Source organism: Neocloeon triangulifer, unplaced genomic scaffold (assembly GCF_031216515.1).
Source record: "Neocloeon triangulifer isolate White Clay Creek 2 clone unplaced genomic scaffold, ASM3121651v1 ptg000001l, whole genome shotgun sequence".
Lineage (NCBI taxonomy): Eukaryota > Metazoa > Arthropoda > Insecta > Ephemeroptera > Baetidae > Neocloeon > Neocloeon triangulifer.
In genome coordinates this window covers 4,407,781-4,517,986 of record NW_026775544.1, presented here as the reverse complement: position 1 = coordinate 4,517,986, position 110,206 = coordinate 4,407,781, and the positions used below count along the sequence as shown (strand labels likewise).

At 34.3% G+C, this 110,206-nt stretch overlaps 12 protein-coding genes across 13 annotated transcripts; 11 read left to right on the top strand and 1 right to left on the bottom strand.

Annotated features, from left to right (window-relative positions):
- Positions 1–1,732: 1,732 nt before the first annotated feature.
- LOC132196127 (coiled-coil domain-containing protein 170) lies at positions 1,733–28,288 on the bottom strand. Its single transcript, XM_059618562.1, has 15 exons — positions 28,104–28,288; positions 24,310–24,402; positions 23,447–23,703; positions 23,224–23,389; positions 22,554–22,721; positions 21,190–21,334; positions 13,341–13,513; positions 12,329–12,529; positions 9,339–9,482; positions 6,469–6,632; positions 5,271–5,379; positions 4,700–4,810; positions 4,142–4,267; positions 3,380–3,723; positions 1,733–3,325 (listed from the first exon to the last, which is right to left on the bottom strand). Exons 1-15 carry the CDS (start codon positions 28,197–28,199, stop codon positions 3,265–3,267), a joined length of 2,358 nt encoding a protein of 785 aa, XP_059474545.1. The 5' UTR covers positions 28,200–28,288; the 3' UTR covers positions 1,733–3,264.
- An 84-nt stretch (positions 28,289–28,372) lies between these two features.
- On the top strand, positions 28,373–29,635 carry LOC132196134 (cytochrome c oxidase subunit 7A, mitochondrial-like). The gene is made up of 3 exons (XM_059618593.1): positions 28,373–28,531; positions 29,169–29,345; positions 29,404–29,635. Exons 1-3 carry the CDS (start codon positions 28,457–28,459, stop codon positions 29,542–29,544), a joined length of 393 nt encoding a protein of 130 aa, XP_059474576.1. The 5' UTR covers positions 28,373–28,456; the 3' UTR covers positions 29,545–29,635.
- Positions 29,636–31,003: 1,368 nt separating this feature from the next.
- Positions 31,004–63,281, top strand: LOC132196131 (cytoglobin-2-like). The gene is made up of 5 exons (XM_059618577.1): positions 31,004–31,249; positions 40,304–40,408; positions 48,488–48,608; positions 58,625–58,808; positions 62,176–63,281. Exons 1-4 carry the CDS (start codon positions 31,050–31,052, stop codon positions 58,787–58,789), a joined length of 591 nt encoding a protein of 196 aa, XP_059474560.1. The 5' UTR covers positions 31,004–31,049; the 3' UTR covers positions 58,790–58,808; positions 62,176–63,281.
- LOC132197437 (chymotrypsin BI-like) lies at positions 42,467–43,843 on the top strand. The gene is made up of 7 exons (XM_059620733.1): positions 42,467–42,562; positions 42,621–42,681; positions 42,742–42,910; positions 42,962–43,128; positions 43,181–43,285; positions 43,340–43,476; positions 43,543–43,843. The coding sequence occupies exons 1-7, from the start codon at positions 42,524–42,526 to the stop codon at positions 43,714–43,716; spliced, it is 852 nt and encodes a 283-aa protein (XP_059476716.1). The 5' UTR covers positions 42,467–42,523; the 3' UTR covers positions 43,717–43,843.
- Positions 63,282–66,809: 3,528 nt separating the features above from the next.
- Positions 66,810–69,703, top strand: LOC132193461 (23 kDa integral membrane protein-like). Its single transcript, XM_059614165.1, has 8 exons — positions 66,810–66,936; positions 67,230–67,354; positions 68,069–68,186; positions 68,241–68,321; positions 68,377–68,475; positions 68,537–68,719; positions 69,121–69,333; positions 69,394–69,703. The coding sequence occupies exons 1-8, from the start codon at positions 66,913–66,915 to the stop codon at positions 69,448–69,450; spliced, it is 900 nt and encodes a 299-aa protein (XP_059470148.1). The 5' UTR covers positions 66,810–66,912; the 3' UTR covers positions 69,451–69,703.
- Positions 69,704–70,679: 976 nt separating this feature from the next.
- On the top strand, positions 70,680–77,220 carry LOC132192849 (uncharacterized). Its single transcript, XM_059613027.1, has 12 exons — positions 70,680–70,965; positions 71,019–71,099; positions 71,421–71,528; positions 71,587–71,769; positions 72,111–72,323; positions 72,382–72,430; positions 73,743–73,903; positions 74,964–75,065; positions 75,134–75,310; positions 75,373–75,543; positions 75,743–75,943; positions 76,006–77,220. The coding sequence occupies exons 1-12, from the start codon at positions 70,906–70,908 to the stop codon at positions 76,075–76,077; spliced, it is 1,578 nt and encodes a 525-aa protein (XP_059469010.1). The 5' UTR covers positions 70,680–70,905; the 3' UTR covers positions 76,078–77,220.
- Positions 73,553–74,527, top strand: LOC132197013 (uncharacterized). The gene is made up of 4 exons (XM_059620026.1): positions 73,553–73,689; positions 73,743–73,889; positions 73,952–74,077; positions 74,138–74,527. The coding sequence occupies exons 1-4, from the start codon at positions 73,612–73,614 to the stop codon at positions 74,225–74,227; spliced, it is 441 nt and encodes a 146-aa protein (XP_059476009.1). The 5' UTR covers positions 73,553–73,611; the 3' UTR covers positions 74,228–74,527.
- Positions 77,221–78,007: 787 nt separating the features above from the next.
- LOC132197005 (leukocyte surface antigen CD53-like) lies at positions 78,008–79,915 on the top strand. The gene is made up of 5 exons (XM_059620015.1): positions 78,008–78,142; positions 78,204–78,383; positions 78,434–78,616; positions 79,377–79,655; positions 79,716–79,915. Exons 1-5 carry the CDS (start codon positions 78,086–78,088, stop codon positions 79,779–79,781), a joined length of 765 nt encoding a protein of 254 aa, XP_059475998.1. The 5' UTR covers positions 78,008–78,085; the 3' UTR covers positions 79,782–79,915.
- Positions 79,916–80,720: 805 nt separating this feature from the next.
- LOC132205587 (clavesin-1-like) lies at positions 80,721–85,723 on the top strand. Of its 2 annotated transcripts, none has more exons than XM_059634729.1 (8): positions 80,721–80,874; positions 82,739–82,900; positions 82,964–83,123; positions 83,768–83,829; positions 84,482–84,675; positions 84,730–84,846; positions 84,906–84,999; positions 85,077–85,723. In XM_059634729.1, the coding sequence occupies exons 2-8, from the start codon at positions 82,741–82,743 to the stop codon at positions 85,235–85,237; spliced, it is 948 nt and encodes a 315-aa protein (XP_059490712.1). In that variant the 5' UTR covers positions 80,721–80,874; positions 82,739–82,740; the 3' UTR covers positions 85,238–85,723. The 2 variants fall into 2 exon arrangements, with proteins under 2 accessions (XP_059490712.1, XP_059490720.1); XM_059634737.1 differs by lacking the exon at positions 80,721–80,874 and adding an exon at positions 82,237–82,404.
- A 452-nt stretch (positions 85,724–86,175) lies between these two features.
- On the top strand, positions 86,176–88,924 carry LOC132192467 (programmed cell death protein 6). Its single transcript, XM_059612448.1, has 4 exons — positions 86,176–86,404; positions 87,401–87,507; positions 87,566–87,834; positions 88,263–88,924. The coding sequence occupies exons 1-4, from the start codon at positions 86,361–86,363 to the stop codon at positions 88,362–88,364; spliced, it is 522 nt and encodes a 173-aa protein (XP_059468431.1). The 5' UTR covers positions 86,176–86,360; the 3' UTR covers positions 88,365–88,924.
- A 659-nt stretch (positions 88,925–89,583) lies between these two features.
- On the top strand, positions 89,584–91,000 carry LOC132193756 (bifunctional peptidase and (3S)-lysyl hydroxylase Jmjd7). Its single transcript, XM_059614624.1, has 6 exons — positions 89,584–89,711; positions 89,836–89,989; positions 90,058–90,374; positions 90,427–90,551; positions 90,611–90,769; positions 90,857–91,000. Exons 1-6 carry the CDS (start codon positions 89,660–89,662, stop codon positions 90,971–90,973), a joined length of 924 nt encoding a protein of 307 aa, XP_059470607.1. The 5' UTR covers positions 89,584–89,659; the 3' UTR covers positions 90,974–91,000.
- A 2,216-nt stretch (positions 91,001–93,216) lies between these two features.
- Positions 93,217–96,521, top strand: LOC132194079 (CCAAT/enhancer-binding protein). Its single transcript, XM_059615145.1, has one exon. It carries the CDS (start codon positions 93,412–93,414, stop codon positions 94,519–94,521), a length of 1,110 nt encoding a protein of 369 aa, XP_059471128.1. The 5' UTR covers positions 93,217–93,411; the 3' UTR covers positions 94,522–96,521.
- Positions 96,522–110,206: the final 13,685 nt, after the last annotated feature.

The window sequence follows — 110,206 nt, the reverse complement described above, 5'->3', positions numbered from 1 at the left end:
CAGCAGGCAAGCCAATATTGAGATAGAAGCTTAGCAAAACAAACACAACGCTGGAAAGTTAATATGTTTCATATGTTTTGACTGCATTTTTTTTGCAAGTGATTAATTATATTTTTAAAATAATTTAATTCAAGAGATATTACTTTTAATAGGAGAAAATAATGGTTGGAAGTTTGGAATTTTAGTCATATTTATGTACATATATTTTTTTGAAAGTTTTTTTTTGCAATTGTGCATTAAGTAATGTGATGGGAATTAAAGTAGTAGTTAATATTTTTAAATTTAATATTCAGGCAAAATTTTAAAAATGCTGTGTTTTTTCTTTCAATATTGGCTCTCTGCTCCCTCATGAACACTCAATACAATAAAAAATGTAAAAAAAATAAAATAACGAAATATCAATCTGTGCAATAATGGGCAATTTCTGATGATTTAAATTAAATGCAATTTTTATACCTTTTGAGGAATGGTGATGAATCTGATGTTCCTCGCCTGCACAAAAAAGAATTCAAAGTGGTGCTGTCTATCGTCTGATGTTATAAACACAGCATTGTCCATTGCAACGTTCATAAATCTGCAAAATATTAATAAAAACTCATATTTAAACCATAAAACAGAGTCTCATGTTTAAAAGCACGTTCTTTTTTTATTCTTTTATCTTAACATCCCTTGACTTTTAGTTTTTTCAACATTCAGTGAGGTAATGTGAATAGTATGTAAATTGTATTTTTATAAAATAGAGGCGAAATATTCAATGCATGATCAATCTACATACTAGATTTCTTTACTAGTATTAAATTCTTTGGGTTAATTAATATTTTTTAGGTTTTATATACATAAAAATTAAATATACATAACAGGATTTGTTAAAAATAAACAAAACTATATTTATGCATGAAAGTAAGCTAAAAATTTTAATTTTAAATCTATGCACTATTTTATAACTAACTGATTATAAAATTTAATGAACAAATTGATCTTTACCCATCGACATGAGATAATTTGCCCGACACGGTGTCTCCATTGCGCATCTCGATGGTGCAGTAGTGATTGCCGACGGCCTGCACAAGGCAAATCAGCGAGTTGTGCATGTGGTACATTTCTCGACCTGAAGGAATCTCCGCCATTGTTGATTATTAAAAAAATTGGCAGCACAACGCACACAAATAAATGCGAAATATTCGTAAGACTAGCGAAAAATTGCACGTCCAAAAAGAGCGGCTAAAAAGTAAACAATCCGGCGTGTTTCACTTTTGTGGGAGGTTGGAGCAATCTAGTTCCAAATAGCTCTACAGATGGCAGCAGCTCCCGCTGGCTCCCGCTATATATTATCAGTAAAATTTAGGTTGAATTACTATTGTATTTCACAGACCAGCACGTATACAGACAATATACAGACATCAATCGTATGAACGTCGGTATATTATATGTATATTTAATTTTAATTTTTTATAAATTTATATGTAGATTTGAATATTGAAGATACAAATGAGATCAAAAAATCACAACGCGAATGAAATAATACAAAACTCATTGGAGCTGTATATATGATTAATTTTATAATTTTGCTAACCCATAAAAATAAGCATACAATAATAAAGAGTCCTTGATTTAAAATGACCATTTTTTTAGTCCTATAGAATGAAATGATTTTGGTTTAATTTTATTTTTCCTTTCTTGTTTTTAATTGACATTTTGAAATGACACAATTTTTGATCTTTTCTAACTTGAACATGATTTATTAATCACCATACATTGAGTCCCATCACATTTTGATCCACGATAATGCAAAACGTTTTTACATTTCATCTCAAATGAAACATCAACATTTTTATTAAACGCAGGAAACATAATAGCTCGTATTACTTTAACACAACAGAATATTCTTGAAAATCAGAAGTTTAACTTTATGTCGTGTAAATTCTAAACAAAATTCTAAAACTCCTCCGATTATAAGAGAGTCAATATTTTATGAAACTCAACCTTATTAATATAATATATATGATAATTCATTACACTTTACAATAGAATTACAAAGTTTTTGATGCCAAGAATAGCACAAAGCATCGCAATTAACTTCGTAATTAATTAAACATTTCTCATCACTAATTATATTTATCTCATTGTCAGGCACCAACAGCAAACGTGAGCTGAGCACTTAAACGAGCTCAATATATGCGCGCTGCTCTCTCAAACGAACAGAATATTATGCATACGGAAGAGAGCAGAGTGCATTAATTTTCACCCGTGAGGAAAATCTGCCGAGTTTGCAGTTAATTGCATTCATAACATATCAGCAATGAGGCGAGCATACATGCCCTCGCGATTAATGTGTGTGCGCTCTAGTTACCACTCGATGCAATAATGAAGAGATGAGAGACAACAACATTCATCTATTTCACATACATTAACAGGCAGTGTGCAATTTGCATTATTTTATTCTTTGGTTAAAATGACATCAATTACCGACGAGTTGATGGAAGTGAATTTTTTAATTTGACTCTGGTTCTCGTTGTATTGAAATGCTGATTAACAATCATAAACAGTAATCACAATAAAGGCCATAAAGGGAATTGTTGATTGCTTTGGTATTAAATTAATATTACACACTGTATGAAAGCATACAGATATTATGAGAAATTAATTATAGCTTAAATCGCTTAATTGAAAAATTACATCCTTTTATTTTATGTCATGGTATAAATTGAAATTTCTTTTACATAGTTTCAAACCTGGAAGTAATTCTTTAAAAATAAATAGGCCTTGGTATAGCATGGTCTAATTTAAAATTTTATGTTTCATATCTTATATATATAAAAAAAATTATAATTAGTTGTTTCTTTCTTCTGCGGCATAAAACATTCAAATTATTACATACTATTTTATAAAAAAGGTCAGGCGCAAGTTATTTGATTGTGAATAAATGAAACCAGATGGAATAAGATTATAAAATTAAAAGAATTTCAACAAAGAAATAAGTTTTTCACTTTTGTAGTTAATAATAATAAATAGACGGGGCAGACGGGGGTTCAACTAATTACTATCGTAATTTTTATCAGTTATATTTTGATGTTATTTTCAATATTGGATTGTTCAAAAATAATTAGAATTAATGGACCGAAAAGTTAATATATGTAAATTTTGTAATTTTCAAATAGTTTTTATCAAATAGGAAAATTCTTTTTTATTCTTTACCGGCCTGGCAATATTTCGCTAACCAAACAGGAATATTTTTTTGTCCGATACACAATCTAGAATATTTTTTTACACAGACTGACTGTTAGTCTGTGATTTTTTGATGCACTGCGTCACAGTTTTTGTAAACCTAGAAATTGCAATTCATTTTGCGATAGAAATTTAAAAATTGGTCGGTAGTCACGTGGAGGGTCTCATGAGCGGCCTCTTATTGTAGACGCCGTTGACGTCGTCCAATTCGCTCAAGGGACTCAGGTCGGGCAGGTCGATATACCCCGAGTCGTCGTATCTGAGGGCACGACTGTCGGGGGTGCGGAGGAGCAGGTCGGCGGCACCGGGGGTGGCCGAGCGCCTCGGACTCGGCGGCAGGAGTCGCAGGGGGTCTTCGTATCGGCGCGACACATTCGCGAATTCCCGTTGTGCGTGCACCAATTTTTGGAGACGACTCACGATGTCGTAGTCAGGGACAGGGCTGCGTGCCGGGTCGACACCCAGGAGGCGGCCCACGGTCGCTCTCAGGCTCAACAACTATACAGAAAAAAGCAGAAACTTTCAATTGCTTATATCTAAAAACTTTCATTGAACAAAATAATAAATTGAAATTTTCAAAAAACTTTTAATTTGCATTGATTAAAAATTCATTTTTTTTTTTTAATCTTATCTTGAATAAACTATTTTTAAAATGCGTTTAAAAGGCTTGCCATATGGCAGGAAATAAATGGATATTTGATGTTTGTTAAACTAAATACCTATTAATATTGTCAAAAAAAGAGATCATTGATCAATTTTATAAAAATATCTATAATTGTGTAAATTATTTTGCCTTCAATTATCTTTATTAAAATTTTTCTATCAAGTTTGTATGTAACTAACAAGGTAATTGATATAAAAAAATAAACTATCCATCATAAAAAAAAATTAAATCTAAAGTAAGAATAACATTTACTTGATTCTCTCTTTTTTGCGTTTCATCCAAATTCTGTTTGGCAGCTGCAAGGTCCTCTCTCAGGATTTGGACGTCATGACCGTGAGCACTTCGCTCCTCCACAACACTTTGCCCCACGTTCCGTACCTGGAATTATTATAATCACCATTTTTATTATTATCTCCATTATAATATTTTCCCGGAATTAGTATACACCGTGTCGCCAATGTTTTTCAAGAGCATTTGGAAGCGTAAAAATCTGGGCTTTGAGTGCTACAAATATGTATCATCATATATATTATCTGTCTCTGCGCGGAAAATGAGGAAAAGTTTTCATCGTTAAAACTCGTCGCGTTTGCCACACTGGCCAGACGAGTAGTGCCGGAAGCGTAAACGGTGCACGTAATTACAAATTGCAATCTCTGCGGTCGGTTTTAAACGATGCCAACTCGAACTCAATTCCCATGTTTCCAGCGGACAGCGTTTTGATGAGCCCTCCACCGCAATTCACTCGAGCAGCAGTAAAAACTTTGATAATCAAAACCGCTGGAATCTAGTTTGAGCAAAATCCAGACTGACCTGATCCTTCAGTAGGGCTACTTTTCTGCTGTATCTCGTCCTCAGCAATTCCGAATCCGAGAGTCGTTTCTCCAACTCTTCAATTTTCCTTCCACGTTCAAGTGCAGATATCTAAAAAGAAACTCAATAAATTATATATTTATTTGTAGCATAGTTATCATGAAATGTATCATAAATTTTTGCCGACATTGCCATCTTTTTATAGTAATTCAGGTTGAAATTTTCTATTGTTTAGAAGATTTATGATCTTTTATGTTGCAATTATTAATTTTTTTAATATTATATCTAACAGAATATATTTACCGTAATTATATTTATTACAAATAATACAATATCAAGGAAAATTTGAAATGACTAGTGAGTCATAGGTCATAGGACATTTAATTTTGGTGCTATTATTAAATATTATGTTAAAAATAAACATATACAACTATATTATATCTTTCTTAAGCTCGAGTTTTAAATTATTTCGTACTATTCAGGGACTTCGTCTTTGCCGGGAAAGCGTTTCAAATAATTCGCACAATATAGTATAAATAAAAATTAAGTTTTAAAACTACGCAGATCTTGCCTTGTAATCTGTTGCATCAGCGAGTTGACTCTTGAGGTCCCTGACCTGCGCCCTGGATTCAGCCAGTTGGAGTTGCAGTCTGTCAATCTGCTTCAGCATCTTCTTCACCCTATTAATCATCCATAATTGAACGCACTCAATAAGCAGATCACTGCGTTCTGAGAGTTCTTTCATGTGTTGGCAACGCCATAAAATCTATATCGCGCGTGCACGCACTTTTTACGTCACCTCGTTGAGAAATTCGCTAACAAGTCGCAAAGCTCGTAACCCCCTTTACTATCTTATTCGCCCTAAATATTGAGAGGCATAATAAATCTATGCCGCGAATATAAAATAATAATGCGAGGATTATTTCCCAGAACAAAAATCGGGTTTAGACCAAACTTGATTGCTCAGTCATCCATAGGGAAAACAATGGGATGGTTGAAGCTCTCTGCGATAATCTAATTAAAGAGAGAAGCTCTAAGCTGAAGAAGGATCGTGAGCTGAGTGCTTGCGAAGGAGATTGAGCGTGAAAGACAAAAAGGAGCGGATTAGAGAGAGCAATTATTATATAGTTTTTTTTTTTTTTTTAAATCAGATGATGCGCGCTATTTTTTTCCTTCCTTGTCCAAGTTTATATAAATCACATCTTTACACAAAAGAACATCAACTAAGCCAAAAGATTTTTCAAACGTACATAATTATAGGCTATTATGGCAAAATAAATTTGTAATTTAAAATATGCTCAGTAATTTGATTACGTACTTTTAATACAATCGTGTACTATAATTAATAAAGTTGAAAATAAATCTAAATTATTCTATTTAAAGTAAACAAAGTTTAAATCATTATGTATTTAAATTATATATAATAAATGATTAAATTTTGCTTCAAAATATATTGTATAATAAAATATTTTAAACATTTTAATAATATTGTGGTAGAATTTCACAATCGAGGGTTGATTCATGGTGATTTGAATTTAAAATCGGCTTTTCCTCGATGGGTTTTTGTGAGTTGTTTATTGTTTCAGAAAAAACAATATCCTGCTCTACATGTTTCGCAGCTCATGAATTATGGCTGCAGCCCGCAGCCGAAACATGTAGAGCAGGATATTGTTTTTTCTGAAACAATAAACAACTCACAAAAACCCATCGAGGAAAAGCCGATTTTAATTTCAAATCACTATTTTAATAATAGTTTATCACTATCTTACCTTATATTTGCTTCATCTCTTTCGCCTTCTAACAAGTTTCTAATCCGGGAGTTATCTTCCTGCAAGTTGATTTTCCGCCTCAGCAGGTCCAGATGCAAATCCCGGCGTTGCAGTTGCTCCCTCAACGTTCGCACGCGTCTTTGCAGCTGATAAACGGCAGCCGTCTGAAAAGTTTGCAATCGCGGGCTGATTACATACCAACTTGGCGACAACTTAGGACTCAGCACTATCCACATTTTAAATAGAAAAGCTTTCAACATATGAACAGTTTCAACACCAAAAAATTTCCGCCCACGACGAGTGACAAAACACGTGAGTGCAAATGAGTTAGAATTAATTGCTTTTTGAGTGGCTAAGAATTTAAATAATTTCAAATGAAAACCAAAGGCATTGCAGTGTATTGGCTTTACATCTGATAAACATTTCTGCTGACAATAAAGGCACTTAAATTGGCATTACTGATACTGATTTAATTTTCAGTGGAAATTCAAGATGATTAAAAAATTTACAATAACAAAATAAAAAGGCTTCGTGTGAATTTTTTATTTAAAGCATGCTATTGTGTGGTGTGTGGAGGTTAATTTCCCCTATTCTCCAATTTTTCAATATCTCAATAATTAATACGAGGGGGAACCCAGTGCTTTATTATGGAATAATAATTTACAGCAAGAAAAAAAATTTAGAATGTACATAACGGAAAACTGATAATCATAAAATTCAGAAGTCTCGAAAACACCTAATTTTTTTTTGAAAATTATTCAAATTCAATATTTATATTATTATTTCAGATATATCTATGTGGATAGATACATTGGATAATTCTTATTAATATCTTAATCGTGGACAAAATATTACAACTAGATTCTCGTTATTTGTGACATGAGGAAGTATTGAGTGATTGAGAATGAGCAGAAGAGTCTGCTTTGGACACTTAGAACAAGTTGTGTAGGCGGGCAAACTATTTATGGCACACGCAAATAACCCTTGGGTGCCGCAGCTGCTCTAACTTTAATCGTGTGACAGAGCCACTCATTGATTTTCGATTACTGGCCGCAATTCCGATGCATCATAAGCTCATTACAACATGCTGACGTGACGAAACTCGAGCACCAAGCAATTTTCTCTACATATTATGAGATAAAAAAACTGCATCGCAGTCAAACATGAAATGTGTACGTTATTAGAATGTGTAATATATTGAAGAAGCTAATAAATATAATAAAATATTATGAAATTAAAATATGTATCTTGATAAATATTTTTTAAAGAAGTATATGAATTACTGAATATTTTATTAAATTGGCGCGCTATGAAATGAAACTAATGAGTTGTGTTTTTGTCGTGAAATGATTCAGAAGCCAGAAGGGTTGTTTGCTTACTTCGGTAAGAGGGATCACTTCGTTGTACAGTTTTTCTCTGCGTAGACGGGCCGCGTAATCTGTCAGCAACAGCTACACACACAATTCAAAACCACGGGCTCAATTAAGAGAGGAGAAATTAATAATTTGTCAGCTGCTGGCAAAAGTCGAGGTTTTTGGGAAAAAAGTGCTTGGTGCTGAATTAATTATTTCGCTTTCTATGAAAGGTAGCCAAGCTCCAGTTCAGTGAGTTTTGTGCGTTCAGATTTTGTGTATTTGCAACAGCTAAATATTGACTTTTTGGCGGTTCATTTTCAAACATTAAATAAAAGCAAACTGGTGTATATGCAGTGAATTTGACAGTTTGCTGGCTTTTCAAAATCAGGAAAGATTAAATATTTACCTTGAAATAATGTGTACCGTTAATAAAATATGTTACTTAAAACTAAAAAGAGGATTTTTAAATTGCAAGGAATCACCCTTCCTCAATTACTTCAGTAAACAAAATAGTCGTATGATAATTGATAATTATATGGTTTTGATCGGTTCTTGATGGTCTCTATATAGAAGAGACTAATTACAGAGAATTAGTAGACTGATCGTAAATTTGAACGACTGTGACCCACATTTTGGTTTGCTAGAAGCCATGTGCCAGGCTCAGCATTTTAGTACGTCGGTGGAGGAGACTGGCGCGTGCACCCAAACACAACAATATTTGCATAATATGCATCATGAGAGCGACCACGCAGTGTTTGGACCACCTGGCACTATTCCCCGTTCCTAGCAGGTGCTCACCAAAACAAAGCCATTCACGTCAAAATATTTCATTTCGGCCCGAGGAGCAACGCAAAAGAAGTTTTGTAAAAGAGCATTCGGGACGCAGCTGCTTTTGGAAAGGAAAGCGAGCGATCGATTTTCATCTCCTGTGCTGCTTAACAGGTTGCATAAACGCTGCTAATAAAGGGGATCCCGCAAGTTGCAAATTTGGCAACATGAATAACGTGACACCGGTGGTGTGCATATTTTGAATCCGAATACCGTTTGTTGACCACTGCTGACAGTGTCTAATGAAAGAATTTTCCAAATTGTAAATTTTTACAAAAGCATCGATAAAAGTAGGTTTATACACAAAAATTAGAACCCAAAGGACATTGAAAAATATTTCTATGATACTGATATAAAATATTTTTTTTAAATATTTTGAAGGAAGAAATTTTTCATAATAATACAGAAAGTAATATGAAATTCAAAATTATTTAAATAACAATTGATAAACAATTAAAAAAAAACTATCTTACTTAAATTTCTAGCTGGTAATTTGAGTTCATTTTCCTGAAAAGGCTCAAATTTAAAGAGAATGAAAAGTAAAGAAGTGTCAAACAGTGTCAAATAAAAATTATCTCTACCTCCTCCAATCCTTAAATTTCAATAATAATTTCAGAATTGCTAATTACTAATTTTAACCTCGAATCGTACTGGGCTTAGATATATGCCAGCGTTGAGGTAAATTACCTTGTCGACCAACTTGTCGCTTTCCAATCTGGCGAGTTGCTCGGCCCTGGCGAGCAGACTGTCTGTGTGCAGGTCCACGCCGACGTCCTTTGAAATTTCATCCATATTCAACGCGCGGCCAAGTCTCTCCAAAAAGCCCAGGTACTGCAAAAAGAATATGAATGGAGATAAACACAGCGGTACAAGGTTTGCCAAGGAGGGTTAAACCAACGGGTAGTGAATAAATGTATGCTTTGTGTGTTGGGTCAGAAGCCCCAGGTGGCTTTTGAGGGCAACGCTTTTGCGAAACGCACACGCGTCTCTTCCGGCAACGCTGCTTTTTATTGGAAACGGCATGAATGTTTGTCGTCACAGCTCTCCACCGGTCCGAAATGGAAAAAAATATATAAAGTGTGTGTTTGGATAGAAATATCGCTTCATGTGGGAAAACGCTTGATACGATTTACAGAGTGTGTTGCAACAACAGGTTTTTTGCTTTTCACTGTATTTTTCTTTTTTCGATTACGACTAAATCAACAAAAAACCGGAATAAAAATAGAGAGAATATTTTTTTAAACTATTTTGTCTTGTTTCTATTTCGTTTTCTTTATTCAGTTTTTATAAATGTCATCCCATGAATTTTAATGCAAATTTAGTAAAATTGTGCAACATGAAAAGAATTTTGTTAATTTTTATTTTCTTAGTTCATTCAAATTAAGATTGATAATTGATCAATACTTACTACACAGAATAATGGCCGTCTTTATAAATTAATAATAATAACTAGTGTTGCATAATATGCATAAACTATAGTACATAAAAAAAATCACTCTTTCGTTTGTTAGAACATGCTTAACTCTTAAAAATAAATTTAAAAATTTAGAAATTCTGTACAAAATTTTTAATATTCTTCTCATTTTAACAGAGTATACGTCTATTACTTAAAAAATATGCCCAATAAAAAGCTTTTGGCTTCTCCTCTGAAAATGCTTTGTCCGCAATAAAACCGCACAAGGCGGATTGGTTCATAAACGTGAGCTGAAATAAAAACCTTGTGGAGCAAGGAGGGACCATTTCGTGGAGTGCATTGTTCCGTTCCATTCAGCCCCACCGATAAACGCGGCAATTTTTCCATTGGCATTGTGCCGTGGAATAGAGTGAAGCCACAAAATTTGCATGCCCGTCGCTATACATGTAATATTTCGAGCAATAAAAGCCCAGAGCATAAAAGCGGTTTGCAATTTTGCGCTAAACATTTTGGCGAAGAGAAAGGGAGGGAGAAAGAAGGAGAGAGGCGAGATTAATATTTTATTCTTCGGATTCTTTGTGAATGGAAATTCTCTCCTTCTTGTTGTCATTAATTTCACCGAGGTGGATTATAAAAAGCTCTTCACTCGGTTGAATTGAATTTGAAATTTGCCCAAAAGAACTAATTACTTTCCGTTTCCGAAAGTAAGAGAGTAAGCTCCATCATCTTCAACACTTCTTTTGTGTGAATAAAAAAGAAGAAGAAGAACTGACGCGTTAATTAGTGTGAAATTTTTTGATGAGGACAAATGACAATTACCAAATGAAATTATAAGAGGGAGAAATTAGTCTTAATGGAAGCGGGAAAGGAAAAGGATGGATGAAAAGAGGACGAGTCCAAGTGGCCGCGAAATTTAATCAAGATGGAAATGCTCCGTGTAAAAAAGTTTGCCCTCTGCTTTATCTCTCGCGCTCCCTCAAGAGTTGTGAATTGGTTGGCCTGACTTGCGCCGCAGAGCAAAACTCTTTCTTTGTGAAATGGCCTGGTTAATTGCTGAATAAGCGGCAGTGAAAAGGAGGGCTTCTGAATTCTATGCTTTGTTAGTTACTTTTAATAAGTTTGGCGTTTTTTATTAATGCCTTGCCTTGCCAGAAAAAATGAGTTTTTTTTAATGTTTGCCCATTTTGAGACTTTTTAGAGATGAGATAAAGTTTCTTTAAAATTTTTAAAGCAGTTTTAGTTGGTTAATAAATTTTAAATTAGTAAAACTATAATCATATAATAAGTAGCCAAGGAATAAATTAATCCCGTTCCACTGTGCAAATTCAGACAGATATATGAAAATATGTACTTTTCATGGATACAATATAAATCAATACGTTACCAAGCCGGTTTCTGATTCGAGAAAATATGACTTCGTACATAAAATTCCCTCATAAAATGTATAAAAAAAAAATTTTTATAATTTATTAAAATTGAAAAACATTCATTGTAACTTTTAATAAATGATTTAAATATAGTCACGCTAAAATATATTTAATTTATTTTTCGGAGGAATTCATAAAATACCAAATAATTTTTAAACAATAATAAAAATTTATTTTTTATTGACAAAACAAAGTGTTTTTAATTGGTCTACTTTATACACTGATTCTTTCCAAAACCGTCGTCGTCAAAATCAGTACCTGTTTCCCCCATCTTTACTTTTTCATTTTGTTTTTGTTTGATTATAATCTGACAATGATACTCATATTAAAGGCACAGATTGTCTTGTGGTAACAAACACAATATTGAATTACAAATTTTAAATTAATAAGCAAAAATAAAAAAAGCCTCATCCTTACAGAATTATTTAATCACAAGTCTGTCAAATTGTTTAAGTATATGCACTGCAAACGTGCTGCAAATATTTCAGAAATCTCAGGATTGTCTTCTTTATAGGGTATATTATATATCTTATATGTAATTAAACGTCACTTTTCTAATAGAGAGGCAATCAAGCGCGCAGCACCCACAACACAAAAGGAAAGTTCGGGTGAAAGGGATTCTCAAGACAATAGACTTCGTTTTCTCATTATTTCCCGGCTGTCGATTGACACACTCAATTTCACCGAAGCGGTCTCTCGCAATTAAAGCCCCGAGTGGAGAGGAGAATCTTGAGACAATGTATAGAGAGAAAGAGGAAAAGCGCGTTTGCAAAGATTAATCCGGTGGGAAGAGGGAGAAAGAAAGAAAGGGAGGTCGCGTTTTCTGCGGCACTTACGATGCTTTTGTCTCGCCGGAGCGCGTCCCTGGCCACCTCGGCCGACGTTAGTTCCGCCTCCACTTTGGAGAGCCGCGACTCGAGACTGGCCTTGTCGTCCTCCAGGACGTGCACCCTGCAAGTAGACACGTCGCCCTGCTCTAGAGCACGACTCAGTTGGTGGCTGCTTAAGTTGGCCTTCTCACGCAACGACTCCGTTTGCTGCGGGACAAAATCACGGAAGGGGTTAATTGGGTCAGAACTCTTAAAAAAGAAAGCGAGCAGAGACAGAATTGTGACGAGACAAAAAAGTCTCTACCAACTCACAAAATCAGTGAAACTGTTTTATTGGTCGACCAAATTTTTGCTCGTTCTAGAAATTTGGAAAAAGGAGAAGCGTAGAAATGATTATTTTGGAAAAATATTCAAATGAAATTAAAAAATGAATTTCATATTCAGTTCTTTTAGTTTTTAAAAATATTGAATGATTAATTTGAGTTTCAAGAGAAGAAAATAAGTAAGCGGAAAAGGGGATATTTTTATCATTTTTAATACAAAAACCAATTGCAATCATCAAATAGGTGATACTTGAATTTGTAAATAGAGTTTTAAGATAATTATTTTAATTTAATTCTTTCCATCTATATTTTATTTTCCACATTATGACAGTGACCGAAATTGGTAGTGAAGTTTTTTTTATTAATATTGTTTTAACACTGAGTAAATAAAGCCTAAATATGCTTATGTTATGTATCCTAGGTTTTGAAACAGTAAAGTAAGTCATTTATGTTAAAATGGAAAGAAAACATTTTTATTGAAAAAAGGATTAATTTGTTTAATAAGTTGTGCGTGTAAAAAAATATTATGTTCATAGTTTGCGTTTTACTTAAAGTTAAAGATTGAGGGTTTTCTAGTATTTTTAATGCATAAAATTTACATGTTAAAAAAAGCCACTGAGGTTTTGTTATTTGAACTATTTAATACAATTTATGATAAAAATTAGAGAATTGTATAATATTAAATTTGCACTTACAATGCTCCTCTCTTTGCACTCGTGTTGCAATTCCCTGATTCGCTCTCGAATGCTTTCTTCCTGGGCCTCGACGAATCTCGCCGGCGAGCTGAGCTGGACGGCGAGGCCCTCAAGCACCCTCCTCAGTTCACACTGGCTTCTTGAAGCCTTCTCCTCGCGACTCTTTACCTCCTCTGTAAAACGTAAAGTGGCACTCGTTACCAAATGCACAAGATGCTATTTTAATATTTTATTATCAGGCACGAGGCGCTTGACGTAATTAGTAATCCTAAAAAAACTCATGCGTCGAATCATACAATTCTGATAAAATTTGAAAATTAATTACTGGAAAGGAAGCGGTAGTTGGCATCTGATAGCACCTGAATTTTTAATTAACATTTGCATCCATCATTTGCCAAATTAAAAATAATGATTTTAGTCGAGTTGGTCCTGTGAGCGCTTTTGCCAACATGAAAATAATCAAAATACTGCCTGGTCTCATATCGATCTACTTTTTAGCGTTCCTTCAGGTAATTTTGCGAGAAAATAATTTACTTCGTCAAATTCCCAAAAATATAGGCGTCATCTTAGTTAAATCCTTAAATTTAGTAAAAAAAGCTTGTCCAAATAAAATATTTTATATAAATATTTTTTTCCTTTTGGTTTGTTCTTTTTTTAATTTTAATAAGCTTTATCCTATACAATTTGGATGAATTTGGGTTATTTTATCTATTAAATTTGAAAAAGCAGAGCTTTCAACGGATTTTGGGTGAAAATATTAAAATATAAACGATTTTAAAATTTAAATCAACGTGTTCTACTAAAGTGTATATTGTAACACAATTTTAATCTTTCTATTCCTTTTATCAATTATCAATTTTCCCCATTTTGTATTTATGAAACAGATATAATTATAATTATTCATGGATATTTTCTTATTCATTTCCCACATTTTTCTCAAATTCAGTTTAATAATGAACATTTGAGTTTCAAAAATTTATATTTATACAGTGTTCTCTCTCAAAATATGCCAAATTTGACGGTTGCGTTGTCAACTGTCGGCTTTATCGCAACACTCGAAAGGTTTGCATATATATAAATTATTTTAAACGAGTTGAAGTGTACTAAAAGTCTGCAGGAAGTTTTAGATTTCACTGAACCAGAAGGTTTTTGTCTTTATTTTAAAATAAATACCATATCAGTGATATAAATTTCAATTTAGAATTCATTTCTGGATCGGAAAGTATGAATATTTATTACTTATTAAATTTATTCTCCAATTTAAAATTATAAAAAAGCCGTTTTATCGTCTTATGCCAAGGACAGGACCAAAATGCCAGGCAAATACTTTTTCCAGTGTGGGCATTTGTACTACGCCGGTTTTGTTCCTGTTTGAGAAAATTCTTTATTACAAAATGAAATCTTAATTTTACTTAAAACATCAAGGTTAGTTATAAAGAAGCAGTTGCTGCGTGCACTCTGAGGAGAATGCACTTGGTTTCTATTAACGAAGGAACGAAGCACCAGGCCTGCGTGGCCGAATTCAAAAAAATGATATACAATTCTAAATTTAAAGTTTTAGGTAAAAATTATGATGATAAACCTAGCTGTTCATTCTTATTATGCATTTTTAGATACAGCAAATATAGGTGAAATTTGGACGAGTGGCATGGCTGAAGAAAAGTTTTGCAAAAGAGCTACATACTCTTGGTGCTCGAAAAACGAGCAGGCTATTGACAAAACTCAGTTCGGATTGCAAAATGACACTTCCAGCGATAATTGTTTGGCATTCAACAAACGTTCTGAAAAACTAATTAGGCGCAGTTGCATGGCAAAAATTCCATTTTATTGCGAGGTTTATAAATTATAGAACGTATCAAAACAATTCATTAACTTTTTATTTTTAAGTATATTTGCAGTTCCGTGCTTTGTCCAGCCAAATTGAATTGCTCTCGAGATGTAATTCATGATTTTTTAATTGAAATAAAAATAAAAAGAATTTTTCAGGAACTTCTATTTGATAAGGGAAACAAACTGAAAAGTATGAATTTATTTAAGAATATAAAATTATATAATTTTACAGTGATATTATAATTTTAGACGGGGAATCCTTTGGAGTTTGGTTACAAGTTTACCAGGGAATTAATGTAACCTATTTACTTGGAAATAAGAAGGTTTTTGGCATGTGTTTATAATTATTTGAAACTAATAAGTGAGTTTAGATGAATTGGTTTCAAAATTTCAACATGTGCTGCAGACTAGGAATGAAACCCATAAAGCCCACCTATGATATGCTTTTAAAATTGAATGACAGAAGATTGTTTGCTATTTATTCAAAAGGTATTATTTTCTGTAATTTACAAATAAAGGATTTTGATCTCAGATAGTAAAATATTTGCTAGCGTTGGTGCAGTTCTATGCAACAATTCAATATTTCACTCATAAAAATTAACAATTATTTTTCAATTTGGACAAATATATTATAATGGAAAAATCCACAGGGAATATCAAATCAGTTTTGGATTTGCGACCCTACTTTTGGACCGCGGGCACTCGGCTTGGCTGCTTTGGCCACTACAAGTTTTGCTTCCATGAAAATATGGGTCCGTGGGATTCATATGAAGAATTCTGGACGTCCGTTGACTACAGCGACTCAGGCTCTTGCCTTGCTTTAGAGCAACAGGACAACGCCGATGCATACCGTGTGCGTCAAATCCCTTGCCTATCCAAATATGTCAATTTCGCTTGCCAGAGGGATAACGCAAGTGTGGTCGATGTCTTAGGTTACGTACCAAAATATGAGGTAAAAGATATGCCTCAACAAGTTTATCTGATCAAAGCAGCCCGGTTTTGTTGTCTATTTATTTCCTTGTTAATTAGAATTTATGAAGTTCCTTTGAAACATTATTTGTTAGTGATGATTAATCTAACAACCTGAAGTTTGTAAATTGAATTTAAAATGTCATGAAAATTTCACTAAGTTCAAGACTTTGTGTTGCCGCTGTCATCCCAAAAATGAATTTCAGGCTCGCTTTTTACTTTAAAATATTGTAATATTTAACTTATTAGAAACATTTTAGTATAAGGTATCTTTACAGTGTATTTATTAAATTCTAGTCTCAAAATTAAGTAACAATTAAAATGACGCAAATCTCCCACTCCATTCTCCATGGCTAAGCCTTAATACATTTTTTTAAATCGTTTTAAATCAATATTCTGAAATTAAAACTTACCCGAGTTAACATTAACTCAATTGATGAATTTTGAATTTTTTTAAATTGTGTTCATTTTCATGATTTAGAGCGAGTTTGACAATGATTTTTGCACCAATCCTGTATGCAACATAACCATGTGCGACGCAGACGTAATTATCTTTCCAACTAAAGATCTTTCGCTTATGATATTTTAATTTTTAGTTGCAAAGATTGGTTTTTATGAACGAAACGTTTTGGGCGATAGCAAGTTTCTGATCTAAATCATGTAATGAAATGGACTCTAATTTTTTTTCTACAAAGGGCCGTCTTTACTAGGAACTTGGAAGAAATCTTGCAACGTATTCCACCTGATTCCTAAAATAAAAGTATTTCAATTTACTTTGTATCATCCCATCGTTTTGTAATATTTTGAAATAGGCTAATTGGAGTGAGGCTAATTATTATTGCTGTCGTCTTGGAATGAGGCTTTTAGTCATTTACTCCTACGACAAAGAGTTGTGTTTGACTAGCACACTAGAAAACTGTGATATAATTAAAGAAGTTGATATGTTTTATTTATTTAAAGATAATAATTGTAGCCACAAATGAAATGTACTGGACTGCGGCGACTGATGAACCCTGTCCAGGAAAATTCAGGTTTTTGTGAGAACGATAAAAAATATGCTTATAAAACTTTTTCTTCAATTAAAGATGGTGCTCCAGCGAAGGCCAAGATTTTCTAAGGCCTGATTTGCTTTGGCTAAAGGGCCATCCTAAAATTAACAATTCTTGCATATTTGTCACAAACGACGACTTTAGGGGTAAAAGTTTTTTTTAATAACATCAAATTTTCAGGTTTCTTTCTTGATAACTAAAATTAAAGAATCTTCCATTTTTCTAAAGCCCATCTAATATCAACATTTTCCACAGGCCCACTGATTGGAACCAAATCTTGTGGAGAAGAATTAAAATTTATATGTGAAGTGAGTTAGAAAAAAATTAATTACAGTTTAATCAATGTCTAAATCTATTTTTAGGGCAGAAGTGACAGAGATTATCTACAAAGTGTTGTAGACGAGTGCATGGCAGTGAGTCGTCTAGGCAAACGTTAACTACATAAAATGTTTTGACAAAAAATTGTGATAAGAAATTTCTTCAATAATTAGGTGAAATTAAGAACATGAAAAACACCCCTCTAGAACGATATTCCTATAAAATGAAGGTAGATTTTTATTTACTTATGATTTACTTTTTAACTTGAATTATTAATGTGCAGTGCCACTTTTCTTGCGTTGCTAAGATACTATCCACAGTGAGTATTTTGAGATGTTTTTTAGTTATGATAAATACACAAGTTCTTAGCTAAAAAAGAAAATATAAAGTTCATTTTAATTTTTTTAATTGTTTATCCCTCTTGGGGAAGGCACCAGCGTTAGCAGACATGTGCCTGCTAAATCGCAAGGGCCGATAACTCGGATCCTCCCATATTCGGGGTGCTGATAACAAAATATCTGACAAAAGTCGTTATTAGTTATTAGTCTAGTCTCCCACTATTTTTATTTCGATTACCCCAATGCACGACCCCAAATATTGAACTTCATTAACAATTTTGAAGCGATTTATAAGTATCAAAATGTCTTTGGAAATCTTAAAACATAACAGTTTTCTTGTCCAAAATTGTAGACATACGACGGCAATAAGTTACAAATGGACAACATCATGAAGTTCATAAGTAGATTAGTGCACAAGGATACTTTTGTTCTAGACCGAAGTAAGCGTTTTAATTTTAAATCCCATAACAAAATAAGAGTGTACAAATGTGTTAATTTGTTTTATAGACAAAATTCCTAACTACTACTTGAACACAAACAGCAAAAAATATGATGCCGACAGCGACATCATGAGCGTTGCAACTAATGTTCAGGACTGGCAACTTTTGAGTTTAGTCATAAATTTAATACAAAAAACCGAAAAGAATTATGAGGATAGCGTGAAAGAAGAGTTGCGTTCCCGATTCGTAAAATGCAAATCATTGGGTAGAGTGGAAAATTTTCATACTTCTAAGGTTTTACTAAAAATGAAAAGTTCCAGAACAAGACGAATGTCTCTTTGCATACGAATTTCTCGCCTGCTTGACAAATGGGTCCAAATATTTGGATGCATTCTGGAATTTAAATATAACTTTGAAGCCATTGAAAGTTCAAACGACCATCAAACAATTTATAGGGAGTTATGGTGAAGCTGTGGTCACATTGATAAATGAGGCATTACTCACATCCCCGTGCTCCAATTTTCATATAATTAAACGTGCACCAACCTCAGAGGAACAATGTGGTTTGTATTATATTTTTTAAGCGTAATAAGACTGGAAAAAAAATTAAGATTTTCGATTTTTTTTAGCTTGATGTAGACATTGTAGACTCATTTGAAAATTTATAATTTTGAGAAAGAATTTATTAGCTTCTTTTATGAATTTGAATTCAAATTGCTCATTGCATAGACAAAAAGTTCAGTATTATTTCCTAAGCTTCGTTTTTTTATGGTCCAACTAGATTTTCATATGATTTATTGAAACAAAAGGTTCTCTCTTTTTCTCTTATTAGTCAAATGTGTTTCTATGTGGTTAATTGTATTGATTTAGAAAGCATCGATAATGACAATTATAATCACTGTTTCAAATTTTACACTTCTAAAGTTTTTTCATGGCAGCTTCTAAGCTTTAAATTTTCAATGATATATACCTTTTAAGATATCTTTAACAAGAGAGAAGGAAAAATTTGTTGAAAAGTACTGGAGATTGGTTTCAAAAATTAAATTATATGCAAACAGATATAGTTAACAGAGAGAGAGAAAGAGTGTATATGTATTTTTTTCCCAGTCTAATCATTTGTATAATTAATCGATTAATCACTAATGAATTGAATCAACTGAACATAGGCCAATTGAGCATAAACAACGCAACGGCACCATTCATGACTGTTACACCCATACTTTTTGGAGACGTAATTTAATTTTATAATCAATGATTTTAAAAGAGGGATTTTCAATTCCAGTCCTGCAAAGTTTGCCTTGTGTTTATCAAATTTAATTGATACTTCTGTGCCATAAAAAAAAATATATATATATCGTTTTTAAAGTTTTGATCTAAATTTCCCACTCGTTTAAAAAACTGAAATATCTTTTCAATGTAAAAAAACCCCGTTTTTCTTCTTTGGGGTGATTTTACTAAAACAACCCATCTTTAAGGATAATATAATTTCTTATTTGTTTTAAATGTTTCAATTCTTACCTAATAAAAAATGTTCAATTTCAGATAAACATATATACTGGATTTAGACGGTGCAGTTCTCATGGCGCTCTTCCAGTAGCTTCCACTCGAGACGAGTTTGAAAAATACTTTTATTTATTAAATGGTAAGGTATCTTGAAAGTTAAATATAATAATTGAAATTCAATTATTTTAGGACGAGAACGAGACATTTTATGGGACGAAGCTTTTCTCTCCGAAAGTGGCGATTTGCGGTGGTGTAGCAACGCCAGCATTTCGCTGCCTGTCCCTCTTAGTTCTGGAACCGACCTCTTAAAGTCGATTCCAGTTCTAATAGTTTCATTTGCTGGCCCAAATCCGAACCTTCACGCTGTGCAAATAAGCCAAAAGCTGAAGTTGAGCGCAATCTATTGTCGCGCAAATGAAAGTACGGAGCTATATCGAAATTGTACAAAAATTTGGAAGTCTTCTTCAAATTCAGGTCGAATTGGATTAACGGTGGTCTAGTAGGGATACTTTAATGTTTTACAATTAATTTTATGATTTTTAATCTACATGATTGATTTGTGGATACTTTTCTATTTGAATAATTTTTCTCAAGAGTTTTGGTAGAAGGTTTTTGCTGCTTATGTAAATAAAATAATCTCTGAAAGTGAATATCAAAAGTTTCAATTTTTTTTCCAATCATTCATCTCAAAATAAATATTTTACCAAAATTATCTAACAATGATTTCAACATTTTAATCTTTTTATTTACCTTTTGTTTGAAATTAAGTACTTTTTATTGATCTAAATTTTTAGCTTTGTGTTTTAATATTTTACAAGTTATTAAATCCAATGAACAAAATATACAAAAGTTTTAGAATTTCTACTCTTTACATTTCCAAATGGGGTACTGATCTAACAATTAATATTCTACCTGGTCTGTCTGCATAAATATTAGTCAAGAGGGCAAAAGCACTACATATATTAATTAGCCACTCTTGGTGAGCCCTGGAGCGCCGAAAGTCAACGCGTTTGAAATGGGCTCACACGCGACCACTGAGAACAATAAGCAGCTTTGATGTGCGCTTCGCAGGGGTCTGCTCTGTATACGGTCCTCCGCACCATCAAATTGTTAATGCGCGAGATGTATAAAATTGCCCTCAAGCTGCCGATAAAGGCGACAATTAAAGTTGCCAGAGAAGAGGGAACCGGCGCCAAACGACCGTAAAACTAAATATAAAGGCAATTATTTCCCTTCCTCTTTTTAATTCTGCTCGGATATCTCTTTACCCCCTAGAGTGATTGGATCAAAACTTTAGGAATCCAATTGTTCCTTTCCGAAAAAGAGTGCTGGCGATCTTGTCTCTTTACATTACTTTTTGCGAGAAGCGCTGAAAAAAAAATGCAATTTGTGGAAAGTGTACCTCTGAGCTGTGCCATTTGCGCTTCCTGTGCGGCCAACGATCCGGTTGCGTTTCCGAGGGTCCTGCTGGTCACGGCAATTTTCTCTCGGAGGTCGGCCAACTCGCGCTCCGTAACCCGATGTTGCATGTCCAGAGTTTCCTTGTCCTGAAAGAAATGCATCGGAAGGAAATCAAACTCTCGTCTGGAGAACAGTCGGAAATGATCGATTATTAATCGCCGTTGGGAAAGTTAGCGCCAACTTTAGCTAAACTTTCTGTGAATTTAGCGCCCTAGGGTTCGGAATAACTTTCCTCTGGTAATGATAAGTGAGTGAAGATGATCCAATTAGAGTGCTTATTGATTGGATTTTTTTATGGAAAGTCTTATTAGGCTGCTAACAAGAACGTGACGAGGAACGTGTCTGAAAAGTTTGCTTTATCTTACTGTTCTCACTTTGTTAATAGAATCACATTTCACATGATTTGTTTCCCTCTAATTTTTATAAATGGAGTTAAATTTTATGAGAATAAAAATTGCAAATTAAGATGGTAATTGCTTCTAAGTAATAAGTTGAATGAAAATTTAACAAATTTATTTACACACGTATTTCTTATTAATGAAAATTTCATCTTGAAAAATTTAAGCAACGTAGATTGATAATAAAGGAAGTTAAAAAGTTGGTTCTAAATTGGTAAAATAAGTGTAGCTTAATAGTACAGAATTGCAAGATAAGTTATCAATATTTATAATTATGTTGCTTTTAAAACAGATTTAGGAGGACAATTATGTTAAATTATTATACTACCATTGGCATAGATTAAAAAAAAAATATGAAATTATTTTTTCATTCCTTTTGTTGTTTTTGTTATACCCCAAGCCAATAAAAACCATCAAAAAGACTGAATTACTTAAAAGCAGACTGAATTATTCGCATTTTTTGTTTGAATAAAAAACAGACTAAAATTTGCAAGTCTGATCATTTGCTGCTCTGGAAACTTCGAAAGCTCATAATCAATATGAGTTTTTACATAAAAACAATGAACTATGCAAATTTCTGAACACCATTTGAAGTTACCAGAACTTTCATGTGAATCAAATCAGCTTTGTTGAATAGGAATTTCATTTACTATCTAAACGAGGAAAAATAAAGATTATTCTCCTCTCTTTCAGGCGCGAATAATGAAGTGGGACATAAATTTAGTCCCCCAACCCTTTTGTAAAAAGGCCAATTAATTTTACTTGGCACTTTTCGCACCTTCCCATTTCAGAGGCTTTCCTTTTTCTTGCGTGAAATTTATTCAAGCAAATTCAAACACCGAGCATGTCGTCAATACCAGTCCGAAGGGAATTTTAATTAAAGCGCTTTATTTCTTTTGACACCCACCTGTCTCAGTCGATCGATTTCTATTAAATTGCTGGCCACTTGTCTCTGCAGAGCGTCCCTGTCCGCCGAGCTTCTATCAAGAGCATCTCTGCACGTCCTCAGCTCAACTTCGGTGGAGGTGAGGCTGTCACAAGTGTTAGCAGCTCGTGTCCTCAAGCGCGCAGTTTCCTGAGAATATATAATCAAATTAACGCGCGACTAACTGCTGATCATTAATCACCATAATTTGACTAACACCATCGCCTAAATTGCTGACGGAATTTGTCTTTTTGCCGGGTTCAAAATAATATTATGAAAAGGAGGCAGCTGAATAATAGGCCATGATGAAATAACTTATTTGCATTTAATTAACCCTTCCTCATAAATACTTCAGCTCATTAAAGGTGATGTAATAGAAGAAATTCACACATGGCTGCAGTTTCTGTTTCTAGAGTTATTTTTTCTATCATTATGACTATTCGTAAAATATTGTTTAGAAAATCAGTTCTTTAAACTAAACTATTTATCAGAATTATTCAAAAATCTTTGTCGTGAAAAAGTTGAATACGATTGCTTTCTATGAAACAATAAGAAGCTAATAATTGACAATATTATATAAATAAAAAATATTTTAGTCTCAGTTCCCATTTCCGCAGGTTTCATGATTCATGCGATTATTTTTTGCTCTAACCTGTACAAGCTCCGAGGCTTTGTGCACCAACGACTCGGGACAAGAAACTATCGAGTCGCAGAACTCGGTTCCGAGGGCGACCGACAAGCGACGCACCAAATCGTGCATCGATTTTCTCGCAATATCCTTCTGCTGCTCCTCGGAATTACATTCCAGCTCCAAAGATCTGTGAAACGCAACAGATTTACGAGGACGTTCTCTTCATATTTTGACTTTGCGAAACCTGATTCTCTTCTCGAGCTCTTTGATCTTCTCCTCGAGGTATCGCTTGTCGCGCTGGGTTGTCTGCAGGTCGGCCTCGATCCGGCCGCTGTTGACATTGAGACACCGCTCACGATCCTCCAGCTCGTTCTGCCGCTTTTTCAACGAACCGATCACGGCACTTTGCCTCGCTGACTGCTCCCTCAGGTTTTCGCACTCAGCCTGTAGCTCCAGCGTCCTCTGATCACGTCCCCGCAACTGGTTACGTGCATCTTGCAGCTGCCCAATTGGAATTTTTGTGTGATTCTAATGCCACGTCTTACAGTAAATAACTTTTTATTTTGTGTATGCTGCTCATGTTATTTGGTTCATATTTTTCTTACAAAATTTGATAGAAATTATTAAAAATATATCTATGCTAAAATTAATAATATTAAAACAAATGTTAAATTGGTCACATTATTCCATTTTTAATGTGATCGCTTTAAAGTTATTAACAATTTATTATAGTAAGGTTTTTTTTAGCAATTAATAGAATTGTAAATTTACAAATTTATTTGTGTCTAAAAGGGTTTTTCTCTAATTTCAAACTTAAAGATTTAGCATCGGCATTATTTTAAACCTTGGACGCGATCAAGAGAACTTTAAAAAAATTAGTAATGGAAAATTTTCAAAGTGAAATATTTACGAGGTACAATGCATTCTCAGAAATACGCTTCTATAAAAAAATAAAAAAAAAAGTAAATAAAACTACAGTAAAGTAATATTGGAAATAAATTAAGTGAATATGGTTGTTATAATTTGTCACTTCTGGTGAAATTATAAATTATTAAGTTAATTTTGCAGGTTCCCCAATGATATTGTTTATCTTATGCATTGAAATACCTCAGCCTGGAGCCGTTCCTTTTTGTACTGAAGCGCAGCCAGTTCGCTGCGCAAAGCGGTTGCCATGTCATGAGGCATGTCGTCAGCTTCCATCTAAAACAACACACAAACTTCTGCATTAGTTAATGTTGCTCTTGTACAATTATAGTTAATGGAGGAAAAACAGAAGCACCACAAATGCAACCTGCGTAACAGGAGTGTCTAGCTGGTTGCATAATTTTTAATGGAGTGGAGAACTGGAGTGTATAACAGATTATACAATTACCATTCTCTAAATTTTTATAAAAGTTATTTAAACCATTATTTACAAACAACATTAAAGTTCAGCTTTTGCCAATTATTTCAAATTGGGCAGTGACAAAGTATGGCGAAAAAGTGATTGCCGCAATTTCAAATTATAGAGCGTAAAAACAAACCGGAATGCTATGTAAAAGCACATGCGAGCCCTTTCGGGGAATCCTCGCAAATTAGAGCAATTCTGTGGCACTGGGCAAAGCCACTGCTAATTAAAACAAGTCTCGCTCAGCGTGTGGTCTCGTTCGCAGAAAGGGAGATGGTGAAAACACTAAACACCCACAGCGGCTGGAATTAATTGATACAGTAGCGAAAGACCTTTCATATTTGACAGCCTCATCCACTGCTGCTCCATCACCAACTCGTCTCATGCAGAGGTTTAAATTTGCATGTACGAGCCAGGAATTCACGCTCCAGCTTAACTCGTAACACAAACGCCCTTGCTGAGTGAGAGACACTTGTACCAACTCGGAATGAATAATTTAAAGAGAATTTTCGAGGATTTCGACGGGGCATGTTTATTTTATGCTTGACGGGTTAAAATAAACTCCTGAAATGAATCAAAGTGTTTGTTTTGTAAGCAATAAAGGCTTTACCTAGAAAAATGGTCAAAAACGGCTTCCTGAAAATCCACAATGAAATATTATCAGTGCCTTTGAGGAAATAATATTCATAGTGGCTGTAAAAAGAATACATTTTTAATAGTTTTTTAAACTTTCATTATGCAATGTTATTCGAAATTTCCAATTCAAGTAAAACAAGATTTGTATACGCCTTCTGAAGTCCTCTAAGTAAGATATTTGAAAAGAAAACGAGACGGAAAAAAATTGTGCAAAGAAAAGTTTAAATCAAATTTATGATAAGAAAGAACATTTTGCCAAAAACGTTTGACAGTGATTAAAGCTTAAGTAAATAATTTACAAAATGTTTGTATTCAGTATTGACAGAATTTATAACAAATAAATAATTTGTCTAAAATTCAAATAATAATTTTCAACAATTTTTGTTTGTTAATCTTGAATTAATCATAATAAACGGCTGCGTGACCTACATTCAAAATTCACCCGTTTCTAGAAACGTGTGCGAGTTGGCAAGGGACAACGCGAGTAGTCCTCTTGAGGGCTGAATCGGTCAGCACGTGCGACAAACAGAGGCTAATTAAACCCTACCTGTTGCCAGGAGACGCATATTGGAGAGCAGTGGTGGTTTCAAAATCAGTGTCCCTGAATGTGACTGGCGTTTGTGAGCACTTTGTCTAGAGACGGACCGACCGTGTACTAACTGGTATCAGCCGCTCAATGAGCATTCGACTCACCCCTGAATAACAGTCCCACCCCGCGAGCACAATGGGGGCCAATTTTAGAAACACACGCGCACCACTGGAATCGGCCTGCAAACATAAAAAGTTTGCTAATCGATACTTTTACTCTAATGGAAATAACCGCGGTTTATTTCTTCTTTTTCAATAATCTTGGCCAAATCTCTTCACTCCATGTTTTAGGTATATTTCATCTACCCCGAATTTTTAACAAAAATCTTACGAAGTTTCTGGTATAATATAGCCGTTTTATTCAATAATTCCCTTTTGTTATTTTGTTTCCATAATTAAATAATAACATTATTGATGATGAAAATGATTATCAATAAATAAACACAACATTTGGGAGGAACCTAAAAAATTAAAATTTATTTCAAAATCTAGAGATAAACGCAGCAGTGAAGAACCCAATAAAAAATATTAAGATGGATATATAATTCTTTTTCTTAATTAAACACCATACCAACAAAACTAAACAGAACAGATATAAAGAGAAAAATGAAAGTTTTTTCAACTAAAAAAAAAAAAATAAAATAAATATTGCATAAACAAATAATTAAAAATTAGACTAAAATAAAATCTGATATATACACTTCATTTTATTTATGTGTTATTACTATTATTTTTAAATTTAAAAATCTGTACCTCTAATAAAAAAGTTAATTTGACCAGCAACCCACCCAAATCCAATTAATCTCCAACGAAGCCCACCGCGTTGGTAGCACAAATTTGTATTGCAAAATACCGTTTAATGATCTTCTTTGATCGGATTTAGCGGGCTATTAATCGGAGCTGAATTAATTTGTACCCTGCAGCGCTTGAGAGCTTTTGCGAAGAGTGACACATTCAGTGAACTGCCTGCGAGCGTTTTCACGATTTACTCATGTCAATTCCGCTTTTTCGATTGGATTACGTTTCGATCCACTCAGGGCACACTTTCCCATATCGGCCATAAAGCAAAATTGAAATTCTGTGCTATGAAAAAACAGGAAAGTCCAAATTCTTTACAAAAAATATATATAAAAATTACATTTGAACTTCAATTAATTTGGAATTATTTGAATAAAAAACTGGCTATGATAAAAATAGATAATTACTGAAGTCTTGGAAATCGTAATCAAAATTTCAGTTTGTTTTTCTATTAAAATCGCTTGCATGTATTCCACATAGAAATAAATAAAATACAATTGATTATTTGCCATATCTAGAACATAAAAAAAGAAAAAGTGCCAATAATAATGTGTACGCTTTTTTCTTATACGGCATGTGCATTTATGACAAATTTCAAATTTCTCTTCCAAAATAATAATTCAAAAAATTATTTAGTGGCTTTTACATATTAAAAATTAAACTATTTCACCTAAACACACGACTTGATTTTATACAAAGATGTTTTCAACTAATTTGATATAATTATTCTAACCAAACGTTTAATTGAATTGATTGATCCTCTGGTGGGAGAAATGAAGCCTGATACATCGAGAAGGCCCCGATCAAGTTGAAACGAGGGCCGATTAGCCAACCGCCATGGTTACCAAACGGGCAGCGCGCCTGTTTGTTCAATACCACGTCGTAGCCATTTTTCACCCGGCAAAACCAGCCATACGAAATTGCACTGCTCGTCGGACACGCCGAGGGACAGCGACGGGCCTTTATGGCCACGTAAAAGTCCAGATTTCATTAGGCCACGTTTAATAAAGTTTGGAGACGAGAGGGATAATGGGGGTCAGAAGAAATGTGACCCTCTGATGCGTAAACGCATAAATTTTGGGCAGAAACTATGCAGCTCTTGTCAATGTTTACGTAACAAGAATGTTACCTTTGATCTTCAACCCTCTGAATAAATTCCAAAATTATTCAAATAATGGTTAAACATATGGCAAAGTACAAAGTTTAGTTTTGTTCTAAAGAAAGAAGCATATTTTTGGAAAATATATCAAAAGTTGGACACAATTGAAGGCTTGTTGTTGAAAGCTGGATGAAAAAGTAATAATTATTGGATTTTATTAATCTTTTTAATTAATCGGGTAGAACGGAAATTTAATTTTACAAAATAATCTTTTAAATTTCCTCTGCTGCCTTTCAAGATTCAAATGTTTGAAGAATCTTTCCATTTTCTCCACAAACTCGACTGAGGTCCTAACCAACCCAATTTGTCCCCAGGTGAGTAATTGGTACTTGCATTGGCGCTACTGTTGGCCCCGCACAGAAGATGAAACACCTGCCAGTCCTCTTGTTCCTCCTTGAGTCGCTCCTCCGTCTCGCTCACCGACGACATAATTCCGCCCGGCCCCGATTTGTCCACTTGTCCATGGAAATTGCCCCTCAGTCGGACCAGCGCAAATTGTCTAGTGCTATCCACGGGGCGCTCCTGCGTTTGTAAACATTCTTAGCACGCGGCGGCCCTTGCTCCTCTTCGGCCACCAGAGGCGTTGCACTCGGCCGCAGCGCGATTTATTTTCACCATTGCACTCTATCGACCCCAACGGCCTAAGTTCTGCCTTTTGACTGTTGCTCCGTGATTTTGGAGGAAAAATGCACCATCAATTCGATAACTACACTGGGAGGTTGACTGGAGCGACGAGCGCAATGTGGCCTTATTATCCTCTCGTAAGATTCATCTAATATTAATAATTTGTTTTTTTAAGAAATTATATTTTAGAAATTAATATTTCCAAATAATCATTTAATTTAAAAAAGTTTGAAGTATAAATGCTTGTTTTACTATCAACATTTCACTTATATTCTAAACAAATCTATATTTATTTAATTTTTTATTAATTCACACTTTTAATATTTTTGAAATATATTTAGCAGTTTGTCAGTTAACTTGGAGATTTGTATTTATTGTAAAGTCAGAAGTTGACATTATAATAATTGAATAAGATCCTGATTTTTTTCCCAAGACACGTTAAATAATAATGCATTTAGCTTAAAATAATCAACAGAAAGTCCAAACGAGAAATGTTTTTGTTTTCATAGTTAAGGAAAGTTATCTTTTTCAACGTTGATATATAGTTTAAAGAGGTAACAAAATATTCAAAGTATACAAATTTTTGCGTTCAAGGATGTCCTCAGATTTTTTTTTTATTAGCAGCCTCTGACTAAATAAACCATTTTAGAAGAATATTTTCATTTTAATCTAAAATTAAATTGTGGAAAAAATATGAGTCATACTTCACATTCAATAAATAACTAAAAAAAACTTAAATAAACAACCATACAATTTATTTCAACCTGTCTTCAGAGCCCAAGGTCTTATTCGAAAGCAGACAGGTCGCAAGTGATCTTTGATCAAAAATCGACCCGAGCCGCCCAGGTTCAAGGAAACTGCAGGGTAGTCCCCAGAAAGCAGATTCCCGGAACCTCGTATTTTTACGCACCACTTGACGAAAGGCTGCGTCTCAAAATGGAACATTACCAGGTGAACTCACTCAGAGGTTATTAATTACTCTTGACGATTATAATTGGCATGATTGTAGAAACCGAATGGAATCCCGATCCATCTGAAAGGAGGCCCCGCCGACAAAGTGCTGTTTGGCGTAACCGTTGCTCTCTTGGCAGTTGGCATTGTTTCAGCCTTCAATTTGGTGTACAGGATGGCGGTGCCAAAGAAGCAATGAGAGCAGCGCACGATCTGACTCAATCTGGCGCACTTATGTATTTTGCGGCTCCGTACAATTGTTGTTACTCAATACAATAAAAATGGAACAGTCATACGGTTATTGCGGGTTATTGCTTTCTGACTGGGGCAATAATCAATTACAATGACTGGGAATAAACTCTAATGATATTTTTAAGTAGATTATTTAAGCTTCAATTTCATTGATAATATAATAAGTCAGTTTTCAAAAACTGTTGTGGATAAAATTTGTGATATTCATTGAAAATCTGTATTTGCAAGCCATTATTTGCAGAAGCGAAATTAAGTTGGATATGTGTCATGAAGTCCTGGGAAAATACGTCAATTGAATATTGAATCAGCCAAACAGCCAAATAAATATATAATAAATTAGAATTAGTATCATAATTTTTGTTTCCTCTATTGAGAGTTAGGTTTAAGTTCAAAATATCATTTTAAAGGAAAATTAGATAGATACCTCGTTGATACTAAAAAAAAATATTGAGCTCTTGAGTAAATTTTGACTACCACTCACTTTAGTATATTACAGTATTATTAAATTATTATTATAAGCATGCGTTTCTCTTCATTCCGCAAATAATTCAAAATTTCAGAAATTATAAATACATGATTTAATTTTGAATGGAATTGGAATTTAGTGGCAATAAAAATTGGTTTGTTTACATTCTGCTTGATCATTTTTTTCTTAGATACTAACTGACAGAGCAACCATCACTACACAAATTTGTAGTTATTTTGAAAGTTTTAAGTTCCTTTAAATAGTTTTTCTCTTGGCTGAAAAAATCAACAAAGATAGGTTTTTTCCAGTTTTGGATGTGTGAAGTTAAATGTTTAAGGTCAATATTAAAATAATAAATAGCCCATGCGGATAGGAAAGGGAAAAAAATCAAAATAAATTTTCAGTTTTTATTTAATTATAGTAAAAATAAATTGTAAAAGAACAAGCGCAACACAAAGCTGTGTTCTGCAGCAAGCTATTCAGCAACTCAAATTACATCGATTGAAGCGTTTTCGAGAATCAAACCGATCAATCGGGTTAAGGCTTTATAAAAATGTACCTCTAAGCAGTTTTTAATTTTTGTATGAATAGACATTAAACCAACATCAGAGTCTCTTTTCAGAATAATTGCTGCCAAAAACTATTGAAAAAAATATCATTCTCCTTTAAACGATTTCTTTTCTTAAATTTAAGTCGTAAAGTTTTTCCCTCTTTAAATTAAACAATCTTTGGTCCCGTATTTAATTGCGGCACTACATTGAAACTACAGTAAAATAATCATAAAAATTCACTTACAAGATCAATATGTGGTGAAAAATTGTTACACGTGCACGTGAGGAAGATTGGGATCTGCGCTTTCCTCTGCGGGTCATGCGCGCGTCCGAAGGGAGAAGGCGAGCAAAAGAGCGAGCAGGAGCTGCGCGTCCGTCAGTCGGTGTGCGTGGCTCCGCTGGGGAGGAGAGCATGGAGTGAATTTGGCCGCAATCATGGGCAACAAGCAAGTCAAGTCAGCTGGAGAGAGCAACGGCTCCTCCAACTCGCAGGAGCAGCCGGCCAGTGGCCCCGAGGTGGTCAACGGGGTCGAGGCACCACCCCAGTTGACGGAGCACCAGGTGCAGCTGCTCGAGGAGACGTGGAAGGAACTCGAGTCCAACATTGCCAAGGTCGGCGTCATCACATTCATCAGGTAAGAAATAATTAGAGCATTCAGTTTTATAATAAATTATTAAGCAACGGAAAATCGTTTGGTTTGAAAGTATTTTTGTCAAAACTAACAAGATTTTTAAAATTATAATGAAATTATAAGTTTCATGAGTAAAAAAATTTCGCTTGTTATACTGGTAAAAGTTTCTTAACAGTATTAAAAAACTATTTTCATGTGCATTGTATTCGAAAAATAATATCTCTAAAATATCTGCGATTTTACTAACAATGAGTTTAGGGAAATCTCTGCTAGTGGTGGTGCCTTTTTCTCCAACGATTCCATGATTACTTGTGATAAAAGTTTTCCTCTTTCACTGCTGCAAATTTTTTGTTCCAATTTGGGTAAAATTAATTTTCTATGAGTTCAACATATTTAGCAGTAATTAAGTTGTTTTTTATTCTACTCAAGTAATAAATGAAAAAATTGAGTTGGAAAAATGAGCAGAAAGGGTATCACTAGTAGCAGAGGTCTGCTAAAATGCCCGACATCAAACAGAGATCGGCCACCGCGTTAGCCAAGAGAAGTAATTTATTTAAATTTTTTTATGTGCAGTTATAGACTTTGTTTCGATTAAGCTACAAAAAATTTAACCAAATGATTTAGCAAAAGAAAATGGGTAAAATTTAAGGATAATTTTCAAATATTGTGGAAACTGGTAATCTTACAATTAGTAATTTATAAAAGTTAAAATATACAATTTTTATTATTCCTTTTCGGCCTTTTAAGTTCACCGGATATCATAAGCAAAAAAAAAAATAATAATAATAATAATAACAATAATTATTGAAGACGAAATTCAATTTCAAATTATACAATTTTGCAGTTGACTTAAAAAAATTAATTTTCTTTCTTTTGCAAAAAAAATCCTATTTGTCCCTCTCTCTAACGCTGTGACTTTTTTTTCCTGAATTTCCCCCTATTTTCAACAGTCCTTGCCCATTATACTCGAATTACCGCCATCCAACTTTTTACGACTCCAGCAGTTTAAGCTGAAACGAATTTAAAGTGGCTGTTTAAAGCAAAAAATTACAACTCCCAGAATTGCCGCTCACGCGCGTGCTTAACCATTTGACCCAAAATAAAATTTCCCAAACAAACAAACCCGCGCAGTAGTTAGTCTTTGTTAGCTGACACACCACATGACCAAAATGCAAATTACAGACCTTATGCTGCCAGGAGAGTTAAAATTTAGTCGAGTAGCCTCTGAGGACCTGGCGGAACAAAACTTTATATAAATTTTAAGCACGTATATTCCATTTGAAATGTTCAAATATGCGAAGACTTGGAGTTTCAAGTAATCGACAGAGCTCGTCGTTCTCTTGAAATAATCCTGAAGGCTAAAACACTCGGCAATAATTCCATCCATACTTTCACTCTCTCGGTTCTCTTTGCTCTCTGTATCAACCAGCAGGGATTAGAATTCGCATTTTCAATAAAGAGATTCCCGGCAGCATTGCGTGGCTCTGGTGATTAAAATTTCTCTCTCTGCGTAAGTGCTGTTCGTTCCGTCAGATTCATTTTGCACATCTGCCGCGCTTCCGTTTATATAATTATTCATCATCGGGAAAATGAGAGTGCCGCTCTTAATGCGTCTCTATACACCTCGCCAGGAAGAAGTTCGCCAACTAATTAATTTATAATCCCTGTTCCCAGTATAAGTGACGATATGCAAATTTTGTAAGCTATTTTCTTTGAAATTCTCTTTCATAATTCATAATTCTTCATAATTTAATGGAGACTCTCTGGCAAGTGCTGTGTAAATTAATAATTCAAGTAGGAATTAAAATAACTCTTGAGCTTCAAATTTTACTATTAAAGTTTGATAATCTGTAATTATTGGAGTAGCCTTTAATTTCCATTTTTTTTTTTTTTACTTTAAGTATGAAATTAATGTTTAAACTTAAACTAAACCAAATCCCACTAGGTAATGTTGAAAACTTCTACAAACTGATAAGTATTAAAATTAGTAGCAGTTCTCAACATTTATATTTTTAAATCTTTCCTTATTTGATTGCTTGAATTCAAAATTTTGATAAAAAAAAAAATACTAAAATTTTGAAAGAATAATTGAAAATGAAATCACGCTGACACATTCATTAAGTTGCAACAAATCTTCATTTCAGTTTTTGCCGACGGTAGCACTTCAAACCTACTTTTGACATTTGCCTTCCTCCAATAGTTCAGTCATAAACAAAAGCTTATGCTCAAACCTCTGGGAAGACCAAAACTTCTAATGGAAACTTTTCTGATACACCCACTTTTGCAGTGGCAGAGGAGCGAAAGTTATTCAGCCCTGTGGGGCTGATTACTTTGTTCGCTTTTTTATGCCCACGACTTCACAAACGAAAAGCATCCCAGTGATGTAAAATCAAAAAAGACATTCTTAAGAATGCGAGAGGGTAATATATAGGGAGATCGGGCGGGGCAAAAATGTTTGTGGAGAGATATTTGTGTGTGGTTGGGTGGCATTGTGCGAAAATGCAGATAACCCGGTCCGCTAAAACGACCATTCGTTCTCACAAAAAGGAATGATAAGCAACACTATGAAGGAATGCGTCGCGTGGAAAGGGTAAAAAGAAGCGCTTTTATACTTTTTTGCATGTATTACTTTCCAGACTGATAAATATCTATATTTATTCGCTTATCTCGCGTGTCCATTTTCGGTCAGCGCCACAAAGAAGATTAAACTAAAGCCGTAAAACATTTTGAGAGGGAAACGTGGAGTTTAAAATTTACATTCAGCCTGACTTGTTTTGCTGCACTATGAAATTGAATGAGTAGCTCAGCAAACTGTCCGCACTTCATTTAATCTCGTGCAAATCTAATTTTAGATCCTCTCCACCGTGCACTCTTGGAGCGTCGTCTATTTGCTTTCGCTCATTCAGGCACGTACTGCGGCCTCTTTAAAATTATATATTCTGCGCCTCTCAAAACCTGCGCACGTCTGGAACTCTTTGACTTTGAAGTTGAAACACACCTTCGCATGCATGCATGAAAAGAAATAACAGTTTCGACTTGAGTAGAAACGTTCAGTTTTTGATGTGCGTGTGACTTTATTTGAGTTCAGAAGTCCTACGAGTTTTGACGACTTTTGAAAAGTTTACTAAAATACGACACGGTAGACCCCACTTTAGGCTTGGCCGAAATCAAAGAAAAGCAACACTGATTAGATTGAAGTTGAAAATCTGGAATATCTTATGCAAATTAAGCAGTTGTATTTTTACAAGCTTGGCTAGAATAAATGTTTTATTAGGTAGATTTTTACTCTTGAATATTTTTTAAATAAGCTATTGAGTGAAAAAAAGAGAAACTAGGTAAAAAAAATTTCATTTCAATTGGAAAAGAATGATTTTTATTTAAAAAAATTATGCTGATTTGCTTTTGCGACGAGGTTTCAATTTTCAGTATAAAAACTGTTGCATTTTTGATAGCATCGATCCAGCTTAACATTAATACCTAATTTATATTAATAGGAAATTCTCACCATGCACATCACCACCTCCTCCAACCACTTCCTAACAAGCTCGGTGTCACGCAAGTCAAGTGTGTGTCTGTCGGATTTTCCGGTTCAATTCGCTCGCAACACATTTATAGTCAGGAAGTAAATCTAATATCCGCAGAGAGCTACATTAGGAATTCCATCACTTGAGCGCAAACCGCACACATCGTGCAATTTTAAACCGCGTGCAAAATTTGCTCTCACGAGAGAATAACAAGCCGCGAACGCAAACGGAATACAATTGGAGCTCCGCAATCTGTTCTCGGATTGCGGCTCGCCAATGTCAAGAAGTGCTTTGTGAATATCTTGGAAATGGGAACAGCACCGACGTTGCGAATTAATATTACATAGCGTCCCACTCCAAAGACGAGACGCACAATCAAAGGGAACAAAGGAAACGCAGTGGAAATTCGAGTTCTTTGTGAAAACTATGAAATGCGCTTGTCACTAACTTTGTTAAAAGTCTCTTGGCTGCTACATGTAAGTTTTACACTTTATTCAACAACTTTCCAGTGGCGAAGAGTGAGAGTATTTTTTTTTATCTTGCACGAAACTCATTGGTGGAGAAAATCAAATAATTCAGTGATTATTTTTAATTTTAATTCACCCTAGTTCAGGTTGAAATAACACATTTTGCCACCAACTAATAAGCTATTCAAATTATTGGTAAACATAAGAATTTTCATTAAGTATCTTGTTTTTAGGTGTTAGACTATAAAGCTTTAATTTTAATATGATCACAATTCAAAATTGAATGGTAACATTCGAGGTGGATTTCATGACCGCAGGTCGCCTTTGGGGTCAGTTGTCCTTTATTTTTTCTTTGCAACGAGGCTCGCCCGGTTTCAATCTTTCATGATCACAATTCACAATTAATTAACCCCATCACTCCATTAATGAAATAATTTTCATTTATCGATCTATTTCTCTATAAAATTTTCTTATTTTCAGGAAAAGAATCAATTGATTTTTTTTTTATAAAATTTAAAATGAATGCAGATTTTGATGGTAAAATGTTTTATCAAGCAGAAACACCTGATCAACAATATTGCAAAATATTTATCAAGCCATAATTTTTTTCTGATGAAATATTTATAGGAAATCAATATTTTCCTTTCGTTTATTGAGAGCACGCGATTTATTAAAAAGTTTAAATATGAGCGATAAACTTCGGAGGTCGTTGTTTCGCCATATTGATTTCCATTAAAAATGATATCAATCATTGCATCTCCTTTTGAAACTGACTCTGCGACAAATGTGATCAAAATCATTTTCCTTCGGCTCGAAAAACGAGACGTTTTTGTTTATAGCTGGCAACTTTTTTCAAGCGGAAATTAGGTTAAATCTGTAGTATAAATTTTGTAATAAAACAACCGCACACTATTAGAGCGAAAGTCGTAAAACGTCTTCGAGTAATTACACTTTTTGCTCGCACTCTTGGAATTATTACAATGAACAATGTAAACATTTAGACGCAGTCGGCGCTCTTGACTTTCTAAAGGGTTGAGGCGAAAGCCCTCTCTTAAACATGCGCCGCGACGAGCCGGAGGAAATCTTTTCCGCCGAGCCGATTTTAGCCGGCACACAAATTTTCTCTCGGGAAAAAGAGAAAGCCCACGTCAGCTGGTGCTCAGCCAGTCAGAATAATTTCTGGGGGGCAAAAATTGTCGACAACTTTTCCGTCACTTCCACGCCCATTGCACTTTACGCGTTTGCAAATTAATGGGCTATTTCTTGCAAATTGCTTTGTAAATCGAAAAAATTTTGTGCTTTCCAATTCCACGTTAATAATGCCACGCATTTAAGGACGAAATTTTTATCTCAATAAAGTAAATATTCTGTTTAAATTTGCCAAAAATTTGTTTTTATTGTTTGGGCAAAAAGGCACCACTAGACCAGCAAGAATTTGACTAAAACTTCCGATACCAAAAAGACCCACGCAATCAACTTCATTGAGCCATGATTGTTTTAAGACTGATTGGTAATTCTTATGTTTGATTTTTTCAAAATTTGGTACTATTATTAGAATAAAATCAGTTGATTTGAATACATTTGCATAGCAAATCACCTAATACTATTAAATTAATTTTGATGCTTTGTATATTAATGGAATTCTATTGGCGAGATATGTCTATCTATCTAGGTTGTTTGAAATAAATTGTGATGTACATAATACTTTTTTCGCCAAAATTTGGATTTGATATTGCAAGCTTGAAATCTTTTCTGTGTAATTTTAAATTTAAATATTCCTCTTCTTAAATTTTTTGAGTAAAACGATACCAGATTAAATTTTTTAACTCGAGGTAGCAATCAAAAGCTTCAAAATACATATTCGTCATCAAAAGTTCAGAAACTCACCTCATATTTAGTTCCACATTTAGAAGCGTTAAAAATAGTTATTAATTCAGAGCTTTGATTTCTTCTTAATCGAGAGACCAATTATTTCTCCCATTTTTATCAATTTTAATACAAATATTAAATTCAGCTTAGTTAGTGTTATTGGTACACCATTTTAATACTTGACATTTTTACAATAGCTATTAATTGTATCGATTTTACTAGAAGACTCAAATGCTTTTAACAATAGATTGGCTTCCTATTATAGTTCAGTGCGAAAAGTTGAGTGTAATAAAGGGTGTCAAAGACCGATTAAGCGGTGTGACAGAACATGCCGTGGCTTACGCCTAGGCGCCTAGTTGCAGTCGCTGGGGTGGCTGCGGTTTCGCAAAGACCTCCCAAATGCGCTTATCCGAATGCGAAATTTGCATGGAAACTACCTCGTTGGTACCGCGACGTCATTAGCATCTAGTGCTAATCGTCCTCACTGGCGTTTGCCCACACATAAATCATGCTCTGCCTCAGCGACTCATGCATGATTCATGTTGGAAGCGCCGTCAGTGGTATTAGTTTCGGCAGTGGGAGGGTGAAATTTTGAAAAATTGTCAAATTTTTTATCTTGCATTGAAACAATTTGCAAATTTGCTTCATAACGTAAATTTGCAAACAAAACTTACCACGAAAAAAATTTAAGCACAGGACGTTATTATGTTTTAATTTTAAGCCCGTATCGATGCATTTTTTCATTTTGCATTGTTTGTATAACGAAAATAATATCCTGTTCCGCATTTTTTGGCTGTGCCTATTTTCACAAGAAAAATAAACAACAAATTAATTTGACAAAGTTTTGGAAAAAATACTTTTGTAAATAAATTTGCAAGCACTGCAAAAAAATCAAAATAATTTTATCAACAATTTTTGGGCAAAAAAAAATAATAATTCGGCTTCATTGAGTTCACAGAGACGAAAAATTGCGTTCTAAACCCATAAGGAAACGTCAGCGCTAAAAGCCTAATTAGACATATTTTCTTGGAAATTTCCACGTTTTGCACGTCAGCTTTTCAGATTTATATTTAAAGGCCGCCGTCCTTACGTCATATCACAGTTGACTTGCTTTGCACACCTTTGCGACTTTACAAGCTCTCATGAAAAGTTTAACACTTGAAGCTATTCCATTTTCATGTGTTTAGAACTTGAAGGCGCTTATGGCTTGAAACAGGCTTCAAAGGACTAATTTATATCATATTCAGTCATTGAAAGCATGTTAGTTCTTACTAGGGAACTTCTACAGTCATAACTAAATTTTTAATAATTTTAAAGTAAAAATTTTGTTTCAAAATTTAAAATTGTTACAGGGTTCATTTGACCCTATAATCATGGATGACATGGAACTTACAACTCACCATTCAAATTGCCCATCTAGGGGGGGAGTCCCGCAATAGGGCCGAAAAGAACAAGGCCGAAAACGGCTAAGTGGAACAAGGCCGAAAAGGAATAGGGCCGAAAAGGAACAAGGCCGAAAGCTGAAAAATAACCGATAACCGCGAGCGCGTTCAGCTCAGCGAACATTCAATCCTTTGCGCGCCAATACCAAAATCCGTCATGCGGCCGATTCCCAATGGAAAATAGATGAAAATTGATTTTTCACAAGACTTCGCAAAAAAAATCTTCATTTTGGGCGAGACACATAATCACAAAATCACAGAAATTTGGGGGACAACAAGATGAAGATAAATTGATCTCCTGTACAGCAAAGGCCACGCATCAGCTCTATTATGTTGGCCAAAAAAAAAAGATGTCTTCCGCCCGAGCCATAAGGCCCCATGGCTCTGACGGCAGCCGTGTACCAACATAATTTTGGGATGCGCAGCCGTTGCTGTACAGCTAAAAAAAAAAAACATACTGCATGTGAACTCGGAAAACACGATCTTTCAAGAAATTATTTGTCCAGGAAACCTATCACTTTAACTTGTAAATTTTTTATGTCAACTGACCTATTGATTTGAATTTGGGTGGTGTGAACGTGATTTTTTGAAATCAATTTATCAATTTTGGTCAAGCCAATTTTGAGAAAAAATAAATAAATTCTAGGAAATTCTCATAACAATGCTAAATTTAAATTTCAAAAATTCAGGTCTCCTACCAAATTCATTTTGTCTTAACTATATCTCCTTGGAACTGACATAAAAAATTCAATGCTAATTAATGTAGGGAAAAATTAATTGGGCCATTTTTTTGCAAAAGCTCTCCTTAATATTTGAGTTTTCAAGTCTGCTGGTCAGTTTTTGGTTCACGTATTTCCGGCATATCGACCATAAATAAAACCAGGAAACTGAAAAGTTCCTTCCCACCACATATTAAATAATTTAGATATTTCTTTCTTTGATTTATATAAGGACGATGATAAAAAAAATTGTGTGTCCTGAGACCCGAGGCGTCCCGTTTCTTATTGGGATGGCGGGTTGACATAACACGGTTATCCCGGTGATTTCCCAAAAAAATCGGTTCTTCCTATTTTGTTTGCACCGGTATTTCGGCCTTGTTCTTTTCGGCCCTATTCCGGCACTCCCCCTAGGGGGGACCTTTGATGCTTCGCGTTTTAGAGCCGACTTGTTAGCCAGAAGTGCTGCCGTTTCTTCATATTATTTTCCATTTCATTTATGACTTATTTGTTAAGAATAAACAATAATAATTAAATTGAAAAGTAATTTAGGACTTTTTAAAAACTTTTGACGATTTTTTTTTCTTTTTTATTGCAAAAAGAAGTCAATTCTGCTCATCAAAATTAACTTCCATCATGAAAATTGATATCTTTTAAAACATTAAATGAACAATGAAACAAAACGTGGTGGTTTGATTAATAATAATTGCAATTAAATTATTTAATTTTGTTTGCAAATCAACGTACTTTTAGGCGTATAATTTTTCCACGTTTAAACTTCACTTTACATTTCCTAAATAATTTATTAAATTCATTAACTATACATTGTTAGATTGTTTTCGCAACGTCAACAAAATATCTGAAATTAATGTTCTCTCAAAATTCAAAATCAAGACGCAAGCAAAAACACGCAAACAACGTTCAAAAATATGCCAGATCATATATTTACCCTTTCTGAAGTAGCTAAAATTGAGCTGCCTCTGCGCTTGTGCTAATTAAACTAAATATATGAAAATTGACACACTTGATATGTTTGCAGCCTCTTCGAGACGCACCCCGACGTTCAGGAAACTTTCCTGCCGTTCAACGGCGTCGCATTGGAGGAGCTGTCACAGAGCAAACAACTCAAAGCACACGCCTTAAGGTAAGCAGATAATCAATTCGTTCGCTCTCGCTTCAGCCTGCCTGATCCCAATATCTGAAATTTACAAGAGAATTCTTTAAAGAAAAGAAATTCTCTGCATTAACTTGACAATTAGTTGCAATTAAATGAAGTTTAACTCAGAGAAGAAACTCAATATAGCGGCTTTTCGCTCGAATGCTGGTGTAAATTTTTCATCACCTCTGGATGCAGTTGTTGTTTAAACACGCCATCCAATTTACTAATTCGGGCCTAGGTAAAGGTGTAAACAGAATGCGAGATGAAACGAAAACTTTTGGCGAAGGTACTAGAGAGATTTTGAATGTCACTCCTCGCCTTTGTCTCAAAGAGACGCGCACATGTTCGCAACTTAGCACTTTGCGATTTTCTCACAGGGATTTGCCCTCGCGACAGGAAGAGGAAAATTGTGCTCACACTAAACACAGCAAACTTCCGTGTGCAAACTCGATTTTAGTTTCTGTTTCCGCCAAGTAAATTTGGGGGATCCATTAGAATGCACTTGCGTGTGTGTATGCTTCACTCAAAGGAGATGCAAAACAGGGCTGTTCGTATACTGATAACTGCTTCCAGATTACACACTTCCGACCCATGTTGATTCCGTCAGCCGTTGTGCATTTGAACGGATTTTGAAGCTTATCTGAGATTGTTGAAACGTCAGTTTGTGTCTAGCATCGTTTCTACATTAAGGGTTTTTACTGGAGGATTGTAGATGACTTTATTTTTAATCCATTTTCGTTTTTTCGTTCTCTTTAATGCAATTATTTCGTTGTGTTTTTTTCTGTATAGCAATGGTAAAAATTGGATTTTTTTACTGAAGTATCAAATTAAACTAGTCCTTCAAAGCTATTCAACTAAAATTAAAGGATTACATCTTTTAAGGCAACATTTAAGTAAATTACTCCGTCAGATTGTGCGAGCTAATTGCTGAAACGAGAGCATTAATCTTACTGAGTGAGAAAAGCCTCAACTACTGCAATCCTGCTTCCCTGGCAGTCATGTGAGAGTGGCGAGCTAAGAAATAAAGATTTTCCGAAATTGTTCACATTGATCTGCGCCTGCTTCGTGTTTGTTATTGAGAGGGGATGGGGTTGGTCACTACAGCACAATAATAGTAGAGGTTACGGCTCGGCAACAGATTAGTCCGCTCATCTGGAGAGCAGAAAAAGAACTGCATCGCTCTCGAGATTAAACCAATTGTGTCAGAGCTTCTAATCACAGGGTTCTACGTGACACATGCCAGTTTTCGGCAAGCTTCCCCAACCTTTTGAGAGTCGTGATTTTTTAGCTCCATTTATTTGATGATCCAAAAAGCCCTAAAAATTATACATGTCTATTATAAAATACTATTTGAATATGAATTAAACTGGTTGAATTTGTCAACTATTGCATTGAAAAAGGAAGAACAGTGGCTGAAATCCATCAATTTTTCATACTGAATGAGAAAAAAATAAACAGACAACAATATGGCATATTTTAATGAACATGAATTATTAAATAACCCTATTTTCATTATTTTCTAAGAACAAAATAAAGATATCATAAAAAATTAATTATATGAATAATACTATGGGCATTTGAGCACAAAAAATCAAATAGATTTCATAATTAGCAGTAAACTAAATTACTAAATTAAACAAATAATGCTTATTTTCCAAACTATTTTTTCCAATATGGGTCACTAATAGAATTAAAGAAACAAAATTTTATTGAAAATTTTCAAGCAGGAATAATAATTTTCAATAATAAAATAATGATTAACAAAAAAAAATAATAATAATAATGAAGTTACATAATAACGACGTTTTAACCTAGTTTCATATAGGCGTTGATTTCGCAGGAGCGGAAGAGCCAGAAAATCATAAACGTGTCAAAACGGAGTGAAATATTAAAATATGATGGACTACGTGCGCTTTTGCAACACAACTGGATGAGTTTTGCAGAAGAAACGTTTCGAAAAATGACGCTTGGCTTTTAATAATGACACAGGATGTAGGAATTTTCAAGGCTAAATGCGCAATAATATTTGAAACCACCCATCAGAAAGAGCGGAGTTGTGAGAACCGGCACACACTTCCCATTTGCAAGTGGGAACGCAAAATGTTTCTTGCTTTATATCTGTTGCTTCTGTGCGACGAGGTACTAGATCAAATTTATTTTAAATTGATATCTTGATTCAATAAAATACAAATTATAGAGCCAACTGGCTTTTGGTGGGCCAATAAAGGGTGGACCCGTTTGGATGAAAATTGATACTAGTGAATTTACAAAATATTTTAATACATAAATGTCTTCTTCATGAGCTAGTATTTTGGCAGATATATCATCAACAACTGTTTCAATAAACAAGCAAATTGTTGGTGGCGCTCAAGCTAATCAAGGAGATGTTCCTTGGCACGCTCTGATCGTTCCAGATGCTACAAATCTCTGTGGAGCGTCATTGATAAGCAACCAATGGATCATGACCGCAGGCCACTGCGTTTATTGGTAGAAATTTTCACATTATTCTAAAAAAAATGAATCTGAATAAAATGAAAGGCATCCTCAATTTTCTGTCTACTTGGGACGTACGGACCGGTTGAATACACAACCAGGCTCGGTGATGCTAACAGTGAAGACAAAAGTCGTAAATCCCAAATACACAGGAACTCAGGATTGGGCAGATCTAGCATTGCTCAAATTTGATGCACCGCTGGATATTACCAGTATAATGCATTTAAAATTTAATTGAAATATATTTCCGAATTAAAAATTCAGAATATCCTTACATTAAACCGATTCGGTTGGTCAAAAAATCTTTATCAACCTCAGCTTTTGTTGGAACTAAAGTTTATGTAAGCGGATTTGGAAAAACTTCTGATGGTATTTGAAACGATTTAAATTATAATCAGCTAAGTTGATTGTTTTCATTCGAAGATCCTGCTCCGAGTAACAAATTGATGTGGACCAACAATACCGTTGTTAGCAGCACAGTGTGCAAACAAACGTTTGGATCGCTTATCAGGACAGAAATAATATGCATGAGTGGCACCGGGCCTCGAAGCATTTGCCACGTAATGAGATTTTGAGATTTTCAAATGTAGCAAACTAGAGCTTGTTGCGCTAATAATTGTTGCTAGGGGGACAGTGGCGGCGCAATGGTTTATCAAGAGGCGGATGGAATTTTCACGCAAATCGGAACCGTGGCTTTTGTTTATTCGAGTTGCATTCAAGGAAAGCCGCAAGGTTTTGTCAGGACCGGATTTTATTTGTCCTGGATTTCTTCAACAACTGGCATACCTATGCGTCCTTAAAGGCAGAAAAAACTAATTGATTAAAAAGTAAAAATGAAACAAAATTGATTAGCAATATACACTTTTTTGTCCAAGTTTTATTAAATAATTTTTATGCCGTCAACTGAGTTTTCAATAAATCCGTATGTTTTTGGCAATTTTTGGTGCAATAAAATTATTTTACTTTTACTTAATTGCCATTGTTTTGCAACATAAAAAGCTTGTAAAATTAATTAAATAGTTATTTAATTACTTTTCATGCTGTATTAATACTTAATGAAAAGTTGCTACCAAACTGGTCACTTTCCACACTAATAAAAAATGGGGACCAGTTGTAATTCAAAATACGTCCATCATTGAATTAATAAAACAGCTTTTCCTGTTCCGTTGAATGAAATTTATGGCGGGGGAAACATCAATCAATTGTTGACAGTAAATTTAAAAAACTAAGTGCATTTCTCCTTTTGCAAGTATAATAATTTCTGACCATTGCACTTGTGCATACTGACAGCCCACGACAAAATAAATTATAACATAGTCTTCAGAGATTAATAATCTGCACTTATTTTAAAAATTTGTAATTTTTCAATAATCTAAATCTTTGAGAACTCTTGAACAGTTTGATTTTTTTTTATAAGTAACATTAAAACATTCGACTCAATTAATTGCCTTTAAACAATTAACAGCTTTTTAAGCAATACACTTCACGTTCTCTGCTCGCATTGAATTGCAAATTCTGATTTCCAAGGCCAATTTCAAGCAACTCCATGGCAAAGGGTCTTAATGAGAAACGGCAGTGGCAATTCCAATTCGAGCGACGCGCGCTTCTGTGCTTACTTTTAATTACTCGATGCAAATTGAGTCCAGGTTGCCTCTCATTCGTCGGCTCAATAGGGGCAGCCATGCCGAGTGGCACACAAGAGGACAGTTATAGTATAGGTCAAACAATGTCTTTGATCTTTTTGCTGACTTTTGAAGTACAGTATTATTCCCAAAGTGACATTCAAATAATACGTGTACGATTTTTCCAAACCCTACAAGGCATTATAAGAAAAAAATCTGAGATTGTTCTTCACAGTCTGACCTTGAGATGTGTGGTGATGATTTTAAAATATTTATTCATTCATCAATAATTTAAGAGAAATCGAAATTGTGATTGCAAAATGTGCACATCTAAGGATTTAGCAAGGAGTTCCACAAGTACAAAAAGCATTGAAACGTAAAAAAATACAACTAAATTCGACCAACAAGGCAAGTTACTTCTTTAAAAAATTAAGATACCATAAGAAAAAAAATATAAACCTTCAATGGGCCCCTGTAAAATCCTTTTAGGTGTGCAAATTCTTGTATCGCAAATTGATTTCAGCCACGAAAGTTTGTGTTCATTTCAATTAAAAAATAAAAGCTAACAGGAGAGGCGCCCTTTAATCCATCAGGACGTTATACATAAGTAAAGCAGAAGGCTGCCTCTGGAGACTTGGGGAGGCGGGAAAATTGCTGGAAAAGCTTGTTTGCATGTGTGCGGCCTGACCTGATTCGCGGCTTCTGTGCAATTTCTCTGGAGAGATGATATGTGGTTGCTTAAAAGCGTGAAAGCTCTCGGGCTGATGGCCTCTGCCTCTGCGCCTTTTGATACATCACTACCCTGCACGCCGGCAGATTTCATTGAATTTGCCAGGGTGTTTGTTTGTCACTATTTTTCCCCCAATCGCGTGGAACAGAACAAAACGACCGTTGTGTGACATTTTATGACACAGAGCAAGCAGCTTGCACGCACGCGATAAATCGCTTTACGCCGACTTGAAAATTGCATGGCTTTGCTCATGGATAAAAGTATCAACCAGCTCAACGTAATATTTTTGTTTGCTCCGAGCGTTTGTTTTAATATAAATAATTTAGTAACAGTTAAAATAATGTCGTAGATGATGAAAGAATAGCTCAGAAATTATTAATCACTAAAAAACAAAAACGCCTAGATTTCACATACTTCTGAACTTAAATTTTTGAGTAAAAACCGGCATTTTTCACAAATTATGCACTGATGCAGATCAAACATCCTTGTTTGCGTGCCAATCAGAAACGGTGCCACTCCTTTTATTTATTAAATTTACTCTCCATTCAATACAATGAAATACACAAAACCTTACATTGAAACATGCATCAAAATTAAACTAAAAACAAAATGTAAAAAACACACGAGAAGAATGTTTGTTATGGGGGTGAATGCATATCTTGGCTGTGCATATTTACACAAGAAAAATAAACAAATTAATTTGTTGAAGTTATGGAGATAATAATTTTTTCTTAAATAAATTTCAATATATTGCATTTGAATAAAATGAAAATGATTTTCAACACAATTACTGCAAAAAAAAGAGAAGAATTCCTTAATTGGGATCACAGAGACAAGAACTAGCAAACAAAGTGCCAAAACACAGCACACTCTCCTACAAAGAAGAACGCACCGGCCGCTAGAGCCATTGGTCAGTAGAACTCCTGATTTGCTAAAAATAATGCACCGATGCAAACGAAATTCTATTGTTGCGCCCCCCTCTCCCCATTGGTTTTCACCTTAAACTAACAACCCACTATATGTAATAAAGATTTAAATTCAAATAACCGGACGGTTATTAAAGAAATAGCTTTTATTAAATAAATTAACACCAAATTACAGCTGAATGCAGCATTAATAACACTTGATTTTTTTTACTTATTAAATGATCTCGTATTTTTCTCATTTTTACTTCACCACCATTCCAGTTGAAGGAAAAACCTAACATTATTTTTTGCCAAAAACACACCAATTTTTCTAACCTATATGTTATATTTTTATATTTCTACGTCAACATATCCAGAGGGATGAAGGACTTTATATTGAGTGAATTGAAAACTTCTTGCGGACATGAAAGATTTTTTAGTTTACTTCATTTTGAGTGACTAGGAACGACGCGCAATTTCTTTTCTAGACCACTTTTCATTTACCGTCTGTTCAACGAGGCAAAACACAATAAGGGCTGGGGAAAAAAGTAGCCCAGAAGGCTCTTCCAGCCATTAGTTGTTTTGCGTCAAGATTGTGACAGGATGACAAGTAGCGTTAACACGTTTTGTTTCTGGCTCCTGGCGTTGAAACGAGCCTTGCGCGAACAAAACAAACAGCCTCCCTCGCACCGCTGAATAACGCAGTGGAATGTGTTTTGTCGCTGCAGATAACTAACTAGGCACAAAAAAAATTCCCTTTTACTTATCGAATGAGTTAGGATGTCTCTGCCGCAGATAGGAAAATGTGTGTCACGCCTTTTCCAAAGAGACACATTCATGAACAATATAGTGGAAAAATAATGAACGTGACCTGTAGTAAAAAGAGAAATATAACAAAAAAAGTCTCTTCGCTTCGATTCATTCCAATAATGATGATAAAAAACAGTCTTCAACAGTTTCAATTTCGATCAAGTTTTTCAAAAATGTATAAAATTCATTAAGTGCATAAAATAAAATAAAATATATTAAAGTGAGAAAAGCATAGCTTCAGTTGGAAAAAGAGGATTGATATTTTAAAATATTATGCAGACATTTACTAAGAAGAAAAACTAATAATAATGGGGGCTATTCACATGCTAACTTTCTTGTGGGATTTGCTGGCGTTAATTTAGCATGTGGATATCCCCCAATTATTGATAATATAATTGATAGCAAAGTGATTATGCATTATTTATTTATTTATTTTGTATGTAATCTGAAGTGAACTAGGGTAATTATTAAATGCTTTTTTAAAAGATAACCGGGACTTTTTGAAAAATATGCATATTCTGAGTACTGACGGCCCACGTTATTGAAGTCTAGTGTCATTATGCAGAGAAAATTGATGTTCCACTCTCATTATTTTTGCTCGTGACGCACTGCCTGCTCTCTGTCTCTTGCGGGCGGGATCATTAAAAGCTGCGGGCACACACAAGAGCTAGGGATGCGAGAAACGCTCTCATTTCCGGCTAATTCGCGCGCGCCGAGAAAAATGAGAAATCCACAGCTCATTTGCCCATCAAAGGAGCCGGCGGCGGAAGCAGTTAAGTGAAACTCGAGCCACGTGCGATCGATTTTCATTTAGATAGTCTCAGCGAGATAATAAAACGTCAAAGCAGAGAGAGCAATAATTATTGCCGAATGGGCCAACAGAAGAGGAGTCAGTTGGTCGTCAAATATTAATTTGATTAATTCGAGCTCAGTGACAATGAGTGATGCGAGGTCATTTAGGCTCACATCATTCGACCTGTTTTCTACGTCGCATAGGACTCTCGAAAAATATAATTTTCAGCTGAAATCAAGAGATGTGATGCACATTTTTGATACAGAATAAAATCAACCATATTTACAATAGGCTAATACAATTTTAAATAAGCAAACTAAGTGACCCATTATTTTACACATTTTCCGTCGGAAAGTAAATTTTTACGGATTAATTAAACAAATAAACATTAATGTGCATTAATGTAAATAGTAAAAATGTAAAAACTATTAAGTAAAAGTTTTCAATATTTTTTAAATTAGAAAATATAAAAAAAATCAATTTTTTTAGCACCTAAAAAATCATATTATGGAATAATTTTTAATTTTTTTTTTAATATTTTATAAAAGGTTAGTGATTGATGAAAAGAATTAAAAAATTGTCAATAAAAAAAGGGAAAGAACTTATTTTGTATTTTAAGTATTGGTAAAAAATCTTCCATCCTAAAGAAATTAATTTGACAAACAGGCTATAATGTAGCCTGAGTCATTATATTTAAAATTTGCTCTGCAGGGTGATGGCGTTTGTGCAAAAGGCGATCGCCAGGATCCATGAGCCCGAAAAGCTGGAGGCGCTGCTGAGAGACCTCGGCCAGAAGCACTACTTCTATGGCGCCAAGCCTAACTACGTGGACGTGAGTACTAATGAATGTTTGTTTTTGTCCCTTTCGTTTCCGAAATGCAGATCCATCACTGCTTATTTGCTTTGGCTTGGTCGACAGCAGGCGCGAAAGCGATACTTTTTGGCAAGGGTTTGAAATTCGAGACGGTTTAATTAATGGTAGGGGCGTGCCTTAGTAATTAGAGCAACTTAAACCAAACGCTACGTTTAGTGCGTTCAATAGCACACGAGTTATCTTCCTTGGGCCATATTTACGTTGCGCTCAACTTTTAAAGCATTGTTATCACAAACATTTAATTTTTAAACATTTGATCCAATTCTCTTAATTTTAGAAATCAATAAACAAAACGAAAATGTTATCTCTCCAAGTTGATTTTATTTTTTGAAATTCACCTAATTTAATGGTTGTTTTGTTACCATTCCTATAAATCAGCTATAAATATTGTGTGCAGAAATTGAAAAAATTATAAAAGTAATTATCGATAATGTTTACAGTATGACATTTTATTAGTGCGTTTTGTTTAAACCGAGTTGCATTGAAATGCCGTTTAAAAAAAAATGTAGTTTTAGTGTCGGTTATTAATTACTTTTGCATTTATTAATTATTACATACTGGCTTTGAAGGATGCTTTACATTTTCAATTGTTTGGATCAAATTTAAATCCCTTGCCTGTATAGTTGGCAAAATTAAATTCTTTGCCTTTGACGCCGTGTCCAATTGAACCGTTGTGCGATTTTAATTAAATGGGAAAGCGAACAAACGCGAGCTGAACGAATCCATCCGGGAATACTTGAAGCAAGCAATGCCTGAACGAGCACAAAACGAAAAACGTGCCACTTTCAAGGCGCATCAAAGTAACAAGAATGATTGGGCTTAATCCCGAAAATGCCAATCGCAGAATTCCAATCACTTGCAGATCCCCGAGAAAAGTTTCACGACGAATTTAGGACCTGTCTCAGTCCATATTAAAGGAAGGAGGCGACGGGGGATTTCGTTTGTAATGAACTGGAAATGAGATTGATCGAGAGATAAATCCACGCCTGGAAAGGGCATTTTTTCCTTACAGACAAGCGATGATACAAGTAATATTTTTTACTTACAAAAATAGTTTTAGAATTGCAAATAGCTCAGCAGTATTGAGTTAATGCAGAATAGAATCTGAATAAATGAGTTACTGTTTCTCATAAATATGTATACAAACACGGCCTTTTGTGACGTGTTTCTTTATATTCAGAAACGAATGCGGAGAGAAGAAAATTAAATTAGAGATGAACCGGCGTGGGTCGGAACGACACACGAGAAATGCAAAAAGGCACGACATTCAACAATCCGTCTGTCACATTTCTTTTTATTTGCAACTCTCTTTCATGGGAAAAACAACGCCGCCTGCGTTTTAATTAATATGCAACCGGCGCAACAAGGCTGTCGAGCGGGTTGCCACGCGACGCAACGTGGTAATTATTTTCCCCATTGTGACAAGCTGTCGTAATCGGTGGCGGCGGCGTCCTCCCTCTTTCATCCTGCTTGCTCGAGTGCACTTTCGGGCCGCTGAATGAATAAAATTACCATCAAGATTGTTATTTGCGTCACAGAGATTTGCATAAACACCTCATAGCTTTCCCTCCTTTCTCACGGTAAATACAAATCCAAATACATACATGCTGTTTGGCAGCTTCTCTCAAAGAAAAGAGAAAAAAACAGACATCGTTACGTGAACTTTGGCATTTTGAGAAAACTATAATCAAGGATTTTTTTGTCGAGTACGCTATTGAGGATAAATAAGAGTTGTTAACATATTTAGACAGAACTGTTCTAATTTTAGCAAAAGAAAGTTTATATAGTTTTACTGAAATCTTATTAACTAATTGAACAAAAATATATATGAAAAATTAATTAAACTGAAGAATTGAGCGGATTTTTCTGCTATCATAATTTTATAATTAATAATAAAAAAAAATTTAAATGATTATGAATGATTTCGATTTAATCCTGTAACTGAAATCATATTTTTATTTCTATTTAAAACTTACGGTGGGACTGATAATAAAAGATATCGGATATTGTCAAGATTTCTGCTGGCGAAAAGGTAAAAAAAATCCAAAATATAGTCTGTGTAAAACTAAACAACCAAAAAAATATGTGTCTCGTCCTCGTCGAAAATACTGAACTAAAGTGATGTTCGAAAAATTCGTGTTTTGGTTGGCTTACTCACCCATTTCAATCACTCTCTTCCCTCGCTGTATACAAACGGGCCAAATCAGTGCCACCGGTTCCATCCATAGGCGAAAATTAATTTTTCTTTTTGCACCTACGTGTGTCCTCAATCAAGCTTTCAATTGTTCTGTTCAAAGCCCGCTTGTCGATTGGCCGGCGTCCGTGCGGCGATTCGGAATTGTTTGATAAATGGACGCAATGAAAAGCAACTTTGTCCATTGTTCTCAAACTCGCCACCAAAAATGTGGCTAATAATCAATGCAACGCAGAAATTAGATTATTCGTTCGTGGAAACTTGGCTGGGCTAATTCGCATGCTTCCCCAGGAAGCGCCAGATCATCTCTGTCGTTGAGTGTGTTGAATAATTCACGAAGCCATTGTCCGTTAATTAATGCCGACGGATAGTCCAGGAATCCCTCTTAAGATATTTAAATGGGAAGTTTGTTCGGTTGTGTAACTTGGCAATTTCCTGTTCTACACAGTTTCCAATTTCCTAGAATCTAGAATGAACTCTAAGCCTGTGTAAACGGCGTTTGATTGCCGCTGCAAAGTAATGAACTCATTTAGTGCGAACAAATCAACTTACTTTTCAGCATTGGAAAAGTTTACGCACACAAAGTTTTACTGATAAAAGGGATCAATATATTGGTGATGGGAAAGTTCTCACATTGAACAAATAGAATTCGGACAATTTCTGTAACCCAAATACTTTAATTAACATTTTTTTTCCTAAAAAATTTCTTTTTGTTTTCCTTGTCAAGTAAAGTCCAGCACGTAATATCCAACTAATTTTCAATATTTTTAAGAAATTGAAATATATAAATTGAAGAGTGATATAACTCAAACTATCTTGATTTGAATGAAATAATTTTGTTTTATTTTAAATTCATGGTTTTTACTTGCGGACTCTTTTTTTATACCTTTTAATCACTTTCAATCTGTCTCTGAAGAGATAATTTAAACTTTTGACAATGAACGCGTCTCCTCTTGAGAGTGAAGTACCGACTTTTCATTTCATAGAGTCAAAGCCAATCTGCCCTGGGAGACTTTGAGAGCCACTTCATAACTCGCTGCTCTCAAAGTTCACAAATATGACGACCAGAGTGACCACAAGACTTTTAAAGATTAAATTGTCTTGCTCCCTCTTGAATTAAAAAGATTTTTAACTGAGAAACGTCGTCAGGATTTACGCTAGACGTAGATTTTCTCGCATTTTAAACAATTTTAAATTGCGTCTGTTTGAACTACTACATATTTTGATTTGTTGCCTGTGACCGTAGTTAATATTTTCAATCTTAGGAAGCACAATATTAAATCAAATTTGATTATTATTGGAACCAGACGTCAATTATCCCCATTCGTGGGGGCAGAAATTTCCAAAATTATACTTAAATAGTAAACAGTTGCACGGAAAATTTCATTTTCTTTACACGCAGCCCCTGACAATTTAATTTTTCACATGTTTGATTCTGATATTAGTAAAAAAAAAGATAATTATGTGCTTCTAGAATACAAAATGATTGAAATTCAAAAACTGCAAAAGAGTTATAGTTCCTCAAACAGACACAATTAAAAATTTTGCAAATCCTGACGACGTATCTCAGTCAGTTGAGTCCCACTCACCCCCAATGTACGTTATATTAAAAATCTAGTACACCAAGAATTAAAATGTCCTAGCAGCTTTTCACTCACGACAGAGAAAATTTCTTTGCTTTGGCTTGAAGCTTCTCAAGTCTCTCGATAAATTAAGGGTTTAAACTCGAAGGGCGTGTAGAGCTACATACGTTTCACCTGCACCAAGATGTGTATCGCGAAATCTGAGGTGGCTTCTGTGTCGATATTGAGTGCCGCAGATAGGCCCTAATAGCACACAAAGGCTGTTGCTAGTCTCTATCGTATTTGAGTTTTGGGGCTCCGAGGATTTTTCAATCCAGCATCATCAATCATTCAGCCGTGGCAAGCCATTATCGGGCCGATATGGCCCGCCTCAGCGTCACAAACACGTATTTCTCATCTACGGAGTGAGGCGTTCGCCTAAACAAAAGCGATGACAGTTGAATGGAGGAGACGTGCTGAAGGAGAAAAACATCAAACACCTAAAAAAATGGGATAAATTGGCCGTTGCAAAATGGTAAAATTCAGAAGTTAAATCAACAATTTGCAAGTAAATTTTAACCCAAAAAACTTCTGTGTAGATTAAAAAATATATAATATGCTGCATTGAACGTAAATTTAAAGTAAAGGAAGAGTGTGTACTGTAAATCAAGAAAATTATATTATTTTCTTGTTTTCTCTCCACTGTTTTACTGAAACATGTTGAAAGTCTGTGTCTACCAATAATAATTTTTTTTTCATATTTTTATTATTTAAAAAGATGAAAATCATATTTTTTTTTCTTAATATTATTTAATCATTGTTACAGAAAAGGTAGTTGATTATTTATAAAATATTGTAACAATCTTACAAAAGTAGTACTTTCAATTAATGAATAATTTGGCGACTCCCTTTTTGAAATCCAGGAATTTTAGTTGATATACTAAACGTACAACTCAAAAATACCAACCCAAATTTATACGGAATGTTTTTGACCGCCGCTTGATTAAAATCGCCATACGTAAGCCATAATAATAATCCATAGGTTTAACGTGTAGCGTGCGTGGACTAATTATTGGTTCTTTAATAATTATATGCTGCAAGTGCACGAAACATGTTGCCTGGCATCGATTTCCTTTGCGTCTTGGCTTTGTTGCAGGACATCCTTGCAATCCGATTAGGGGAGATTGGAAACCTTCCTCCCTATTTAAGAAATAATGCCGCCACCGCGAGATTGATTTTTCGCGATGAAAATAAAAAAAGAGAGCTCTTCCGTACACAATACGTTATCTGATCACGGCACTGCAGAGATGCTCTCGGCGTACTTGCTTTTAATAATTGTTTTAAATTTTTTGATAACATTTTGATTTTAGACCCAATAGATTTTTATTCTGAACGCTGCTCATGAGTAACAGATGCTTAAAAATGCATGAAGAAAAGGGCGATAGAGCTTTCGCCCCTCTTATTTATTGCAAATTGCGTTCCCTCTTCTTTTTTATGTCTCTGTCCGTTTTTGTTTGCAGCCATTAATTTACTACCAGAGAGCGAGAAGCGCAAACTTATTTATTTAACCTTCCAGAGAGCACACTTCTTACTTCTAGCCGCCCTCGTTAATGTCTTTTCTCTGCTTTTGCTCCGCCTGAACGCACACTAGTGTCAGCTCTACACCTCAGTTTCCACTTCCTAACTCCAAAGAATTGTCAAGTTTTTTACTTCTCTTGCGTTCTCTTGAAAATATAAGTTGCATTATAAATGTATGGGTTTGTAAAAAGTTCAACATTGTTATACTTTGCTCTCAATTTCTAAAGAAACTTTTTCATAAAAAGTCACTCACTCAACAGTGAAATTTTAAATATATTTATAGCTTCCCTTCTTCATTTAATATTCTTCAGATCAAATAGAAGTTCCAATTAAATTAAAATGTAATAAAGAAAATTGACTAGAATGGGGAAAGACATTCATTAGAATAAAATAAAGTTTTCTTGGATCATTTACCTGGTCTTCTTACAAATGGCCTCTTTTCTTTGATAAATGAAAATGAAAATGTTATCCAGTATCGAAAATAGTGTAAAAAAATACAGTATAATTCAGTTTTTCTATTAGTTTTTTCCACCAAAAAATTTAATAAATATATCGTTGGTATAAAAACTTGCAGTATACTTACATTCATTTCCCAAGGCAAGGCATCAAATCATCAGCCCTAATGAGCCAATCAATGTAAGCTAACCTTTATGGTAAATACGGTGAGTCTTTGTGACTCTTGACATTTTGACAGTTCTCACATGACTGGAAGAATGATTTCTGAGAACGATATGATAAGTCGAAATGATCTGCAGCAATATATTTAATAATGTACTTTATTGGCATTCCTGTACAACGCAATTTTGGTGATTCCTTTAGCCCGACTTGGCCGTACTCAAAACGGAAAATATGAGAATATCAGCTCATACCTTTTGAGCTCGAAATGAAAGGCCAAATAATATAGCCAGCCGCTCTTTTGAACGCACACAAAGCTAGAGATCTTTTATTAGCTGATCGAAATGTTGATAAACAGCGTGCTCTCCTTTTGAATTACTGTTTTGTCGACGCTCACTATTAATGCGCTAGATCCTTTGTGCTCAATGAACAGAGAGATCTTTGAAAGTAAAAAAATTTCAGTCGTAAACAAGTATTTGATGAGAGCGAATGTTTACAAACGCATTTTAATAGCTCTCAATGCGGCCTGCTTGTTATTTCTTAAAAGCATTACTTTTTTTCTCTACTGGGAAGCAAAGCTGAAATTAAATTCATTTAGTAACTTTTGCAATAACCAGGGGCAATTTGTGTTTTTATGAAGTTGGATGAAGGCTAAAAAAAATACGCACAAAAAACAATTTATTTTATTATTCATCTTAAAATTATAATTCACGAAATTCAAGTACAAAATTAAAACGCTAAAAAAAAAAAATAATTATTTGATTTTTTATTGTTGATTTCAAACGTTCAATTTTAGTGCATAATAGTACTTCACTTTTGGATATCAATAAGGAGCTCTTTGCATAATTCTGCTCGTGAAAATTCACAGAAATAGATGAATTCGGAATAAAAATTTTATTTGTCAGAGTAATTTTCTTTTTTTCTCTCTGGTGCCAAATTGAATGTAAAAAGTTATTGCAATTGTATTAGCAAAGAGAGGAGTTTTCGCGTCACCAGCACGTTGACCCAGATCGCTTCTTTTTTACGTCATTTCGGTGCACAGATGCGCACCTGGTGCTGCGAGATGCTCTTTAACTCGGCAGCTGGTGCATTATTGCCCGAAAGAAGCTTATCGCGCACACAGAGGAAAAAGGACGACTACTAATTCCAGAGCCATCATTACGCTCGCAGGCAGGAATTCTGTTTTTTGTAGCCAACTTTTTACGCACCTCTAAAAATTCGCCTTCGTCTTTGCTTGCAGTCGGATGTAATTATGAAGGAACACGGTTGGACCCTTGAAGCCAAAGTAAATCTCTCTAAATGACATTGACGGAAAATATAACCCTGAATGGGAATTTTTTTGCTTCCAAATTTTAATTTCAAGTTTACAAAAGACATTAGCAATAAGTGGAATTTTTTAGGAACAGACTCAGCTTTTTTTTTTTTTTTTTTTTGCAAAAAAGAATTATATCAACGGAAAGGGTTTTTAAACAAGAAGATATTTTTTTTCTGTAAAATATTATTGAGGAAATATATAAACTGAGTTGATATTTCAAATTCAATATAAATTCAAAACTTTCTATGATATAACCTGGAAAACGTTTTTCTTATGAAATTCTTGCTGGAAGCATTACTATTTGCACAAAATACGCAAAATACAATTCATTGTCATTTTTTTTATCCCTCTATAACACTATTGACTTATAGATATAAATTAAAGTACATAAATGAAATGATTCGAAGCATTATGCAGATTTGATAGCTGCATAAATTATGCAGCTATCAGATCTAGTTTGTTTCATTAGTGACTCTAGTTCTTCATTCTAGATAAAAGTTTTGAAGACACCCCTAATCGTAACCAAATTTACAAGTTATTACGTTGGTTAAAATCCCAGTCAGAAAGTTACAGCTTTTTAGATGATACTGACTGAAAAAGTATAAAATATTTTATTGGGAAAACACGAAGTCCAAGAATGTGTGTATGGTAAAGTTTGCATATTTTGCTAAAATTAAAGTTTTAAATGTATAATATTTCTCAAAGAAACTTTCACGAAAGTAAAATATTTCTTTGAATTACTGCTTCAAGTGCTCGAATGAACTTTTTTAACTTCAACGCAGCTCACACTTCATTGTATGAGGTGGAACAGTGTGGTGCTGATTGTGCACTTTTCTCAACGGGAATTTCCGGCGTTAATTAACAAAAAAGTTACCAACGGTGGCAGCGGGTTTTGGCGTTGAAAACGGCGTCTGCCTCTAGGGCTTCGCAAAAAGGCGAGGCGAATCATTGTTCTCATGTGCGCCCCTTTTGCCCCCTCAACCGACTAAATTTCGCATAAATAACGATGAAGCCTGCGAGCATTTTTCTCTCTGTGGAAATTTCCCTTTCCATGGAAAGAACCATTTCAGCTTTCATAATTATTTTTTAAAGCCTCTCTCGTGCAAATAAATGAGTTGTTGGTTAATTTTAGTGTGTGTTTGCTCTCACTGCGGGCGCCGCCGAGTTTAATTAAGTAAGACGCCTTCTGGGAACGTCCACTCTCCCTGCAACACACTATAAACCCCATTCATATGCTCTTATGTGTGTGCTCATTATTATTATACTTGATGAGATATAATTTAATACACGGCCTAGGCGGGAAAGTGTTTACTTTCCATTTAGCCCCAAATTATTTTTCGTCCAGGGGGGAGCTTCGTTTGTCAAGAATCTCATCCAACAGGCCTCGGGCGTGGCATTTATTATGATTACATTATTATTTGCTCTTCACTGCTTATAGAACGGTCTTCATTTTTCCAGTCTTGTGATAAAGTTCGTCCTAGATACTGAATACAGACGAAGAGACGCCCGAGTTTGCGATTTATACATTTTTATCGTCCAAGGAGGGCAGAGGACGCCATATTAAATGAATAAAGTTTTGTAATTGCTCATTTGTGCACTTCTGCGACCAAACTTTGCATCTCATTTGCCTGAAAGCTCTAAAGAAGCTCGCTGTACGTTACAAAGCTGTTTCAAAATTTAAGTGACTTTATTAGAAGTAGTAATAATTTTGGCCACATAATTATAAATAAAATGATTAAAAAGAAGCAGGCGATGAATAAAAGGTTCAAATTAAAATTTTGAAACTACAGCGGGGAATCCCGTCGAAAATTGTAATTCAATTTTTTATTTATACAAATTTTAGTTGAAGTATGAAATCCTCACCTGTAAATTTACTCATGCCATAGGAAATTTGTCCACATTTTTTAGGTAAAAATATTTTGACTCAATAACAATAATAATTGATCTTGACATGACATTCAGAAAATTACAGCTCACATTCTAAAGTAAGTCCTCGCGCAAAGTTTGAAGCCTTAATCGACAAGAAATTACACCAATGGCATATAAATTTTCTGTTTATTAAGCTTGTCATTATTGGAATATTATAATATATTTGCCAGATGTTTGATCAATTAAAATTTATTTTAAATTTAAGATCAAAATAATCAAGAGCTGATTTTAATTTCATTCGAATATTTGCTTCAATGTTTACTCTTTTAGTAATTAATTACAGATTTTAATTGGCTTTTTGACACGTAAAATATACAACCTTAGAAAAAACTTCGAAATTAATTTTTCTGCATTTACAATTAGACGCCCCCCACACCCACCCTTCTTACTAAACAATTTGATTTTGACTATATTGAGCTTATGAACCTTTCACCCTTGCTATAATTGGAATTTTTTAATAACTGAACGGATATCCATCATGCGTTCTCTGGAATGGAAATTTTTGCTATATTTTCCTTTAAAAATTTGACATGGTAAAAAATGGAATGCGAACTCTACACCATGTTTCACAATATTCAGCAAACGTTGCAGATTTCCATCTGCATGAAATAAAGTGGATATGAGATATGACGCAGGCTGATTAACGATGCCTGAAATAAATCTGACCCTTTTTTGCGACCCAACACCGTGTGTCATTTCAATCCCCTCATGTTACTGTTCACCGGTTTATTTAGAAAAAACAGTGATTTTCCTGAATAAAATTTGTTGACTTTGGTTACAGCTGATTGGGCCGCAGTTCATAAAGGCAATTCGTCCTGGGCTGGAGGAAAAGTGGACTGAGGAGCTGCAGGAGGCCTGGCTGCAACTTTTCCGCTACATGAGCTGCATCATGAAAGTGGCCATCGAGCAGGAGCGCATCACCAGCGGGGTCGCTCCCACGCACTGAGGGTCCGGCAGCCATGCGGGTAAGAAAGATTTATACAAATTTGCATATTATGGCCGCCGTGGACTGACGTGGGCTTGAAAAATGAGAAGGGACTGTCACGAGTGAAGTTAATTTGTATTCCGCAATGCGCGCTCTTGCCCTGTTTCGGACAGCTTGGCAACAAATTTGTTTAGATTTATTCCGTTTTCATTAAAGTTTGCATATTAACGGAAAATTCAAAAATTTCCAAGCTTTTGACTATGGATAGAATGATTGATTTACTTGAATTTTTCTGCAATTGCTGTAAAAACTACAATTTTGATAGGTTAAATTAATTAATTTTGTTAGTTTGAATTTTGAGTGTCGCAGTAAAAATACAATTGTCTGAAATGCACTCGCCCTATTTTTAAACAATATTTACCCTCTTTTTTTATGGCTTCTTGATTTTGGAAGAGATAAAATGCCTGTACACAGAACGAGGAAAATACTCTTTGAAATTCATTTGTTCCCTTTTTACATAGAATATAATTGCCACATGTAAAGCATTTTTTATATGTTTTCATTTTTCGAATAAAATTGCCAGGGAAGTTAATTTTATTTCCACCGCTGTGTTGTTTTTACAGCAACCCTGTTCACCACTCTGTTTTCCATTCACGACTATAAAATTCAATTTATTCATACTTTACAAAAAAAAGGTCGCGCTCATTTTACTGTGGGGCAAAACTTGTTCTGCCGTGAAATTATTTTCATTCCGAAAAGAGCCAGTATATAAAATAAAAAATAAATTAAACTGGATTTGTGGGGGACCAGGACGAGATCGCATCGCAATAAAAATGTAAATTCACCTGCCTGCACCGCGTGTCGTTTTTCGCGTTCCAGCGGCTGCCGACTGGAAATTGTTTATGTCACCGGCTGCTGAGCTGCTCGCCCTGCGTATAATGTGTGTGTATTTTCGCAGTCAATTTATGGATCTGACGGCGAAATTTGATTTACGGCATTGAAAATAAATAGAGTCGCGCGCACGTTTGTTTGTTGAAAGTTCGTAGACCAGGGGACGGAATTCCAACAAGCCCACGCGCTTTTTTCACTCTTCTTGAAACTTGCAATTTAAGCAGAGGGTAAACATTAGAAAATATTAATAGATTAGAGATTCAAAATTATATTCCGAGATAAATTTTGTGTAACGTCATATTCACGCAGGGCACGCAGGGATGGGAACAAATTGATATTTGACACAAAAAACTAGCATTAACTAATAAACCCAGACAAATATGCCGGCTTAGAAATGTTTTAGTACTCTAACTTTTATTAAATGATGAAAAATTAAATAAATAAAATGTAAATAAATAAAGTAGGGCCTATTTAAAGATATGCATTGAATAAAGCAAATGACACTATTTCTTTTATTCTTTTTTTTTAAGAAAATAATCAGTATAATCATCTATTTCAGCAGTAAAAATTGCTATAAAAAGGCAAAAAAAAACTTCACCTAATCTCAAGTCTAGACATATTGTAATATCTCTCATCGTCAAGACTACCTGACGCTACTTATTTGCCAAAATTTCAGTATACATAAAATTATCAAGTCAATTAAAAAAAGATAAAAAAGCGTTAAAATTTCCTTTCATTTTAAATAAAAAAATTTTACATTAAAAAGCAGCTTATAGAGCGCAAACCTATCAGCCAGTTTATTAAATTTAAATATAAATATTAGTCTCATTGTCAGCACCTTAGCGTATTAATACCAATCCTTCTTCCTCCGCATTATCAAAAAGTTGTTGCGTTATTTGGGTACAAAGCTGAAAATGCAAACGAGCTTGTTAAAACTTTCAAGCAGGAAACCCGCAAGACTTTATAACCTCAGCTTTTGCCTTTTGGATAAAATGCGTGTGCTTTATGGCCTTGGGTAAGCAGATTATTTTTCTGCCGGAAAGCATATGGTTCCCGCGGCCGCTTTTTTCTCTTTTATGTATCACAGCAAAATTACACAGAACGAACACCCACCGCGTGTTTCCCGTTTTGTTTTTAGCTTTTGGAAAATCACATTCGTCCTAAAAGCGAGAGCATGCACTATCGTCGGGAAGCGACGTTAAATCAACTTCTCATTTTTTTTCCTCAGCCTCCAGGAACTTTTTTACCAAGAGAGAGGAAACAAAACACGTGGCATCTGATACTTTTTTAAGCAAAGAAGACTTTTCCCATGACCTGCGGAGAAGAAGGAAAAGTTTCTCGATCAAAGCATTTCCCTTCGTTTGCCTCTCGTTCATTTTCCATTAGAGCTCGTGTAACGCAAATCTGTGATTTTATTACAATCGCTGGAAGAAAAGTTGACTCAAAACACATAAACTTTTATCAAATATGTATATTCCGTCTCCCGACGTTTTCCTACTTTTATTCTATCACATTATTATTATTGCTCTTGCTCCATGAAATCTTTCAAGAAATTTAATGTAGTACTTTTCAATTTGCAGTATGAAAAATATATCTCTTTAAATATTTTCTCTTAATTTATCTTTTAAAAATTTCAGCCTATTATTATAAAAAAAACTCAATCATAATAAAAAGATTTAAAATTAAAATTTTATGTTCATCTCAATGACTCAGTTTTTTAATCAATCATTTTTGCTGCTGTTCAAATTTTCACAAAATACACTCTTCTTTTTAATGCTTTATAAAAATATTAAAATAATCTGGAATACTTCCGCCAAAAAAGAGAATTAAAATAATATCATTAAAGAAGCCTGAGAAGATATTCTATTACATTTTTATCAAACAAATTGTGAAAAGTCATTTGATCCTTTTCAATCCAAAAATGATTAGTAGTACTGAATTCAAATTGAGTTTAACTTAAATTAAATTTATGTTTATACAGACATAATAAAATATTATTTTCATAGGGAGAGGCCAATCTGGTCTCCATAAAAATTGTCTCCTCTTATCATGCCTTTCTTTAGAAATTTCGGATTTTGTTAAAGTGAATTCTTATGTTGACGTTTTCTTAATGGAAAAGGGATGTAAAAGGAAGTTTTTAAATCGGCTATAAACTATTTGCTTGGAGCCTAACGTTATTCCTGCCTACAGCACACGATCACAAACCTAAAACTGTCTCGTATACTTTTGGACATTTTTCATCGCAACGCAAAACGGCGACAGTTGTCGGATCTAGACAAAATTGCTTTTTTACTTTTCCTTCCACGCTTTATCTTTGTTGCTACTTTTTTATTGTTCTTTTTCGGCATGTCTGTCTCACTCACGCCTTCTCATACGTGACTGGTACAGCTGCGAATCCTCCACCTGAAAAATCTAATAATAACTCGGTAGGCGCGCACTCTGCACATTTTCATCTTGCTGCGTGCATGAAGAGAATTTGTGATACTAACATACCGAACTTGCTGCTTTGCTTGCAGGCACTTTCGTCGTGGGTTGGGTGAACAACGCAGACTCTTACCAAGAAGAGGAAGAAGCGAAAGGAATTCTTGGAACATGACAAACTATGTGCATTTATTGGAGAAAGAAGAAGACGCGAATTTGGCGAAAAGGGACGGTTCAATTCCTCGGTTAGTTTTAGAGTGAAAAAAGCAGCTTTTCATGTGTATGTAATTTATTCATCGAGAGAATATTTCAAACTAAATAATTATTACGAAAATTGTGGCATAAGTTTAAAGCATCCCTCTGTTTTGAATGACACACTTTGAAGGGAGCGTTTCGCGTTTTCGGAGGGGGTTAGAATTTGCATACAAACTGAAACGCTCCGACACCTGTGTTTATTCAATACAGAATGATTATGCTTTGGAAACTTGCTGGAATCAGGAGCGAATTTTCCGCTTGGTTGTCGCACTTTTGAGAGCGATTGTTGCTTCTGCGCGCACCGTTAAAAGGCCATTTGCGATCGTAAATATGTACGGCAGTGTGTCGTGTGTGCAGCCAGTCAATTTGAAGTTTGTTCGTCGCTTGCTTTGATGGCTCACAACATTCTCTCCTCGCGGGCTAAAAGCCGCCACATTTTCGCTAATGGCAAAGACCCACATCTGGCGTCGACGAGCGCGAATTGAGGCCAAACAAACATTATTGAAACAGAAATTTGAAACAAATTTAATCACAATACATGTTTTTCTAAAATCGAAAGAGCTAAAAATAATATTTTTTCCAAGCAAAATATGGGAATAAAATTTTATTGAATTTGTCAGTTTGTTTTTCTTCTTGGATGCATTTTATAACATGGTTAGAAGTTCACGGGAGTTTTTTTTTATAAATTTGTTACATTGTGATTGCAAACGTAGCGGCAGAATCTCTGCTCTGCTTTATTTAGGCTGGAAAAATATATTGGAAAACACAAGAGAGCTCTTTGGATTCGAGTGGTCTCGTGAATATTTCATAGCAGCAGCATTAATTTTTCAGCCCCTGCTGCGCGAACAATTGTTTTTTTCTGGTTTGTTTGCTTTTGAATAAATATGGGTTGGGTACATACATTATATCATACAATTTTGCGCAGCTGAAAGAGAGGAAATAGGAGCTTTTAATATGGATTATGTAATACTGTTTACCAGCAAAATAACAAACTGAAGCCTATGGACACCTGGTGAGTGAAAAGCGTCGATTTCATTAATGTACGTGCTATATACGCAGTAAGTTTGTAGCGCAGCCAGCAGCAATTAAATTTAATGTAAAAGCGAGCGAAATGGAAGCTGTTGTAACACTGGAAATAATGTTCTCATGTTTCATGTATAGAGAGTGCAATGTAAATAAACTTATGTGCAAAATATCATATATACAGAGGTACATACTGTCATATACATATATTCAAATTATATAAAATTAATGTACTCACTAATATTCACTTGCAGAATTTTTGGTGTCATAATTTAATAAATGTGATACTCCTTGGGAAGAAAATGGGAACTTGTTTCATTAAGTTAAAAGGCTGAAATAATTGGAGATAATTGAAAACAACTGCTTATTACATTTTTAACCAACACATTCCTGCATCAAAAAAATTCATAAAAGCAATCAAATCAGCGATTTTAAGAATATTCGCTCCAAATTAGTTTTTCTTGCGTCCTATGAAAGAGTTTGAATTTGGTTATCAATGTTCTCAAGTCTAAATATAAATAAACCAATTGGTAATATTTATTCAATATTTATTTAAAAAACATTTCTCGTGGTTATCTTTTGAATTTTGTAATAAATTTTCGCAGGTTTTCTTTTTCTCGATGCTGACAATTTTAAAGTCTTCAAAATTTTTGTAATTTTACCTACTCATTTTAATTTAAATACTGTCTTTGTATGCATGTACCATGCGATTGAAGGAAAAAATTAATAATGAGATTTTTTCAATGAAATTATTACCATTTTATTTTTTCAAATTGTTAATTATTTTATTTGATATCCATTGTTTTAAGTTTGGCCAAATGAAAGCTACTTGGATTAGTTTATTTTTTCTTTCCTTCATATTTTTTTACGATCGAATAATAAAACTTTATAATATTTTTTTTTACATAATGATTAGATAATCATGCACTGTCTGTTTCGAAATTAAAGCAAATTTTTCTTTATGAATTTTAGGAATCTAAAAACGAAGATTGTGGTTCTCACATTCAACATATCAAATAATCAGCTAGTGTTAGATCTATTTTCGGACCGCAGGACCGACACCCTCTCCAATCAACGTGGTACGCCGCAGCTAAATTGAATGCCAGCGTGCAATTTTAGGGCCTGTTTGTTTCCCAATGAGCATTGCCAACGGAAAGGGTTAAAGTCCACGATCAAAGGCAGGCTAGCAAGGGATGTGCCTGAAGCGAAATCCATGCTTTTGGGTCAAAGGAATTCATCTGTGCGACCGCACCCTCGCTGACAAGAGACCAGAAATTCTCAAAATCAACGGAAAAGTTCTTCCTCGAAGAATGAGGCGCATGTTAAGCAAACTTTCCTCTTAAATTTTTATTCGCCCGTCGTAAAAGTAAGAGAGCTACAAATTTTCTTCTCTTCTCGCAAACAGCAGCCGAGAGACGTTTATTACAATATGAAGGTGACAATGATGGATTCGCGAGGGCAAAGGTGCGAAAGGCTGCCTTTACTTAAAGCCGAAAATTGAACTGCCGTCGCCGACTTGCCTCCACAGCCTTTGGTCATTTATCTCAGCATCGCAGAGGAGCTCCAGTTTCAATGCTCCAGGGGCTGAGAGAAAGATGCACAGAGATATTGGGATCATCTGGACCCTCGCTTTCTCCTCAAGGCGAAAATCTGCTCCGTTTCACGCAGGCGGCGTCATTCATCGGAAATTCGATGCTCGACACAGATTCAAGATATTTCCTCCAAATCTCTTTTGATGTTGAACGAATTCCTTTGGAGGAAAGAAAGAAATGGAGAAAGCCGCCAAAGTTGTGTGTGTATGCAACCGGTGCGTCTCACTAGTTGCGCGGGATTGCCGAGATTTAGTGAAACTCTCCGTAGCGTTTTATTAGTTTTTTCTTCGAATAAAAGAAATGCAAAATGAAATTATTAATTATCATTATTTTATAAAAATTCCTTAGCTAAATTTTTCATCTTTTTTTGGAAGTTTTTTTTTAATATTTGACGAAAACTCTTATTTATATTGTATGACTTGAGTAGAATTAACAACAATATAACAGACTCAGAATTTTAGCTGTTTATTTCTTCTAGAGTACATCAACTTGACGCAATAAATTTATCGAGGACTTCTTCATAATATTGTGAATTTTTTTAAATAAAATTCTGGATTTCTGATGATACCCAGTTTGCTAAAAAAAAATATCCAAGTTTAATTCTTATCTACTGGTATATTTTTCTATTCTCTCACGCAACTAGTTGGCAAAATACGAAAGTGGAAATTTCATTAGGAGAGAATTGGCACCATGCTCTGTTAATAACTAGATAATTTTTGGAATGTAATTCAACTTTTCAATTATGCGTTAAATATTACTTCATTTAAAATGAGCAGGATATTTAATTTACAAGGAAACAACAAAACACCTAGAAATATGGAGGGTATATCTAGCTCTATATTAAAACACTACTTTTTTGTTTTTACTTAACTACTATTTTCCAAATATTTAGATTAAAGCCAGATAATCATGAAAAAGTTAATCTAGAAAAACGAATAAAAAAAGATAACTGTATTATTTCGTATGTTTTACATAAGTGTTTAATCAATATTTTGATGACAAAATGAATCTTTGTTGGTAAAAAAAAAAATTTTTTTTATAAATTTTAGTTTAAGGTAAAATCATAAATTATCGCATATGTTTCACTTCTTAGTATTTTTATTTCATTCCGTGCTACAGAATTCAGTTCAACAACATATTACATATCAGTTCTTTTTTAATACTGATTTATGAGCCACGAAAATTTGACGTTGTTGTGCCACTACCTCGCAATATTGACAGATTGGAAAATGCACAGAGCGCGCGGCAACAGTTTTTTTTCACAATCGAAATACAGGCCTCGGAAAAATACATAGAGCAGCCGTCAAAACCGTTGTGCGGCCGCATTTTATGAAAGCGATATGGCACACCGAGTAGAGAGCGAGAGTGGAAAATTCAAAACTCGACATGTGAGAGGGAAAATGCAGGCTCATCAAAAAAGTTGCTATGCTTGAGTGTGCGAATCCTGCATTCAAATGAGCCTCCCTATATTGTTGCACGGTGGCGTTTTTGAGCAAGAAAATGAAATGAATCTGCAAGGAGACGCAGGCGGCACTGAAAAAAAAAGAAAAGCTATGCAAATTCGATTGCCGAGTTTAGTGGTTCTTTTGTCATGTGCAAATAAATAATAAAGGGATCGTGCCTGTAATTGAATTCGCGGCTCAATGGGCAATTCTTTGAACAAGGTCTTTTATATCCCCTGTAAATTACTCCATATGAAAGTTTATTCTTAAATATGAAAACAACCCATTAAAGTTGTGATTAGATTAGGTGAGCAATTCAAGTGGCTTAAACTTGTGAGAAGCCATCTGAAGAATTGCTTTAATTTGATTCTTGTTTACGATAATGATGCCGCTTAGGCAATCAGAAAAACTCGGCCTTTATCGCTAGCAGACTAACACAAGTGGTTAAATTCTATTGATCGACCACCAACGAGCAGTGAAGAACAGCAAAGCTACACAATACTAAGTGTATCAACGGCTCATGGCTTCAAGCATAAAATTGATAGTAAATTATAATTAATAGCTTTAATGTTATATTTTTATTATAAAATATGTGTAAATTTTTTATTTCTCAATCATTAAATTTTGAAACATTGTAATTTGATAAAAAATATTTTATTTCATGCAATTGTAAGTTGAAATTTGAGAACAAAAATCATTAAATTGTGGTTGGCTTTCTTCCTTGTGGATTTTCCAAAATTCATTTACTCAGCTCTTATCTCAATTAAAAACAAACTACATGGCAAAAAGTTGTCGCATAAACGTCAAAATATATAAAATGAAAATTCTATGTTTTAGGAAAATGAGTTTGATGGACTGGACGCTGACCCCGTCAAAATAACAATTTTTAAATTGCAACTTATTGAAATGGCTCGACAGGCTACAAAAATCCTCTACTTTTTCTATGAAAATTTTTTCAATCCGTATTACGCAGAATTTTTTTTAAACAAATTGTTTTTGATTTCTTAAATTCTTTTATTATAATTATTATTATAATTAAAAATAATCCATTACCGCAATGAAAAAGTCAATTTAAATTTAGTAAAAATATAATGCGTATTTCTTGTATTACTTTAATATGTATTTCATTTAAAAGAAATTGAGGCGCAAAATAAATAGGGTGCGCCGCAGTGAGTAATTGATAATTCAAGCAATAATAATAAAAGTAATTTTCTTTGATAAAAATGAATCTATAATCAGCCAGTTGAAAATTGAAAATAAAGATAAAAAAAAATAGAACGATTTCACGTCTGGTGACGCGTTGACACATAATTTGCTCCTTAATTTAGTGTTGTCACTTTACTGGCCTATAAGACCAGCTTAAATTATTGCACTTACACATATGACTCACTTGATTTTGCAATCATTGTAAAAAGGTCTAACTGCTTGTTTACTCCGTTATCATTTTCCTTATTCATCAAAATAACGCGCAATTATTAAACATGATTGATTTGTCCAAAGCGCGCAGTTTTCCAACGTGCTTTCCCATCAGATGCACTTCAAAAGAATATTTATTGCCGAATTTTATCTCCTCGGTTTAATGGGAAAACTAGGTAGAAATATCTGACGCACACACTTCTCTCTAGACTGATAAGACGAGTGCACCGGCACATTATTAAAGCAGATAATTTCATTAGTAGAAAGAAGGTCTTTCGATACGGAAGTTCGATCCGCAGAGTCTCTGTAAAAATGGTTTGTTGTTGCACACCGGGATGTATCCGTTGCTTCCTGATTTTCTTCAATATTTTATTGGCGGTAAATTTTCAATATAAAATCATTTCAAATAAATTGACAAAAAAATCATTCCAGATTGCTGGTGGAGCTCTAGTTTTCATTGGTGCTGTAATTCAATGGAATATTTACGCATTTAGTGAATTCCTGACAGGCATTGTAAGCAATTTTTTAAAAGTGATTATTTTTGAAAATAAAAAAATTAACTAATCAGATATCAGCCCCCGGAATTATATTGATGGTGGTTGGAGTTGCTCTGGTGATTGTTGCCATCATTGGTTTCTGTGGGGCCGTAACTGGATCAGGCTGGGTCGTAAGTTAAACTACCAAAAAACGTATATATTTATTTTCTAATATTTTGTGTCCCTTTGAAGTACATCATTTCTTTGTGCATTATTATTGCATTGGAACTTGCGGGAGGAGTTTTTGCTCTAACCCTTCAAGACGAAATTGACGCGGCGATCATGAAAGCCATGAAGGAGCTAATGCCTCTTTACACTAATACAGGACCAGAGGGCCAAGTCGCAAAAGAAGCGTGGAACGCCATTCAAAAGAGCGTGAGTTGTTTAATTATACAAATTCTGATTTTAATGATTATTGTAAGAATTTTAAAATATTTTTTTCATTTTTGTTGTTTATCCGTCCAATTGCTTACATTCGGACACTGTTCAGAGTTTACAAAAACTTTTATTTGAAAGAAAGAGACTAGGTCGGGCAAAGAACGGCACAGACAATAGCAAGAATACATAGCAAATTCTGAAATCAATAATAGGCATCATATACCGTAGTGAGAATTTTTCTAGTTTAAGGAGTAATTCTTTACAAATCAAATCAAATTCAATTTTATTTTTTGTTTAAAAAAAGCTCTTTGGGGCACAGTTTAGTAAAATACTGCAACCATAAAATATGAGGTTAGACTATTTGCAATTTTTTTAAAAAAAAAAATTCCATTTTGCAGTTTAAGTGTTGCGGCGTTGAAAGTCCTCAAGACTGGTTGCAAGTTCCAGGTCTCGAAACTCCACCCGACTCATGTTCGTGTAACCCTATAACCGGATCCTCTTGCAGCATCGATGGAATTTACGAAAAGGGATGCTACACTTTGGTCAGTGGATGGTTTAGACTTGTGGAAACTGTTCTCGGAACTTTGGCCATCGGTTTTGCCATAGTACAGGTAAATTGCTTGAAAACCGCACTTGTTTTGACTTTTTTGCTCATATTGACGTTTTTGCAGCTCATCTCGGCGATATTTGTGTGCGTTTGCAAAGGGATGTGCAAATGCTGCTGCTGATGATTTAACTCTAAAAAGTTCATAACAAATTTTTATGCATTGATGTAAATTGTAAAATATCGTTAAGTTTATTTTGTGGATCTCAATGTTCAAGAAACGTTTTGCTCAAACCCGAAAGATAAGAAAATAAAGTTTTGTGTGTTAAATTAACATAGAAAAATTGAAAATATCGTTTAGTTTTCGGTTGGGCTTGGTGAAAAAATATCTGTATTTAAACGTATTAAATATACATAATAAAATGAATTTAAATGCACTTAACGTATGTATTGAGTATTGGTATAACGGAAACTTTTCCTGCCACAGACCTGGTGTAATTGCAGGATAATTTTCTTTTAAATTTGTATCCTGGAGAACTAATGAAAGAAGCTGAAAGGACTGGACTCAAGATTATAGGAACTAACAAACACGCAATCAAAATAGTCAAATCTTAAACTTTACTTGGTTCTAAAATTTGAATTTTCAGTTCCACCTGTTTCACCATAACATTCCATTTGAATCATCAATTTATTTTTAACTGTACTTAAATTACATACTTTCTCTAACGCAAGCAGCTAAATTTTCTTCAATTATGCAAATGCGGGGATTCAATTTCGCTGCAGGAAGAGGCCATATATACATTTTTTTCATTAGTTTAGACATGTTACAAATGATTTAGTTTCAAGAAACGGTTGTTGGGCTTAATTTATAAGTGGTGGTGACTGCAAACTATTTTTTGCTCTTGATACCTCCTTTTAACCTTTTTTTATAATTTGTTTTATTTTTAATTGTTCGAGGTTTTCTATATGCCGAAAGTTGTAAAAGAAGCATTGCCTTGCGGCTTGTACACAAGCGATAAGTACATTTTCATTTGCGTCACCGCAATCAACAGTTACTCAGACGATTAAAACTTTTCTAAAAAATTCACTAAATGGGCTCTAACAAGTTTTGAATGAGAAATCTAATAAGAAAAAAATATTTCATAAATTCATTAAAAAAGTTAAATAAATTTTTGTTTAAAAAAGAGGGAATATGCATGTAAGATGTTATTGGCATTGAATCATAAATTTACAAATAAATAAATCCATGGCGCTCTTTAAAAATAAAAAAAATATCGCGTCTTCTTTCTTTTGAAAAGTTTTGGCGACAATGAGCAGCCAAAACGTAGACTGACTCACATCTGACAACAGTTAACTTTTTATCACTCTCCCCGTCTCCTCCTTTCACAGTCGTGTTGACTGGCGTTAAAAAAGTCGCGCCTTCCATGTGTGGATTCTCCTCGCGCGAGTGATAAGAACATTAAGCACACATGAAAGCAGCGCCTAGATAAGCCGTGGTGAAGAGTTCAAATTTTTTAGCTTCTACAAGCGACTCGGCAGGTACACAGAAAAGGATTGTAGTTAGTGTTCAGGGCGTTCCACTGGGCAAAAGGCTCTTTTTAAGTTTTGCGGAGAATTGCTGGAATTTGAAGTGAGAAAGATGGGTTGCGGAACTTCAACGATTAAGTATCTCCTCTTCATTTTCAACCTAATTTTTGCTGTGAGTTGTATACTTTGCAAATTAGCTTATTGTAACGTCTAAAATTTTTAAAGCTTGGAGGATTGGTTATTTTGGCCATCGGAGCTATCATTCAATGGAACATAGGCTACTTTGAAACTGGACTGTCAGAGAAGGTTTGTTTAAAATTTTATTAAAAATTCTTGTTTAAGCAAAAAAATTTGTTTAATTGTTTCAATTTTTTTTCTTCAATCGTTTAAATGAAAACTAAAATTCTTATTTTTATTTTAATTTGCTCCCATTATAAAAGATGTACATTTTTTATAACAAAAAAAAAATACTGATTTTTATTCATAATGCTTTTGTTAACTTCCGACAGTAAAAAAACTAGCAGCAATTTTAAGCAAGAGCAGAGCAAGAGGAAATTTTAGTAATTTATTCGAATCTAGTTATAATTAAAAAAAAAAAAAATGAAATAAAAATCCAACGTCGTTTAGGTGACAGTCCCTGCGATCTTATTGATCATTGTTGGCAGCATTATTTTTGTCACTGCCTTTTTTGGATGCTGCGGCGCAATTCGAGAATCGCATTGCATGATAACTACGGTGTGCTCAATTATTTTATCATTTTCAAATTTAAACTACTTCTATTTCATCTGCTCAGTTCGCAATTATCATGCTGGTCGTTTTCCTGATCCAACTGATTGGTGGAATTTTGGCCTTTGTGTATCAAGACGAGCTCGACTTGACGTTGAAAAATTCCATGCACGACTTGATGATTTTGTACAAGAAAGAAGGCCCCGATGGCGATTTTGCCCGTCAGTACTGGGACTCGATTCAAAGCCAGGTTTGTAGAAATTTCAAATTAAATTTAGACCTTGGGGTTTTCTTTTTCTCAACATCAGGAAATAAATTCAAAGAACAAGTAAGATTACAACGCGGAAATTTCAACGGAAATGTGACTATGGTGGTGCACGTGAGTGATTAGAACTTTCCTTGTGCCAGTTAGTCATTGTTGGACGTGGTAAACAGTGACGTAATTGTGCCCTATATGTCAAAAGAGTCGCACCCAACAGGAAAACAATAAAAATTGTCAAGAATGTGACAAGTCCAGAAATCGACAATAATTAAAAATTTGGAACAAATAAAATATTTCTTTTTGTACTTATTTAATTATTTGGTTTGCAGTTTCAATGTTGTGGGGTTGATGGACCCCTAGACTGGACCCTGAAGACCCCTGGGGTTCAATTACCTCCACCCTCTTGCAGTTGTGACGCACTTTTGACCAGCGAGTGTGTGGCTGGTATTTATTCAAAGGGTTGCTTCCCGAAACTGAGCGAGTGGATGAGGATGACCCAAAACGTCCTCGGCGGTGTTGCCATTGGCCTGGCGGTAGTCGAAGTATGTTAATTTCTATTTGAGTGCGAGGAGAGTAATTCATTGAAATTTTAAATTCTAGTTGATTGGGGTGATCTTCGCGCTTGTCCTTGCAAATGCCATCAAAAGGAGCTATGGAGGATAGATTCTTATACTGTAAAAATACTTAAATTATAAACAAGACTATTATAATGCCAATTTTAATGAAGAGACTTAAATTTTTACAATTATTATGCAAGTAATCCAAAAATTCCTAGAAAATAAGTTTTATACCACTCTTGCTCTAACTGCAGGAATTATAGTATTCAAAAATATTTTACTGATTTTATAACCCATGCCTCTATTTCATTGATTTGCATAATTTTTATATCAAAAAAAATTTAATACTAAATAGTGGATTGGGACAGTTTTCAGAATTATTTTATTAAATTTGTATAATTAGACGTTTATGCATCAAGGAAATAAAATTTCTTTGTATTTCTACCAGAAATAAAATTTAATGATTACGGAAAGCCGACAAAAAGTTTGTGGTTTGTGTGATTTACCAGCAGAAATTTATCTAATATTTGTTGAGGTGATTAAGCAAATCTTGTGCTTTTTGTACTTATTTGGTCGTTTACTAAATAGTTTAAACTGACTTCATTCCTGATGTTGCTTGTTAGGACAATCTGAAATCATATTGCCAAGGACGTAACTGCAAGTCGGGGCCCTCAATTCAATTTTTATAAAAACAATTAAAAAAAAAATATCCATATGTTCTAAATTAAATACTTTTGTTTAGCAAAATTAATTGTTTTGATTTTTGATTTTGAGTAAAAAATTGCAATTAATCAGTTACAACACACAACCTCTTTTCCGCTAAGAATGCAAAATTTTCTTAATTTATTTTACCATGTCAAAAGTTGGTGCAGCGACTTTCGTAAATATATAATGAGGTTATATTTGTCAAATGAATCATCAGGCTCAGCCTATAATTAATTAATGCTAGAAATTCAACACAATTGATAAAAAGCGATTATTCCTTCTCCTCCAGTTTGAAATTTGCAGGGACATAACTTTGATGGCCAGGTCGGACATTTATGGGGGCCTATATATGTACACATATACATAAAAAATAATTCAAGATTATATCTTATATTAAAGAATAATTGTGCAGGATGTGGTTCGCGCCTATGCAGATTAGCCCAGCTATTAGTCAGATTAAAAACAGATTAGGTTTTGCTATAAAAGCAGTGGCGGAGCAAAATGTGCTGCACTCATTATTTAAAGTACTAAGAATTTGGGGGTGCAGACTTGCAGGGAAGGCGCAATTATGTGTTGTTGTTGTTGTCACGCCTCAACAAGGAAAAACTTAAGATGCTTGTTGTACGCATTATGCACATTTAACTGGGTAATGGATTTTGCTTTTTCCTGTCTCAGCATAACTGATCAATACTTTTAAAGGTTGGAGCCGTTATCCTCGGTGCTCTTGGTGTCGTCGCTTTTACGTCACCGAACTACGTCTTTGTAATAACAGCTACGGCTATTTTCTTGACAACCTTCTTTGGATGCTGCGGCGCTCAGCAGGAATCAAAATGTCACCTTCGAATCGTAAGGAAAGCCAAGTGAATGTCACGCTTCATTTACATAATTATTCATTCCTCTTATTATAGTTCGGGTCCTTCATGATCTGCACATTGGTGGGCCTCGCTATTTGTTGCTTCTTTGGTTTTGATAAAGATAACCAAAAAGCCGGATCATTGCCAGCATTTTTAGCATTATTAATGGCTGTGCTTCAGGTTTGTGATTTTAGCGGAACCATTATCAATAAATGTGATGATTGCTGTTTTGACTTGCAGTTGCTTGCGGCTATTACTGCATTCTACTTTGCAAGACATCTTAGAAATTATACATCAGCACCAGCACACGTTATTAACATTCAAGTTTGACGGAAAACTACAAGGCCAACAAAACAAAACAAAAAGTCCCTTAATGTTTTTACGATATTTGATATTTCTCACATAAAATATAGAAGTAAAAACTCCAAGCCACACATTTAACCCTTAAAAATATACAATATTGGATAAATATTCCATATTTATTATAATATATTGCATTGTATTTGTTATACATATGAATATAACAAAAAAGAAAAATAATATTGACATTTTTTATGCTTTTTGATACAAACAAATTTAATAATTTGTGAAAAAATATGTATGTTTCAATAAATAAGCTTTAAGCAACAATTTTGATTTTTTTAATTTAAAATATGTTGTATTAAATAACTGGGCGTAATGTGCGCACCCTCGTCGACACTAGATATTGCGGCTAGTTGGGATAAAACAATTTAATTTGTATCAAATTGCGCTAAATATTGTAAAGTTTTGAATTACAAAAAAGAGCTATATGCACAGAAATTTGAAAGTGCAAAGACTGAAATACGCGTTAAAAAGCCTTATGTTTATAAGCACACCAGAACCTGAAACAATTTTTTATTGTGGTAGAATACTAAATGTATTCAATGTTAAGCTTCTTCTTCAATTAAAACTGCAGAAAGAATTAGATATCGAGCGATATCGACAAAAAGTAAATTTCCAAAGGATGTGGTCTGCGCTTGGTTTATAATCACAACCTTTTTTTGTGCCTAAAGAGATTACATTTATTTGTATAATATAAATGCAGAAACTTTACTTCCTTGGTTTTGTCAACTGCGAAGAAGGCGTAACTATGTGTTCCTTTTCAATTATTAAATTCTTGCTTTTCTTCTTCAATTGTGTAATCTGGGTAATTTTTTTAAATCTATTTCAAGTTATACACCATACGCCATATTGGCAAATATGTATTAATTTTAGATTGGTGGTTCTGCACTTATTGTTTTCGGTGTAATCCTGAAAGTGGACAATAACGTAGGTCTTACTGAAGTCAATTACGGGGCCATCATTCTCATCGGCATCGGAGGATTTATTTTCTGCATCGCCTTCCTAGGATGCTGCGGCGCCATCAAAGAGTCAACGTGCATGCTGAGAACTGTTGGAGAAAATACATTCACTCATGATTCCCATTTTCTAAACAACTCAATTAAAACTTTCAGTTTGGCTTTATCTTGCTAATTATATTCTTGATTCAAATGATTGGTGATATCCTGGTATTCGTTTATAAGGAAGAAGTGAACTTCAAAATTGAATCCAAGATTCAGAACAGCCTACAGAATTATGGAAAAGATGGAGTGCAAAAGACACTGTGGGACACTATCCAGAGAGAGGTAGAGCAAAGTTTTTATATTTCCAAATTTATTCAAAACATTTTGTGAGAATTATCATTCACTTCACTTTTTGATAAGATATTAATTACTATTAATTTTAGTATGAAAAACACACATCATTTGTAAATTTCTGCTTTCCAGAAAATTTGATTTCAATTTAAAATTTATAAATAATTTCCTGGTTTCAATGTTACTATAGTTGAAGTGCTGTGGCGTGAACAGTTCCATTGATTGGACTGATATTATACCAGACTCATGCGATTGTGTAGACAAGAATATTGGCAACTGCACTGATGATCAACAGTACTACAATGAGGGATGCTTCAAAAAATTAGAAGAAAAGTTCAAATCATGGAGCCTCGTCGTTTCTATAGTCTTGTTGGTTTTGGCTCTGATTGAGGTTCGTTTTTTTACTAAAAACTATTTTCAGCATATCTGAATAATTTAGGTTTCAAATTTCAGTGTCTTGGCGCTATCTTTGCCTTTTCTTTGGCATCCCAAATTTCAAGCCAACATGGAAAAAGAATTTATTAACGCAATATGACGCTCCGAGAAAATTCTTGCATGTTTTTTTAAATTCATAAAGTTTCCCGCTGATTTAAAATTTTTACAAAGAAACGGCATACATTTTTCTTTAACAAAAATATTAATTATAAATAATAATAATCATAAAAATAATCATCATGGTAACTGCATGGTGGTAATATATAATCAAATGGCGAATTTAAATATCAAACGGTCTCTAAAAAATAATGTTAAATGTTAATCAAGTCTTAATAGGGCGCACAACTCTAATAATAAAAGAAAAAAATTAGAGCGTCATCATGAGCACCTCACCATAATATTTTTAAAAATATTGAGATGATAAGGACGCGGATAAATACGATGCTATCGTAATTATAATTTCTACAAAATATTTTTATGTAAAATGCTCACACTTCCAACATCCAAAGAGACACAAAACACAAAATTCGCCAAATTAATAAAAAAAAGTGATAAAATCAAATTTATGCAACTTTTTAGTTGTAAAATATTATTTATTGATAAATCGCAGATGAAATTACTGCCTAATTACAAATGTGTTTATATGAGTAATTTTTCGCTTTGAGAACACTCAAGATAGAGTTATTAGCATAAAGTTATGAATACTTTTATATATTTTTCAATTATTCAAATCGCGTTGTAAATAAATAAATAATATGTATATTGTGCGTTTGAAAAACATTGTCATATATTTATCTATTAATTTGCTAGTTCTGTTGACCTAAAATGTATTTTTTTAAATTAAAAATATTTTTATTTAGTTGTCCACATGTTTGCAATTACATTTTTTTTTTACATTCGATAATTATGTAATTGAAATAAAAATTCTTGAATAAAAGAGGGAATTGCTGGGCATAAAAAAAATCACAATATCTATCAAGAATTATATAATTATGTACTAAACCTTAAAACTGCTGAGAGTAAAAAATATCTCATAATCTGGTGTGCTTTAAAAAAATGGTGCCTTCTGCACCACCAATAAGGGGCGCAGGCCGACAAGACTTTGTCTTGGCCTGACCCTAAAAGAAAAAATAAATCGTCTTAGTTTGTTCTTGTCAGTCGAGTTGTCATTAATATAAGTAACAATAAGTATCAATCAGTAACAAAAATAATAATAATAATAATAATAATAATAATAATAATACCCCTGCATCATGACATTATTAGATTTTTCATTAATCATAAAAGAAAAACAGATTTTGGCAATAAATTTAAAATATAATAAATAAATATTTGCGTCTCTATAATTGCGAAAAATTTATCAAAAAGTTTAAATATCTACCTCCTGAATGGTATATTTCAATTACATATTATATTATCAAATTATATATTTTTTTTATATTAAAAAAAAAATATATAATTGTGTGTATGAATATAATAAGTTGACGCTTGATATCGCTTTCACCTAGCTTTAAATATCAAATTTCTTATTAAATTCAAAATGTACTTTATAATCTCTGTTGCATGCGCCCAGAGAGTTATATTGAGTTTGGTGAATGGGAAAGTGGAAAAATCTAGCGAGTTTTAAATAAAAGTGCTGACGTTGGTTTTCCTGGAAGTGATAGAGAATATAAATTTCATCATCCTTAGAAATTTAAAATTTTAACAAATACACGCACCTATTCATGTACATGTAATATGCCTTGCAAAAGTTTCATAGTGAAAGAGATCGGATGGAATATTGGTAAAATTATAAATTTTTATATTTTTAACTTTCTTCACAATAATTTTTATTTTATTTATTTTTTGTTAAAATGTATTGCAAAAGGTTCTATGTGAAACCCACTCATGCTGACATTATGTCTTGCATAATTACGGGGCGCTTCATTTTACCATCAGAAAAATATTAATTCCATAGGATGTGGTTTTCCCTTGAAACAAAAGATCTAATCGCGAGTCTACGGATGTTTTGGCGGACCACAAATGTTGCATTTGTCACTCGATACACTGCTCACTTCAGCCACTTTGACTGAAGCAAGGAAACGGACAAGGCGCAACCATGGGTGCGGCGTCGATCATAAAATACATGCTCTTCTTCTTCAACCTGCTGATTTGCGTAAGATTTGAAATTCCTAAGAATTAATTCTTCACAAAATATACAAAATCAATTTTCTTAGACCGGGGGTTTAGTTCTGCTCGGACTTGGTGTTCTCCTGAACGTGGAACTTACCGGCCAACAGGAAGGGCCGTGGACTGGATTGTCCATAATTTTCATTTCAATTGGAGCAATCGTTTTCGTGATTGCCTTCCTGGGATGCTGCGGTGCAATAAGGGAATCAACATGCATGCTAACCACGGTTTATAAAAAAAAGGAGAAAATATGAATTTTGCTAATCGTTGATTTCAGTTTGGCGTATTCCTAATGATAATTTTCCTGATCCAAGTTTCTGGCGCAATTCTGTTATTCGTTTATGAGGACAAACTGACCTCTGGATTCAGAAAATTGTTGGAGACAACGCAGGGGTCCTATTATGATGATGGAGAAAAGGGAAAGTTTGCGAAGGAAACATGGGATACCATCCAGGCAAAGGTACCAAACATAATTTTTCAATTCAATATTTTTGTTCCTGAAAAATCAGTTTTTCTTTGCATTTTGATGCAATGTAAAGATTATAATCTTAAAAGTTAACACATTGCCGATATTATGTTTTGAAGAAGGTTTTTTGTGCATTTATAGTTCTTTTTTTTAGATAATTTTTTAAGTTCGTTCAAATTTTATAATTTTACTTTTAATCTTACAAATTAATATTGAAGAAAATTTAAAGTTCTAATACTGTAACTTATTGTTATAGATTTGAATAGAACAACATTAAACGTTTATGTGGTTTAAGCTTTGTGACCGAAAATATCATCCTGTTATTTTTTAACGTCAATGTCACTTAAAAACCCCCGGCGCCCCGGCGGAAGTTATGGCATATTTTTTTAATTTTTAACATTGTTCAATAACATAAAATTTTAAACAATTTTACATTTTTTAATCTAAAAAACTCTTAATTTTCGTCAAATAAAATGTGAAGTGGAATTTTTATTGAAGCTAGGGCGTTTTTTCATCAAAATTATACTCACATTGGCAAAACTTTTTTTTAATTTTAAAAAATGAACCTAAACCCGACTAGTGGAATTACTATGTACATATTTTGCTTAAATTTAGGTCATGGAAACTTTTCCTACTTATAATCACTTATAATTGTCAATTTTATAAAAAAAAAAGTTATTCTGAATTAAATATCTTGCAGCATCTAAAGTTTTGATATTCTGGCAATTAACGTTAAATTATTTTTACTTTTTAGCTGAAGTGCTGTGGCATCGACGGTCCAAACGATTGGCTTAGTTTCGGCAGTGCTGCCAATGCCATTGGTGACGTCCTAAGAAACCCAGCAGGCTCTTTAGGCAAAGTACACGTGGCACCAGCCTCGTGCAAATGCGTCGACCCAAGTACAAGCACTTGCTCTAACACGCCACCCTTCGACAACGTGTACTCCCAGGGCTGTTACCTGAAATTGGTGCACAGCGTGCAGACTTCGAGCACCATCATCGCTGCCGTGGCAATCGGTCTGGCTCTGGTCGAGGTAAGTGCTTGTCACATTGATCGCATCCCTTTGATTTTTGTAAAATATGATTTCTTGCAGTTGATCGGAGCCATTTTTTCCTTTCGTTTGGCGTCCGTTGTCCGAAAGCGAGAGCTTGGGTTCTAAGAAGAGCAAGAACTTTTTGTTCAAACACATCAAGAAACTTTAGACATTAATTTTTGTTATCTTTATAGTAACTTACAAATAACAAATTATTAAAAATTTACCACACAAATAAAAAGAAAAATACTTTAATGCAATATTGTGCATAAATTAAAATTCCATTTGGGGTTTCGTGTGTACCTTTGTTTATTAATCTAATATCTAATTCAAAGTATATCCATTCCATATGCGTAAAGCCTACATAGAAAATGTTATTCAAAATTTATAAAATTGTTCACAATATTCACTTAGATACACGTATCATGAATTCAGCCAGATATTTATTAAATTAATTAATTTTAATATAAAATTTTTTTATTTGCTTTTATTTAAAATAATTTAAAAATAAAAAGAGGACATTATTAATTTATTTTTAAAGTTTTTTAAAAAAAATGGTAAAAAATTAAACAGAATAATTATATGTAAATAAATAACAACTCTGGATATAACATAACTCAATAAAGTAACATTAAATAAAATTTTATAACGTTTGCCATTTCTTTTTATAATATTGTAAACCTTAACCAGTAAAAACACAAAATATATTAATATTACCCATTTAAAAGGATTTTGTTTTAGTATACTTAAAATATCATTTCTGCTGCGTTTTTCATTTTGCAAAACGCAATAATTATTAGCATGCAGCAAACCGTAAAATTATATCAAATTGTGTAATTGCATTTTTGTTTTTTCTCCTGTGCACACGTATGTACAAAAAAGTACAAGCGTTGCACGCGCACATCCTGATTATTAATATTTGTTTGTTATGGAAGAGCAACGTGCATTGCTTGAGGATTGCTTGGCGCACATGCATGTGGCCAACCAGAAAAATTTTACTTTCGTCAGGCGCAGGAGAAAGTACAATTATTATGCTTGGGTGTATGTAGGTTACTGACTGGATGGTGGGCTTCTTTGTGGTGGTGGCAGAGCCTCGGCTGCTCGCGCACTCCTCAGGTACTTTCTCAAAAAAAAAAGACGCAGCAGATCATCTCTCATTCGAGCCAAGACTCAAGCTCGAGTCGTCCTGCGGAATCTGGCTCTCCAAAGGAATCTTTCGGTAAGACATTATTTTTTTTAAATATCATTTTATCTTCGCATCGTCAGAAGAAGCGATCATCCAAGTCACAAATTACATATTTTTTCATGTAAATAACAGAATTCAAAATATCTCACGTTTTATATTCTTATCTTTATTTCGAAGCGGTAAATGATGCTAACAATACAATGTTACCAACAGAGAGTCAGTTTTACGAGTAAAACAATTTTGAATTAATCACTTTAAAGAATTCTTAGAACATATTATGTTATTAAAAAAAAAATTGGCGCTTTCTAAATATATATATGAATATTTTCGGAAGCTGGGATGATTATTAATGGCAGTTTGAATCATTATAATGTATTTCCTTCAAAAAATGAAAAATGTATTTTATTAATTTTATTTTTGCATTAAGGGAGGTATATTTGCCATCATTAATCAAATTTAATCCAATAAAAACTTATCCGTTGTGAAATAATTGACAACTCGGACAATTCATTTCAATATTAATGGACAAAGTTTTGTTTGCATTCGAGCACGCACGTGCCGTAATTCAAAGAAATGTAGCTCAATTTTTCTCCCTTTGAGAGGCATAACTGTTTTTGATCATTAATTGTCTGTGTAGGTGTGCACATACAACATACACACGAAGCGCTAGGTTTAACAAAGCGAGTGCTTAAGGAACAAGGTTGGCCGTTCATTTAATGAAGGTCAGTTCCCTATTCCTTCTGCTTACTTTGCACGCAGACAGGCAGTGATGCGACACCGGTCGAGAGAAAGTATCTGTCCGGAGAAAGCATTCCAGATATATGCTGAATATATATATAAAAAAACTTTGATCTCGCAGCATCCACGTCAGCCTTAACCAGTGGGCCTCACGGGCCGACAAGATCGTTGTTCTTGGTTAAATTTAGAAAACTGGAAACAAATTCACGCAAGAGACCTCAATTTTTTATTGTCTTTATATATCTCTTTCACACGCACCCATATCTTTGATTTATTTAGAACAATAGTTGGAACTTATTTAATTTGTGTATTTATTATTAATTTTCATTATTGAATTTGATGCAGAGTAGTGTTTTTTTTACACCAAAATTAAAATAACTGTTATTTTAAATTTTTTTTTTTTTAATTTCAGCTAATTTAATCATATAATTTTTAAACTGTGCCCTAATGAATCATTTCTTTTTCCAAAATAAACAGTTGTTTGAGCTGAGCTCTCTGATTGGGTACATGAAAGTAGTACCCAAATCAGAGCGCTTTGCAACAATCAGAATTTTCTGTGATTTTTGTTGTTGTGTGTTGCGCGATATACGTAAACTTAATAACTCACTATAATTTAATTTAAAAAGAGATTAATTGCCGCTCATTTCTTTTCCTAGCTTCAATAAGGGACATCGTCAAGTGTATTTTATAACTTATCTTACTTCTTGTGTTCTTGTCTCTCTAAAGAGAAGTGTTAATTAAAATGCGCCACTTGACGCGCAGGGTTTAATAAATGTGCATGCTCGTTCCAAGGTGGAATTCGTTTATGTCGCAATGGACAGACACGTGAGTGGATTTGAAAACGCTCCACGTATATTTTTAGAACTCGGTGAAAGATTGAAAAAGGGAAGCAAATTTTCAAACCTAATTATCAATTATCTCTGCTTATCAGGATGTTTTAGAATTACAATTTTATTTTGCAAAATTAATTTTGTGTTGCAATTGAACTTTAAAGCAATTTAAATTTGGTAAAATTAAAACGGAGACTTCTATCTGCTTCTATCTAAATCTATCTAAATTTAAGCACTAGAGAGAAAATTTTCTGGAATAAAATATGTTAGGTTGTCCAAAAAATTTCTGTTTGTGTTTGTGCAGAATTTACGTTTTTTTCTTTCTTCAGATATGGGTCTTTCGGAAGAGAATTACGTTTGCTCCTTGAGCGCGGACACTGCGAAATTCGCAAAGCAAGATTTGCGCGAGGACGAGGCAACCCGAGAACACGGACTGAAGGCGATGAGAGAGTGGCTCAGCAAAAACGCCGACATCAAAAACTGCCGCACAGGTATAAACCGCCGCCGCCCTTTCCAGTTGTGTTTAACCAGAGTACTGGCCCTTTTAATTGCAGACTCTGTTTTCCTGTTGCGGTTTTTGCGCTGCCGCAAATTCAGTATACCGCAGGCTCAAGAACTTTTGGAAAGGTACTTAGCCATTAGACAAACTTACCCGCACTGGTTCCGCAAACTGGACGTAGATGAAGCTGATTTGCTTGAAATCATCGATGCAGGGTAAACTAAAATTTCCCGATTTTACAGCCTTAAAATAATTCATAAATAATTATAGTATTTTTTTGTAAATTTAATTATACCTAATTATAAAAAACTCCCATATAGAAATGACATGATTTATTTTACTACATTCAACTTATTTATAAGTAGAGACGTTTAATAATTCCATTACTACTTATATTTAATAAGTCTTATTAAATTGTATATATCATTACATTTGAATTAAAAGAAACTTGACTCAATCTAATATGTTCATATTATGGTTCATGTTATGACATAATTATTTTAAAACTAAAATTGGACATTATTTCTATTATATCTTCTGAATTTTTTATTTTTTAAACTTCAAATTGCTTGAAAAAATTAAATAATTACAGGATTTATATGAATTATAAATTATTAATCAATGAAAATATTAAATATCAAGCAAAATTGTCATAAAATCAGCTTGAATAATTAATTTTCTTCCAAAATGACAACAACCAGATACAGCATTAATACATGAATTTACTTAGCTACCTAATGTCAAATAGTTTTCAAATACAATTTTATTAGTAATTTCCTAATATATCTGAGCGCCAGAGTTGAGAAATATACGTAGAATCAGATTAAATATAAACCACCTTACTTTTCTTCTTTTTCAGGTATATAATTCCACTTCCAGAAAAGGACTGTTTTGGACGTCAGATTATCTTGACGAGACCAAGTAAGTCCTAAAAGATTTGGCCTCCGATGACGAATAAGTAGATTAAATGAATTAGGAATAGGAGATTCTTGTGGGGCAATAAAGTCCCGGTCTCTTTTGATTTCAATGTCGTGCAAGTGCAGAAGGAGAAAGTGATGTTATAACGCGACCAGAGTTTTGATAGTATTGGGAGCATTTCACTTTCACTAATTATTTAATTTGGAAAGCAAGTCAATGCAATTAAAGCAGATTTTAGCCAATAACTTGATAATTGCTTAATTGAAGGAAAGTTGCAGAAAAATTAAATTATTCTTCAAAATAAAAATAAAATATTTTTAAGCATTTCTTGTGTTATTGAAAACTTAATTTGCATACTTTTTTTATAAAAAGGTTTAATGTAGGGACTAATTTTCTATCTTCATTTTATTAAAATATGTAAAAACGCACGCATTATAAAAAAATCATTTTGTGAAATTTATCATTAATATAGCATAAAGAAAAAAACAATAAATGTACACGATTTTATCCACTGCATACTCTTAACTTTCATTCTGATAAAATTCGAATTAATTTTCCTCCCAATGGAATTTAAACTGGAAACTTTTGGTTGGAAGGAAAAAATCATAAATACTTGCAACTAAACTTTGTTTTTCTTGTACACAAAAACTTTCAGAGGGCATCGACGCTTTGAAATTCAACTCGGTGCAAATGGCTAGAGTTCACAGTTTGGTGTGCGAAGTTTTGATGGACGACGAGGAAAGCCAAGTGCGAGGGTTTGTGCACGTCAATGATGAGGACGGTCTCACCATGAGCCACCTAAGCATGTGGTCTTTTGCTGACGTGCGCTCCTTGATAAACTGCATTCAAGTAAAATAAAAAGTTTAGCAATAATCGTATATTATAAGAAAATGCCTTTTTCAGAAATCGACTCCCATGCGATTAAAAGGAACTCACTTTGTAAACCTTCCGGGCATTGCTAACGTCTTATTTGAATTCTTCTTGTCTCTTTTGAATGATAAACTTCGTGGTCGAATTCAGGTATAAGATAAATAAAAGTATTATTGTTATTATTATTTCAAATACTGATTTTTTTCCAGACTCATAAATCAAATGCAGAGTTGCAAAAAGCGGTCGACATAAATATTCTTCCAAAGGAGTATGGAGGAAGTGTCCCAATGAAGGACATGATTGGTTAGTTTGAAATTGACTTTTATATTTTATTTATATTTTTGTTGTTAAGTAAAATATTAATGAAAATATCTTTCTAGAACAATTCAAAGCGAAACTGAAATCGCAAAAGAGCAGAATCGCCTCTCTGGAGCCAATGACGATCAACATTAAGCCTGGGTCAAAACTGAACATGGATATTTCGCAGAATGACGATTTGCTCGGTGTCACCGGCAGCTTCAGAAAACTCGAAGTTGACTAGCCCTGTTGAAGATCGATTAAAATTAAGTGAAATTTTTAAATGAATATTATAAAAATTGTCATTAGTAAAGACATCAGTGGTAAATTTGTATGCTTTGAAAATTCGTTATTGGATAAAATCGAATTAATAAATGTGAAATAAGTGATTAATCTTAATAATTGTCCAGCCAACACTGGAATTGATGAGATCAGTTCCCGTTGGTAGGTGGTTCAAAGTTACCTCAACACAACTTAATCAGCCAAAATACCATTTTGTACTGATGAATTTGCTGTTATCTCTTTTTAATTAAGTAATTGTTTGTTTCCGCTGCGGTTTATAACTCTCAGAAAAATGTTTCATCTAGTGTTACAAAAAGCTGTTAAAAATTTAAGAAATCTTTTAGCCTTTGTTTTTGTATGTGTTATTTTCTTCAATTTTGATCATTTAGGCTGAAAATTTTATGTTTTAATGCAAATATATTAATATTAAATATAAAGATAAATTGTTTAAAATACCAGTAATTTTCAATCTAATACCTTGACACAAAATATTGTGATTTTTTAAAATTCATTTTATCTTCCTAAATTATTAAAATTATTTATAAAGCATCTTTTGACAATAGTCTCTACTATCTATTTCTAACCTCCCACACGAGTATAAGAGTTAAGAGTGAAGATCAATGGGACTGAATTTTTAGTGGTTTTCTTATTTCAATCCATTTTTCAGCTTATCGTGAATGGAAAAAAAGTAAAATATTGTTGCATTCATGTTTACGCTGATTAAATAGCTTAAATATGTGACAGCAAACATAAAAGTATGCAATTCGAACACACACGTGTCGTGCAAGTTGCATATAGCTCTGAAAATAGCCTTGCCGTATCTCGTGCGCGCCATCTGTTCGCAGATTTGCCCCACTGCTGAACCCAAAGACCTCGGGGGCACTCTGCGGCACGCCCCCTTATGTTTCCTTCCTTGAGGAAAGAAAACCAATCTGTCGACAACACGGCAGCAAAACACGAAAGCCGAGTGAGTGCCGAATCGATTTGTTCTCGTATCTCTGAAGTCGTGGCCCTGAAGTGAAAACAAAAGGCAGGTTTTTGCTGGACCACCGCAGTGCGTAGTCGCGACTAGAGAAGCTCACACCATGGCAATGCCCAGCAGGGAGTTTCTTTGGGACATTTTCAGAAGGTGAGACTTTTCGGTTCTCCAAAAAGTGCAGTCAGTTCTACTTTTCCACACGTATACACTTGTCTTTTCCTGCCAATATCATTTGAATTAATATGTGGCAATCGTAGCTACAAATTATATAGATTTGTCAAAATTATATTCATGATTGCAATAATCTAAGCTTTTATTTATAATGTAATCATTTAGTTCAATTTTTAAAGATAAATAAATTTATTTCAATCACTATTAACAAAGTCTCATTTTTAATGTTATCTTTTTAAATAAAATTACAAATTTGAAAAGCTGTTATACGTTCTTTATTAGTAATGATAATTTTTAGACGCACCATATTATGTTGGAACATCGCCTGAAACATTTTGTGACGCAAGAGGAGTCTAGTGTGACTCATTGTCAGCATTTGATTCATGAATTATTATTGCTTTTGTTTATTCTGTGACGCGTGAATTTAGTTTATTGATAAGGGCCTGCAAGATTAATTGAATTAATACCACATGCAAAAATGTAATATATTGTTGTAAAATTTTAAAATCCCCTAATCTCATTTCGCCAAACTTATAAAGTAAAGCTAATCTAACCTTCTTTAAACCTTGGTGTCAAAAGTCTAACAATTGAACAATTAAATTGAAAAAAAAGAAAGTGCTAATTTTATTTTATATCTGCTCAATTTATTATTTAAATTTCCAAATTATTAGGTCTCATTAATTTTGTTAAAAACGTACATCCTTCTGAATCTCCGTAAACTTTATTACATTCAACCACCAGTTTTATTTATTTTATTTTTACCAGAGTTGCTTTTTATAATTTCTTTGTGACTATGTCCCAAAATCGCATTGTAAATATTTGTGTTTGAATAAAAAACTTAAATTGATTAAATTTCTCGGATATTTTAAATTAAGTTTTTTTGCGGGTTTTTCAAAATTATGTTATGCGGGCAAAATTCTACTCTACTAGTTATATTAAAAGAGAACTTATATTTGATATATAACAAAATTTTAGCGTCGACCGAGATGGAAGTGGTGCAATTTCTGCCAATGAACTTCAGCAGGCCCTGTCCAACGGCAGTTGGACACCTTTCAACCCAGAGACTGTCCGCCTCATGATTGGTAATTAAATAATAATAAAAAGAAATTATTTTCTATTTAAACATTCTTCTTACTTTAGGCATGTTCGACCGAAACAACACCGGTCAGATTGACTTCAACAACTTTGGCGCTCTCTGGAAATATGTGACCGATTGGCAGAACTGCTTCCGCTCCTTCGACAGAGACAACTCGGGCAATATTGACCAGGCTGAACTGAAACAGGCTCTCGTCACCTTTGGGTACAGATTGTCCGACAACATCGTCAACATGCTCGTGAGGAAGTTTGATCGAAATGGCACAGGGACCATTTTGTTTGATGATTTCATCCAATGTAGTGTAGTGCTTTCAGTAAGTTAAATTTTGTTTAAATAAACATGTTCATGACTAATTTAATTCAATTCTACACACCAATCCAGAGTGATGATTTTAAATCAGGATTGAAAATTAATAGAAATTAATGATTTAAATTTTGAGCAAGATAAAATTTTCAAATATCCTTTTTAATTAAAATTTATTATGCGATCCTGATGCAATCCCTCAATTTTTTTCAACTTTCAATGAAATCCCCATTGGAAACCCAAATTAAGCCAATCAAAAATATTTTTTAATTAAATGGTTGTGAAATTAAGAAGTAAAAATGCTTAAGTTGAAATTTGGCTCTAAAACTACCACTTTTCTGACCTCTGTTTTCTATTCATTGGTCTGATCATTTTTAATGTGTATGTATATTTTTTAATTCCAGCTGTAATAAATACATTTCTCTTTTTCTTTTGTAGACCCTGACAAACTCATTCCGCCAGTACGACACAGACCAGGACGGAGTGATTACCATCCACTATGAACAATTCCTGATGATGGTGTTCAGCGCCAAGATGTGAAAGTCCGACACCCTACGGATCAAAACGAACTTTCCACGATGCCAATAATTTTATTTCCAATAATTGTCCTAACTAAATTGTCATGTTCAAATTTTATATCAAATGCTGTGGCTTTAAAGAGTTTACCTAAACCGTTGTTAATCGAACACAAAAATCCGTAGTACCTACTTGTTGCTCAACAGTATTCAGCAAAATGTACACCTAAATATTGTTCCTCAAAGCTAAAAGCAGGTTTAGTTTGCAGATTTATGAATTACAGTGTTTCTTGGTTGCAATGTGTTTTAAATTTCAGCACAATTAACAAAATCTCTGCGCCATCCATCATAATTTAAGTGATGAAATAAAATGAAAAAACAAACGAAGTGATTCAAATGTGAGCCGCAATTTGAAATAAATGTAGACTTAATTTATTCTACACGGAAACGATGCCTTCAAATAATATTACATTAGTAATTTCCAATTTGATATGATGAAAAGCATGTTGTGCTTATAAAATATGGATTGAATGGCTTAATATTAAATATTGTATTGTTCTTATTGTGTAAAATAATTCTTTTTGCTTTTATTGCAAAACTTTCCCTATATTTTATCCAACGAGACATATCTACAGCGGCGTTTGTCTATAACAGTTTATAAGAATATATATTTGAACTTTGAAGGTAAGGGTTTAGACTGGTTGTGGTTATCTTTATTTCCTTTGATATTATGATTTTTTTTTCATTAAAAAATATAATTTAAATTAAAAATAATAGTAATTAAACAAATTTTCTTGATTTCAATCAAAATTAAAAGGTTTGAAGAATTTTTAATCAAAGTGATCTTAACGAATGTAGTTGCAAAACCTTTATTAATTATATTATTTAAAAATTGTTTGATAGTCTACGATTTTATTGCACCAAATTTAAATCAAGAGATAGAAAAGAATAAAGGTTTTGTAATCAATGTCAGAAGTCTTTGCTAAATTTCATTTCAAATATTTCAATTAATATTTTTTACATGATTTATAACATTAAAAACTATAATTATAAAATATTATAAAAAAAATTATCGTACCAAATTATCTAGATACATAATATACAATAATATGTATAATTTCATAATTTTCAACTCTCTCTCCTTTAATAAATGTCCTGCATAGTACCTCATCTACCGGTTGGAAATCAAACTTTTAGCTCTTATCGCGGCTCGGATCAGAGGCGCGAAATTCAAACCAAAGTAAAGCACCATGTGCAAGTTTGGAACCAAAACAGTCCAGCCCTTGCCCTACGAATTTGACCCCTTCTTGTGGCCAGACAATGGCTGAGAAGGTGACCGAGGCCTTCCGAATCCTGCAGGAAAACGCGAACGGTGAGTACCTTTTGTTTCGTTCCGATTTTCTGAGTCCTAGACTCTGTACGCTTGCGAAACGCGTGACCTTTCCTACTCGTTTTGATTGTGAAATTATTCTAGAATATTCTTCTCCACCCCGCAGATCTGTATTTGCGTGACCACGTTGCCGAGGTCGAAGGTCCTCCTGACCCTCTCGAATTCCATCGAGAGTGGGTTTCGCCCAACGTCCCCGTAATCTTTAGAAATGCGGCCAGGGGTTTCCCTGCTTTTGAAAAGTGGTCACCTGAATACCTCAGGTTGAAGCAATTGAAAAGAACAAAATTTGTTTACAATATTTGCAAGAATAATTCGATTCTGCTTTTAGAGAGAAAATCGGTGGGCAAAACGTAACCGTGGCCGTGACCCCGAACGGATGGGCAGACGCTGTGTCCGACGACGGACACTTTTTCATGTTGCCCGAAGAGCGGAAAATGCAGTTTTCCGACTTTCTGGACCGTTTAGACGATGATTCGCAATGCAATCCTATTTTTTACATGCAACAACAAAATTCCAATCTAACCGGCGAAATGAAAACCTTAATTGGCGACGTCCCTCCGGACATTGACTGGGCAACGTCGGCTTTCGGACAGATGCCGGACGCGGCCAACTTCTGGCTCGGCGACAAAAGAGCGATAACTTCCAGTAATATCAATTCATTTCCAAATTTCAGAGATTTTAATTATGAATTTTGCAGCTCACAAAGATCCTTATGAGAATATTTATTGCGTAATTAAGGGCGAAAAGCAATTTGTCCTGAGTCCCCCAACTGATCTCCCCGGAATGCCGTACAAAACTTTACCTGTTGCCAAATTCAACGAGGTTGTGATTCTTTAATGACTTCCAAATTGCAGTGTTACTAAATTAAAATTAAATTTAAGGTAAAAAGTACGAAAGACTTCAAAATTGTTCCCAATGAAGATCATACAAGATGGATTTGTCCTGATTCAGATCAAAGTTTGCCGATTCGACTGAAAAAGTTGATTGCGAAAGTGCGGGCAGGGGATATGCTGTATTTACCATCGCTATGGTTTCATCAGGTACTTAAGAAATTTTAAAATCTTAATTTCAAAATTATATAAAATGTTAAAAAATTCATTGTTTTAATGTTTGGTTCAATTCCAAAGGTTTCGCAAAGCCACGGTTGCATAGCAGTCAATTACTGGTACGACATGAAGTTTGATATCAAATACGCGTACTTTTCCATGCTGGAACAACTTTGCTCCGATTCTGTGATAAAATAAATAGTTTTTTTTTTAATTATGAAAAAATATATATGTCAGTTTCATTGAATTCGCTCAACTATAATTGTATCATTATTTATATTTTTATGCATTATTTAGTAACTCAGATTACATAATAATGTTTTAAATATCGTTTTATAAATTAATTTTTTAGTACTTTTTGTACAAATTAAAAACCAAATTATTCAAAAATATTTTTTCATTTTGGAATTTTAACCATCAAATTTCCATCACATTACATAGATCTATGTAATGGTAAATAATTGTTGTTGCCACGTAGCAGCAAAACTATTTTTATCTATCCCAAGTTTTCCTGTTGCTTTTGTTGAGACGCAAAATCGAGACAGCGCTGCACTGTTCGGTGTCGACCTCTGGTGGACGAGCCAGGCGCAGACTAATCTTACTTTCTGATTGTACTGCAAAGAGCCGAGAAAATTTCGTCAGAAGAAAAAAAAATTAAAAGTGAGAATTAAATTACGAAAAAAATCTTATCACTTAATTCGACTTGAAAAGAAAAACCGCGCTTTTTTTCTTTGTATCTCACAATTATCCGAGCTGTGAACTCGGCGCTGTGAACTGTGGAAGTGAATTTCGCATGGTCGGCTGAATACAAAAGTGGATCACTGTGTAATGGGGAACAATTATTTAATGAATTGCATAACGCCGGGCGAAAATCGCTGAGAGGCGACGTGTGCGTGATTCACGCGGCGCCTCTTTACCACGAAAATTTTATTATCTGCTTACATGAGGGAATTCCTATTTGCTTCCTATTTACGCGGCAAACTTGCGGGTGGATTTCCTACACGTGGGTGCTGGCGCGGGAAGAAAGCAGAAAATCACCACAAACAATGATGTTTCCTCAGAACGTCTTTGGCGGTTTCCGAATTTTTTTAATACATATTTTATAACTCGTACCCCAGTTGCCATTATCCACATTTTATTCGCTTTTTATCTAGACATGGAGGAATCTTTTAAATAATAATTTTTGATTAAAAACAAAAATCTTAATCTGTAAGTTGATTGAGAAAGTCAAGAATCGATTGTGAATTCAGTGAAAGTGACAAAAATTGCATTCAGAATTGTAATAAAAAGCGTGCGTGTTGATAATTCTGTAGGAGGGGCAGAAAAACACATTCACTATCATCCACATGAATTGTTATCAGTTTTTTTTAAATGCGAAGTTGGTGACGTAAGAATGCATCCCGGGAAAACAATTTCATTCCACGGCGTAAATATCGCCGATATGTATGAGTCGATTGGAATTTTGTTAATAAACACCTCTAAAGTTTTTCCTGGTAATTTACCACTTACGTTAATTATTTAAAAAAAAAAATGGTGATTTGATATTTACATTTTTTCTCAAAGATGTTATTTTTGGTTCCTGGCTTTTATAAATTTAATATAAAATAGTATAATTATTAAATGATGATATTTAGTATTTGTAACAATGAGAATATTTCCTGGCAAAGATTAGGAAATAATATATTAATTATTATACATTAATAAAAAAAGGCTCATTTTTTTCAATTTTTAAAATTTTAAAATTAATTTTTTAAGAAAGCGCAGAAAAATTTGTATATTTTGTTATTATTATACATTTTTGTCAGCAGCTTTTCAATATTTTTGGTGTCTAATTTTTAGTAGACTCTATAAAGCTATACAAAGATTTATGTTTTCCGTCCTATAATTTTTTTTATGCATGGGATTTGCAGATATTTGCTATGTACTATATATGCAACCGATTTTTTTTTTTTTAATAACTCTTATTTCACCCGACTAGCCACAAACATGTTAACGTTGTTAACGTTTATCTGCTTTACTTTTATAAAATAATCTATATTTGGAGGCGCGCGTGCTTGGAGTTGTGCTTTTGGCTGGAAAAAATAATCACTGAAAAAAACGCGCTGCACAAACAGCCGGGGCGAAACAAATAATGTGCATTGGTCAGCAACGCGGAAGAAGAGTGCAAACTCAACAACAAACTGAGGAATTATTGAAAAGTCGAAGAGAAGAATAAAACAATATTTTCCAGTTCGGAAAATAGTGCAATAAAATACCTGCCTGCGAGAGCTAAGGATAATATGCATTTTTTTTTTTGCGGAAACGTGCGGTGGGTGGGCGACAGGTTGGTGGCGCCGGGGATGCACCTGAGTGCATAGGGCGAGGTGCGCGCGCGCGCGCCTCGGCAGAGTGTCCAGTGGGGGAATCGGCGGCGGAGAGGCGACGGAGAGAGGGCCGGCGAACACGCACTCGCCTTTTCCCACTCAGCTGCGCTCGTGAAATCGCATTCAGCCTCCGTCAGTCGAGTGAGAGTCACGTCGCCGCTCCGTCCGTACGAGCGAGAGAGTTAAAGGGACATAGCAAACTTTACAAGTTTTTTCGCTGCGACACAGTGGGACAGTTAGTGAGAGTGTGTTTGCAAATTATGTGGTTGCACGATGGACGCTGCCATGTATGATTCGGTCGAGGTGAAAAAACTGTCCGGTGGAGCGGCCGGCGGCGCCGCCAGTGTTCTCGTCAACGGAGGAAACGCGCTCAAACTGGCCGCCCTCAAGCAGCACCAGCAGCAGCAGCTGTTGCACTTCAACAACAACAACAACTGCAACGGCGGCGAGCTGACCGAGATCGGCGCCCAGGAGATTTCGCTGGAGCTGCAGAATCTGATCGACGACAGCCAGTTCGGAGAGAATCTCTTCTCCGAAATCCTCTCGGGCCAGACCAAACTGCCCGGCCTGCTCAAGGCCACGCAGGACTACTCGCAGCAGCTCAACAAGAACAACAACAACAACAACACCGCCAACCTGAACCACCCGCACGTGGTGCCGTCGCCGCCGTCGAGCACCAACTCTGCGTGCTCGTCGCCGGCGTCGCCCTCCGCCTACAACTCGCGCGCCGCGCTGGCCTACATGCCGCAGCCCGTGCACTCGGGGGCGGCGTACGGCAACGACAACAACAACGTGCCGCCCATCAAAGAGGAGCCCGTCGACCCGCAGGACTTCCGCCAGTGTCCGCCCGGCGGTGTCCCGTACGCGTCGCCGCCCGTCGGCGGCGGCTACTCGCCCGCCGGCCTGCCCTACAGCTCGGGCTCCAGCGTCGGCAGCAACTCGAACGGGCCGACGTTCACCACCCTGACGTCGACCGGCGGCATGGGCGGCGACCCGCACATGCACCTGCACAGCTCGGGCCTCAAGTCGTCGTCGTTTTCGCACAAGAACCTGCGCAAGCACGCCGGCACGCCGAACCCGTCCGGCAAACCGGTGGACAAGTCCAGCGACGAGTACCGGAGACGGCGCGAACGCAACAACATTGCCGTGCGTAAGTCGCGGGAAAAGGCGAAGATGCGTTCGCGGGAGACTGAGGAAAAGGTCAAGTTGTTGGTGCGCGAGAACGAGCGTCTGCAGAAACGCATCGAGTTGTTGAGCGAGGAGCTGAACGTGCTGCGCTCGCTCTTCTCCAACGTCGGCGTCCTTCCCGAGCACCTGCACCGCGAGATTGACAAGCACCTGCAGAGCATACAACAACAGCACCAGTCGCTGGGCCTCGGCTGAAGAACGTCCCCCGAAATTCGCGGAGAAACGATCGGCTCAGGGTTCTAATGAGTTAATTTTATTGTTATATACTTTGGATGTGGCTGTGTGTATGTTACGGACTGCCGGAGGACTCTTTTGAAAGAAAGACTTTATTCTTCACAACATATTCCTGAGACTCGCAGTTGTTTTTTTTTTCGCCGTTTTGTTGAGATATTTGATTTATATATATGATGCACAATCGCGAACTGATCCTTTTTGGAAGAGAGAGACACTCTGTCAACGGACTCGAGAGTGCGCGAGCGAGCGACGGCCGACGGCCCAGCTGGTAAGTTTTGGCTGATTTGACTGGCACGCACATATATACAAACACACGCGGTTGCATATTATATAAAAATTCCATTTTTCATATTGAAAGTCTGATACGTAGAGTGTGTTATTATTACATTAGCGTAGCATATCGGTCGAAATGCCAGTAGTTTTGACTGTCAGTCAAAGTCACGCCAAAACGTGCCGCCCCCGCCGGCCCCAATTTTCCGCCCCGCGATGATTATTTCTGTTTTTTTTTCTATGTAAGTGTACATAATATACGAATGACGAGAGGAGAATTTTTAAGCTCTAGAGTGTAATATTTAAATGTGGTGTTTATAGAAAAAAATTGTAATATTTCGTAGCGGAACACGAAGAACTAAAACTTTTTCTCGCAGATTTGTGAACGTAGTTGAATTTTTAATTGTTCAGCAGTACAAGTTGTCTATGTTTCAATTGCGCGCTAAGACTTTTTCATTGTTCAAATAATAATAATAATAACGCAGCGAATCAATCACATATACACGTTGTTTCCGGTCCAAAATTGATAATTGTTATAATTAAATGCGAAATTTGTGATCATGATCGAGCATGTTGGAAAAATTGGTGATCATATCATACGTGTATATTTGCTGTAGCGATTCTATAATTCATATATTAGGCACACACGGAAAATGAAAAAGAAAAAAAAATATGATATATTTTCTAAGTATTTGATCAAAGTATATTCGAGAGATACAAATTTGCTAGGTAATTTTTACAATTTAAAGAGACAAAACAAAATTTTGTACAGCGAGGCTCTAAAACATATAAAGATTTAAACTTTAATTATATATTAAAATATGTATACATACTAAAAAAAGTGGATATTTCGCACCAAAAATTATAAATTACCATCCTGCTGGACAGACTTGACTTTATATCGGGACTGGTAATTAATCAAATACATTTAATAACTCGCGGTTTTAATTAATCGTTCGTTGCCTGACCTCATCATGCGCCCCTTGATCTGCATTCTAGAACACACGCACGAAATGTAATAATAATAATTATATAAAATAATGTGAATGGTGAAAAATCTCGCGGAGTGGTAATATCTCGAAATGTTTTTTGCCAATCATTCATCCTAATATTGTGACAAAATGTGTAACCAATCTGTGAACGTACCCAAACGAAACCAAAATCCTCATTCGTGAAAATCGATTTTGTACAGTATTTTGCATAAATGTAGTGTTTACGAGATGCACACTCACACATACACCCCCTTTCACACTCTAGGGACACACACACCCACACACGACACACAAGAAGAAAAAAAATTTACAAACATGCATATAGCTTAATAACTTTGATAATAGTCTCATTATTGTATACAACAGTGTATTTATATACAATCTATAAAAAAAATTAAAATACAAAAAGTGGAGTGTGGCGAGAGAAATTTTGTGCTTCTCTTGACCGCCACTGTCACAGCAGCCCTTTTCTGAATTCTCTATATCGCGACTTTTGCTGAAGCTGGATTATTGTAATTTATTTCTTTGATATAACTGCGCTAATTACTCTTATTAATGTACATAGGCAACCCCCACACACACACATGCATAATTAGGATCTTTAAAAAAATATATAAAAAAATGCCATGGTGAGTGTTAACCATTGTGTGACATGTCAAATTCATCAGTGCACAAAATATATTTTGATACAAAATAAAAGCCGAACGTTTTTCATTCCAAAACAAAACTCTCCCTTGCATAAAAATTACTATTAAAATGAAAAATAAAAAGTTGGAAAAATTAAAATTAAGTTTTGCCATTGAAATAAAATGGTATTTGTTTGCAAATGTTTCAAAAACATAATACAGTAAAAATTAAATTGAAAATTACATCTCTGAAGCATAAAACTGGGACAGAAAAGTAAAAAAATTACATATCACTATACTATCAGCTGAGAGGTGCGCCGCGCCCGAGGAAAATTCCGAAAGAGCAAGTCATCGTTTTGGCGCCAAGCAGGAAATTCGCCGACATTCCTGTGCCCAATTTTTGAGGAAGAAGAATAATTTCGCCCCCGTGTATATTATGAGAGGAGGATGCGCCCGTCAGGTGGTTGTAGATCAAGTTCAAAAAATGAAGTTCAGCGCATTGTGTCAGAGAGCAGTAGTTTATTCAAACAATAACAAACGATTGGCCAACATTTTAGCAGAGAGAGAACCAAAATAAATATAGAGACAGGCAGACTACGGTTGATGGTGAGAGAAAAAGAAAGAACGAGAGACGAGTGAGTGTTACGGGGCAATTATATAATGCGAGATAGAGAGAGAGAGAGGCGAGTAATCAAATCGAATTAGTGGTTCGGCAGAGTAGGAAATGAAGGTTCGATATACAGCATAATAAAGTTACGCCGACTGAAAGCCACCATGCATGCAGTTTGTGAGAGGGAAAGTGTGTCACACATACACACACGCGTTAAGCAGGCTGGGCCCCGGGAAGCCTTTATCCATTTACTGCGCTATGCCATTTAATATATGGGGCCCTGCTGATGGTGGGATTGAGCCTTGTTTATCGCAAAGTCAGCGCTTTTAATGCAAAAATTCACTCTCACCAGCAGGACGAGCATTTCAGAAAATATACGCGCGCTTTCCTTTTTGGATTTTTCAAGGTTTTGCGCCCCTTATTGTAATGCTATCATATTTGCGCGATATATTATAACATACAAGTTTTCTATATATTATGTGTTGGCGTTCGCACCGCCGCAGCCGCGTTCGTGATTTTCACACTTTCTATACCGGGATGACTAACTTGGAGGAAAAGTCCGATCCTGTATTGTTAATTTAGATCAAGTTGCAAATTTGATTTCTCTTTAAGAAAGGTGGACTTGAACTTAAAATAATAATATTAGCCCCTTTAAAAAAAAATGGAACTAAAACTTTTAAAAAATGATATACTGTGATCTTTGAAAGAACTATGCTTTATAATTAATTATGTTGATTGAGTATAAAACAAAACTAGTACACTACGCAATTGAAATATTAAAAAAAAATTTTAAACAAAGAAGTGTTTTTTTTTAATAAGTAGCTTTCTTAAAAATTTTTTCTATATTTTAATTAATTTTGCGATTTTTTTATTTCATAAATTAATTATTAATAACACGTTATACTTCAATAAAAAACTTTAAAATTGAGCAATAATTTAAATAATTTGTGCAACTCTCTAGAATACATGTCTCATGATTCAAATGATTCAATAAGGTTAATAGTTCTGTCTAACAGTAATGTGAACTACGGCTCAACATATTATTTCAAACCTATAAATAAATCAATTAGTGAATTACTTAAGATTGGTGCTCTTAATTGCTGTAGCTGCAAAGTATGTATTTTTTAACAATATATCATTGGACAGCACAATTTTGAAACTCAGATGAGGCGGTCGTAATACATAATTTTACTTCAACAATCCCCCAAGCAGAGATTTATTAATTCCTTGCTTTAACAAAAATGATTCTATTACTAAGAATAATATTCTGAAGTTGCTGTATATTATGATTTCTCATTTTGGTGACAAATTTTTTTGATTTAATTTTAACGCAAGTAGTGGGTGTCACTTTACTAATGACTAACACCCAAACCGCACGTGATTAATTCAAATTTTTACACATTATTTGCAATGATTTATTTCAGTGAATGTCAATCTTAAGCTGCTATGTCAAAAGTAACGCGCCACTTTCAACCACTTCCGTCACATGATTTCTCTTTATCTAATAATCTATGAGTGTCGAGAGGGTTTGCATAATAAAATTTACAAAACTGTATAATATATTGTTAAATGATTTTACATTTTTGCAAACAATTTTAGCAAGTACGATGAAAACTTTTTAATCCATGCAAATAAGTATATAAAAGAAATATTTAAAGGCAATTTTTGCCACCGAAATCAGCAAACGGTTTTGGTGAGTGGAGAAAATTCACCGCATAAATCGGCAGCAGCATCTCTCTCTCACACACACACACACAATATCAGCTCGTTAGTCGGCGAAAAAGGCGCGTCCTTATAGGAAAGACCTGCACGCATAGAGTGGACGAGCAATAAATTTAATTGATAGTCATAGACCGACCCACCTGCTGCTCTCCGGCGTCCCTTTCTCTCCTCGACACTTCCACTTTTACATTTGCCATAGCGTTCAATTTCTCACATGCATAATTGATTCTCCAAAGCAATTAGCAGCAGAAGGTGAAATTAATTCCGAACGAGCAGTGCAGACTATTTTTGTGCCACTTTGCTTGGCGTTAATTAAAAAGCTGTGCCGCAACCCTTGCAGTGCAAACCAGACTTTGCGTTGGCAACAAGCGTGCACTGCTGGGTCTTCCACCTTGATCGTCGACATCGCATTATTATCAAAGTGCACTTGAATATAATAATTATAATGCAATATAATGCACTCCACGGTAATTAACATGTGCCCGCTCTGTTTGTTTCCAGCTCGGCTCTCTGTCTAGGCGTATTATTATTTAGCCCTCTTGTTTGTACGCAAAATATGTGCATAACCGAGGGTGTGCAAACATAATGTGGATGCCCGCTTCGCAGGCCCTCGTGCTGCCCTTTGGATTATTATTTCATGCATTTCTATGCAGCCTGTTTCCAGCTGCACGGCGCCAACTTGCTAATTTTGTTCGTGGCTAAACTCACATGTGTGCGGAACGTGTTCATAACAGACCGTCAAACCTCTCCGTATCTGAACTCAATAATATAGTAAAGTCTGGGCAGGGGGCAATTTTATTATTTCAAAATGGAATTTAACCATACGTTCAATAGGATCAGCCGATAATTAATTAATGTAAAACAGAATTTTATCAGTAAACTACTTCCATTTTTTAATTTGCAAAAACAATCTGTGTCTGATCTATCTTTCAATTATTTTTTCGGTTTAGATAATTTTTTTATAGTTGCAAAATTTTAATATTTGCCAGAAATTGTTACGCTGAAATTTTTAGAAAATCATCAAAAATTTTCGATTGTAAAATTAATTTGTTTCAATGTTTTATTCCCACCTGAGGAAAAACTTATTTTCTTATATTGAATTTGTCTTTTCATTTTATTACAAAACAAGAGTCCTTTCAATCAATTTGGCTAGTCTTCACAATTGATTGTTCTGACTTGTTTAGAGAAAATTAAACGAATTGATTTGTATTAAATTTTACACGCGTATTTAGTGGTTCAAATTTTAAATTTTTTAAATATTTTAAAAATTAAATAAATTAATAATAACCATTTTCTTAAAAAATGTCTTGATTAAATTTTGTGATTTTTCAAAATATAATATATTCTTATAAATTTAAAATACAAGTTTATTTGGGAAAAAATATAGAGTTCTGATATTTAATTTGTTTAGCAGTTACAGAAGAATTCTGAAATAATATATTAATATTTTGTCATCCAGTGTCAATGACTGTAATTAAAATTTTTACAAAATATTATGGCAGTGCCTTTATGTCTCAAATATTGAGCTGAGCATTAATCAATCGACAGAAATGAATCATAGTAGAATAGATATGAGATATTCATTCACATTATTGCCAAGCCCAGTAAGGACCAATTATCTATAAATTTATTTATTTCAAATTCAAATAGTATTATTCTCTATGAAAATAAAATCTGGGTTTTATGTATTTCTGAGATTTTCAGTATCTTTATCTGCCTAGCTTCTTTAAATTTGTACTTTGAAAATAAAGTATGTTTCATCTGTTTTGGTTTGCGTATAACTCGTTAAAAAACTAATTTTGTACATACCAGAGACAAAAACTGCGGATGAATTACACTCGAAAAGTGTTTATATTGACAGAGATATCCAATTTTTATTTTTCGTTTAGATTTTCCTCTGTTTCCATTTTGTCGGTCGGCATCCAAACAGTTCCATGTTTGCTGATAGACACCGAGAGCAAATTTTCGGTCACAAACACACAGGGCGCGCGGAATTCGCTCACATTTTTACGACTCATCAATTCATCCAGCGCGTTCTGTTTACGGACTCACATCAATCACGGCCATTGGGCTTGTTTGTGCGCGCGGTGAAAAAGCTCGTTAAAAAATATAAACCGGCGCCAATTTCCCGAAATGGACTCGGCGCAAAAAAGAAAGCTGGAGTGCACGCACTACGCATTAAACATTCATATTTCGCACATGTCCAGAGTCGCGGGCGATTTTATTGATGGAATAAACATTTTGCTGTCACATCGCGTGTCACACAGCCCGAATGTCACGTACCCCATTATTTTGCATCTATACGATTTTCCACCCACCGACATTGTGTGATTCGCACGCGAGACCAAGAATCCATTAGAGAGACTGAATGCTTTTTGCAATTACAACTCTTTATACGTTTTTATTCCACACAAAAGTTCCAATTTTTATTGCTAAATCGCTACATGTTTTAAATCAATTTGGATCAATTTTCTATATGATCATTCAAATTTGAGATAAGCAGCAATTTTTTTCTTTACAATATTTATTAAAGAAAAAAATTAAATAATAAATAAGAATTGCATTAATTTATTTATTTAATTGCATTATATATTTCATTATAATGGTTAGAACTACTAGCCAATTGCAATAATTGCGTATTTAAAAGAATATGTATGTACTTTATAAGTGAATATTTATATGACGTGTTGATTAACTATATAAATTGTTAAATGAATCAATGCTTCTGTAGTTTACTTTTTACATAATCAATTGATATTTGTATTATTTAATAAACAATATAAAACTTTTAATTTGCTACAGGTTTTTAATGGTGATAGGTTTTATCCTTTAAGTAATATTTATTAACACTCTGCTTATACACAAGCTTATACATATTAAAAAAAATGCCGAAAACCTTTTTATGGTTTAAATAATGTAAAGAACAACATTTTTTATTACTTATTTATTAATGTTTCATTTAATACACAAAATACTACATCAAGTCAATTTACAAAAATTAATTAATTAGGAAGATTTTAAATTTCCATAATGCTTAAAAGGTTTACAATCGAAACAAAAAATTAACTTAATTTAACTATGAGCTTCGCGAATAACTTTTAAATTGCAAATAAACTTCAACTTATTAAGTATTTGAAATATATAATTCTAGCGTTCAAAATCATGAAAAAGCCCTCCAGGCATGAATCGGGAAAAATTCCAACACGCTGGTTGGTCTTTTTTCTATTCGCAGAAATTTTACAGAAAATTAGCTTCAAATTAAAACTTTACATATAGCAAACTCTAATAAGCAAACATGTAAACATCTCAAACCCATAAACCTCACCATGTACATTTATTTATTTTGCAAGAGAAAATCGAGACGACGACGACGTGCGGTACAATTTTTGCACAGACCGCTGGAAAAAGTAGCAATTAGCGAAGCGAAAAGCGCGCCGAGCCAAGAGAGAGAGAGACGCAAGGTTGAGTTATATAATAGAAAGTTGCGACTCTCGCCGCGCGTTTTATTTTTATAAAAGGAATGCCCAGCTGTGTGTGTTCGCTGCAGAGTGAGAGATGAGAGAGATATTATGTAGCCTACCTACCTCACTATGTGACTGAAATTTGCACGTATAGTCGGAACGCGAATTCGCTTTTCCGCCCATGAATTTATGTGTTGAGGCCGCTTCCATTGAAAAAGAGTTCCGTTGAAATTTATTATTTTCCAGAACGCTCGACCGGCGGCACGTACGCACCCGCGAATCGGAAACAACATGAGGATGAGCGAGTGCGACGTCAGAGGAAGTGTTCCTTTGAATGAATTTGGAAAAGAATAACAAAAGGAAAAAAAATGACTTTTTTCTTTTCCCAAAGCAAGGTGGAATTAAATGTAATGTAATTTTGTTTTTGAAACTTTGCTTCTGCTTGTAACACATGTTGCTGGATTCCCTTTACAACATTTTTGATACAGAGTTCGAATGGACACAATGCATCTTTTGTTATGTTTCATTACATATTTTAGTTATTTTATTTGTAACTTTGTTAAATATCTAAACTCAAAAACAATTTTTTAATACAAATGCTACATTCAGTTTGCTTAATATTTTATAAAAGTCATCTTGCGCAAAAAAGGTTGAATAAATAAATATAACTTAATTTTTAAACAGAGTTTTCAGGTTTCAGGTATTCAAAATTTTACGCGTGTAACATTGCAAGTTCTAACAGCATTTTCAAAAGTGTCGAAACAGTACTCTTACTACTTATTACAATTATATTGTTTAAAAAATGGTCTAGTGGAAACTGAAAAATAAATTTAATGAAAAATGAGGTGGCTTGGTTATAAAAATATCATAACTGTATCATACAATGTTGAAAAATAATATATATTTAAAAAAAAAAATACAAACAACTGCTGTAATTTAAAACCCATAAAATTAAATTTATAAAAAATTATATCGTTGCGACACTGTGGTCGAAGAATTTATTTTTATCCATCACACCCTTATGCAAAATGCTCTTTGTTAACCGCCGTGTCGGACACAATGTATCTCATCACCAAAAATTTGGGCTCCGAATCTTTTATTCCAATACATACTCTCATTGTTTTTGGGTGAGTCATTCGGGGACACGCGCGATTCGGTGACACACGCGCAAACATGGGCAGCAACATGAGCAAAACAAATAATTGCACGCATTAATTTTCGTTTTCTTTTCACCGCGCATACAATGGCCAATAACAACAACACACACCACGAGCTAGGTGCGCGTAATACAAACGACTTTTCTGCATTTGTCTTCCTCTTTGTCACGCATTTGTTTATCAAAATACCCGCGCCAAGACAATACGTCGTACTCTCAGAGAGAGACCATAATAATAATATAATGCACAGAGGCAACTTCTTGTGTATTATATTGTATAAGTTTGGAGTGTGGGATTGTCCCACAGGCAAATGCACGGGTCCGCCTATTAATCATTATACTTTTCTTCTGCAGCGTTCCGCTTGAAAAATTCGCAATTTCCAGCAGAGGTGACACTTTCCAGAGAGATATTCCATTTCCCTCGGCCATGAAGTTTCTTTAAAATATGAAACTTCTTGCGCATAAGAAGTTTCCTGTTTATATTTATTTTCGAGCAGGAAAAATTAGTTAGAAACATCAAAGACGTCTCTCTACTAATTGAATTTCTTGTCGTTAATTAGCAAAAATATAAATTCAATATTGATCTCTTATTCTGATGGCTTCTTGGCAGTCTCGCAAAAAGTAATTACTTTTGCTGAAATTGGGGCGTTAATTAAAATTCGGGCTCGTCGCCCACCTCATTATGCGGCGACGCGTTTGGAAATTTGTCCAAATCAAATTAATTTATGCGTGCGAACCGCCGCTTTTCCGGCTTCCAGCTTGATTTATTCGCGTTCCCATGCGTATCGCAACAGATACGCCGCGCACTTTCTTTTCCTTGCGCGCGCCACGAGAATTCGCCAGTGAAATTAGCGATCAAGAGACAAAGTAGTTGATTTGACTTGAAATGAAATAAATTGCCCAGTTTTCGTGTTCCACGTGTGACCTTTAAATTGATCAATTAAGAGTCTGAGAGGTGGGCGGAACGATGGAAGCCAGAGAAGTGCTTCAGTCCAATTTATTTCGTATTTAACCAGTTTATGTCTAGAGCAAAGTTTGAAATGAAGAGAGGTTTATATTCTATTATAAACCTTATTATATTTAAAAATATTATTATTGTTTAAAAATCACCATAAATAAGGCAAGCTACTTAAAATGTTGTAAAATCATAGCAGTTTGTTGGGATGGCTTTTTAAAAATTAAACCTGAAATTCCTGAAAATTACATCATGAAAGTGTTAATACGGAGTTTTGAAAATATCAACATTATCAACAACAATTATTATGATTTGTTGAATTATAAAATTAATATAACGAGTAATGGAGATAAATCTATTAGTTTTAAATAATAGGTGTAGGTGACATTTTGTAATGGAGTATTGAACGTATTTATACATTTAAAAATTTAAGTAATTTTTTAAAGAATTTTATTTTAGCTAGTGCAATATATCTGAAGAAAAATTAAAATCATTGCATTAATTTTAAAATAAACAATATTATAAAAATAAAATTTTATAAAAAAAATTAAACAAGCATTTATATGTATCTGATTTATTTTTTAAACTATATGAACTAAAAAATATTTTTATTTAAATTTTGTTGCGCTTGCAATTATTTTTGTGAGCATCACTTTTCATTGTCCATGTAAATTGTATTATAAAAAAAGTAACCTAACTTCTGATTAAAGAGAATTGCGATTTCCAGTTGAAAGTTAATTTCAGCATTTCAATTCTTATTTTTTAGAACATTGATCCTTCCCTACAAGTGTCAGAAATCCAACATTATGCTTGTTATACGTGTATCACTGAAAATATTGAATTTTTTTTAAATAACGTCTTACTCGTCATTCTAAATTAGAACAGACTGTCCTCTTAATGTAAGGGAGCAGTCCTTGAATGAAAAGGAAGTCGCCTTTTCCGCCGGCCCTTGGGATGGCGGTGCGGCGGGCTAGTGAGAACGAGCGTGTGTTTAATTTTCTAATTTGGGTGCAGCAAAAAGCAGGCGTTTTGTGCACGCCGAGTGCCATTGGTGGGCCGGGAGATGCGGCGGTGGCCTCATTTCTCGCGTGCTGGGTAAATAAATATACATGTGATAGCGAGAGTTCAGTTTCACTTTCTGCGGCGCGTGCAGCAGCCGTGCGGGATGCATAAGAGGGCAGGGGCCGCCGCCGGCCCAACTGCACCAACTACTTCCCGTCCCACTAGGAAGTGACGCTGGCCTCGCAGGGTTATCTCACAGCAGCTGAACCAGCGACTCTCTATAGCTGCAGATATAATTTGTGCGCATTTGCCCCTCGTGCGCGCTCTTTCAATTAGTGTATATGTGTGGCCGCCTTTCAGCCTTTCAACCACGCTCACAATTGATCAGATGCTCTTCGGAATTTAAACTCGGACGAGGGAATAAATTCCATCTGATTAGTTTAGTCTTTAGTCTCATGACTTAGCTGGAAAGTTTCAAGTATGACATTACTGCTCATACTTGGCAGCTAAAAAAATTTATTTAAGATAAAAAGTTAGCATTTATTGTTTTTTTTTTATCAATGCAAATAATTTTAAGCATTTATTCATATTATAATTATTTATACATTTTTAAATTTTTAAAGACATACACAAAACATCTTTTGTTTATATTTTAGTTTTTAATTTTTTTTTCTGGTTCTAGTAATGTGTTCACACACATTTTTTTATTATTTTCTTGCAAAATACGGCAAAATCAAAATGGTTTTAAGCGATACAGTGTGTACGTTTAATTTTGTTGATTAATTATTTACGAAAATAATTTCGATTATTTAAGATTTTTTTGTCTATGAAATCAATTTGTTGTTATTATTAATTTTCAAATTTGAAAAAAAAATCATTTAGGCTTTTAAAGTTCAATATTAAAAATTGAGATTTTATTTTAAATCAATTAAAATAATTAAAGAATTTTGATTTGAAAGTGAATTTCACAAGAATGATAAAATTTAAGGAAACCCCTGAGGAAGTATAAGTCACCCGGCGACTAAATATTGCATAAAAAAGCAAAAGGCAACTGGTGTTGTTTTGGTTAACAAAAGCATACGGAGCTTTTCGTTTTTTTCCAATTAGTCAACCGAGATCCTGGTTTGCGGTTTTCAGTCATTGGGAAAAAGGGATGTGCGTAGTACGCGGTCCAGGAAATTGCCGCATTTTAGCGGAAAATCTGTTTCCTCAGCAGCAGGTCACTGGTGTCGTTTTGCTTAACAATTCTTATGGCCTGAAAACGCGTTAGTCACACCGGGTTAAATCCCTTATCAAAACTTGTGGTTGTTGAACTTGCATTATACCGCGTCTAAGCTGGGAGGAAGTGGTTTGGCGGGATGGGAGACACGGAAATGTAAGATTTGAAAACTTCAAAATGACTCAGTTAAATAATAGTTTGATATATAATATCAAACTTTTAAAATAAAACCATTTTCTCAATGAGAATTATAACTTGAAATCTAATAACCAGGCACTAAAGAAGACTTGAAATTTTAAAATGCATATTAAAAAATCTCTTCTTTAAATTCTTTCAAAACTTGATTTTTAAAGTTCTGCTGTAACATATTAGTTAATATTTTTTCAAACTTTTAAAAAAGTAATAGAAAGTCAACAAACTTCTCCTTGAGCACTGGTCTAAAAAAAAAATAAAATAAAAAAAAAATATTTTCAACAGCAAGAATTAAAATTTAAGAGTTTAAGCTCCATTTTTAAAGATAAAGCAAAAAATCAGTTTCTACTCAACAAGCTGATTTTTACTGAACTGGAAGATAAAAGTACATAAACTTAAAACCAAGTAGTTTCATAATATTTGGCAACTTTAAAAATTGATTATTCTTCTTGCAGTAGAATATTTTATATTTAAAAAAAGAATAATGTGAAAATGAAAATCAAGTTAGATTTTTTCGGCTAAAATATGCAATTAAATTTTAATCCATAATTTGATGCGCAAAAAAAAACGTGTTTCGCAACCATTTGGACGCATGATTGATTTGGCATTTTGTGCGAAAAAGCGCGGTTATGTGGCGTCGAAAGTGAATTTAATGCATCACGAGCGAAATCGGACACGGTCTGGAGATCATTACACGGTGTTATGCGGCGTGCAGATGGATTCTTATTCAACTCGTCGTTGTCAATCTGTTATGTGAGAAGTAGGAAGTGGGCCAAGTGAATTTGTACGCGGTCACGTGGTGCACGAGAGATGCAGAGAGCGATAATGCACTCAATTAACTCCTTCTTGCGCCCTGATAAGCAGACGTGTTGCATAACAACTTTTTCTTTTCAAAAAATATAATTATTGCGCTTTGAATTAATGAAATAATTATGTTCCGTTGGAAGAATTAGTAGTGTAGATATTATTTCAAGTAATAAAAATTTAATAAATTTGGAAGATATATTTTTTTTAATTATTGAATAAATATATTGTTGCTATGGAAACCAGAATTCTCTAAGATTCTTTACATTTTTCCTTTATTGAAATAATTAAATATTAAAAAAAAAAACCAGTTGGCAAAATAAACTTCGAGGAAAAAAATTTAGTTTCAAAGACAATGTTTATTGAGTTCAATGCATTTTGCTTAATGGAATTTTTTTTACTCGAGCTCCTCATTAAAAACAAGTCTTATTGTAACCCGCAAGTCGGAATAATTTAAATTTTAATTTTCGGTTTTAAAACGTATTTCTCGTCAGGCAATTTGGGGCCCTCACTTCAGCGCGTCGTAACCGTAAACCATAGGGACAGTCGTTGGTGCCAAGTGCAATAAATTTGCATGCTAATTCGCCGAGAGAGCGGTTTTGATTTTTTAATTACAAACGCCGAATGACGCCTTTATATATTTTGCAGCGAAAACACATTATTATCGTCGAGGAGCTTGAAAGAATTAATTTCTGGGAAGAGCGTTCATTTTTATGGACGTCGAGGGGCGTGAATCAAAATAAATATAAGAAACACATCATCTCAAGAGAGAGATGGTGCAAATAACGGACGTGAGATAGTAGCCTATCGCAAATTAAACGGCGCCTGAAAGACGTTTGGCCAGCGAGAGCAGGAAATTATTAAGCGCCTAGTCATAGATATGCAACACGTGGCGATGAATACCTAAAAATTAAATTTCAAATAATTCTGTTTACAATGCAATACCATTCCATTTTATTTTTAATTTGATGACACAATTAAAGCTTCGCGATCTCTTTTATTGGTAATAAATGTGTGTAGTATTAATTACCATAACTACGTTTCGTGTAGATTTGATTTTAAATTGCATTTTGAAAGGATGGGATACCTCTCTATGTAATTAATTGAACATGCAGTGGTATTTTTTTTATTTGAAATAAAAATTTATGTACATTATGAATTCAAATAAAAATTGACGTGAGGACATTCAAATATTTTTTTTAAATTGACATTAAAATCTAATTCAGCGTTTTATTTAAGTTGAATTTTCATTGATGGTTAGGAATTAATTTTAAATCTTAGTCATTTCCCCCCAAAATTCTAAATAATCTGGCTTTTGCCTCTCCAAGTAATTGTTTCTTTTATAGTTTTGTCTTATTGTCACTAATAATTTCCTCCAACATATCTGGTAGGAAAACTTACAAGTATAATTGGGTGTTTATACCAGCACCGTAACCATCTCTCGCGGCCTAATTAATTAGCTCAACTGCGCACTTGGGAAATGGCCACTGAGTAAGAAAGGGGAAATTTCCGATGAGTGCGTGAATACCAACATAGACCAACTCTTCTTTTCTTTTTGCAGCTCCGCTCGCTTCTGAAAAAAATGAATGTTTGTTCGCAAGCTCCTTTGAAAATATAAAATGTCACTCGGCGAGGCGCATTTCAGAAAATTGCACGTTGATGTGTATCATTAGCGTCGCGCGCGGTGAATGTGTGTGTACGTCGCTATTATTTTATAGTCGAGTGCACTTTCCTATTTTCTCGGAAGCTGAAAGGAAAGCGCCTCTCTATGGGGTTCAAACGGACTCTGCAAAGATGCATTTTATTTTTACTTAATTTTTTTCATGAAAGAAAATGTCAACTTTTTCTGACGAGGGAAAAAATGACGTGAGAAAATTTCGTCGGTGAAAAATTTAGACGGATTGCCGGAATTGAAAAATGACAAAAATCACTAATTACCAGTTGGAGACCTCAAGGACCCCCATTTGTTTCTGTCAGTCGTGCCGCGCGCTCTGCTCTGATGATGTTTTGAAGACGCGTCATGTTTTTTTTCTAAGCATGATGTTTTTGTAAAGACTATTGCAGCTCACAGGTTTTAGTTTTTTTCTTACACCGCATCATTAAGAATTACATTTCTGTCACAGGGAAAATCCACAAATAAAACTGAGGGTTGGTTTAATAATATACAATGATAAAAATTTATATAATATGAGATAGAAGATTAATTTTATTGTTAACTGTTTACATTTTTGTTGTTGTAAGTATGGATATGATAGAAATTAATTTTCATAATATAAATTTAAAGTTTTCAGGCGTATAAACCTAAATAAAATTGCTTCAAATTCTTTCTTATTCCTATTCATTCTTTTTTTAATTGGGAAAGCCTTATAAATTTTTAATTTAAGTGTTTCATATATCAAATCTTTTACAATTTTATATTGTATTTTTTAATTATATAATGAGCAATAGGGGGAGAGGTGGCTCGTTTAAGTAAAATAAAAAACTTTTTTGTTCATGCAAATTATTTTGCACTTTTAACCGCTTTAAAAAATGATAATTGAAATCGTATTTGAGAAATTGATTACGCTTAAATGCGTCTCATAGAATTTTAAAATTACAATCTCGTAATAACAATAATAACAAATAACAATTGTCCGA

What these genes read in the sequence shown, in the direction of transcription:
- LOC132197013 (XM_059620026.1), top strand. Translation starts at nt 73,612, where the DNA reads ATGTGTTGTTGTTGTTGTCACGCCTCAACAAGGAAAAACTTAAGATGC. An exon ending in CATTATGCACATTTAACTGG is followed by an intron (nt 73,690 to 73,742) that starts GTAATGGATTTT and finishes ATACTTTTAAAG; the next exon opens with GTTGGAGCCGTTATCCTCGG. An exon ending in CAAAATGTCACCTTCGAATC is followed by an intron (nt 73,890 to 73,951) that starts GTAAGGAAAGCC and finishes CTCTTATTATAG; the next exon opens with TTCGGGTCCTTCATGATCTG.
- LOC132194079 (XM_059615145.1), top strand. Translation starts at nt 93,412, where the DNA reads ATGGACGCTGCCATGTATGATTCGGTCGAGGTGAAAAAACTGTCCGGT.
- LOC132196134 (XM_059618593.1), top strand. Translation starts at nt 28,457, where the DNA reads ATGCACCATCAATTCGATAACTACACTGGGAGGTTGACTGGAGCGACG. An exon ending in TGTGGCCTTATTATCCTCTC is followed by an intron (nt 28,532 to 29,168) that starts GTAAGATTCATC and finishes ACCTGTCTTCAG; the next exon opens with AGCCCAAGGTCTTATTCGAA. An exon ending in TCAAAATGGAACATTACCAG is followed by an intron (nt 29,346 to 29,403) that starts GTGAACTCACTC and finishes GCATGATTGTAG; the next exon opens with AAACCGAATGGAATCCCGAT.
- LOC132196127 (XM_059618562.1), bottom strand. Translation starts at nt 28,199, where the DNA reads ATGTCGTCGGTGAGCGAGACGGAGGAGCGACTCAAGGAGGAACAAGAG. An exon ending in GGGCCAACAGTAGCGCCAAT is followed by an intron (nt 24,403 to 28,103) that starts GCAAGTACCAAT and finishes GTGTTGTTTTAG; the next exon opens with ATGGAAGCTGACGACATGCC. An exon ending in GAGCTCGAGAAGAGAATCAG is followed by an intron (nt 23,390 to 23,446) that starts GTTTCGCAAAGT and finishes TGCGTTTCACAG; the next exon opens with ATCTTTGGAGCTGGAATGTA.
- LOC132192467 (XM_059612448.1), top strand. Translation starts at nt 86,361, where the DNA reads ATGGCAATGCCCAGCAGGGAGTTTCTTTGGGACATTTTCAGAAG. An exon ending in CTTTGGGACATTTTCAGAAG is followed by an intron (nt 86,405 to 87,400) that starts GTGAGACTTTTC and finishes ACAAAATTTTAG; the next exon opens with CGTCGACCGAGATGGAAGTG. An exon ending in GACTGTCCGCCTCATGATTG is followed by an intron (nt 87,508 to 87,565) that starts GTAATTAAATAA and finishes TTCTTACTTTAG; the next exon opens with GCATGTTCGACCGAAACAAC.
- LOC132205587 (XM_059634729.1), top strand. Translation starts at nt 82,741, where the DNA reads ATGGGTCTTTCGGAAGAGAATTACGTTTGCTCCTTGAGCGCGGACACT. An exon ending in CATCAAAAACTGCCGCACAG is followed by an intron (nt 82,901 to 82,963) that starts GTATAAACCGCC and finishes TTTTAATTGCAG; the next exon opens with ACTCTGTTTTCCTGTTGCGG. An exon ending in GATTATCTTGACGAGACCAA is followed by an intron (nt 83,830 to 84,481) that starts GTAAGTCCTAAA and finishes AAAAACTTTCAG; the next exon opens with AGGGCATCGACGCTTTGAAA.
- LOC132192849 (XM_059613027.1), top strand. Translation starts at nt 70,906, where the DNA reads ATGGGTTGCGGAACTTCAACGATTAAGTATCTCCTCTTCATTTTCAAC. An exon ending in AAACTGGACTGTCAGAGAAG is followed by an intron (nt 71,100 to 71,420) that starts GTTTGTTTAAAA and finishes AACGTCGTTTAG; the next exon opens with GTGACAGTCCCTGCGATCTT. An exon ending in TCTTCAATTGTGTAATCTGG is followed by an intron (nt 75,066 to 75,133) that starts GTAATTTTTTTA and finishes TATTAATTTTAG; the next exon opens with ATTGGTGGTTCTGCACTTAT.
- LOC132197005 (XM_059620015.1), top strand. Translation starts at nt 78,086, where the DNA reads ATGGGTGCGGCGTCGATCATAAAATACATGCTCTTCTTCTTCAACCTG. An exon ending in CAACATGCATGCTAACCACG is followed by an intron (nt 78,384 to 78,433) that starts GTTTATAAAAAA and finishes CGTTGATTTCAG; the next exon opens with TTTGGCGTATTCCTAATGAT. An exon ending in GGGATACCATCCAGGCAAAG is followed by an intron (nt 78,617 to 79,376) that starts GTACCAAACATA and finishes TTTACTTTTTAG; the next exon opens with CTGAAGTGCTGTGGCATCGA.
- LOC132193756 (XM_059614624.1), top strand. Translation starts at nt 89,660, where the DNA reads ATGGCTGAGAAGGTGACCGAGGCCTTCCGAATCCTGCAGGAAAACGCG. An exon ending in TGGTCACCTGAATACCTCAG is followed by an intron (nt 89,990 to 90,057) that starts GTTGAAGCAATT and finishes TTCTGCTTTTAG; the next exon opens with AGAGAAAATCGGTGGGCAAA. An exon ending in CATCGCTATGGTTTCATCAG is followed by an intron (nt 90,770 to 90,856) that starts GTACTTAAGAAA and finishes TCAATTCCAAAG; the next exon opens with GTTTCGCAAAGCCACGGTTG.
- LOC132197437 (XM_059620733.1), top strand. Translation starts at nt 42,524, where the DNA reads ATGTTTCTTGCTTTATATCTGTTGCTTCTGTGCGACGAG. An exon ending in TGTTGCTTCTGTGCGACGAG is followed by an intron (nt 42,563 to 42,620) that starts GTACTAGATCAA and finishes TACAAATTATAG; the next exon opens with AGCCAACTGGCTTTTGGTGG. An exon ending in ATTTGGAAAAACTTCTGATG is followed by an intron (nt 43,286 to 43,339) that starts GTATTTGAAACG and finishes TTTCATTCGAAG; the next exon opens with ATCCTGCTCCGAGTAACAAA.
- LOC132196131 (XM_059618577.1), top strand. Translation starts at nt 31,050, where the DNA reads ATGGGCAACAAGCAAGTCAAGTCAGCTGGAGAGAGCAACGGCTCCTCC. An exon ending in CTCAAAGCACACGCCTTAAG is followed by an intron (nt 40,409 to 48,487) that starts GTAAGCAGATAA and finishes TTTGCTCTGCAG; the next exon opens with GGTGATGGCGTTTGTGCAAA. An exon ending in CCAAGCCTAACTACGTGGAC is followed by an intron (nt 48,609 to 58,624) that starts GTGAGTACTAAT and finishes CTTTGGTTACAG; the next exon opens with CTGATTGGGCCGCAGTTCAT.
- LOC132193461 (XM_059614165.1), top strand. Translation starts at nt 66,913, where the DNA reads ATGGCTTCAAGCATAAAATTGATA. An exon ending in CTTCAAGCATAAAATTGATA is followed by an intron (nt 66,937 to 67,229) that starts GTAAATTATAAT and finishes TCTATGTTTTAG; the next exon opens with GAAAATGAGTTTGATGGACT. An exon ending in TCTTCAATATTTTATTGGCG is followed by an intron (nt 68,187 to 68,240) that starts GTAAATTTTCAA and finishes AAATCATTCCAG; the next exon opens with ATTGCTGGTGGAGCTCTAGT.